The sequence below is a fragment of the Pyxicephalus adspersus genome, chromosome 1 (genome assembly GCF_032062135.1).
Source record: "Pyxicephalus adspersus chromosome 1, UCB_Pads_2.0, whole genome shotgun sequence".
Taxonomy (NCBI): Eukaryota; Metazoa; Chordata; class Amphibia; order Anura; family Pyxicephalidae; genus Pyxicephalus; species Pyxicephalus adspersus.
The window spans coordinates 149,922,671-150,066,849 of record NC_092858.1 but is presented as its reverse complement, the minus strand read 5'-3'; the positions used below and the strand labels follow the sequence as shown (position 1 = coordinate 150,066,849).

Sequence of the window (144,179 nt, the reverse complement as noted above, 5' to 3'; positions counted from 1 at the left end):
AATCATTGCCACCAGCTGTGAAATCTGCAGATGGTTCTTTAAGAAGCTGCCCTTATTGTATCTGAACCAGTAATTTTTATCTGCCTAGACTGGTGTTGGCCTGTGACCCCACTTCTGCTACAAACCCCATTGATACTTCATTTGACTGCCTGACTTCCCATGTATGACTGCTTGCTCCATTTGTGTCCTTTGTGGGTCATCAGTCTCCTTGGTCTTATACCTTAGGAACCCAAATATGGGGTGTAACTATTTGTTGGGAGTATACATAGCACCTTGGGATTTCTCCTTTAGAGCTCTAATCATGAACTGATGTACTCTAATTAAACATAAAAGCTGTATAAAGTATAATACCATAACATTTATTACTATGAATATTATTATTAATTATTATTATTAACCAGGCTTGTTATGAGGTTATGAGTTGGGAAGTCATTCGTAGGTCATTGGAGGATCGAAGAGAGAGACTAGGGGGGTATTTCTTTACCAGGTAAAAAGGTAAGTGGGACAAGAACTGTGGGGGATTTGAAGGCAAAGCACAGGGGCTTGAATTTAAATTCTAAGGTGAAATTGAAACCAATGAAGAGAACTACAAAGAGAGGCAGTGGAAGAGGAGCGGTGGGAAGGATGACCAGAGAGGAGGAGGTTACAGGAGTCCAGACGAGAGATGATAAGAGCATGTACAAGGAGTTTGGTGGTCTCTGGGGACAGGTAGGGGGGGATTTTGGAGATGTTGCGCAGGTGAAAGTGACAGGACCTGGAAATGTTCTGAATATGGGGGGTAAATGAGAGGGCGGCCTCAAAGGTGACGCCAAGACAACACACTTCTTTATTACAACACACTTAATAATTTACACAGCCTGTGCAACATTTGTGCACATTTCACAACCAAAATACAAGCATTTTATGTACAGCATTAAAACTCCTGCAAACTGTTCATTCGTCAAACAAATTTCAGCGGTAAAATAAAGCAATGGCAAAAAAAATGAGCTTCTATGCGGTGGTAAGTAAAACATTATGTTAAAGTGCCATCTAGTGACAGCACATACTCACTAAAAATACAAATACTAATATTTCTAATACCTACTTGTAAATGTTCTAATTAGAATACAGGTGGCAATACTACCAATTATTACTTTTACTATTGTTACTACTACTCTTTACTATTATCATGAACATCATTCAGCATCAACTCCATATAACATTATCTGTAAATTGGTTGACACATACTACATTTTATGTGTATGTTAGTTTACTAATATTTGGCTTGAACTGAGTTTCTTTCACCTAATATTTTTTTGGCATGATATTGGTTGTTACTAATTAATGCCCTTACCTACTATCATCACCACTTACAGTTGATGTTGTTGTTGTGAGATCTTCTACTGCTTTCTCTAGGACACAACTGGAAAAAAAGAGATTGTGCTCATTGCTTTCGTCCACGAAGGTTGTCTGAAATAAGTGACAATTTCTAACTAATGGAACTGCCCTAAATATTAAAAGTTCAGGTTGCAATTCTATGAACCAATGCCCTGGATGACTGTGGTGCCCCTGTTTGTTCTCTATCATATGTAAAGCCTGGTGATCTATTTAATGTGTTCTGGTGCTTGTAACAAAACTGAAAAGAACAGAGATGATCTCTTCAGTTTTTTTTCCTTTCATAATTGTCAAATCACAGGCAGTGGCTTAGTTTGGTAATCAAGCTGGTATTCCTAATTGCAGTAAAGAAAACTGAGGCTTAACTATCCTGACTTGCACTGATTTTTAGCAATCCAATGGTTTAACCTCTTTACTAAAATAGATTCCCACAGAGATTGGAACTTGAGTCGTGTGACTTGGACTTGAGTCTGACTTAAGTCACCTAATAAACGACTTGCGGCTCTTCTGTGAGCTCTGAAGTCACTGAACAAAACCACTGTCCCCCCTCGCCTTCCTGGCATTCTAAGTCCATGGCTTTCTCTTCTGACAACTGAAGGGGGTGGGGAGGAAAGCAGCATTACAGAAGCCTCACTGCCTTCCTCCCTGTCCCCTTCAGCTGTTAGCAGAGAAAGCCGAACTTTATTTTATAGCAGACTAAGTACGACTTGCAAACAACTTAATAAATAAAGTGACTTACTTCGGACTGGACTTGGAAGAATTCTAGGTGACTTGAGACTTGATGTCAATGACTTGAAGGGTGACGTCTTAGTACAACCTCTGGATTCAGGTGTCAGTTTGGCAGCTTTTATAAAGCTAAGAATCTTAGATCTGAAGTTTATTGAGAGAAGTAAAATGGCCATAAACTCCAAAAAATGTCTTCTTAAATGCTCAAAAAACACCCATAAACGCCCCAAAACGTTAAAAAAAACATTACTCCTGAAAGCTCAAAAGCTACAAAAGCTATATGTGCATTTTTAAGTGTTTAAATGAGAGTCAGTATCGACTTAGCTTAAGACAATAAATAAAATAAACTGCAAGCTGAAAGGATCTTACACTGACATTCAGTAGCACAGCCCAGCTATACACATTGACAGGGACAATGGAGGCAGCGGTGTCTGTGCCATGTTCATGTGCCACTCACCATGTAGTCATTGACTACTATCTAAAAATGTTATAAGTTTGTCTTCCAGGCTCAGCATGATATATATTCTGAGATTGTCCTCCAATCAAAATGAGTTCCATCATGTCAAAGGGCTGCTGTATGCCAGTGTTACTACTTCTACGAATGTGGGTTGGTTAACCACCTGATATCTGTTATGAAACTGTTCCAACATACTAAATGGTACTTTATAGAAAAAATAAAGGGCTTGCCAGGAGAATTAGATGTGCTTTCACTATCCCCATGCTGTTAGGCCCCCTTGTTTGCTTTTCATAGGCACAAAGATATGGACTATGTTATGGCTTAGTAAGCTACTGCAGGTCCTCAGAACAGAAATGCCATACAATTCACAAACAATCTTTAGTGTATAGGATATTGACCACTTTTGTTATAGAGGACACCATTATACTGTACATGTGGGCTAGCGATGGGATACCTTGTTTATCACTTTCTTGGTGAAGCATGTAGTTATGTGTGACTTTTTTTTTTACCATTCTTTGCCATGTTTTTTATATGGATTTCTTTGAAATTTTCTGTTTTTCAGTTTTAGGTTCTGCATGTATGTTATTCTTTATGTTTTTGAAAAAAAAAAACTCCTTCCGTTCTACATATTTCTAAATTATATTTTATAATGTAAGGAAATGTTTAACTAATCAGTTTCACTGTTGTGTAATTAGTCTTCAGCAAACTACTAAAAAACATTCTAAAATGTTAAAATGCTATTGAAACCTGACAACTTACAACAACCAAAAATAAACGCTATTGGCTTTAAAGGATAGGAACTTACAATTTCAAGAGACTTTATAAAACATGAAATGTCTTGGTGAATTCACATATCCTTTATACTAAACCAGGGTTAGGCAAACTCCGGCCTTTAGGCCAGATACAGCCTAGCCAGTAAGCCGTTCCGGCCTAACGCCCCCCTGGTCGATCCGGCCTAATCCCGGCTGGCAGGGGTCGGCAACCGGCGGCTCCGGAGCCACATGCGGCTCTTGAGCCTCCTTGTTATGCCTCCCTTCCCTATTTACTGCAGCCGACGTTAACACTTCTGCCGCCGTGATAAGGGGACATTCCCTCTCCTCTGTATGCATCGCAGAGGAGAGGGATTTCCTTTCAGGGGTGTCCTGGTAGGGGGGGAGCCATCAGCGCGGGACTCGAGAGAGAGTCTGGCTTAGTGTGCCTTCTTGACCTCCTAAAATGGCCTAGTAGCCAAAAAAGTTTGCTGACCCCTGTACTAAACGAAGGATGTAATTATGCATGTACCCAACCTGCGCCTGCACACCACAACCACCAGAGGGATACACAGAGTATTTCAGTACAAGGTAGCATCATTGCCAGAACTCACCACCAGATGTCCTCAGAGTACAGTGCTGTAATAATTTACACAATTTGCCAGTTGTGATATAGAAATAATCCAGTAAACCCCCGATTCTCAAAAGAAAATTTTCATTTAATTGAATTAATATATTTGTACTAAAATAACCAATTTATTAAAAATAAAATTAAAGTTTAATTGTTATAATATCTAAATCCAATTTTATGAATTTGTTGTTTCCAATTTACTTCATTTACCTGTTTGCACTCTGATAATTTTTTTAGTTATGAGTGCAGCAACTTCAAGGCATTTTAGACCTAAATGATATAACAAATTATCTTCAATTTTTTTTTTTAATATCAGTAATCCGAGCTGGCAGGGGTCAGCAACCTGCGGCTTCGGGTTGTCCCTATATTTGACCCGAAAATGGCGGTTCGAATTCGGGCAGACCCAACCCGAAAAACACGGAATTCGACTTTGCGAATTCGTGTTTAAAAAAAAAAGGCGAACTCTAGATGAACTTTCCGAGTGTGCACCGGTTTTGCTTTCCTTCTCAAACTTTCAGCAACATGGTTTGTTCTAAGGCCACCCTTTATTATATATATCTTTCTGAACTCCAGGCAACCACCTAGGATTTTTGAGATTTATACTTAACTTGTTGACTAACCTGTATTTCTGCGCCCAAGTTTCTGCCTGCGGCACACATCACTGCAATTTTTTCAAGCAAGACCAACCAAACTGATTAGCATTACCATTTAGATTGCTCCTTACATCTAATTTCTATGCCATGGAATAAGGACAGATAGATGGAAAGATAGATAAATAGATAGATAGATAGATAGATAGATAGATAGATAGATAGATAGATAGATAGATAGATTCATGCTAAATCTTCATCTGGGTCATCTTGTAACATTGTGGCAGTGAGATTAGTTTGCTGCATTAGGCATGGTAATGTGAATGTTCATATGTCTCAATGTCATCTGCAATGTGATTTGATATTGATTTTATTCTTTGATCTTTATTAATATTACACATTTTCAGTTAAGGATGTTATATTTATATTTTGTTCGAATAATTACTCCAATGGTGCTTCTTTGTGTAGATACTATACTGGGGTTCCATCACCATCTCTCCTTGAGCTGTAGCATTTTAAGTATTTACCATTGAAAAAAGCTTAGTTAATATGGTTAATATGGAACCATGATAATCACATAACATAGCTCAAGTTGTAACATAGTGTTGTACTGCAGCAGCTTGGGGTACAACCAGCAATGTACAAACTGAAATAACTCAGTAATAACATTTTAGCACTTGCACTGTCAACACAGCACCTTGCTATCAAGCTTAAAGCACAATAGTTTAACTCCAGGAGCTTGAGGCAAGACCAACACATCAACTGTAAAGAATGACAAATTTTACACTGTCTTAGCCCTCCCTAGTTCAATATAGATTGTATGTTTATATCAACTGCACTACAGTAATTGTAAATATTAATAGATTTGACAGTTCCCAAGGAAGGAAAAGAAAGGAAAAACAAAAGAGGGAGAAGAGAGAGAGATCTCATCAATCAACACATTTAGAAATCCCTCCCAATTGTTCATACCAGAAAGGTATTTAGAACATTTAGACATTAGGAACAACAAAAACATTTAAATTCATTAACTGTCATTGTTGTAGTAGAAGAGGGTGCGTCTATCATCCAGCTCTTTACCATCAAATTTTAATAAGCTGGTTTGATAGGATTTATGTGTTGGATCATATCTTTCATGCCCTTAGTTGTGTTAAATGTGTTCACTTTAAAGCAGACCTAAACTCAGAATTTTTACTTTTCCTAAAAGGGTGGAAAACATTTTATTTAAAGTAAAAATTTTGTTTTGTTTAAAAAAAAAAAAAGGTGCAGCACTGCCTGCAGCAAGTCTTGAGCAAGTGAGAATGGGAGTACAAAGAGCCTCCCAGGATGCGTGATGACGGTATCTCAGGATACCTGATCTCACTCATACGCAGTGAGATTGGCAATCTTTTTTCCCAATCTACGTCACCTGATCTTGCGCCTGCTCAGTGCGAGATCAGATGATGCAGCCAGAAGAACCAGGAATAAGAGAGAACAAGGTATCGGCACCCAGCGCTGGGGCAAAGACGGATAGTGGGATGACGCGGGACCCGACGGAAGACACCTCCCAATGAATAGACTGATCTGCGGGATTAAAAGTAAGTGTTTTTATTTTGGGTTTAGTTCTGGGTTTAGTGCTTTACAGGGGATTCACTTTATTAGAGTCCTCCAACCAGCTGAACTTCTTTAAAAATGGCCATGACTAGATAAAATTATAAATGTGTATTTACTTAATGCTATGCTTTGAAAATATTTTTATTCCCAGTTCCTTATGTCCATTTCGGCAAACACCTAACCAATGACTAGAACTGGTCCTTCAAAAGTCCCATCAAAAATCTGCTGGGCATCCAATTGTCATGTCAGTGTCACTGTCAAGTGAGTCTTCCAGTGTCTAAAAGTATTTTTTTCATTTTTATAGGGCAATCCTCAGCAAACTACTAGAAAACATTTTATCTAATTATTATTTTAATTAATGTTGGAAAAAAACCTAATGAAACAAGAGTCAACAATACAATAGATGAATCAATAAATTCAAAAAGATATTACTTATATTTAAAAAGTAAGGCATAAAAAATGTGAGTATACTTCAAATGGAGTTTTCCCTGTATTTCCCCTGGTACTACGGTTTCCACACACATTCGAAACACCAGCTCCATAGTACACAACATAATGAATATACATTTCATTGCAATTAATTCACAATTACACCTTAAAAATGTTCTCCAATTGTTTTTTATTTGTAAGGACAAACATTCTCATGTTATACCCCTGTAAGGTCTGAAGTGATTGATTTGCTTTAATTCCAGTGTACTCCTGTTTTCCATTTGAGCTGCCCCTGCAAAACTCTCCCCATGTTCAGTGATGCAGAGAAAAGGTAGTGGGGTGTTCTCCAGCAGGATTTCAGCAAGGTTTACAGCACTGCTTAAAATGTTGGGTCAGAAAAAGGAAATTGAAGCATGGTGGCTTAGCGATAAGCACTCTGGCCTTTGCAGGGCTAGGTCCCAGGTTTGAATCTCGGCTAGGAGACTATCACTGTACTATACAATTATAAAACATGCAGAATAATTCTTTTAGTTAGTAAAGAGAGGGTGAGAAGAAAAATGGCTCTTTAAGGCAGTGTTTTTATAATAATAATTAAAATCTTTTATTTATATTCAATAAAAAAAATATATTAACATACACACATTAATGGTTTTAGTACTCTGACATTATGAATCTAGATACATTACATTGGGTTGGTTATAATGTACACCAACCCCATCTCGTTGGACAGCTGCCACCAGATCCCTTTGTCTGACTTCTTTTTGTTAACAACCTAAACACGGATCAATCACAGATCAGACAAATTTTTTTGATTATATTGTTGGAAGGGAATGCTTTAATTATCACCACGGAATATCCCTATTGAACGTCACTATTTGGGTTCTATATTGGAACCTCCTTGACAGTGTATGGTACATCACCAACGACTTAAACAATTAATCCACAATATCCAGTTAGGATACAGTCCAAAGTGCATTCAGATTACTATCTCCCTTTTTGTACTATTCTGGCATGTGGGTACAAGTTCAATTTCTGGTCTTCTATACTATTAGCTTATATCGTTACCTGGTCAATTTACCAAGGTCCCAATTCCCCTGAGGAAACCCAAAAGGGTGAAAGGCGTTGGGAGAGACCGTTAGTAGGAAAATAACAATAATATGTTGTCCCCCACTTTCATGGGGTTGGTATACAATTATAACCAACCCAATGTAATGTATCTAGATTCATAATGTCAGAGTACCAAAACCATATATGTGTGTATGTTAATATATTTATTTTTATTAAATATAAATAAAAGATTTTAATTAATATTATAAAAACACTTTTTTATGGATTTTATGGATTCTTAGGAAATTGTAGAATATCAGTAGGCCTCATTCAGTAATAATTTCAGGCCATTGCCAGACAGAAAGAAAGCTTCTAAATATGACTAAATATGAATTGATTAGTAGTCAGTCTCCATCAATACTGAACACAGTCCAGAAAGAAAGCATATTAATAATTTAAATAAGGCATAAACTATATTTACCCATTGATCTTGGTCCAGTCATACCTGTAAAGGGAACTCTAGACTTTTTATTACTACAAATCTAAATATTTATTATTTTTTGAAGAGCCCCCAGGCAGGTGATTGATATCTGGACAGGTATTATATTAAATAAACATAGTAATTTAGGCAGTACAAGCATATTAAAAGCTGCAATTTCAAATAGACAGGTGTGGACAAGTCTATGAGTCTAACCTTCAGAGCTCTCAATGGAGAATATACAGGAACACTTTAACTTTTTATAATATGCCAATTTAATACCTAAATACAAAATCTCTTTAGCCCAGTCATTATTATTATTATTATTCTTATTAAACATGATTTATATAGCGCCAACATATTACGCAGCGCTGTACAATCATAAGGAGAGATGTTAGAGTTGCAGAAACAGAGAGCAGTAGGATTTGCTATTTGTGTACATTTTTATAGTAGGACACAAGAGTGAAGTCTTGCAGAGATATTTGAACTTATTTAAAGCATTACCTTCGTAAGTATCGGGATAACATTATCTGCAAACCAATTTTTTTTTGTGTTGATGTCTCTATACCTGCACTCCCTTAATATTTATTAATTAATATATGTCATTAGAGGCTGCTACTGATGGGATCTTAGCCAACAACTTTTCATTGAAATGGCAAGCGGGCTCTGTAGGTTACCTTGGAATAACGCTAAGTTTGGATCTCCAAAATAAATATTGTATAACTGTACTGAGTTGTCACTGCTAGGCAGGGGTGGTGGACTGCTTTTGCACTAAAAAAGAAACAAAAGACTGGGTGTTGATGGAACATTCCGACTGGTTTGAATCAATCAAGCTGATAAGATGCCCCCTGATACGTAATACTCTTAAGGTATTGGAAAAAAGGTAGAAAAGTTCTAAAATGACTAAAACATAGGTTGCAGTGTAATTAATGAGAGCCTTAAATTTCATCCAGCAACTTTCCCTAACCTCCCTAGTGGTCTAATACCGACCAAATTTCCATGCAAAAAGCAGTACAATTTTTTGCATGGAAATTTATTTTTTATTGTAGGCTATATTTCTTAGACATAACTCACCAATATTTAATACATTTAATCCAAAACTTTAAATAACAAAACACAAAAATCTTTTTAAAAAAAATATAAAAAATATTTAAACATGTAATGTAAGTGTACAGTACCGTATAAAATACATATATAATATAATTATATATATATTATATGAATTTTTTTTTTATATGAATCCAATACAAAATGATTTTAATTTCTTGCCGATCCTTCTGTCCGCACCGACGCATGCACCGGCGTCACCCGGAAACCCCGGAGATCATCTCTGCACTTCATGGCTGGAGATCAAGGAGGAAGGACGTGTCCCCAGGACCTGCGGGGACCAGTAGGATGACAGGGGATGACAACAGAGCAAGGTAAGTGGGTGTTTTTAGTTAAAAGTGACCCCTACTGTGACTTGGGATTACCGCTATTTGCAGGTAAAATCCACCCCAAGTTACACTCGGGATTACCTCTAGGGGGGTTTATTCCGAAAATTAAATTTATTAGATTTTTAATATAAAAGTGTCTAAGCTAAACTATCTGTTAGACTGCTGACAAATGCATACGTACATAAGTGTTACCCTTGACAACATCAGTAATGATTCTGCTTTGTTTAGTACTGTCTGTCTCACCTGCTGCCGCACCCGACAGGGATGTCTTAGAAAGAAAAATAGTTTTTATAGTAGAATTTCAGGAGACCAGGTTACACGATTTCTATTTAGAGCATTCAGACATTCAGCTTACACTTTTTATAGTGTTCAATAAATAAAAACATAACAAAACACAGCGCATAAACAGGACAGAAAAATAAAGACTTAAACAATAGCTGATCGATAGCAACAATGTAAAATAAAAGGGAATATTGATGAAAAATACATAAGTAAAAATTGGTTTGCCTTAGCCTAGGTTGTTGGTGCAAAGTTCAGTTGTTTTTCACTGTGCTCTCTGCAGCGCCCAGTCTGTCAATGTCGTTGTCCTTGGACAAGATGATATAGGTGAGAGCACTCTCTGGTAGGCTTACACAACTTTTTCTATGCTAATACCCAGAGGAGTAACTTATAGGACCATCCAATGACGGAAAAAATTGTAGGAGGTCTGAGAGGATGTGTTCCCACGGATGATGTTGCTCTGTGGACTCACCTAGGATGCTCCTATTTTAGCTAGATTCATAATCCCACGCATACAAGTTTGAACTGCTAACCTCCCATTGTTTATAAGGACAGAATATGAAGTTTGCCATGACCAAACTAGGCATGTCAGGGACTTATGGTTCACCGGAACATGCTAAAGAGGTCTAGGAAACTAAAAATTGATCTCAAAATGCTCACAATAATGATCTGGCTATGAATCAGCAACCTACTACTTTGTATGGAATTGTGTTCCTAAATACACAGTTCACTACCCTTATCTGCCAGATCCTGAGTTTTACGACACCTGGTGACACAAAATTCCAACTTTTACAACTGTGTGCTGTAAAATTGTTGATCTGTAAGGATGTGCTGGTGGATCTGATGACAGAGAGAAAAACCTGATAAGGGAATTTATGTTCCTTTTCCCATACTATCAGACACAGGCCCTAAATAGGGACTCTACCGTCTACTGCTGTACTTGTTAGGGGAATCTAACATTAGTGCTCTCCCCAATATCACAATTAGTACTGAGCTTATGGTGCTTGGTCCTCCTAGTTTTCAGTGCAGCATCCCTAGTGTTGAGATTGATGCATTACATAGCCCTTCCCACTATTGCTTTTGAAGTCATTACCCTTGTAACTCCAAACTTTATGTTAGCCCTTTTTGTAATCATAACTATTCCTTGTAATCTCAATCCCCAAACTAACGTATTTTGAAACTCAAATCTTTACTTTGATCCTAACTCCCCCAAAACCCCAACATTTACCTTTACCTTTCATGTAGCCCAAACACTAACCCTTGTGTATCCTTTACTCTCATTATTATCCTAACCCTTCCTGTACCCCTACACATTGCACTAACCCTTATTCTAACTCTTACACTATACCTCCTTTAACACTACACCTTACACTAAACTTTTCCTAATGACCCACATTAACCCCACCAAAGACCATAACCCTCACACTAACCCTTCCTGTAACCTGATTCGATAACGTAAGACAATCTTACAAAATTGCTGGAAATCACTCTCATGTGATTAGTTTTCTGATTGGATTTCTAAGTACAAGGCTTTCATTATTCATAAATTCATTAATACATTTCATAAGACTATTTTTAACAAACTAGTGGAAAACATTTAAATAAATATAAAACTATGAGTCACTGGGTGCCCCTTGTATTTTTAAAAAACCTGTGAAAAAAGTGGTAACAAATAAAAGCCATCATTTTCTTGATAAAGTAAGGTATATTAAATTTATGGAGACTTTAAAAAACATTGTAAGTGATACTGTAGTTTTGGCAAATTATGGAAAATAAAATAAAACACACAGGTTACATTGAAAGGCTTCTTATATTTTAGGCACTGCCTCCCCAAAATATTAAAAAAAAACAAACATCAAAAGCCATAAAGTTAATGCACACCATACATACAACTGATGCTGACCATACACTTACTGGACTGTTTTGTTAGCTGATTGTTCAAATATATGATTACAGACTTTTATTAGTACCTTGTCCTGTTGAAATGAAAATATGTTGTACCATACTTTTACCCCTCACTCTTTTTTTTCTCAATTACTCTTTGTTACTCACATGATACTAATTTGTTATGTTGCTTTTTTAAAAACTTTTTTTATAAAGAATATTACACAAAAAAGCAATAAAGTGAATGATAAAAAGCAAATAAATAACAATAAAATAAACTCTCAAATAATGATCCCACCTTTTTAGTTAATATAATATGTAATTAGTTTGTTGATTGTTTTGATAACTTTCAATCAACTAATTAACTTATTTTCTGCATGGGTAATGTTTTGCTATTTTTAATTTTTTAATTACTTTGCTTTTAAGTCTACAAAAATATGACAGAATATTCATTTAACATATATTTTATTGAAATTATGTTCTCATTCATTACTTATTCAGAAATCCCAACCAATTATTCATGCCAGAAAAAGGTGTTTGGAACATTTAGACAGAACAAAAACAACTAACTTCATACGTTCTGAGTGCCACCTCTCAAACGAAGCACAAGGTGAAGGGTGGATTCTTTTTGGATGTTGTAGTCAGAGAGAGTGCGACCATCTTCCAGCTGCTTGCCTGCGAAGATCAATCTCTGCTGGTCTGGGGGAATGCCCTCCTTGTCCTGGATCTTACATTTTACATTGTCAATGGTATCACTGGGCTCAACCTCAAGGGTGATGGTCTTGCCTGTGAGGGTTTTAACAAAAATCTGCATACCACCTCTCAGACGGAGCACGAGGTGAAGGGTGGATTCTTTCTGGATATTGTAGTCACCTAGGGTACGGCCATCTTCCAGCTGCTTGCCAGCGAAGATCAATCTCTGCTGGTCTGGGGGAATGCCCTCCTTGTCCTGGATCTTGCATTTTACATTTTCAATGGTGTCACTGCACTCAACCTCAAGGGTGATGGTCTTGCCTGTGAGGGTTTTCACAAAGATCTGCATACCACCTCTCAGACGTAGTACAAGATGAAGGGTGGATTCTTTCTGGATATTGTAGTCAGCTAGAGTGCGGCCATCTTCCAGCTGCTTGCCGGCGAATATCAATCTCTGCTGGTCTGGGGGAATGCCCTCCTTGTCCTGGATCTTACATTTTACATTTTCAATGGTGTCACTACACTCAACCTCAAGGGTTATGGTCTTGCCTGTGAGGGTTTTCACAAAGATCTGCATACCACCTCTGAGACGTAGCACAAGGTGAAGGGTGGATTCTTTTTGGATGTTGTAGTCAGCTAGCGTGCGGCCATCTTCCAGCTGCTTGCCTGCGAAGATCAATCTCTGCTGGTCTGGGGGAATGCCCTCTTTGTCCTGGATCTTACATTTTACATTGTCAATGGTATCACTGGGCTCAACCTCAAGGGTGATGGTCTTGCCTGTGAGGGTTTTCACAAAGATCTGCATACCACCTCTCAGACGGAGCACAAGATGGAGGGTGGATTCTTTCTGAATATTGTAGTCAGCTAGTGTGCGGCCATCTTCCAGCTGCTTGCCGGCGAATATCAATCTCTGCTGGTCTGGGGGAATGCCCTCCTTGTCCTGGATCTTACATTTTACATTTTCAATGGTGTCACTGCACTCAACCTCAAGGGTGATGGTCTTTCCAGTTAAAGTTTTTACAAAGATGTGCATGGCTGGCTGGAAAGTAAATTATAAACATATAGTTACTTAAATGGTAGACCCTAAAGAATAATTTCAACAACTTTTGTTTTACAATCAGTAAGATATTTTGAAAACATTTTTAATTCCGTGCAAATACACGCCCAAACCCACATAAAAGCAACACCTATAATGCACAAAGGTAACAAATATGGAGGTGCAAAGTAATACATTTATTTTGTATTTTAAAAGTTTGAACATTATCATTTTTGTAATGTTCAGTAAGTAAAATAATTTAAATTAGAATTGTATTACATCAGTGTGATATATTCTTTAGTACGTTTCTTTAAGCAGAGAAAAAGTGTAATAGTGACCTATATTCTAAGCACAGTTCAAGCTTTTAACCCACACACTGTATGAAAATAAAAGCAAGAAAAATAGTCATGCTCTCATTCAATGAAAGGAAAAAGATGAAAAGTGTTGAAGTGCTTACCTTACTGTATATCGCTTTGTCACTTCAGGAACCTCGCTCTTCTGATCAAGCAGATGACTGCTACAGCTTGCAATGAGCATTTATATATATATGTATATATATGTAAACTCCCAAATGACATCAGCAAGTAATTAGTCCAATTATTCTGCACATTCCTCCTCTGTACACAAATTCTAATACCGGTATCACAGTTGCCTAGTCCAGGATTCTATAATAAGAATAATTGTCCTAATTACAGCTTAGTGTGCTGGGCAGCTTCTTGTTAAACTTCCTTGTGATGTGTCACTGTAAAGGATTGCATAAATGAAACGAGAATCTCTATATCACCAGAAAGTTCTGGAGGTTAAAATAAATGAGGTTTGGTAGTTACCTGATGTATGTGTGTATGTTTGTATGTATATGTGTGTTTGAGGTGTTATTTATAGAAGCTCTAAATTGAAAATTCAGTTATAACAGGCATTATAGGTAATGTATTGTGTGTAACAACTGCTTAATTAAGTTTTAAAGCGGCTTCTATTGTAGTTGTAATATTTTAAAACATGTGACACCAGGAATACAAGTTTTGCTTTAGTTTTCCGAGTGATAGTAATATTACTATTTAGGCCCAAATTTAAATTTACCAATGTGCCATATAGGCAGTGACATTAGTTCTCCAGTTACACTATATACATGAAAACTATGAATGTTAGTTTTGTTTTAAAAGTACACTGATATGAAAAAAAGCTTGGCTTGATCTAGTCTATAGTGGATGCTTTAAATGGCGGAATTATGTTAACTTAAACATATAAGAATAATATTCTACAAGAAAAAGAGGAAATGCACAACTAATAAATTAGTTTGGATTGGATTTTAATGATTTGCTAGATTTTTTAGGTACTTCAGAACAAATGTGGATTGATGTCTTTTCAATCACTTGTGATTTTTTTTGTCAATTTAGATTAGAAAAAAAGGAACTAACTTTACCCTTACTTAACCTTTTTAAATCACAGTCCAGTTTTTACCAGTATATTGTGCCGTAAACAAAAAGGTGCCCTAACCTTCGAAATACATTGCTTTATTTCCTTTTGATATACAATGATTATATAACAATATTCATGTTTTCAATATTTGCAGCTATTCCTTTTCTAAATCTGTTAAAAATGTGACCAATGTTCTAATCTTGCTCTTACAAAATTCATATAAACATATTTTGTTAGGTGCTAAAGGGGATCAGCTTTAAACTGTTGAGTGGATATACTTGCAAGCTGCTAATGTAGATTAAAATGTTAATTATTGCAGAATATTTAGCTATGATTTTAGGTGTGGTGCAGATTGTGTGCTCACTGCATACATTTATATAAATACATGGTTAACCTGTTCTGCAGGCTCTGAAAGGTATAATTAAAGAGTCACTAAATCTAACATCTAAGCTTGTCTTTTTTTTTTTTTTTAATATTCTTCATTTGTTACATTGTTTTGCACAGAACTACTGCCTTAAATATGAAAGGGGAAAGTTCTGGAATTTCCTGGAAACTTGAAGGGTGTAGAACAGTGAACAGTGAAAATAATATTACTATAAACAATAAATACTGGGTGGAACAAAAAAATGTATTTACAGAAGCCAGCCTGCCTATATATCATTTGATAACAGCTTTGGCATTATATAATTTTTTTATAAGTACTGGACATGATTCATGAAAACTGTCCAAACTGTTTGGACAGAAAAAGGGTCCCTAAATGATTAAAACTGGCATCTCATCTCAGTAGAGTGAACTGATTGGAGAGATGTGTGTTTAGCCCACAGCGGTGAAGAGTTACCAATCAGTCAGGGCTCCTATGTTCAATTAGTGCTACCAGGGCAGTCCATGGGGTCAGGCACATTAACCACACTAAAGTCTGAGAAGAGTAATATTTGGAGACTGATGAGAAAGAACCATGTGTGAACAGACCTGCAAGTCTGAGCTGAGCAAATATTAGAGAGGTCCAGCAGAGAGGCTTGGACTGAAAAACCTCTCTGTTACGGACAAAATGAACAATGTTGTGCAACAAATAGCCTGAAGACTAGACAATAGTTATTGTTGTATAGGAATATCCTCTTTATTCTCCAATATTTCTCTAAACTACTTGGACACCTTGATCATAAAGGATTCACAGAATATTTGGACTCCAACTCTTTACTTGACTTGCTTCAGTCTGGCTGAAATTCTCTCTTTCATCCTATTAGGCTTGCTTTTATTTTCTCCATATTTAAAAAGGCCCTCAAAACCCATCTTTTCAAGCTTGCCTACCCATCTTCTTCTGTCTTTTAAACGTTCACTACTCACCTACCATTCCATATCCCCTTCCTATCATATGATACTTCCCCCTCTAAGATTGTAAGCTCTTCTAGTCAGGGTCCTCTCCTCCTGTGTCATTGTCTGTATTTCTCTGACATTTGCAACCCCTATTTATTACAGAGCACTACATAATATAATTGGGTACTTAAAATTATTAATAATAATAATAGGTAGATCTGCATTAAAGTTAGATTGTTGATAAAATAAAACTGGATTCAGATTACAAATCATCATTGAGCTGATCCTTATTTAAACTCCATGCAAAAAATAGACAAAAAATATGGTAATTTTTATTACTGTTGTATCATCTAAGAATTTGGTAACACGCAGTAGAGAAGAAGACCAACTACAAGGGTACAATTTTTTTACCTATAGTTCCGCTTTAAAATAAACTAACAAATTGTTTTGGTGGTCATAAGTCACAAAGACATGACCGTTGACTAGTTATGTGACTTTTTTACTTGTGTATAAAAGTACTTAAGTATTGTATACTGAAATGTACTACCCCCAATTTAGTCTACAGCAGTCCTAGAAAGCAACAGTGCCCTTTCCATAGATTCCAATATAATACAAAAATGCATTATAACCTTCAAACTAACCTTCCCTGTAACCCTAAACTAACCTTTCACTATCACACTAAGGCTATGTACGCACATGCAATAAAAGATCCTTTTCAACGACTAACCACTGCACGATGCATGATTGATTGCTGTACATACAGCACCGTTTTGCTCTATGGAGGGGGAGGGGAGAAACGATAGTTCGTCGTCCGTGGATCCGCCAAGACGGTCATTTGGACAATGGACGACGAGTGCTGTACACACGCCAGATTCTCGTTCGATATTGACCCTGAGCTGAATATCGGACAAGAACCATTGCCCGTGTGTACGTAGCCTAACACTTACCTTAAACCCTAACAATAACACTCACACTTACCCGTCCCTATAATCCTAAATCCAGCCTCCACATTAATTGTTCCCCATGTAAACCTAATATCTTACATGCATTATCACCTCTCCTGCTCCAGGATCCTCCACACTAAATCCTAATTATCCCTGTGATGAAAGATATCAGAGTACCTGGCTTCAAAATCTGATTCCTTTTTTTTATGTTTGCTCAATAAACATTTCACTTAAACTTAGTGTTAACACAGAAAACAGCAATATTTTAACACTTATAAAATCTTTGATAATGTTTGTGAATTGATCTTTACCTTCTAAACTTTACAAATAAATTATTGTAAATAGTGAAAATAATTTGATACTTTACACATATACACACACCAATATTTTCAGGTATATAAAATCATAAATTAATACAATCATATGTTCTTTTAAGTTTTTCTATTCCTGGAAACACTGGTACACCGATATGATAATGATTGCAGAAGTGAACTTTCACCAAGAGTGTGGTCAGTCCAAGCTATGATACATTTTTAGGTAGAACACATAGGAGTATGAATAAGGTGTTGCTTGTTGGACTATCTCACATTACTAGAAATATGTTTGTTGCCATTTTGTACAATGGCTTTGGTGTTTCTCCAGAATGTTTGTGCATCTAGGTGACTCATTAACTAGCATTCTGGATGTATAGCACTAAGGTTCCAAGTTCAAAACTTAACCAGGAAACTTGCATTGAGTTTCCTCTGTGTACTCTGGTTTCTATCACATTTCTAAAAAAAGTTGATAGGTTAATTGGCTCCCCCCAGAAATGGCCTTTTTGAGCTGACTTTTATATATTTGTGTTATATGATAACTTTTTTGTATACATGCCTTTTTGAGTTTCTAAACTTAGAGATTGCACATATTTTCACCTTTATTATTTAAAACCATTATTGATCATACAACATAATTCATGGTAACTAGAAAACAGCATGATTTAGGTTTTTGTGAGTAGATCCCTCTGTCTTTTTTATTGTTGTCTTTATTTTCTAGGGTGTACAGACAGAGGTGTTCTCTATACAGACACCACAATGAGTTGTGCACCCTGAATAGAAAGAACAGCACGGAAGTGACATGCCTTGACTCATGCCCGAATCCTGTCAGTCTCTTTTTAAACAGATCATGATCTGAACTTCCCTTCCTATATGGATTTTATTATACCCAGTCACGTAAATGCAGCTTGATGTTGGGTTTGGCAATGATTCTTGGGTGTATCAAACTAAACACAGTTCTTCCAGTATGATTACAATTATTTATGCATGGCAACCTGTTCTACAACTTCAGCAAGCCAGCAGAATTTATCTTGTCAGCGGATAAGGAGAACATTTTGAACAATAACACAGAACATGCAGTAAAATGGCCAGAATTGGGTGGTGAATGTTAGTTTCTTTTCTTAGCATTGGGTGTACTGATACGGAACAGTCTGAATGTTTATGTACTTTATATTTCATTAGAATTCAAAATTAAACTGTTAAGTAATTTTCCTACAATGGGATGTGTGAGGTTAGGAAGGTCAATTACAAAATAAAATGTTTCACCAAACCTGTACAAAAACACGTGGCCTTTCTGGGACATATTGTAAATTGATCCAGTCATTCAATAGACGGTTACATATTCTGCACCACTTTTTTTACAATTTATGTTTAGCAGTCACATCAGCTCCTGACAAAGTGTATCTTAACAGTATATTAACATCCCTATATTAGACTAAATATACATTGAAAGGTAATTTTTACATGAATGGAAAATACACTAATAATGCGCAGTATGTGGGAGAAACTCATTTAAACACACTGGGCCATGAGGGAATCTTCTATCTTCTCCAGTCTTGGAGGGCTTTAGTAAATAAGGCCCAGGGCTTTCCCTTACCTTTGTTGTTGTTCGAAGCAGGCCCTTATCAGGTGACCTGTATTACTTAGTTTGACCATGTAACTCATGGAGCAGTCACATGGTCTTGTGTAATTTTGGTTATATCTAGCATTTTAGCTTGGTATTTTTTATATTATAGGAAACCCGTACTGAGATAAATATGTGAGCTGATGATGCTTACCTCCTTTGAGAATGCTAGTTGCTTAGCTGTCTCTTTCTTTTGAACTCTGAATCACTGATCTGGAACAAGCATGCAGACATAAAAGTCAGAACATTCATTCTACATTCATGTTTCAGATTAGGAATTCATAAAGTATCAAAGAGGGATAGATAGAAATACAACTAACCAAGAAAAATTTTCAAAAGTCAGTAATAGCAACCTTCATATTTTCTCCAGGATAATATTCCAAAAGGTTTCTTCACCAACACAGGGTCAGTTACAAAAAAATACCAGCCTTGTGAAAAATGAGGAAGTATATTTCTTTTGGCCCGTATTGTTTTCTGAGTGCTTTGGGGTTATGTACATACCTACTCCCCCAACGCATACAGTAGTTTCTCCTAATAGTTCATAGACCACTACAGGACTTTGAGCTGGTGGGAGGAACCATTATGTGCGGTGGGGTACCAGATATTTGACCCATCTGACTGTTGGAATAAAACTAGATAAAATTTGAGCTGTTTGACAGGCCACCAATTAAAAATACCAGTAATTCTTTCGAGAATTAACATTGAATTTTGATTTGGGAGTTATATTGGTTGTGGAAAAGCAATCCTTCTTCCTGTCAGAGAGAAATGGCCAGTCATTTATAAGGATTCTATCTTTGTGGGTCAACTGCAGGTTTGGGGTTTTCAAAGTGTATTCAAAGTGTTGTACATGTGTCCTTCTTTTAAATTATACTAGTATAGACAATAATTCCATGCAGAATTCAATAATTCTCATATGTTTGCAGTAATAAGAAAAGGTTTATATAAAACCATATGATTTCAAACAAAAACCCAATTAATAGTCCAGGCAAAAGTAATTTATATTATAATCATAGTGCTGCACCTATATTGCATGAAGTTCATATAGCAAATTATTTTAAAACCTTGTACTGTTCATAATCTCACCAGATAACATGTGCCAAACATTTTAACTCAAGTTAATACAAGCACAAGGGTTTTACATACTAAGCACATAACAGCTGCTCAATGCATGATATTGTGAACATGTTGAACTATGATTTTATGTGAAGATCAATCCATTTTTCACCATGGATTTTAACTTGAATTATTTACACTCTGCAGAGGAAGCATGGATGTTACTTGGCTATTGAAATGACTGGATGGCAGTAAAATGATGGGCTGTGTCTGTTTAGCATATTACTAATGGCACCCTGGAATGAAAATGATCATTTTAATGATGCATTAAAGTGATGTTGGGTATGAGGAATTTGTATATGTTGTTATTTTATGTATTGTAAATGGGTCATGCTTAACTAGTATTGACATTAATATACCATGTATCATACAGAGGCACTCAGGAACAGTCCAGGCAGGTTTGTCCTGCACTTCCATCCAGCAAGCAAACAGTTTCAATGGACCTGGACTTTGTATAGCACGCATTAACCACCTATCCCTAACCGGGGTTGCTTCAGAAATTGCCAGGGGTTCCGTGAATTGAGGCTGAATATTCTCCGATAAGATGGTGCCTTTATAGATTCAGGGACAACACCACTTAGCAGAGTCAGCTGCATGAAACCAAGGACCTTTTTATCTGTCTGTAAACATAGCATTCTGATCACTAATGAAGCATTCTTCCAACCTCATAACCAATGCAACTTACTTTTTCCCATTGATTGATATCAAGGGTTTCGCAAAATATACCATTATTTAGTAGGGGCCCTTCGGGGCTAAAAAGATAGAGAAGACCTGAAGCCTGTGAGATGGGATCTAGGCGTGGGCCAACATGACTGTAGGGGGAAGGCAAAAAGGTCAGTGAAAGTAGAATTAGGATAGGTAGTTAAGGAAAACAATGGGGCCTGGGAGCTGTATGTACATATATCAATTAGAAATGCAGATCCTGGGTTATTGGTGTGGAAGTGGGACTGTTGAGTACCTGCCACCTGGGTTTAGGGATTTCATGTTTCAGTTAATGTTGATGTGTTTGTAACAAAATGTTGTAAGTTTAAACAACATTTAAACAAGTTGCAATTTATTAAACGTCCAGAAGGCCATTTTTCACCATACCCGCACGTGTTGTTATTTAGGAGAAAAGGTGGGAAGGGGAGGGTGTGTCTATGTATGTATGTTGGTAAATATAAAAGGCTATTGCCTGCCACAATCATGGGAAAGGCTGGCATAAACCAATAAAACATCTGCTTTCCTGACTGAGATATGCCACTAACTAATAGAATGTTTCATAACAGATTTCTTAAAATAATACAGAGAAGAAGGGAGGAAAGGAGACAGAGCAGACCTTAATAAAATCTGAGAAAGCAAAAAGTTTATTTTCCCTACATTGTCTGGAAACTATACTCACCGTTCACATTCCTACCAGCAAGCATACCACTACTCAAACTTTCTGCAGCAGGAATACTGACTGTCTGGAAAATTCTCTATTTTATGGGCAACAATAACCTGTCCTTCGCCAGTCTCACACTTGTTTACGGAACTATTTCACACTGAAACTATTAGTCAAGATACAATATATACACAAATTGCATAAAAATGGCATTGGTATACTGTATATTTGGTTTAGTAAAAAGGGCCTAGGTGAAACTTGCAGGTAACAATGGAAAGTTTGGGGTGTTGCAAACAGGACTTTGCAAAATAAATTAGGCACAGATAATTGTTCATTGCAACCAATGTCTTGTTGGTGAATGGAAGCCAACCTTTATATTTAGAGTTTGTATATATATATATTGTAGTAGACGAAAACATGTGATGCTATAATCAGAGGCATTTGGCATCATGTTCCCCAGCTTAACCTAGAATGGGCCTGGATAGAACCATGAGTAATTATGTGACTGAAGATTTATGGCTCTTTATTTGGCATCCAAGCTCGGAGTGTCCTGGATCCGTTTTCCAGGCCAGAAATTGAGGATGATTCTGGAGCGCTCAGGCATTGATAATAAAAAAGGCTTCAGATTTTGAGACTGGGGGGAGTTGCAGCCTGGGGCTAGGTGGCTCAGGTGGACAGGCTGGGTGGCCCCTAAATTTAGGTCTGTTGGACCAATAAAGAGAAAGCCAGGAAACTTTTTTCCTGTCTTGATGTACTGACTGATCCCCTCTGATCTAGGACAGCAGAGTTTCTTCATTTAGATTTCTAAGTGAACAGTCTAAACACATTTGGCAAATAAACCCCACTCTTTAAAATTCATTGCCAAAAACTCTCTGTTGAACTGCTATTAAAGCTTTGTATTGCTCAGGAAAATTTATTTTTCACTTACAGTATGCTTTTCTGGCTTAGTTCATATCAGGTACTGAATTTGCTGCAATACATTTTTATCACAAAGAAAACTTTTTTGGCAGTTTATTGTTCTAATCGAATTGTCTTGAGATAACACCAAGGACATGGGATTGGAGAAGATAAATGGATTTATTATGAAATAAATTGATACACTGCAACAGCAATGGAATTGAAACATGTGACAATGATACAGCAAACAAGCCAATGTTAAATAAATACAAATATATACAACAGGCAGAGCAAACTTTTTCTTTTTATTCTCCAACCCTCACTCCCCCTAACATCCATCTTTGAAATTGTCCCCTCTATCATGATACACATGATCGGTACTATGAAGACACAAAAATATACTGATGTGTTTACAGTCAGTACAGTGCCAGGAACATGTCTGCAAATGGAAGACTTACATTACTGTTGTTTGAAGATACAATCCCCACAACACTGACACAGCCCTAAACAGGACCACAGACATGATCCTCATATAATATAATAAAATAAGCTAAATCATTCTAAAAAGTAAAAAAAATAAATATAATTTATTTGAATAAAATCAAAGTGTTCGTTTTATGTTGTTCCTCTTCCATAATGCATTATACATTACAAGGCCCACTGCTAAGTAAACATTCACTTGGTAAAAACATTGAATCCCATGTAAGTGGATTTTTACTTGCAATGATTCAATACATAAAGGCAGCACAGTTTCCATTCATCCCCTGAGCTAAACTCAGTGATTTTTTTCAGCTATCTGTAAGAGTGACATTCTTCGTACTGGCCAACAATGTAAGAAGTATTCTTTATACTGACTAATATACTGTGAGCAGTGAATTAAGTGGTTTCGTATGCATACATTCATGTATATTTTTAAAGTTATTTGAATAAATATGATTAATTGTATTTTTTGCATGTAAAAAAATCCTGAGTTTTTTGTAATTTATTAAAATATGTGTATAGTGGTACATTAGTATGAACAATGAAACACATACATAGTAACGTATATTGCTTCATGCAGTGATAACTTCTGTGTTTACTTCGGTCAAACCTTTTTATTTTAAAAGATAATACATGTTTATAATTTTACAATGTTTTAAACTTTCTTTTGTGTGTAATGTATCTTAACGTCGGGATTTGTGCTTTCAAATTTATTGTCAGTCCTTTTCCTAGGCATAAGGGTTAGGGGCCCCGAATTCAGTGGCTACATAGTTCTTATTCTTGCTCTATCGCTTTTCTGTGAGCTGAGATGGGCCAACGTACCTAAATAGAGTTAAAAATGGGCAAATCTATTTTAATGCAAAGGCCCTCCACTACCGGGCCATGTTTTTTTGTTCAGCCACTCAGAAAAGCTGGCCATCATGATTGGCTGAATTAAATGACAATAAAGACGACACAGATCCCTCCTGGCACAGCAAAGGCTGAAGATGACAAGAATGGATGCTCATCCTACACCAGGGATGTCATAAAGGGGATGAGATGTAAATCTGTACCAGACCCCAATCAAAAGAGCTTGACTTTGCAATGTTTGAACTTTTAGACATGGGGGAGGAAGGCCCAGGAAGTTTACCTGGTATGGGGCCCAGATTTTTTTTGGCAGTCCTGCCCCTACACCAGTCCTAGTCCCTGTTCCAGTTTCATGCAAGAAAAATTTTCCACAGCCAGTTTTTCCTCCTCGCACAAACCTTACATAGTACCAGTCCATGGTTGGGAACCGTTACTTAAATGTACTTAAATTATTTTTAAGCAGACATGGCTGCATACATACATTTGGAATTTTGGACATAGGGAAAAGCGACATATATTCCAATAATATTATTATATTAGCTCAAGTATGTAGGAAAGAAGCCTGTCACCCCGTCATTTTTATGCATACCATAAAAATTACTATGCAAAAAAAGGCAATTGGTGAAACCAGCAAATTCCTTTCCATCACAATAAATTTTTATTTATATTAGCTTTATATATAAATAATTGAAACCCTGGATTAAAAGGGTAATATCAATTAATAATTGATTGGCTGGATGAAAGGTTTTAGTGCAAAATATTTTTTTTTATAGTAAATATTACTTATTTTTTAAAGGGGTATATATCCAACATAAAATAGGAACAGCTGAGCAGGAAAGAGAGGCTTGGTTCTAAAAGAGGGCTAATCCCTGTAAATCAGGGACACTTGGGGAGTTGGTGAGGGTTCAGATAACAGTAGTTTAATACCAGGTGTAATTTTCAATAAATCCACTAAGTGGTGCACAATTATACATATGACTAAAACGAACACAGCACCATCTAGTGCACAGATTGCATATTGCGTGCACAATTAAACTAATGTATTTGTACATTCATCCAGGTCAATCTAATACCATTGAAGAACATGCACCCATCTTCAGTTAGCTTTTAACCTCATTCAGCCATCCTAGTTATAAAACAAGTTCAACAAACTGTTTATGAATATATTTTTAAATGTCAGTCTACACAAAACTATTTTTTAGCAATAGATAGATCCTGAGTTCGCTAATGAATTTTTAAAACTCTGGGACATTCTGTGAGATTTTTCTATAATATTATACTGACTCCTGTTTTTGGCTGCCTTTGCATGATGCAGCATCTTCTCTGCAATATCCATATTATAATGTAATAAATATAAAAAAAGTGGAATGGTCATGGCAATTGTGCAAAAGCAGGAACTCCCGGCAGTTCAATTCCCAAGTGATATCAGGCAGGGTAAGGAAGATAGGAATATGTTGTGGCATGTCTTTTATGTATATTGACTAGACTAATAAAAGTTTACAAATTTCTTTACACATTGAGCATTTCACGTGGAGAAAAGTCTCAGTGCTGATTTTGGTTCATATCTCTGTATTTTCTCTTAAAGAAGCCACACTGTAAAAAGAAAGAATATATAATTATATATCACAGATACATTTTCATTATATATATGTTTATTGTATTATTACCATACAACGATTAAAAAAAGTAAAATGTGTATATTGCTGGGCATACAGTATGTTCTACTGTATGCATCCTGTAGCTGCATTATCCTATAATAATAAAAAATTGTAAAATCATAATAATAAGTAATTATAAATTATATAATAATAATACCAATATAATCCTGATATTATTAAAAATTTATAATTTCTAATACCTGTGCATGAAGCCAATTTTATTGTGCAAATCCGGGGATTAAGAAAAAATAAGATGTTAAATGCAGTGAAAACTAGTCACTGTTGTTGCAAAAGAGGAACTTAATTATTTAGATGTATCACCAATCTCGCCAAAAAATATAATTTTGGCTTACTGGACGACAATATAAACAACTGAACCGAATTTTGGTTCAATATTCAGTTTAAATCCATGTATTCCATGCAGTATTTTTTCTTATGCTAGATGTATTTCTAATGCTAAAGATGGAAAATCACTACAAGGCCCTCTAAAACAATGCGCCTAATTTATTAAAATTCTCCAAGGCTGGAGAGGATACACATCAAAGAAACTGGGCGATCCAGCAAACCAGAAAAGGATTTCTTAATAGTCATTAGATATTTGTTAGCAAATGTTTTCAAGCCTGGACCAGATCCAATCCAGGTTTGCTGGATCGCCTAGCTTCACTGATGCAAGTGTAGCCTCTCTAGTCTTGAAGAGCTTTCATAAATCAGGCCCATTGGCTCAGGCATGGAAGTCATTCATACTAATAATAATACACTTGGGGAAAAAAACATCATAAAGATTCCCTCTAAATTGTCCATTATCTGTCTACTAGCATTGATCATAAACTGCTATCTATTGAGTTTAACATGAAGTTACCAATGTCTTGTTCATGGTTGGATGCTGATTCATTGTAACCATAGCCTTCTAAAGATAAAAACTTGCATTATTTGCTATTTGTTTAAATTAACACTCAATTAATTTGCATTCAACTCTACTTGAAAGTACTATATGTGCAGTCCTATACTATACCTATTAGATTCAATACAAAATGTTAAGAAAGCAAGTATGCTCAGACACTAAGGTCATTCTTATCAGTTTGGTACCAAAAACATACCTTGACAAGGATCACAACAATGATCAGTAAGAGGAGAATACCCCCAATGGAACTTCCAATGACTACTGGCAAAATATTCATCACTTTTTCTTTATGAACAAAAATAGTCAACTAGAAAATACAGAAAAAGAAAACACTGATGATTATAACAAAGAATCTAATAGTTTGTCCTCCTTCAATATAAAACATGTATTTCCAAATCACATTTGAGGGAAATCAATGTATTCCTGAAAAAAGAATAATATTTTAGTAATACATACAGATCAGTGATGTTTAGTAAAATTCTGTTGGCTCAATTAACAAAGCTTTAGACCAAGACTATATGAACTGCTTCTCCAGTGTTTAAATGCCCACCATGAAATTCCTAATCATTCCAATGGGCCAGTTCATATCAGATCATTTTGGGTTCTTACTTTTTAAACATTAAAGAAAGTGCACTTTGCGGGGTTTTAAATGTTGTAAACACCCATACATGCCTATAGACATAAATAGAAATAAATAGAATAGTTTATAGGCATTTATAGTGTTCAAGTGTTTTGAAATGCTTATAAAATTCTTCCAATTAAACCAAGGAGGTATTTATAAGCATTTTAAAAAATGTGGTTTTAGCTTTACAAACAATGTTTATTGTCAGCCATGTAATTGTCATTTTAAAACGTCATTGGGTTGAAAATGGCTATCACTAAAAGAAGGATTCTTATCCTGGTATTTAGGATTTATTTGTTGAAAATGAACTCTGAAAAAAGCTAATATTTAAGTGCTCATTTTGTTGTACTTTGTAGGGATACACATAACCTGTCTTTCACTCTCGTAGCAAGGAGATGTGTCTGCTCCTTCTCAGCAGTTGGCACTTTAACCCTCTATATTGGACCAGTCCAGTGCAGCCTCTTCATAGGCCATGCTGTGCTGCCAGTCTGATCTCCAACGTCCTTCACTACAGGTCCATTGGCAATGCCAGTCCGAAGCCATGTCTACATTCTGGAGTGTAGGGCAGAACAGGACAAGTGCCGCTTGCTACTAGAGCAAGGCACAGGTTATGCGTTTTATGTTAGCAGCATCAGGTTACCCGCACACTGTACTGCACATTAACTGATATGTACAGTAATTACGTTTTTTAGGTAGGAAGGAAGGAATCTCACCTGTGTTTTGAGTTCTGGGTCCTTTATATTCACAAATACATCTTTGTCATAATGAAGTTCAGCAGTAATGTTTAATTCTTGTGTGTCCTCTACTAACTAAAAATAAACAATATACAATATATGTAACAGTAACATAGCTTTATAAGTGTTTATAGAGATAGAGAGTGACATTGCAATTAATGTTAATTCAGATGACAATTAACCTGCAGGAAATGCAGAATATGTGTTTTTGTTGAAGGGGATCTTGCAAGAGAAATAATAACCAATAGTGTGCAATCTCAACTAACAAAATGATTTTAAAAGACTGTAAACCATAAAAAGGAAATTAGTAAAGTGAAAAATGACCATAGTATGGTGCTACATCAGAAATGTATTAATTGAATGCCAAAGTGTTATAGCATAACAATACACAAATCTTAAAGTTAATGTAAACTCAAGCTGGTCTGCTGCACGTAACTGCTGTCCAGTCAAGTTGTTACATATAGCATTGATGAGAGAAAGCAGTAACCACATTGTATCCTTGCTGCCAATCTAACCATAGACTACATACATATTTATCAGGATATTCCTATATGGATGCCACTTTGCCCCCCAAGACAGCCTGTGATCAGAAAGAAATCTCCATAATAAACAATACCGATGTAGATGTGATTTAGTTTGCTGGGTATATGTTTATGCTCCCTTTGTTCTTGGTAGATTATACTAGACAATATTTCCCAACATGCCGGACAAATACAAAATTCTGTCCATATCACGGACCACCTACAGTGAGGGGAGCATCAGCAGTAGCACACTTATGATGAATGATTTGACTGCCTGAATATTTGATGAATGCTGTTCCAAGAAACAAAGGCTGGTTACATCCTTACCGATTGCAGAGTATGCAAGAATAGTTGAGCTGTCACAGTGATCTCCTCCTGCACTGAATAGATGTTGCATTGCATAGCCAGGCAGGTTAGCACTTCATCTTTCTTCATCCCAGAAAAAAAGACGTACAATAAAAATATGTTTTACATAATACTGACCTTGGACACTTCACAATTTATATTGTCACAAAGCCAGTGCATTGTCTTCACTTAAGTAGGACACAGCATAGGTTGCTGCTACTGAGACCCTCCTTTTGAAAATGCAACTTTTCTAAATGTCATGATGATCCAGTGACTTTCTAAGCCGGCAAACTTTTATGGCCACTGGGCCATTTCAGGGGTGGGCGGGAGCACACTAGGCCGGACTCTGAGTCCCGCCCTAATGGCTCTGCCTCTGGCCTCCCTGAAGTGAAATCCGTCTCCTCCATATGCATTGCGGCAGAAGTAAACAGGAGAGCCACAGCAAGAAGGCGGCACCGGAGCTCTGGCAGCTCCGACTCCGGTAGTTCCTAATGCCCCCTGGCAGATGCGGCCAGCAACCCAAGGCTCCGAAGAGGTGGATTACCGGCCGGCATTAGGCCAGATCGGCCTGGGGTGTTAGGCCGGAACAAACTACTGGGTAAGCTGTATCTGGCCTAAAGGCAGGAGTTTGCCACCCCCTGTTCTAAGCACTGACCTTAAATACCTGAATTGCTCTTTTTTTAATCTGTGTGCTTGTTTCTGGTCATTTATTCAGAATGTTCTGAAGCCAGAAAAACCAAGTAACAGGAATATTCTTTTTAGTAGCCCCTGTTTGCCTTCACTACAAGTTTGTAATTTCTTTTTTCCTGGTATATAGTAATGCAGATTAAGGTTAATATCACATTAAAAAAGACTTACGTGTTTTCTGGACGTGTTTCCATATTTACATTCCCGTTTTTCCCGCTTACATTGAGTTGAGTTCTATAGAGATAAAACGTATTTAATAAAAAAAGAGACTGTGGAAGTATTTGGTCAATCCTATTACTTTAAAATCTTATTATCAACATTATTTTTGACATGTCTTTGTATTGTTTATTAAACTTTTAAAATGTTGATATACTGGTCCTGATTTATTAAAGCTTATCAAAATACTGGAGAAGATAAACCATCATAAGTAAACCTGGGTGATCCAGCAAATCAGGATTGAAAATATTTGCCAAATTATAGCAAATGATTTAAAATATCTAGTTTAGGATTTTTGATTTTACACTGCATTGTGTGTTACACATTTTACATGAGGACACAGCACCATCTACTGGAATGACCCAAGTATAAACCAAGAATATGTTTTTTTTAATGTAATTTTCAGGTCAACAAATCTTGTTTTTTACTAGAGTACTTACAGTTTTTTCTATGTACCATTGAAGTAAATTGAGTTAAAATGCTTGCACTCACCTGAGCTTTTTCAATTGGATTTATTACAGCAATAGTTACACTTTTCATGTAAATGGGAATCTGCAGCTCTAAGCTCAGTTCAGCATCATACTGATTCTCTCCATTGATCTGTGGAATATTATATGTTACATGTAGACAGAGCATGCTGCAGTAAATGCTAACAAACACATTTAGCCTTTCTAACACCTAGCAGATCTGCAGATACTCACGCTAAATATGTACCCAATCTCTTGAAGTGATGGTGACTTTGGAGGGATCTTTACATACAATTCATTGGGTTGCCTAGATGAGAAGTACATAGTAGTTATTTTAGGCTTTTAATCTATTACCTGTAGAGCTTCCTTAAATACGCCTAGCTCCAGTCAAAACTTTTTCATTTTGGATTAATTGGAGCAGGAAAGGATTAAAGGGTTTCTCAGGGTTTTTTCTGTTTTTGTTACTATTGACTATTATTATTATTTGTTACTGCTGACTATAGACAAAAACAAACATACAGTTTTGGTACAGTAGGGAATAATTACAGCTTTTGGAAATGAGGCTGATTTACTAAAGGAGTTAGGAATCTTTACTCAAAAAGGAAATATTCACTACAATTATCCAGCTGTAAAAAGAAAATTCCTTTTAAATTATTTTATGTGTGAATAATTGGAAAAGTGAGGTGAATCTAAATTTTGAAATAAAGTTGATCCTAAATTTGTTAGTAAATATGCCACAGTGCATTGAATGATCTTTGGTCCTTTTTGTTTTATAGATGCCTGTATTGCCTGATATATAAATAGGTGTATATAGGTGATATATAAATATGTGTATAGGTGTTGCAGGAACGGGAAGTGGGATCTGCCAACGTGAACCTCATTTCTAGTTGATTACTTTATGTCCTGTACATCCTTTGCTTGTCTTTCATTTATTTTGTTTAGATTGACTCATTTACAAAGAGAAACACATGGACTGCTGATGTTTAGTGCATCTTTGAACATTTCATTTACAATGGCACCCCTATGCAGGCAGACTCTAAAACTGAATCCTAAAGTAGAACTGAATCATTGAAATTAAAAAAATGCACCCAGGCAGGTTCTTTATTGCAAAAGATACAGGCACACATTTCACATTAGGACACAGTGCCATCTACCGGTGTGTCCCAGGTATAAACAGTTGTTGACAGTTGTTTTACTGTCTTTTGTAAGATAAAAAATCTTGTTTTACTCAAATACCTACAATATACCTTTTTTGTCTGTGTACCATTGACGTGAATTGAGTTGTTTACTAACACTGAACTTTAAACTTAAACTTAAAAAATGCAACAAGACAAGTCATTTATTGTCAGACAATGGCCTATCTGCAATGAAATAACCTTATCTACCTGGTCCCATGATTTTTTGGTACTCACCTGCCTTTGCCTTGCCATGGGTGCCTCCATCTTCAACCCATCTTCTTCAGGGAGTCAAGATTTTGGTCATCCTGATTGCTCAAACCAGCAAGATGAAACTCACATGCATATCCTTGGGCTGCGAACAGGCAGGTAAGTATGTTTTTTGCAGAAAGGACATTACGTGTCCCTAATGCAATAATAATCCTGCCTTTTTGTAATTTCTAACAGTGGAACTATAAATTGGCTTTATTGCTGGACAGTGTCTGTGAAGTTCAGTGTAACAGCTTTTATTATTTTCATCTTGCATTTCTACTGGGGGTAAATATTTTGCATTGCTGTAGAGATCCATAGCCATGTTAATAACTCTCCCTCAGTGAGGCTCATTATCTAATATCCCTCACAAAGTCTATTGCCAATGTAGCAAAACACCAATTAATCCTCAAGAATGTTTTTTGGGATGTGGGAGGAAACCAATGCAAACACAAGGACAACATAGAAGTAAATGCAAGCATTGTCTTGGCTGAGATTCCAGCATAGGACCTTAGTGCTGCAAGGCCAGATTGCTAGCAATAGAACCACTGTGCCACCCATCTTGCTTTGTTTTTAATCTAAGCTTGCCAGCTATTATAAAAGAAAGCCATAAAAAGAGAAAAAAAAAGTAACTTACACAGCTAGAACCATGTTTAAAGAGTGTTTCACTGGGAGAACCGTCTTCTGAATTAGTGGAGCAGAGACACCGTTCATGCTAAAATGTAATAAATCACAATACATTAGGAGAGCATTCTAAATGTAAATTATTGTGGTAATTTCTTCTCAGCAAACACATGAGCCAACAAGTCCTGCTCTGAAAAAAATGGTAGTTAAAAACTGCACATTTGACCTGCTTGAAACCTGAAAAATTACATTTCTAGAGCAAATATGTCGATGCTCATGCCTAAATCTGGCCACTTTCCCCTGATTTTCAAACGTTTGCTTTTACCAAAGTAGCAATGGCAAGAATACCTTTGTTCGTGTAGACATGGGGAGCCTTAGTCCCCATGAGGTAAAGGATGAATTCTTACAGATTTCTTTCCACAGAAGATTTAAACCCCATTTTACTATGAACACAGATATCACATAGTCTATGACCATGGTCTTTGCATTACCAACAGAATAATAAATAGTTTAGGTCTTCTTACTTGCTGAGTATAGAATAAATGATTGCTTCATCGTCTGGGAACTTTTCTTCACTCAGTTGCCAGATAATGTCAAATGTCTCCTATAAAATATGTAAAAAATGGATTGTAAACAGATTTATGTAACCTTTAAAAGGTTAAAACGGCCAGAAAAATACATAGCAATAAGGGGTCTGTTCTTACCTTACCAGTGTTACCCAGACCTGACATGTCCCAGTCTAGAATAAGGACAAGCAGTCTTCATCCCAATCGCCCACCCTATGATAGTTCTCGAGCCTGGCATCAGGCATCAGGCACTGGTTTTTGCACTGTAGTTTTTTAACCCTATACCTAGAAGAAAATTTTTTGTGGGCCCTAAAGTGTAACACATCACTCCTGGTATATTCATTGTCAGTATTAGCTTGATTTCATTACCTGGTATAGGTTTCCTAAAAAGTAAACCTGTCAGGTAAGATGGGATAAAACATTTATTTCAGTTGCTGATATTGTAGCGGTTCACATTTTCATATCTCTCTATATATAAATGCCCTACAGTTGGCTGACAGTTTGCCTTTGACCAAATATGTTTATTTTGGGGCGGCGATTTGGTAGAATGTGGCTGGGAATTAAAGGGCTTTTTTTTTTTCTATGGCTGAGAGTTGGAGGTTTTTTTGGAAACTTTCATTTAGTTTATACATTTTCTACTACAACACACAAAGGTGGAAATAGAAAAAAGATGTACTAAAACAAACAGACAATATACACAGCTTTGTTAAATGAACTACTAAACTTACATTGGCAGATTTAAACACAGGATGCCGAATTTTGCAGGTCAGTGTAGAGGTATAGGAACTAGGATTTTTCTGTTCATAACATTTAATATTGGGATAATTAGCCTGGAAAAGAAAAAAGAATACATTTACAATTTTTAAGGTATATTTTTTGCCAAGCATGCCCCAGTGGACTCAGCATCTATCAGTACTTAAAATATCCACTGTCTTACAACGGAAAAAGGTGGCATTTTAACCAATCAAGAATTTAAGGGCACAAAGTACCAGTTGTTTTAATAAACTTATAGTTTATTCTTTCTTCGCTCCCAGCACATTTAAGTGTAGCCTTAAAAATGTAAAATCATCTATAGGTCATCTGTCCTTTCCCCACCATGTCCCACAATACACACATGATGTCACCACATTTTACTATGCCCCATCCATACCCCCACCTTCTTCTCCCACAAACCAGGCTGGGGCAAGTTCTCATTCTGCCTTACTATGAAGGTTTGGGCAGAACACTGGTTGGCACCCCTGTGACACCCTACTGTTCTGTGTTATGTGTTTTTGTGTGATGTGCTGCATTAAAACTTAGAATAATGCATGTGCTTTGTGGGTTTTGCATATAATAGGCTGGCCATGCAGTATGTGTGCACCAAAACCAGTGTTTCCCAACCAGGGTTCCTCCAGTCGTTGCTAGGGGTTCCATGAGCAATAGGCAATCTGCACCTATCAGGTCAGTTTTAATGACACCAATGCTCTTTTTGGTTGTAAGGGTGACATTCTCCCCACTGGCCAACAATGTAAAAGGCATTCTTCGCACTGATAACCACTCTAATGTATTGTGAGTTAAGGATATGGTAATTATACCAGGGGCCCCTGCCCTTAAAACCTGAAAATATTATTAAAGGTTCCCCCATGTTCGAAGTCGAGAATTTAAGCAGTGGAACAGGGTCTAAATGGAAACCACATTAGTCTTTGCCCTGTACTTACACATACATACCCTTAATACACACACATACTTTTATACGGACTCTCAAATTCATACACACACACTAACATGTTCCACAACTCAATGGAAAATTCCTATATGTATATGTGTATATTGGACACTGAAATACACACACAGAGAACTCCACATAAAGAATAAATAAGAAAAAGTAGCGTGTTTTCATTGTATTTACCGGTTTCATTGTATTCAATTGCAGGTTCTTGGGATAATTTAATGTTAAATTTGTCATGAATGAACTATCCCCTGTATTAATCAGTGAAATTGTCATAGTTAGGTCTTTGGTGTATCCAACGATGAGTTCCTGCCTGAATTAAAAAAAAAAAGACAAAAAACACATATGAAATGTGATAAAACATTTTATAAAAATAAAGGAAGAAAAGATTGTGTTTTTTTTTTTTGGCAAACAAAATTGTATTAAAGTAAGTTGTATTCAACATCATATAAAGCACATTAGTTTGCTCATAATTTAAGTGAACAACTTAAGTAGGTTGATCCCGAGTTAATGTCACTGGGATGAAAAAACCTGTTTACTAGGCACAGTTATCCCTGATTACAAGAGTATTGTTGTCATTATTAATGTATCATAAACTGACGCATTTCGCTATCGGCTTCTTCAAGGGATCTTGCAATGAACGTTATGCGTTTTAGATGATAGTAATAACATATTTCTTTAATAAAGGAAATAAGATTCTCTGAGTAAGGGCAATAGGCGAAGCGCGTTGGGTTTCTTGTAGTCATAAAGGGAGTCATAGGAATGCAAAGAATAGGGGTCTATCTATTCATTAAAGAAAAGATTTGAGTTGACCTGCCCTTTAATTTGAGAAAATGTCTTATCTTACCGGGACATTGTTGAGGACAGATGTAATTCTGGAATGCACACAGTCTTGTTTTTGCAGTCCTTTTCATATATCAGCTATAAGAGGAAAACAGTTTGTTAAAATAACAGAAGACGTAGAAGCACACTAACGGAATAAAGGAAACATTACAATGGTAACAAGCAGTGTTTCTCAACCAGGGTTCCAAAAATTCATCCAGAGGTTGAAAGGGTTTCCTTCAGTAACAGGAAGGTGCCCCAAGACTTTTTCAAGAGTTTCCCTATGTTAAAAATGTTGATAAAGCCTAGTGTAGAGAGTAATTTTTACTAAGGGTTATCTCATATTTGAAGCACTGGGAAGGGTAAAAAAGGTTAAAGTCTTTGTTACACACTATTTCAGTTAGTTATAATTCATTTTTTCTGTTTTTTATTTTGTCTAAAGACTTAAAAAAGAACACCACAAAAAGGGAAAGAAAAAAATTCTAATTAAGTGCCAATGAAACAAGTCATGACAATAGGTGTGATATTTAAAGCCTCCCAGTGTGCACCACGCTTCTTTCTGTATGTTCAATACATTGAGCAGCAAGACTTTCAGAGAAATAAGTTACACATGTTAAAGAGAATAGAAGTATACCTCAATGTAACTGTAATTTTTGTCAAAGAAATCCAGTATAGGTGATGGGAGATCCCGGTTTTGTTCAGTGGCTCTCAGGGTATAGGAAACTTGGACTTTAATATTGCTGAAACAATCATAACTACATGGCTGTAAAAGAAAGCAAACAGAATGATATACAATTACTATTAAAGGGTATTACAATAAAAAATATTGCTTAAGAAAACTATTATAAGGCTCAAGATTAGTGTTGATATCCCACCAAACAGTTGATATCCCACCAAATATAATTTCTTATTTCCACAAAAGAACCTAAATAAATAGGAAATGTGTTGTGTAGGGACGTGGCACTGTTTACAATGTGCCTCCACCATGAATTTATGGTCCTATCGGATGTGCTAACACTCTTTTTGTCTTGCTTTAATAGGTTTGGGTCACATGCCTGCAATGCAGCAAATGAAATTGAGAATATTTTATATCTCTGGGCTGAATTTTCCAATTTATTAAACTTTAATTAAATAAAACTTTTTATTAAGTCTTTGATCCTCCAATACATGAAATTAGCTTTTTTTAAACTACAGCAGTCAGGCCTGGCTGCAGGCAGAACTTCCTAAACCATTTTATTTCTGACTACTACTGTGTCTCTGAAGACTACTGTCTCTGAAGCTTGTGCGGTATTGAAAAGAGAGGAAGATAGTAAAAATAATATTTTAGTAGCCTTGTCCTAGGGTAACAATACTGCTCCCTTGTATATACAGTACAGTGAATAGACGTGACTTTAAAGCAGACCTATCACCAAAATGTTTACTTCATATAAAACGGTAGATACAGTTTTTAAACCCCCATTTTTTGTTTTTGTTTTTTGAAAAGGGGAAGCCCCTCCCTCTTTATCTTTAATGCTGTGGCAGTAAAGACTGAATGGGAGCACATTCAGGAAGAGGGTTCCAGGACAGAAAACTAATGTAACCTACACATCTAGGGACCAGTAAACTGCAACACTGCAACAAACTATTTAGGATTCCTTTGCGGGCCAAAAATAAAAAAAATCTTTTCATGCATTCAGGAAGACACTGGCATACACTGATAAATTCAGTTATATTAATGGCTTTTACTGAAGTTAGCTAGACAAGTGGATAGAAAAAAAGAAAATTGAAGCAAGAATTTACCAGCACAGTCAAGGTAAAGTTCTTTGTACATCTGCTACTTAGAAGGTAGAGTTTTCCCTTGCTAGAAGATGTATCGTTGAAAGAAATTCTTTTCTCCTCCATGGTGACATCAAGGTTCAGTTCATAATAGAGGTGGGTTTTTCTGAATTCTATAAATTAATAGAAGGTAGCATACATTAATTATATAGTATTGTAAACGCAAAGTAAAGTAAGCCAAACAAACAGACAGAAGAAATATAAAATGCACTTTACTGAATATTTTGCAATATAAACAAACTTATGGTTACAGGTTCTGAGGTACTGGATGTTACAAACAAGGTGAATGCAAAAGGGAAATGTAAAATACAAAGGGGATAACAGTTTCCAACAATGGACACTAGGTGGTGTCTAAGGTTTGCCTGAAACACTTGGCAAACTGAACTCAGTTTAATTAGCAAATGTCACTTAGCTGTATATAGTTTTAGAAGTCTGCAAGCTCCTCATGATGTGTCTCCCATGATTGGATGCACATGGTGGATTGCACAAACACTCACACATTAGGTAATCGGCCACCCCACTGGAACTCTAGGACAGTGACAGCCGACAGAATACACCTGATCACAGTAGCAGAGTCTTTCAGGAAGCACTCGTGCTATTCTGGCCCATGGCTGCCCTAACGCCGCATCAACTGGAGGGGACCACACAATCTTGCTGCAGCTCGCATGCTCATCTACTGCTGCCTCATGAGATCGGGTCCCACTGGCCTCCTCCCCCCTGTACTCCTCAGCATTAATCACTTTTGGGGTTGTCCAACATCCCTGGAAATTCTGGGTAAAGCAAATAAAGTGGCCAGCACCAATACCACATTTAAAAGGGCCACTCATGTCAGTGGTGTCCGCACCTCTACCTCTGACACTGCTGCATCCTGGGGTGCTGGCCACCCAACTACAGTATCTGTACATAAAATTCTCCCAGTATTATTCTCTAGGGTTGGTATTCCGTTTTAGATTTTTTTTCAAACTGTTTGGAAATGCTGGCAAAATCTCACACAATTGTGCAAGCAAGATGTGGCTTGTTTCTATTTCAGTTCTAAACACCTTACCAGACCTATATTTATATTGGTCTGGTAGGAGTAAACCTAGAGATATTTTTATTAGATGTTAAATTTGTGCTGCAAAGAACCCCCTGTTCTTCCTTCAGATGTCAAGCAAAGAAACTATTACAACAGAATGCTTGCACTACAATACAAAAGCATGTGCAAACATTGAACAAGTGAAGTCAGACACACAAAGGCATTGGTAACTAAAGAAACAAAATCCAGAAACTCAAGACATGGAAAAGCAGAATTCAGGAACTTTTTGCACATTGGAATATAGCAACTCCCAAGGACTGATGCACAGTGAATCATTTGCTTGAGCATCACAAGACCTGTATCAAAGGATCCCACAATAGGTAAGTAAAACAGGTAAGCTATAGTAAAATTATGTTTGCTAGTAGAAGGAGAGCAACCTTCGGACACAGATCTTTAAAAAAAAAAACAATAACTTGTATGTTAAAAAATTCAAACACAGCATTACCTTGTTGTTTGAAAGGCGTAATGTTAAAGCACAGAGAGGCAGTTACAGTTTTATCTGTATAGACACGAATCTTTTCTGGATGTAACTGCACAGAAACATTTACTTTTACTACCGGTCGAGATCTGTATCAGAAATAAAAAAAAATACTTTTCTAAATTGAAAATTACCATTTCTCAGATCATATATCTTGACATTTTACTAGGCACAAATTATGTAACATGCCAACCTGGAAATTCATTAAAGAGAAGAAGCAGATTTGAAGTTCCACTAATCATTACTCAAAATCAATAGGTTGAATGTCATCTTTCAAAAAAGAAGTAGTAGAATAAAATGTTAGCTTTTAGTACTACAAAGCTATAAGGGTATTCAATAGTTGTACAGGCTTTTTATCATCCGGGATCAACTATATACTACATACTATAGTATATTTTCTTTTCAAATATTTGACTTACCGAAGTACCATAACATTTCCCAAGGATCCTATTGCCAAGTCTGTATATCCATCGTCTGTAAGATCAAGTCCGCCATCAACTGAATGGCCAAAGAATTGTAGCTTTCGCTTACAGTCATTAGCTCTTATTCTCTATAAAGGAGCAGAAAATGTGTAAGTCATTATGTAGAGCTTCTGCAACCTCACAGGTATAGTAAATAGCACTTTATACTATGGTGGCTGAGTACTGCCAAGCAAATCAACTCTGATCACTTTGGCAGCAGTCTTGATATATTCTTGAAGGTTCCCCTTTGACCTGTGCCATAGATAAACACCAGGTCCCCAGCCTGTCCTTTCCAATTGGGGGCCAAGTATGCAAATAGATAACCTTAATTGGGTGCGGTACTTCCTTTTGACAATCTAGAAAGATCTAGTAGGAAGATGTTTAAAGTGTAGTAAACTGAATTAACCAATTAATGAGAAAGTCACATTAATAAGACAATAAATTAGAACGCTGTTTTGTAGGGCACATCGTTTTATTTTTTAAGCCTAATTGAGGTATATATTATGACTGCACGGACCTGGGAAGGAGTAGTGTGGAAACTATCAGCATTGCCGTTCTAAATATAAACACTTCCAAATGATCCTGGGTCTTCAAAATGGCCTTCTAGAGGTGCTCCTATGGCAATGTCCTGGTATCCATCTTGGTTGATATCGCCAATCTTAGCTATAGAGTAGCCAAACCTTGCATAAGAATAGTAATGTTGATCTAGTTTTATTTTCAAAGTAAATTTTCCCTGTTGAAAGATAAAGTGCTTATTGTGCAAAGATGTAATAAATCGAGGTGCTTATAATAACAAATGGACAATTCTAGCCAAACAGTAAAAACAAAGGTAAATATATACAGTAACTATTTTAACAGTCAAAAGTGATACACATATGCATGGAATTAACCAGTGTGGACCTCCTCTACTTTTCTCCATTCTACCTCCCAACTATAAAGTTACTAGAGTACTCCTACCACCTGCCTTATTAAACATTTACTTAATGATAACATAAGTTATACATGATCATTGATTGTCTTTTATATCTAAGAGGGTTTCTTTTACATAAACAGAATGCATTTTGCTATTAAAAATTAAGTCATGTATGCTTGTACCTCGTCGTTGAGCTTAAAGATGTAGACTCTCCCTTCTTCTGCTTTCATATGGTAGAATGGTGCCCCCACCAGTAGAAAATCTACAATGCCATCTGACTTCACGTCCAGTGCACACAGCTGATGACCGAAGTATGATCCAACCTTTTAAGATGATAAATCACAAGTAAAACACCTTGGCCATACTCATTTGTGTATGCGTCCTTCATACCATATGGGTTCTCAATACAGCTTTCATTAATTGTGCGAAAGGTAAAAGATTACATATACCACTTCTATAGGAAAGGCTTACGTCTATAGCTATTAGTATTAGTAGCAATTCAAAGCATTATTGTATTGTATAAGCTCTTTGCTAGATTTTTACAGCGCAAAAAATTATCTGTTAACCCTGACAAATATCAAATGAGCTTCTAACTTCTTATGGTTAGCTAAAGAAGGTTCATTGAAATTTTAAACAATGTCACACAAGACCTTTTATGGACCCGACTCCATTATGCACAACTAAAACATTACAAGCATATTTATAGACAAACACACACATTCTTGGATGGAGGTATTTAGACTCTTTAAGTTATAGGGCCAGTTCTGTAAAAGGCTCTGTAGCGGTACAATACAATGCTATTGTATGCTATACAATACAATATACTTCTACACAACAAAAATCTGCTATTTTCAGCTTCTCTATGTATCTAGGTTGCAGCTGGACCACTTCCTTGCAGATTGTCTTTCATTTGCACATTCATATTCAAGTGCATGCAGGTGCTATCCATTCCCACACTAGCTCAGTCCCTGTCAGTCACAGACTTCTTATTGTATTTTAAACCTTTCATTACAATTGTTGATGTAATGTTTTGAATTTTAGCAGTTCAGTTTATCAGTTTTAGCCACAGAGATTTAAAAATAATATGAAGAAATCCCCTTTTGCTTACTAACCCCTGCTGCTTCATACAACTGCATTTAGATATTCTTGTGCTAGGCTTTCTAGTTAGATTAAATTAATTGTCCAAAAGCCATTATAGTTCTACTTTTAAAGTAATTAAAATCTACCTGTTCTCCTTCCAGAGTCTGAGATAGGTGATAGGTGGTAATATCCTCCTCAAAGACAAGCACCTTTCCCATATTGGAGTGCCGTGGTGCGCCTGCTATGTAAAGGAATGTGTGCTTTCCTTTTGCTGTGGCCACGCTGTATCCTGTCCCCAGAAACATGGAATGACAATTGTATTTTTTGAATTTAAAGGTTATAATATTTTAAATTAAGAAAAGATTGAAGCAGAAAATAATTAAGTTTAGAACAAGGCCTGGTAGATGTATCTAATAAAGTCCAGACAGACCATAGCAACAGAACCTGGGATCAGCTGAAGAAAGTTTATTCTGCAAAGTGTATATCCAAGGCTATGTGCATGAGTAAAAAAATAACCATACACATTATATATATATATATACAACTAAAGTAATCCATCATTGTTTATATACACCATAATAGCACAATAACACGATTGCAAAATACTGTATATTTAAATGGGTATTTAATGGCTTTTTCTTATTTTTACCAAACCTGTGGACAAACTCTATCACTGCTTTATTGTTTCCAATACCAGCATTGATTGGCAGCAAAGCTAAGCAATAAAGAACACTGCTTAACACTGGAGAACACTTGACTTGTTATATATTGAAGCTTACCAGTCCTTTTTGTGTTGGCTGTACTTACTTACAATTTTCAGGAAGTACTGAAAGCATCTGTTGATGCAGTGACAATGTCACATTCTATGGCCCTGATTTATGAATGCTCTCCAAGGCTGGAGAGAATACACTTTCAGAAGTGAAGCTGGGTGATCCAGCAAACCTGGAATGGATCTGGTCCAGGATAAAAAACATTTGCTAACAAATAGCAAATGATTTTAAGAAATCCATTCAGTGTTTTCTGGATCACCCAGCTTCACTTCTGAAAGTGTATTTTCTCCAGCCTTGGTGAGTCTTAATAAATAAGGCCCTATGAGTTTAAACTCAGAATAAATTACATTGTTTTCTAAAAAATGTTAACAAGTAGTTTTTTATTAAAACAGGAGAGACCATGAAGTCTCTTTTGTTATTACCACTTCTGCCTGCCTGTTGAAAAATTTTGTACCCTGATCATATTGTATCATATTGTACCCATATGCAGTTTAGTGTATAGTCTAGGTGTTATTCTGTGCTGTGACAAAAGAATTTCATTGCACGACAACATTAAAATTGATATACACGTGTATGTATTTATCCCCCATAATCTCTACTGACAGAGAAATCTCTGCTATTTTGTCCACTTTACCTAAATATCCATAGGCTGCTTTCTTTGCATTTTCGGAGGAATCATTGAGAAATTTCACTTTTTGTGTCTCTGTGCTTGTAAGCAACAAACCACCGGACCAATCAAAGGCACCAACTGCTCCAAGCACCAGGGTATCCTGTACAAAAAACATCAGTCAATAATTCTGCTCAGTTTACAAAGGTAGATACTTTTTTGGCTTTATATAGCTTAAAAGAACACATACTTATGCAAAGTACAATGAAACCAACCCATTTTAATATTCACTGGATTTTTTTACTAAATGTTCCCAAAATTATGCAAACATCCTCCTACATACATAGGTCATTATATAGGACACTCATCCATAGGGAAGGACAATTTCTGTACCAGTTATTGACTGCCATGCACAGGAAGCTGCTGACTTTTAATGACATCAGTTAACAATGAGATCATCAGTTGGAAAAAAAGATGGTACCACTCTAGCACATTCATGATGTTCTTGAAGAACTTTTAATGACCTATATACAATATCATGAATGACAAAGTCTCAGATTTGGCATCCATAGCCCATAACAAGAGGTGTCAGGTTGTCCGATCAGCTAATATGTAAGTAATTATTCAGAACAATGTCCATTAATGTATACTTGGAATAGAAAGGTTATTTGTCTTCAATCCTACAAATTAAAAAGTATTTAGGGGTAACTCCATACAAAAATGTTTTTTTTTCTAAATAGAAGGGAAGAATTAGAATCCATATCTATATTACACTAAAAACACCAAACACAATGCATTGTAAAAATATGTAACACAGTTTAAATATCAGTAAACTTTTAACTTCAGTGATCTATTTATTTTTGCTTTCCTTATTTGAAACATAGATCTCATTGTAGGCATACAGATAATGTCTTACCTTGTCTTTAATATGAGTTGCAAATCCAATTTGTGCCAAATCAAATTCCAGCGAATCACCTTTAGTACCTACAGGACAACACCAGGTTATGGTAAGGTGAATTTACAATATTAATCTATATTACAGCAATCTGGGAACATATCAGTAATTATAGTATGTTAAAAGAATATTTGCAAATATTAGCAAAGACATATTTTATATTTCCTTCTATCAGACAAATGTTTATGTCACTTGCACCTGTTTGCATTCACCCATGTCAGCTTAGTGTTATCAAGAATCATTAGCAAATATGGCTGTATACATTGACCTAGAATGGCACTGGTGACCTGATATATTCCTGACTTAGTAGAGCATGCATTGTGATTGCAAGTCACACAGCCTGGTAATGTAACTGTCTTTGTGTGTTGCTGGTGTCTGCTTTTTGTTCTCCAGGTTGCATCCATATTCTGACTTACCAAGATACCTATTACCTACAGATTTTTTTTTTACCTAAAACATAAATGTTCTTGATGAATATGGATGATTTTTAACCAAAAGAGGGCCAAACTCGGTTTATGTGTGAGTGAGTGTTTGTGTTATACTTTATTATATCAACTGGTGGAACCTGTGTATAGATTTTTCTAATGGCATTCTGGGGGGGGTCTTGGTTTATTCTCAAGTATATATGGCAAATATAATATTGTTGGTCCCACAATGATGCATATGGGATATGGTTGCTAGAGCAAATGTGCAGACTGTTATATGTCATCTTCTTACTTTATTACACTTTCCCACTGAGCATGTGTAAGTCTGAAATCTTGAAATTTCTTGTATATGTAACATTCCACAATTTTTCCAATTATTACACCCAAAATTGAGGTACTATAAAGTTATTACAGATAACAAGATTTTACAAGCAATGAGTGAAGGTCACTTACCTTCAATTCCAATCATTTTTTGCTGTAGGGCAGACAGGAGTCCATCCAGTTTTGAATAGTCATCCACTCTGATGACATGGTCTTTTTCATCGCTGGCAATCATCTTAAGCTCACTATAGGCTTGAGTCTTATTAAATACCTCTCCAACCTGTAAACAGTTTACATAACAGTAAAGTACACTACAGGTAACTAAGTATACCAAGGGCAGAGCAAAAGAAGATAGGTATTACTAGTTAAAAATATCCAATATGCATAAATTATATCTAAAGCCAAACCTGTTTTAGTTGGGGGATGGGAATAGGGTAGGGAACCGTATCAGTTTTTTAAGTAAATAATGCTGCTAACACTCTGCCTCCCTAAACAAATATTATACTGACAATTGCTTAAAGCTGCAGTTTAATTTGATTTTTAGACCCAGTGATATCATTAAGTTTCTGCTTCTCTGTGCAATGCAGACAGATCAGGGTTTGGTAGGGACCAGCAGGGTGCTGTACATTGTATCCACACAGCACTTGTTTGTATGGAGATATTCCTAGCCAATGCCTGTATTTTTTGGTGAGCATTCAACATTGAAACAACTGAAATCCAATAAATGAAAGGGGCAGCCAGGGACAAGTAGGCTGGGAGGGGAGTCTTATATGACATTGGAATGGAATGGAGGCCTCTATCAAACTTGCTTCAGCTTCTAATTCGCAATGGGTCTGATTTATTAAAGCTCCTCAAAAATGAAGAAGATAGACTATCACAGGAGAACATGAATTATCCAGCAAACCTAGAATGGATTTCCTAAAAATCATTTCCTATTAGTTTATTATTATTTCATATATTATTGCTGGATCACCCAAGTTCTTCCGTGATAGATCTTCTCCAGTCTTGGAAAGCTTGGAATGTGCAGTGAAGTTGGAGTAAGCAATTTCTGTTCTGTAAAAGAGCTTGTACAACTGTAAAACACTGAATGGATGGTTGGAGTTCAGCTTTAAGTAACACTTTAATGAAATCCTACATCAAACATCCTTACTCACCCCAATTATAAATCGTTCAATGCTTTTCATCCTCTCATCATTAATGACGGTTGGTAAATCCACAGGATCCATAAATATATCTCCGTCTGTCAGCACTAAGATTACCTTTGTGGCACTTTTTTTAGACCCATGAGCTTCATTGAAAATGTTGTCCCTGCATAATTAATAGCATTTCATTAACTGGTTCAGTATAATTTGATTGTTTTGACAAAACAAAGTGCATTAAAATGCTACCTTGTGAACAAGAAAGCTGATGGCCTAGCCTTTTTATGTATCTAAGGCCCATATACATTTTATTCTGCATAGAATGTAGAAAGGTTGGAACCCTTGTCGAAATTTATTTGCAGTCTGTGACCAAAATGGATAGATTGATTTGTCTTGGTAACCATTATCACTGAGACTGAAAGTGAAAGACAATCCAAAATGTTACAAATTATAACTGCAAACGTATAAAGAGAGATTCTCCTAATGAGGACCTTTGTTCTAGTGACCATGGTAAAGTTCAGAATAATATCCCTCTCTTAAAAAACCTTTCTTATTTTACTTTTATTATTTTACTTTCAAATAACTTTCATTCAGCTAGTTAAAAAAGACTATTGATTATTTCTTTCTGATACAACAGATTTTTTTTTAGTAGAAAGCAGGAGTTTCCTGGAGTTTTTTTTTTCTTTAACATTGTAAACTTGTTTTAATTGTCAGTAACCATAATCTGTTTATTCATTATTCTAGAGATGAGAAAATAGGCATGAAATTGAGGTTTTTACACATAGTATTTAAAGCACACACCCCTGCAGGTGCACCTACTCGTTGGGGTTCTCTCTCTTCAGTGGGAAGGGGTTCAGGATGTCTTACAAGTGGTGTTGAGGGAAAAAAATCCTCTGGACAAGTTTTATATCAGGAGACACCACTGAGCTCTAAATCACTTTGCAGGAATTTTTCTCGACTGGTCATGGCTAACTATTAATCTCCTCACTTCACTCATTATAGTCCCAGTTTCTGAACACCACTATTGGATCCTGTCCTGTAGCAAACTTGGATAGGCTTCTTCCCCTCAGGCCCAATGGGCTGCACATGTTTGATTACTCATTGACTCATGGCTAGATCCTTCTAAACTGGAGATTTCCTAATATTTATCCTTCAGAGACAACTCGCCTCCCTAGGCACCAATGTTCCTAGCTACAGGGATAAGTATTGATCACTGCAATAGTGATTTGTTACCATAGTCAGAGTACTGTTTGGCAAAATCTAGAATGATTAATTAATTAATTAATTAATTAATTAATGTTACCACAGCAATTGTGTTGGTATGTTACCAGAGCTGATGTAACCAGAATTATTACTATGCTCTCACCACCTCCCACACATCCCCTTTCCCCCACATCATGGAGCTGTTGGGGGCAGACCTTGAGTCCTAGGTTTGATCCTTGATCAGAACACAATTTGCATGTTTTCTCTATATTTAAGTTGGTTTCCTCTGAGCACCCTGTTTTCGTTCCAACAAAATACTAGTAGGTTAATTGTCTTCCTCCCTATGGTCCATTTACTGGGGGAGGGACATTGGGCTCTGACTATGTTGGGAACATTAGATTGTGTACTTTGACAGCTAGCTAAATGAATGTACTGTATCAGTGTACTCTTAGAAATTCTAGTACCATACAGTACAAACAAAAAAAAAAAAAAAACTTAAAAGAGCTGTATTACACTGGGCACCTGCTCAACTTGCTCTCCTCTTTCCCCTAAGTATTGCAGATCTACACATTTTATACATTTTCTCACAAGCCAGCTTACTCACAGGACATGGAGGAGGGCAGATGCTGTTTTTGTCACATTTCCTACTTGCTCTATAGCTTTAGCTTTATTTTGGATGAAGCTGCTGTCTCTGCGACTGTCCTGAATGTCAAATTCTGTTTGGATCTTGTCCCCATACTGGACAACAGCAAACTCACACTGAAATAAGAACACATAAAACAGTAGAAAATGTGTAATAAAAACATCCTGTGACTACATACTAGTTTATACATTTTCAGTAAATATTTTCCAACTGATAAAAAAAGGAACATCCTATTTCAAGATCCACCAACAGTCCCAATCACCACTGACCTCCTTCTATTTTAGGTATAGACAGGCATTTGATGAAACAATAAAACAAATTATTTGTCATTGCCAACCTTTTTTCAACCACTTAGAAATACCACAAATCATTACATAAATTTTATCACTCAAATCAGTTATAGATACAAGACCATAAAGAATTTGAATAAGAGAAATAGGCCACAAGCTGGTATAATTCTAAGTTAAAAATGTATGTAGGTATATTTATAGTGTTTTATTTGTTCTAATAATATGTGGCATAAATGAAGCTGATTGGTAGCTGATGATCATTCAGGTAACATCCTGAAAGCAAATATTTTCTCCATACTCAAAGTGCCCTGAAAGGGGAATGTGGCATTCTATTTACCTGTAAAAAGGTGGAGCACATGTTTATGAATTTATGAAATTTATAAAATGAAGACTGGCTGAAGGAAGATCCTTCATTAGGTAAATCAGATCACATACGATATACTGTTTGCATTTAATTACTGTACTCTGCTTGCATTTAAAAGAAATTTGCCATCACAGGGTAATGCATATATGTTCTTTTTTCATTTGCATTTACAAGTAAATTTACAATAAAACTCAGTTAATTTGTAATATGTATTTCTCAAATGGCATGCTATAGACTAGGACTAAGACTATTTTATATAATGACTCTTAATAATGTTCTAGCTTATTTACGGAAAATAACTCTGTTCTCTTCATTAAAATAAAAAATAAAACAAACCTCAGAACATTTTTCCCATATTTTTGTCATCAGGTTTGATATAAAATCCTTTGCCTTTTGGAAGTCAGATTTTGATATGCTCCCTGAGCCATCAAGAACTATCGCAATCTCTGTTCCTGCCAAAATGAACAGAATATGATAGGTTGAGCCAGTATGAAAATTCATTCACATTCATGAAATTGTATAGACAAAGATTGAGTGCCTCTCTATAAGGCTGCCTTGCCATGGTCTGGACCACTATATATTTCCTAATATTCATTTATTGGGCTTCTACAGGGAAAAACACACTAGGCTTTTATGTTCCCGTTTTCTTCAGAATTTATGCAGCCATGCCAAACATAGTTATATAGGGTTACCGATTGTGTCATAGGTGACCAATTTTTGGGAGGCAAAATTTAGGTCAGTGAGCGACAGTTTAAGGCAGCCCAGTAGAGTTATAAGAGAGTGACTGTCCAGAAGGTAACTAATTAGTTCCACAGAGCAAAAACTTTTGTATGCTCTTGCACAAGAACTATCTGAGTAAGAAATTAGCTTTAATCTGTTTTGCTATTTCTGGCCTTTGTTATCATGTAACCCCTAAATGAGAAGATCCTCTATCAGCATACAGAGCACAAATCTATAAATTGCACTATATGAGGTCCCTGTATAATACATGCAACCTTACAAGACAAGCTGTTGTTTTGCTGTTTAGCTTGGTTGGTCTCATAATCCTCAACTGAGAAGATAAAGGCCACATTTAGCAGAATTGGCTCTTTCTGGTTACTTCCAGATCACCAGCCCTTTAGGAGGCTGGTCTTGTAAGGTTGCATGTATTATACATGGGACCTTATATATTAACATATATTATTTCAATGTAATGTATACTGATAGACCTATATTACCATTATTTTAATTGAAAATGATTGGATGGTTGAAGCCAGCATAGCTTCATCTCATTTCTAAAAGAAGTGACGTATTCCTTAAAAGGGGATAATTCACTGAAGTATAAACAGCTGTATTTCTTTAGCAAATCAAACCAAAAATCAAAATTTGTTTCTTTATATATATATATATATATATATCCTACAAGCATACATAGAATAGAAAACATTTTTTAAAAGACATCTGACAAATTGTTTTCTCTTACCACCTTCCTCTTCTTCATCGTCATTGTTATTATTGTTGTTATTATTGTCATTCATAATGCTTTTCTGTTTCTTGTAATCAGTCTTTATTTCCATTGTGTTACCATTGAACCCTGGTTAAAAATTAAGACAATTAAACACAAAAATGGCATAAGTGATGGTTCTTATGGCTCTGTTACTGAAGGAGATCTTCGGGAAAATATCAAACACACTCCATTTATGTGGTCATTTAAAAGCTGTACATAGATTCCTAAAAACATAATGTCACCCAGTCCCAGAACTACTGTAAAATGCCCAGGCCTGATAGCAGGAGTGTTCTGGTTATTGTGAATACAGTAGTTTTAAAAACTGCATTGATGGGTCTTTTAGTTTGGAGAAGTGGGCATTTCTAGGAAGGCTACTTTTACATGCAGACCACTCAAAGAAACATGGACATGTACATGATGCTACGCCTGTATGATTGAAATAACTGAAATCCGGAAAATAATTGGCTGGGAAGGAAAGGGCTAGATGATGCTGGATGTTTATTAGCCAGGATTAATTCTTTATGACTTTCTGCAGCATCTAACACACATGACTGTGCAATGAAATCAGAGTAAGCAATTCTATACAGATGCTAGCACAACATTGCAAGAATATTAGTAAGGCTAAAGTTGGGTGGTGACAGTCAGCATAAAGTAGGTTCTAAATAGGTCTGTCAACCTTTGTCCTTTATCAAAAAGATCTAACTTTATGAATAGTTTCCACCATTGCAATCACCACCAATGACTCAACAATGAAGATCGCTTCTTGCAGTTTTTTATGCATGTTCCTCTGGAAATGCTAGTATATGAATTTGCTATTACAGGTAGTCCCCAGGTTAAGGACATTTGACATACAGACGCCTCCTAAATACTAATGGGTGTCCCTGCTCGTTCTGAAGTTGTGGGTGATCTTAGGGGGGTGAACTCTTTCTGCATCCTCTTGTAACTCTTTAATGACCAAGACAAGCTCTGCCGTTGTTTCTTTTTGCATATCAAAGCACAGCTTGTTCCAGAAGTTGTTGAATGTCTAGGCTCCATAAAGATTTTTTTTTGCTTTGTTTGTGATTAACTCACAGTGAGGATTTTATACAGTACTGACACCATGCTGCCTAATAATATGTTGAGACAAACATCTGTCCTAATTGAATTTATTAAAATAATGTACCTGTTTCGACTTACATACAAATTCATCTTAAGAACAAGTCTACAGTCTCTATCTCGTATGTAACCCGGGGACTACCTGTATACACAGATTTTCCTAATAGTTTAACATAACAGGGGGGATATTGCCTATGCTGACCCCCCTGTGTGTTGATAGGGATATAGGGCAGGGGTTTATGCACTAGTATATCCTAATTAGTCATGTATGCAGCAGTATTTTGTACAACAGAACTAAGCACTGCATCGAAAAGATATATCAATGTATTTTCTGGGAGAAATGTGTTGTTCAGTAAATAGTGTACAGTATGTGAAGCTATCTACATACAGCTATCTTATTTGTAAAATGACTGTAGATTAAGACCTTTTTCTGACTTTTGGTTTGCCACTTCTTGTAGTTAAAAAGCAAAACTACTTACAGGCTATAAGGAACCCTTCCAATTTGCAGCCAACAGTTGACGTGTATAACTAGCAGGCTGGATCTTAAAGGGAACTTGAAGAATGTAAATGTATTTTATTTTTATTTTTTTGCAGTAGGTAATAGTTAGACTATGTTTACACTTTTAAAACTTTTTTTGCTATTGATGTTACCCAATTTATTTGTCCCACTCACCATAGTCTCTGAGGCGGAATGGAAAGGAAAATGTAAACATTTTGAGATGTCCCCAGAACAAAAGGTTAGGGAAATTCTCCAATAGAGACACATGTTCCACTTACCTCAATTTGGAAAGTTTTCCACTTGATTTTTTTTTACATAATGTAAAAAGAAATATTCCCAGCAGAACAGAGGCAGAAAAAAATAACTTGATAGGATTTTAACTCTTCCCTATTTAATCTAAAACAATAATAACAAGTCAGACTTTATATACACTTTAAAACAGCGGTCAGCAACCAGAGAAAATTTTGATGGTCCGTGGCTGTGGCAGGTGCGCGCCCTATCGGGGTCAGGTAAAGGACCCCGCTGGGGGGGGGACACCGGCCAGAGCCGCGGACTATGTCACCTGTACGGATCACAGATGGGAAAATGGGTGGGTTCTGGCAGCATGACATCACTCTGGGGGAAGTTTCTTCTTCCCCGCACATGCGTTGTCTGGAGTCAGTGAAATTAGTTGTCTGTGACGTTGGTGACCACTGCTTTAAAATGTAGGAAGCTTTTTTATAAAAACACAGAGAATTTTTTGTGTTTTGGTCTCCATATATTCACGCTTTTAAAAAAGGTGTCTAAAAGTGGTGATCAGAAACTCCTTTTAATTCAATAAGGTACAAATCTCCTATTTTACCAGCCGCCTATTGCCCTTTTTAAAAGTGCTGATTAGTGGCCATAGACTTAGATTGAGATGGTTTATCACTAATAAATAAAATAATAATAAAGTGGCAATCAGTCAGAATATCCCTATAAAAATTTGGCTAAAACTCAATAAATGTAAAAGGTGGTGATCTTTTCAGCTACTCACCAATAATATAAATTGGACAAACAGAAACATGTATAAACAGAGGCATCTTTTTAATGAACAGCTTATTTGCATGCTTTATAAATAAGTCCCACACTTTACAATCAGCTGACTTTCATTATCTAAAAGTCAACCACCATATATAAATGACATGTTGACAGATTCATGCAATTAAATACTGTTAATCATCTATATATTTACCAGTTTTTAAGAGATCAGAGAAAGAAAAATTCCTAACATCCCCATTTTCATAAGCACGAAGTATGCAAACTCCATTTTGTTCTCCCGTAGTGCTTTTGAACTTGCGAGTTCTGATCTGCTGGCAGGTCTGTAAAAGATGTAAAGCTTTATTGAAGAAGGAAATATTACAATGTATGAGTGTGTCTGGTACACCTGTATTCCTTTCTAAATGCTAGCTTTTCTTAATAATTAACAGGAAGGTTTATTCTGACCATTATATTGATGGCCTCTTTAAGAGGAAAACTGTTGCAAAGCTCTCCAAGAATATATGGATGAGATCCAATGGAGGCAGCTTTCATTTGGAGCCAGGAATACCATTAGTATATATTTTGCTTGCACAATTTGCTAGTGCATTTATAGTGGTAACGTTTCTGTCTTGGGCTCAGTTAGAGAGATTTCCCATTTATTGGCTCAGTGCGGTATTACATATTATAAACTTATTTTACTCCACATAATTATATGCTGTGTGTAATTGAACAAGTATTGTAAGGCTCCGCTATATCTGCATGATGTGATCACAAGTTTATACATCATAAGTTGCATATCTTTATGATGCTCCACATGATGGTGAACACTTTATTCAATAAGAAAAAACAGAAACCATATTAAAAGCACAAGTCATATTAGATGGGTTAGCTGAGATTTGCAGCATACACTAGTCACACCTCTACAGTTCCGCATTTTTGTTTGCTTTATTAATAAACCTGTTACAATGTGGTTGATGTGAGAATTGTTAAAACATTTACCATAAAATATTTTGTTTTTAGTTAAATTGTTACAGAAGTTAGCACTTCTGTTTTTTAGTCAAATCTGGAAGTATTATTGAGAAATATTGAGTATGAGATTTTCAAACCTGATTTTTCTTCCCTCTTTACTGCAATGCTGAATGTGGATTGTTTTATGAAGGTTCGTGCAAAGTGGAGTGAACACTATGTGTGTGTATCTGTTTTAATTTTGTAATAACACTGATACTTGGAAAAGAAGCAAGACATTTGGTCCCATTTCATGGCGGCCCACAATTACTCAGCAACACCCCATTCCCCATTCATCATAATATAGTATAATATGTTGAGCTGGGCAGCAAGTGTGACAGCCATGTTCTTCCTCCAATATACAGGAGGGACATATTTACCACCAGCTTGCTGCTTCAGACCAAAAAGTAGAAAAAACATTCTCAATCCAATTAGAGTCACTACAAATATTTAAATCAATATGCAATAATAAAAGATACATTATTAGGGCACTGACTGCTATTTACTATATTTAGGAATAAAAAGGCTTGGAGTCTCATCACCGGATGAAGGCTAAAGTAAAGGCTTTGGGGACAGAGCAAAGGTTGGTGTTGATATGTTGGACAGCAGAATGATCTGGCCATAAATAAAAACACAACTAATGATGATTAGTTAAAAATGTAGAAGACCTTAAAAGCCTCATAAAGGAAGCTGAAAAAAGAGCAAAGACATTAGTAAATTGTAAGACAACAATAGTAACTTAAGAGATGAGTAACATTAGATTAACATACAAATGCAACATGTTTGCTTTACCAACCTACCAGAGTACTTTCTGAACTTCTGGATTGGGACACAATTGGATATGGAACACCAGGGATCACTTGATCTTGCCCTAGAATTTAGCAAACTATTCATTTCTCAAAATACAAAGGTTATTGTAAAAATAATTTATTATCTTCCCCAATCTTTTCTATGTAATGCAATGTAATGCAAGAGTAATATATATATATATATATATATATATATACTAGTAATAATAATTATTTTATAATTTATTTTATATTATTATTATTATTTTGCCCAAAACCAACGAAAAAAAAACTTGACAGCATTACTAAATAGGATATTTGTATCAAAAGTATCCCTTTAATTCTGTCGTCTCAATTACAACCTAGGCAAAAATGGTCTATGCTATGAGATGAATTTTGGAATTATTGACAATATTAAAGTCTGCAGAGAGTCTATTGCCCATAGCAGCGTTTATCCCAGAGGACCCCTTGAAGATGATGTTGAATCTCAGGGGACCCCTGATAAAATAATTTTTGTTGGTAAGTTGTTGCGAAGAATGTCCCCATAACAGTGGTAATCAGGGACGAATGCACTTTATGGTATTAAAATATCCTTTACCATGTTAATCAAAATCTAGACATCTAAATGATCACTGGGGTCATTCTACTGGCTTTGCCAAATGGTGATAAACACAGAACATTGCAAAACTCAAATGGGAGGTCAGTGAAGCAAAGGAACCCCCAACAACTACTGGAGGCATTTTACTATTCCATGGAATCCTGTTCAGGAACAACTGGCCTATAGTCATACAAATTTCTGCTTAGTGTCATCTTTAGTTTTTAGTTTAAATGTACTTTGTTGACATGGCTCTGTCTGTGGACTGGCACCAGACCCAGTGACATCAACTAAGCAGTTGCCTAGGACTTAGCTACTAGTCTTATACTTCTAAAAACAGAAATTTACAATAGTGATGTGGTTGCATTACTTCTTGTTGGGTACGAGAATAGCAGAAGCAGTTTTGCATTACCAATCTCACTTCTCTTGCCAGTCATTGAAATTATGGAAGCTTTATATTATCAAAGTTCCGGAGAAAATCGCAGACAGAATACTCAACCTAATTTGCTGAAGCTCCAGGATATAGCTCAGTAATATTACTAGATACCTGACTTTCAGCAGACATTGATCATTTCTATTCTTATCACAGCAGCCTGTCAAGATGAGCTAGGATGAGACATTTATTCATGGATCACAATGATTCTGCTATGTTCTTGCTTCCAGCTGAGTGCTACTCTATAGGTCTAACTCAGGAGAATGTGTTTGGATTGCTGTAGAGAGATTGTTGCTGCTGCATTCAAGACTAGTAAGTTTACAGGTACACTTAATATTGATCATAACTCTTAAAATGAAATCTTGGCCACTGCTATCTATGCAGAAATCTGGAAGCAACAGTCTCTGTGCAATGGTCAGCTCCCTGTTTAGCTACAGCTACTACTACAGTGAGGGATTTTTTTAATTAAAATTGTAATAAAAACGTATCTTCTAAATAAACTTTTTTTTTTAACTAGCACCACACTAATACTTTACCAAAGATATACTATACCTGTTGCTGATAGAATGTTGTACAATGTGCAGTCTAGGTTAGAATCATCATTATTAAGTGCACATTTAAATGTTCCATCAAATGTCCTTTTTCCAAATTCCTTTAAAGGTGAAACAACATAAACTCTGTAAAAATAGGATAAGAAAACATAACATGAACATATAGGAATGTCATGAATCTTACAAAATACAATACAAGTTCTTCTATGTTTTTCTGATTGTCAGCTGGACTTTCCTTCAGTTTCCTAAGGACCTTAAAATCCTGGGTGCTCTTGCAGGTAATAGAAACCTATCTGAGCAGCTATACTATTATATTTTTACTACAAAGACAAAATAATACAGCCTTTCTTACTGATACTATAACAGTGTTCTGCTAAGGGTCTTTTTACGCTTTTACACTTCAGCATTTGAAATTAGAAGCCTAGAGGGTAGCCTCTATGCATTATGCACATTATACATTCCTATATATCAATAAAAGATATTTGGTTTCCCCTGGCAGCTACCGGACACCAGTTTGCAAATTGTATGCTTATGGAATGTATTATGCACCCATGATTCAAGGTTGTGTTCAAATAGGTAAAACACATTTTTAGTTACTTTTCTTGCTCACGGCACCCTGTTGGCAAGATTTGCCTTCACTTTTTATCTCAAAGACAAAATAACAAAGGAAAAGTGAAGAAATTTATATCCTTCACCCCCCTGTTGAAAAAATTTGATGACATTTCAGATTGTTAAAATTTTCACCACTTTCTGTCTTAGTGACAATGGTCACAGGACAATTTTTGTAACTTTTTTTTGTCTCATCTCTTTGTTTCTAGTAACAGTGACATATTCGATATAACCACAGAACAAAGCATCGTGCTTTGAATTTTTTATTGTTCAGATAAAGGACGGAAAGAGGTTAAACAATCCCACAAGATTATAGTAGGACACACTACTATTTTTGACTTTTTCCTTTCTTGCAACATCTCTATTCAAATTTTATCTGTATCGAGGAGCACCCAGAAACTTTATGCAAAACTTTTTTAATGGCATTATTGAACATGGGAAGTGTCGCTAGTATACCTATACTAGGTATGGAGCATAGGTGGGTCTAGGTTATCTCAACTTGCTAGCCTGGAGGAGAGATTATGTCAAGGGCACGTGTCAGTATTAGTCACCCACCTGAAGGTAGGAACCCCATGAATGCTACAGGACAGGATTCCACAGGGATGCTCAGTAATCAGGACTGAAGGGAGAGAACTTCCTTTAGAGAAGTGAGTGGTATCAGTAGTCGGTCAAAGGTGCTAAAGAGGGCTACCTATTGGGCAGATCACTGGAGATTATGGTAGATGACTAATCTTGATGAAGTTTACTGTAGACTGTAAATAATGCTACTAATGTGAGACGTCTAGCACTGCTTTCTCTCACTCCTGCTGCATGAGTTGTTCAAAAAACCCCTGGATTTTATGTCTGGACTGAGCCAGTGTTTTTTGCCTCAACTGAAGGAAGAACCTGAAGACTCACCCACTCTGTGACAAACTTCATGTGACAAAGCATATACTTGTCAACATTTGCTTTGTGAGGTTAGGGATTTGTTCAAACTAGCAGCAGGAACTGAAGTTCCTATATGGCTCCTGGTGGGTGGAATCTTGCCAGTCACTCAGCAGCCTACACCACAAATATTTTATGGTGGGCAGCAGCCAGAGGTACTGAACAGTTTACTGTTGCCCTACTCTCTATTTCTTTATGGGAAGCTGTGGGTAAAACAAAGTAGTGCCTCACATGAGAAAGTGGTGATCACCAACCTGATCACCATTCTGACTATAGCCTAATTATAAAGCGAATATAGTCTAATTATAAAGCAGAGAATCTGACATTCCCTGAATATTCTATAATCAAGAATCAGTCACTGGCATTGAAAGAAAGGGATCTGAAATATTCTCCACTAGACAATATTGATGAATGTGAGTTTCTTTTATTAATACACCCCTAAGTTACCAATGGCCATAATAAATTTGTTTTGTAATATACATTTTTTTTTAGTAAAATAGAGCTAGGGAAAAAAATCAAACACATATAGGTGAGGTAATATATTTAAGTAAACTTTATGTACTAATTTCATGTCATCTGCTAGAAAAGCATAAATAGTTCCAAAGACTACAAAAAGTTACATAGACATAGTGTGAGTCAATCTCCTAATTATGAGTCATAAGGGACCCGACAGACACAAAACCACAGAGATATGTGTCCTATTGCGGAAAGCACTCTGTTACCCATATTCTGAGTCTGCATTTGAGATCATGGTTGTCTTTCTTGTGGTGACATATAGTTTCTATCTAAGCTCAGAGATGAAAATAAAATAGCATGCATAGTTTAGACCAAAGGCAAAAGCAATTCAAGCAGATGAGCCTCCAAACACTAAAGAATGATTTACTTAAAACAAAGTAACTTATTAAAAAAAAAACCTTTAAAACGTTGTATATTTTTCTAACAGCAGTGGAAAATAATAAAAAAAAGTTTTATTTTATCTATATTAATAATTTTCTTTTTAAAGCCAATTGAACTCATGGCTTAAATCAGATCAGGTCTTGCAGTTCATTTTCTATAAAAAGCAGCCACAGTCTGTGTAAAAATTCCTGCCTTCTGCCAGCAGAGAAGGGCCCTTGCTCTCAGTGTACAAGCAATGTCCCCTCTTCAGAGGGGTGATATACCACCTGCTAAGTCATACATATGCAATCATTAAGTCCAATGCCTTTTGTTGATGGAGATCTCCCATGATTTATTTACTGAGAGCCCTGATATGTGGCATATTGAATCTCGACAAAGATCCCACTTGCTATCTACCAAAAAAGCCAGAAAAATTTCTGTATTTTTAACCAAAAAATACAGATATATAATATTGATTCCACTTGCTATTTACAAAAGAAACTGTTTGGTGCAGGTGCATTTTTTCCTGAATAAGTAAAAGATGAGCCGTAGAGGCAGGGGAAGGCATGGCGTTGGGCAGTTGGGGAGTCAGCCACTGTAGGACAGCAGCAGCAGCAAACCATTGGAGGCAGCAGCACAAGTTGTCAAACAGGTCTGAGATGTGTGCGGAGCACCAGTACGCTGGTAGATTTATTGAGAGGGCGGACTACAATCATACAGCTACGTCATGTGGAGAGTATTGTGGACTGGGTCTAAGGGGCCGCAAGTGCAGCAAGCTCTTCTTCTGCAGCAGGCTCCGCTTCTGCAGCAACCAGCACAGCCATGACAGGAGCAAAGACAGGAATTAGCCTGGCTAATGTGCCTGTACCTCCCAATGATTCTCCCTTGTTGTTGACGAACAGCCTGAGGATCTGTCATTGCGAATTTCAAAGCAGGAGACAGACTTTGAGACCCTTGGCGATGGTGGTCAGGACTAGCTGGGCGAGGGTTCTGCATCAGTGGCTGCATTTGCAGAGGTTGGCTTAGATGAAAATGAGGATGATGATGACCATGATGTCACCTGGAAACCACCGATGCATGTAAGGGCTAGCAGCAGTTCCGAAACAGACGTAGGGGAAAGGCAGCAGCAACAGACTGGGGATGGAAGGGGCCGCAAATCTGCCTCATGTGAGTCCCAAAGAACACACAGACGAGTGGGCACAAGCAGGGGTACAGTCAGAGAAAATGTGACCGTGGGGGAGATGGAGCTGGAGCAGACGCAGGGCACCCAGCAGACGCAGAGGCAGGCAAAGAAAAGGAGCAGCAGAGTGGTTCCACACACCTCTCCAGTGTGGTCCTTTTTCATGCTGAAAGACGATGACGGGTGCGTAGCAATCTGCATCCTGTGCCAAAGGCAGATTCACAGAGGACAGGCTGGGTACTTGGGTACAACATCCCTGCTTTCCCACGTGCACAAGATCCACAAACTGAAAGTGGGAGCAGTACTTGCGTTCTCTTGAAAGAGGTGTAACCACGTCATCGTCTCTTCTTCCACCTCCATTGACTCCTTCTACACCTCCAACTGTCATTGCTACTACGTCTCAGGAGGTTGGTGACAGCCAGACTTCAAGCTACGAGGAAGTATCAGCTTCTGGCCATAGGTTTTGTGGCGTCAGATGACGTTTGTCGCCAAAAGATGGGTACTCCAGTGACCCCTTCAAATCCCCTAGCTCCCAGTCCCTTCAGCCCACTCTACTGGAGTTCTGCACAAGGCATCAGGCTTTGGGCCCTACCAACCAAAGAGTCATCGAACTCAATTCACGCCTAGCCAAACTATTGGCCTTGCAGCTTCTGTGGTAGAGCATTGCGGACTCTGCTCCCTTCCGTGACCTGATGGCCTGTGCCGAGCGTTGGTGGAATATACCAAGCAGGCATTAATTCACCCGCACAGCTGTTCCCAATTTACAAGCACATGTAATTGGTAACCTCTCCCAGGCATTGGCATTCTCGGTGTCTAGTCAAATCAACGTCACCATGTACAGCTGGACTTGGTACCCCCGTCGAGGGCACGCAGGCACGCCACTACGGCTTCCTTCAAGCACACGCGTTGCCAGGCATTGCTGAAACTGGTGTCCTTGGGGGAGAAAAGTCACATTGGCAGAGATCTCTTGTCTGCTTTGCACAGAGAGGTTGAGGCTTGGCTGACGCCCTCCCGGCTCACAACAGGCAACGTAGTGTGCGACAACGGGGCCTGCTTTGCACACGTACTGAACCTGGTGGTACTCCGCACGTACCCAGGACTGCAAGACTTACTGAGACAGGCTCGCTCCATCTGCAGTCATGTACGCCGATCCCCTACCGCCACTGTAGCGCTTAGCAAGATCCAGCACCAACAGAGGCTTCCACCGCAAAGACTGATTTATGACACTTTGACTAGATGAAACTCTACCCTACACATGCTGCAGTGTCTTTGTGAGCAAAAGCTAGCCATTCGTCATTACTTGGTCAGCGTGGTGCATGGAGGCAGCGGGGCCCTTGGTTCAGCCACACAACTGAGCTATTTTTCCAGTGACCAGTGGCTGCAGATGGAGACGCTGTGCAAGGTACTGGCCCCCTTTGAGCAGGCCACAAACGTTGTTAGTCGGGAGCGGTCAGACTGGAACAATGTCATTCCCATCATCTTTCTGCTTGATAATACCCTATGTGACCTGATGGAAAGTGGTGATGGGAAAGGAGGGGAAGAAATGGAGGAGAGGAGGATGAGGGTGACATTACACTCCATAACGCACAGCCAGTATCAGGAGGAGCAAGAAGGGACACTGGCTGGCATCAGGAGGTTAAAGAGGAGGAGGAAGATGATTATGGTAATGATGATGAGGGAGACCATGTTGGGGCTGCTGAACTGGGCCGGTCCAACCAGCATTTGTGCTGTCACGCCTCAGGCATTGTGCGGGCGATGGAACAACAGGAACTGCTTCAGCTTGAAGAGGAGGAGGTGGGTGATGAGGAAGAAGATGTTTTGGCGCCTACTGAGGGAGAGGAGGAGGATGAGCCCAGGGAACCCCTCTTTCATATGTGTGTCCACATGTTGCGATGCCTACAGAGGGACCCCCGCATTTGCAGCATCAAAAACCGGGATGATTACAGGCTGGCCACCCTTCTGGATCACCGCTACAAAGACAAAATGTCACAGTTTCTACCCAACCCGGCGCAAGAGAAAGAAAAAGCAGAATATTATGTGATCGGCTGTGTGAGGAGTTCCGTGCACCACATTCCACACAGGGAGCTAAAGCGGACACTGCCTACACCGTATTCTCCAGTAGCGGCGGCGGCAGCAACATCAGCAGTAGTGGCAGCAGGCCACACACATCCAAAAGTGCAGGCCAAGGCAGGGGTGATTTTCTGGATGCCTGGTGAAACCTGATGCAGCCACCTGAACAAGTGAAGTGCAAGGGCATAACCATCGAGAAGGGATGAAGCGCATGGTGCACGAATATGTTGGCTCTTTTTTGGTTGTTGGTGTTGACGACAGCAGTTATAAGGAGGATGCCTGTCCTGACAGTAGTGATGCCATTAATTTTTGGGTCAACAGGCTTGAAATCTTCCCGCAGTTGGCAGAGTATGCCATCAAGCTTCTTTTGTGCCCGGCATCCAGTGTTCTGTCCGAAAGACCCTTCAGTGCCGCTGGCGGAGTGGTAACAGACAACAGATCAGGACTGTCGCTGGAAAAAGTAAATCGCCTCACCCTTTTGAAAATGAACGAAAGGTGGGTTACAACAACTATCATATTCCCACTGCAAATGTCACTGATTGACTGACCCAAGGACTCACTAGGCCAACCAAGATGCCTCTGTGAACCCACACTACTCCTGTGCTGAGGCTGTGGCTGCCTATCACCAAAAACTCTGTCAGCTGGGCTTGCCTCAGTTGAATTTTTCCGCTAGTTATCGCAACGTCCAGGGGTGGCATTCTTCGCCAGTGTCATGCCTGCCATTGTGCCAGCTAGCAATTTACTTTACATTTCTGCTGCTTCCTGGAGGCCAACAAACTGCAGATGAAAACCCCCAGTACTGCCACACTGATGGGTACCATTGCCTTTGCCTAATTTTTCAGCTAAGTATTGTAAGATTGAAGGTTGGCATTCATGTCATCCACTTCATGATGCAAACTTGCACAAAACATCTTGGTCTGGCCCTTCTACGTTTAATCACAAATTTCCAATATTTGCATTACACACTTTGGGTTGGCATTGACGATGCAATACACCCAGCTCTAGATGCCAGTTACCAATGCGGTCCACACTCCATCTCATCCACCGCCTCCTCCTCCTGCTGTTGCTGCTGCCTCCTGCCCAGTACTCCATTCACTCAAATTGTATTAAACACTTCTGGGTGTCATTGACAATGCACTACACCCAGCTCTAGATGTCAGTTACCAATGCCCTCCACGCTCTGTCTCAGGGCCCACCCCCTCCTCCTCCTGCTGTTGCTGCGGCCACACACTGCTACTGCTTCTGACCCACGCTCCCTCTCTGGTCCCCCATTCTTTTGCCTAATGTCACCGCGCTACTTGTCCAGAACTTTATGGGTGGCATTCCTAATACATGTCATCCAGGTCATGATGCCAGCTAGCAATTACTATTAATAATATTAAACAGGATTTATAAAGCGTAAACAAATTATGCAGCTATGTAAATTCAATAGGGGTGCGTACATTAAATAGCAACGCGTTTTCCTGCTGTTTTGATGGCAGAGACCCTTTCTCAATGTCCTAACGTTTGTGCTGCATTCTGGGCGCTGTGTAATATGTTGGCGCTATATAAATCCTGTTTATTATTAATAATAATAATAATAATAATATTATTATTAATATGAGGGTGACAACATTGTGACTGCAGGGAGGCCATGCATGTTATGGTTGTCACTTCATAATTGTAAGTGACTTAAAAGAAACTAAACTGCAAATTTTGGCTGGAAATGCAGGCTGTAGATTGACATTAAACAGGACTCCAAGTATATTTCAAGACATGCTACATAATTATGTTTTAATATTAATTTGATTGGGGTATACTAGAAAAAATAGAGACTTGGCATGATTGGATGAATAAAGTGAAAACAACTTCTAATTATCCAAGCAAACTTCCTCCACCCAACTGGTAAATTAACCTCAGCCAATGTATGGTTAAGGATTAATAATGGACAGAACTAAATGTATATGAGTAAAAGTGTAAACTTAAACAGAAACAGTAACAACAATAGTATAATATATCATTTTACAATAGGCATGCAATTCAGTACAACATATACAAAGCATGCCCTATATGCTTGTATCATTCAGATTATCCTAGAATTTTGAACAGATGGGAAATTATTCTGATATAAAATCCAATGATGTATTTTATTTTGTTTGAACAACAGTATTTTAAGGGCTTGTGGCAAAGAGCCCTGGACATGAGTCCACACCGTCACTATTAGTTGCTTTCAAGTTTAATTCAAATTCATTGACCAAATGCATTTAACCTTTAGTTGATTTCCTTCTGACCTGTTTCAATCATTATTTTGCATTTCCATAAACACCCGTCATCATGGGCTTTAAGTAAACGTTTACTTTTACTGGTGTTGTCAATTATTTCTATTCTATTGCTGCTGTTTTAGTTTGTATATAGTGTGTTATTGTAATGTTATCCTCACTATATGTGGTAGGTTGTGTAAAGTTCTGCAATGCATTTTTCTGCAGAAGAGAAAAAAAAATTGTTGCTTTGCACTGTGGGATCATGTGCCAGATCAATAATAGTTAATATTGTCCTCCACCACCAAAGCAGTAATAATTCAATAGGACATAATTTGCCAAATTTGACTTTAGCCCTGCTGCTCCAAAGGGGACCCTAGATCCCTTTCCCAACATTCAAAATAGGGTAGGGGGTTAAGTGCCTGATCTTACAAAAGTAAATTATTAATTGTAGATATCATTCCCTTTGGCAGGGAGTAATATAGGCATATTTCTTTATTAGGCTTAATCATTTGCAATAAAACGTCTGATGGAGGAGCTTTGTTGGAGCTGCTAAATGAAGCAAAATAAATAACTCCCAAAATGTTCACCTAAATACCGCTTTAATTTTTTTAAATGTTTGCAATGTTTTATAGTAACCTATATTTAATTACATGTAGTATTTCACCTTTCTCACATAATAAAATATTTAATGAATCCTTTAGATATGGAATAGTACCTTTTGCTTAAACAGTAAAGCTACAGATACAGATACCATTTCTATACAATGTACTTTAGAACAGCCATATATTTTCCAAACCTAGGATACACCAAAAGCCCCACTTTATGCCAGGGAATTATTTTTCTAATTACTTTGTTTTTAATTCAAAGTTCTCTGTAAATACATTTGAAATCTAATTTGTAATTTTAAGTTTAATTTTTGCCACTAACATGGATGGCAACATTATGTATGATTATAGGACTACGTAAAAGATTATTTGTATCAAAAGCACCTACCCTTTCTCTGATTTCTCCTTGTACTGCATCACGCTTTGTCCAAAAAGAGATTTTTTTCCCGCAGAATAACTCCAAATCTTTCCTGTATCAATATTGAAACACCCAGAAGGGACCAGAACTGCAAAACAAATAAAAAAAGATAATTTAATAGCATCCTTATTTGTATGGATTTCTACGTCTTGTTGCCAGGTTGAAAAAAGACAATCAAGTTCAACCCTTAAGGAAATAAACATATCCCAAATATAAAAACCCTATATACATAGTTGATCCAGAGGAAGGAAAAAATATCCTGGTACATTTTTCTCCAACAGGTGGTAAAAAAATTATTTCCTGATTCCATGAGGCAATTGGATGTTCCCTGGATCAACAGTCTTACTTTAAATCTTTATTACCCAGTTATATTCTGTGCTTCTAGAAAAGCATCCAGCTTTTTCTTAAAGCAATCTCTAGAACTTACTGAAACTACTTTCTGGGGAGCTGATTTCACATTTTCACAAACCTTACAGTGAAGAATCCCTTCCTTTTCCAGAACTTAAACTTCTTTTCCTCCAGATGCAAAGACTGCCCTCTTGTCCTTTGTAACGATACCCTGAATAGTCGGGAAGAGAGTTTTCTACAGGATGATCATACCCACCCAATAATGTCTCTGGCTTGAGCAAAGGGGGTTTGCTGATGATGCTTGAGCCATCATCAGGTTTTCCCTCTGCTCAGCCAATCACAGAGCACTAGAGGTGAATTGGGAGACTTGTCCTCATTTAACCCATAGTGCCTGGGGATCCCACACTGTCAGGAGTCCCACAGCTGTGCTCATAACATGAATGCAGGCGTGGTAATGATCCTTTCATTTGTAAAAAAGTTTAAGTTACACTAAGCACACACATTTAATAACTTTAACATTAAAGCCTCCGCTTATTTTGTACACCTATGTATACATATAAGGAGTTTTATGTACCCCTGTACTCATTCCCCCAGGGTGGGTGTTATGTCACGGATATAATTTGTGACAGTTTAAGCAAATATTGATGGGTTCAATTTGAAGTGTACAAAGAGAAATAACACACAGACTTGAAAGATTATACTATTTAATAATAAAGACAGATAGATAAAACAATGCAGTTACAAAGACTTAGATATAACAAAAATACTTAGCTGCAAAAGTGAGTTGCATTCATCATCCAAGGAGTCTTCCAAATTAATGGCTTGGCAGATGATCAAAAAACATGTTGCATACAGTTACTTCTGGTCAAGGCTAGTTCATTTGGTATGGCACTGTGTTTTAATTACTCAGGAAGGAACTAAGACAATGGCTGGTGTTTGACCAGTACTGACCCATAATCATCCTTAAACCTTACAGGATATGCTGCATTCCTTTAGGATGACCTCATATATGGTATACATATACCAGTATATACTGGTAAAGCATTATTGTTGGTGAGACATAACTGATATCAAATAAATTGTGCTAAACCAACTGTGGGGTGGCAGAGATCCGGGAATCTCCTTATTAAACGGGGCTTCCAGATTCCAAAGTCCTGTTAAAACACCTCAATGGAAGTTTTCATAAAAAGCTTACAATCGCTTGTAAAAGGGCAAAATAAAGGAAAATAAACGTGGCAGAAACGTTCCCATGCATTTTTAACAGTAACAGTCTGTGTGGACCAGGCCTAAATATAAAGACATATATTTAAAAAGCTATATATCTTTTCATATTTTTATACTATATTTATATGTTTACATATATTTATCATAAATATACATATTTATAGATAGATAGACAGAAAAGCGAGGTCTCGCCTGCCTGAGTTCTCAGGGATTTATCACCAGGCGAATCCTCGGGCCTGTAAACAGCTGAAATCAGTTAACTCTTGCCGTTTCTGAAAATATTAGGTCATTTAAAAATATGCTTATTTCTAAGCTATTATATATGTTTGAAAAATTTAAACATATCATACATTTTTATTTAGGGCTAACTGGAAGATGTGTGTTATTTGAAAGAATGATTTTTTAGGGAAATATTGACTTTTAATGGAAGCTCGCTAGCTCCAGCGTATTCTCGACGGCTGAAAATCTGTTAATAAATAGGTTTGAGAGGTCCGGTGCCAAATGGCAAATCTGGCCCACTGAAGCAAAGCAAATACGCATTAATTGAAGTTAAAGGAGAGTCTGAACTTCTCGGTGAGTGGGTGGGTCTGCATAGGTAATTTGAATTTTTAACTTAAAAAACAATTCACTGTTGAGTGATTTTTATCTGTCCGTCCATTCCGTGGTGTGCACTATTGCAGTACAAAAAATGATTTATTCCGCCCAGCAATGTAATTTGCAGCAGCCCCAGCTTCCCTTTAGCGGTGCAGCCTGTGTGTATTTTATCGGCATCCCCAGCACCTTTCTGTGAGGCTGTGCACAGCTGAAGGGGCATTTAGCTCCTGAATCAGTCCTGCACTGCCATTGGCTGCTCAGACTTTATAGCCTCTCTGCTCCCAGTCATCAGTGCCTGTTATAGCGTTGAGCTGGGCTAATCTCTGTAAAGTTTCTAAATTGATTTACTGTTGATAACTTTGCCTCTCCCTGAGCCTGCGAGTTTATGCTGATTGGACCAACCTATTGCCCATGACCCTAACTCTGATTGTGTTTATCCCCAGTGTACTTCCTCTGGTGGTCCTGGGGACACCCGTATGCTGGGGAATGCAACCAGTCTCCCGAGGCTGAGTGGGGGCTTACTAAAGGTAAAGACTGTGGTGTAGATTAGGGGACTGGTCTCTGGGGAGTACTGGTGCTGGACGGGGCCTTACACTTACATTCACAATAAATCTAAAAAAAAATAGGATTCCTTCAGATACCAGGTTTAGTATCAAGAAGCTTGTTTGTTTGATTGAAGGACTTGTTAATGTTGCTTTTTTGCACAGTTTAGGGAAAATGTTTTGTTTTCTTTTGTTTAATTTTTGTGTATGATTTTTCTTTTTGTGTTTTATGAAAAACATTGTTAACATTTTTGAATAAAACAAGATTAATTGCAAAAATCACAACAATAAACAGAAAAAAGTCCTGATTTGTATATAAATCTCATGTATGAGTCTCAGATTTTAGAAGGAGAGTTTAACAATGGGAGTTTTTATATCACCTAGTACAAGTTACCTAATTGACAGAATACTCCAAATGAAATAAAAACACGATAATGATAATATTTTTAAGTAGATGTAAACCCTAATTTAATTAGATGAAGTTTGTGTTCCATTTTTCTTTTCAATAAAATAATTGTTTAACCTTAATCATTGTTTGTTTATTCTCAGTGATACTGATTTCCTGCAGCTTCTTTACTTCCATTTATTTTCTACCTGCATGCACTGCCAGTGCCAGGTGACATTTCTTAGAGTGAGTTTCTTGAAGGGGGGGTGACAACAGTGGGCAATGCCTACATTGTATAATTGCCCCAGCAACTTGTGGTCTCAAATTGGAAGAGTATGTGGGCACATGAAAACACAAGAGTACAACTGGGAGACAGAACTGAGCGTTGATACTCTATAACAGGGGTTCGCAAACTTTTTGGACTACTAGGCAATTTCAGGAGGTCAAGAAGGGACACTAGGCCAGAAGAAACAAGGTTTCTAAGGAAAGGATTTTTCCAACCGTGACTGCAAGCAAGCAGCCTCAGTCTTCCGCTAATCCGTGGTGTAGTCTTTTGTGCGCGTGCTTGGCATCGAAATTCCCCTTGAGATTCGACTGCTTGAAAGTGCTTTTGGTGTCAGTGCACACTAAACACAGGGCTATGTTGCCGCGTTGGACAAAGAAAAATTCAACAGGCCATTCAGGGTTGAAGACATGACGTTCAAGGTCAACCTTCCAGACACTGGTAGCTGCGCATTGCTTCTGCTCTTAAGACATAGTAATTGGGGTTATCGATGATATTGATGATATTGATGATATATACAATAAATAACTAGGGGGGCGGTTAGGTCGGACTGGAACACTGGCTAGGCTGTATCCGGCCTAAAGGCCAGATTTTGCCTATTTCTGCTCTATATCAAGCAGGGCTTGAACAAGAACCGTAAAGTGAAACTCCAAGTAGAGTGAAGCTGTAAAATTATGAAACAAATGGGGTATAACTTCCTTTTTACTTTGATTCTTACAGTTTTTCAATCTAGTACCATTTGATGTTTCATTGTACGCATATGTAAAGCTAACATAGCCATTGTATGTTTAAAAGCTATATGGATATTATCTTTCAACCCTTCTGTCTTCCCTTTCCTCACTCCATGCCTCTGCCCTATTCTTCTAATCCTTACTCATTCAAGTTCTCACTCCCTCCACTACTCAAGCAAACCCATGAAACTCTCATTGACATTGTGGTCTCCAAGGGGCACTGTCAATATGTCATCACCTCAGCTGCATATATTATCGTATTTTACTGATAAACATACAAAGCAACATGAGTATAACTTATACACATTAGCAACACATAAGCAAAAGGTACTTTTGTTGGTTTAGGTCTACATTAATAGTAGGGCCTCTAGGTATTATTTTAAAAATCTCTGCAGATTTTATAAACTGAAATACTGCTTGTGATTTTAATGATTGTGTTCACATCCACTTTAAACATTTTATAAATTAAGAAAAAGTTGCAGAATGACAGCAACCTATAGAGAGACTGCAGCAAAAACCATCAGGAAACTGAAAGCCGAATGTGGTTCCTGAGCAACTAGTTGGGGGAGCACTGCACTTGCTGTGTAATTTGCTTGCTGCCTCTTCTAACTTTGAAGTATATCAATAGTATAACCAAAAGGTATAAAAGCAGTCAACCACATTTCTGCTTACCTAACAACCCAGGTTCAACATATTTACTAAACTAATTACCTTTGTGAATGCCTCTCAATTGAACTGAGTCCCTATGCCTGGGGTATTTGAGATAACAGAATGCTTGTTCACATCTCATACAAAATGATAGTGGTAATGTGGCCTACTATTTAGATACAGGATATGCAATCAATCATATCATTGTAGGTGGTGTAGGTGGTAGATAGACAACTTTGTTTTTCCAGAATGGCATGCCTTTTCATGACATTTTAATAATTTTGGTTACATAGCATAAAAAATAAGTCATAGCATTTTTCACAGTAACTTTTACTATTTTCTGTTCTTCAACTTTGCTGTTAATATTATTATTTAGTATTATTATATAGCACCAACATATTACTTAGCACTTTACAAAGTACAAAGTTATGTCACTAGCTCCAAGGAGCTCGCAATCTAATGTCCCTACCATTGTCATATGTTTTTAATACAGTCTATGGGCAATTTTGGGGGGAAGCCAGTTAACCTAACTGCATGTTTTTGGAATGTAGGAGGAAACCCATGCAAACATGGGGAGAACCTCCCAATTTCATGCAGATAGTGTCCTGGCTGAGAGTTATTCCTTTGTGTTTCATGATAGATGTCATGATTTTACTTAGGCAAACCCATAAGAGAAAGAACTCACACAATGAAGTTTGCAACCAGGCTTTCAAATTATATCCAGCTTTGTGTTATTCACCTTATTATTTAAATAATTATTATTATTTAAAATATTTTTTAATATAAAAATACATCTAGAATTCAGATACACAAATTAGTCTTTGCAGTTTTGTTTAGTTGTGTGTTTTAAAATAGTTTGCAATATCAGTACAATTTTTAAAAATTGACATTTTTTGTGCTATACTTTATAGCTCATTTGAAACAATGTTACTTGCTTTAGAAAATCCAGCTGCTGTTTTTACTGACATTATGCACTCTCTTTCTAAAAATGACAATGCAAACCAGGACCGTAAAATTAGATATGTTGCAAATCAGTATTTGTAACTTGATTTATTCTCTTTTGCATGTGTATCATATTGTATATATGGAATCCCCATATTCAAATTTTGTTGTCATTAGAATCTTCGATTACATATCTATCCTGTGCTACATCTGATTATAAAATTAATTCAGTACAACAAACTAAACATAGGTTAGGCTGCACGAAGTATGAACAGAAAGAGATAAAGAATATTTTACAAGTGTCATTATTTTAATGACCCGACCGCAAAACAAATTACATTTAAAGTTCTGCACAAATTTACTATATTTGTAAAAAGAAAACTTACATAGTATAAGAATGAAGCATCCAGTTTTTGTTCCAGTCCTGATTATTCCAATAGGCCCAGTCCGATAGTTCCATTTCATATACATCGTTGTACTGTGTGCAGCATTCAGAGACGGGAGTGGAGGTATTGTCAGAAGTGGGGAACTGCTTCGCAATACATCATTGTGTGACTTGTGGCGTGTCTTGTGTCTGCTCTACATCTACTGTGTTTGCCTCAGTAACCACTCTTTCACTACTTGTTTACTGGAACTGGCCTTTCTTATGGGGGAAAAGACTTATTTATGAATACACATTTTGATGTTCCTTGAAAAGATACAAGATACAGTAACATCATCTAATCTTATGATACTTATGATACTCCAGTATTCAAAATCAGATATTTTTTCACAGAATTCTTATCGCAAGTTATTAAGCCACAGGGACCTTTGCTTTACTAAAGTTTTGGAACTGATAATAAATCAAATACTTATAATACTATTAAAGTAAATAAAATTAATAAATACATTTTATGTATAGTATTTATTATTTTCATTCAACTGTGCTGTTTGCTTTGTAGGTTATTTTATTGGTAAATTATGTAAAGTTATATAAAGTTCTATAATTACCTTTGAAACTGGTTAAACACAAACCATCATCTTGTTTTGCATTGTGTTTTTACTGCGTTTTATGCCTTGTTTCACAATTTTGTATAAATCTTTACTTTACAAAAAATTATTTAGCACATTTGTGTTGGTCACTTTCTGTCACTGCCACTGTTTACAAAAAGCTCATGTTTTTCATAGTAGCACCAGGCCAATATACAAAATCATACTGTAATCTACATATAGGTTCTTTAAAATCAAGTTGCAATTAATATAAATATACATCATAAGGCCTGATTTATTAAAGCTCTCCAAGGCTGGAGAAGATACGCTTTTATAAGTGAACCTGGGTGATCCAGCAAACCTGGAATGAATTTGTTAGCAAGGGGTTTCATTCCTGGACCTGATCCATTCCAGGTTTGCTGGATCACTCAGGTTCACAGATGCAGGTTGTGTAATCATGAGAGTCTAGAAAATGCACAGCACATTTTTTTCTAAAAATTAGGCCTTGATTAATATCAGTGTTCCCCAACCGAAGAGGGTTCTTCTAGACCAGAGGTCAGCAAACTCCAGCCCTTAAGCCAGATGTGGCCTAGCCAGTAGTCCGTTCCGGCCTAACGTCCCCTAGTTTTTTAATGGTCGATCTGGCCTAATCCCGGCCAGCAGGGGCGGCAATCCACGTAAGTTTAAAAGTAAGTTAAATCAACTAATGATTATTTTTTTTATTTAATTTTTTTTTTTTTTTATTATTTGAAATTCTCAACATTAGAACCTGATATTGTATCTGTCTTTAAGAACATGCAACATTATGTTTCCCATTGATCGTACTGTATTTTTAAATAAAAAACCTTTTCTTTGGACACCTTGTTTCTTCTGGCCTAGTATACCTTCTTGACCTCCTGAAATGGCCTAGTAGTCCAAAAAGTTTACTGATCCCTGCTCTAGTGGTTGGACTTGTTTTTGAGCAATAAGTAATTTGTGCCTCTCAGGTCAGTTTTAGTGACACCAGTGATCTTTTTGTCTATCCGTAAGGTTGACATTCTTCCCACTGTCTAGAGCCATTCTTCTCAATGTCCATACTAGGATACTGTGAGCTGTGAATAAGTAATTATAGTCGGGATTCCATGAAGACCTGAAAGTTATTTAACGGGTTCACCTGTTTTTAAAAGGTAGAGCAAGGCTGATCTATATGTTGTGCCCCCCTTATTATCCAATGTCTACGGCTTGGGCCACTCCTAGACCAGACTGTATTGCTCATCTGTAGTGTAGTCTATTGAGAGGTCTAACAACGGTCAAGGCTGTGGTTTCTAGCATGAGCAACTGTATCACGAATTTGACTGAACTAAATTGCAAATCCTTTAGCAGATAAGACAGTAGGTGTTTGCAATTTTTTGGGTTCAGCTGTTTCGCCAGGGTTTGTGTTCTTGATCACGTATCTTGGACCAGTATTTATTGGCCAGATTTATTTATTGGCCAGATAAAAGTATTATACCTGCCTTTGCTTTCCTATTTTGATGCTGCAAGCATTTGAGCTGTCAGCCTTTTTTAATTAAACATATTTATTTATTTAAACATTTTTATTTATTTATTTACAAAACCAGTGTAAAATATACAAAATAAAATGGTACAGGGGCATACCAGTGGTCTGCAGCTCTGGCCAGTGTACTGCGGACCATAACCCCTTTATGGATCGCAGGCTGAGGGCCGTGGGTGGGTTGTGTCTCTAGACCCGAGATGGGAGAGTGGGTGGGATCTGGCATCATGACGTCACCTGAGTGACGTCATGTGTGGTCTGGAGAGGGTAAATTTATTTATCGGTGGGTCAGAAAAGGTTGGGGACCACTGCTAAAAGGGATTGCAAAACTTCAGAAAAATGTTCAAATCTAGATACCTTGTCAGCCTTTTTATTCTTAGCCAGAAGCAAACCTATAGAAAGCACTTAGGAAACCTGATACATACATGTTTGTTCCAGGTAAGTGACAGCACTTACCTGGGTTGAGCATCTTTATATGCGCAAATAAGGTTTACTGACACCCAATATTGGACATATTGGTAATAATCTACCTTTAAAAGTCAGCAGCAATGATACCTTACATATGGAAATAGAAAGACTTACATTTGCTTTATTTAATACACAATTACTGCAAACAAAAATCAAAACCCTGACCTCTTTAGATAATTTCTCAACTTTTTCTCATCATTGGTCTTCCCTTGTCACGCAAACATGCAGCAGACAAAGACAGAATCCTTCATAATTGTGCTTGTGATTTAGGGGGTGAGGACTTTGCAGTACTGAGATAAAGCTACTGTTCTGTAAATGCCTGTCTATGTTGGCTTGTACTCTGCGGCTTTTCTCTTAAGCTTGTCAGATGTGCTCTATTTCCTTCCTCTATATGTGGCAGACTGCTCTGGGGCCCTGAGGTTTCCAATAACTGCAACATAACTGTCTCTATAAGCATTACACACCTGCGACATCCTTTTTAATTTTAGTAGTAATGGAAAGGTTGAATAAGATGAACACTGGGGTTTTAATGGGGGGAGCATGAGCAATTTTTGGTTTGGGATACATGCCATATTATATTTCAAGTTGAATATATATTAATACACTAAAAATGCCTGTTTTAGGGTCCATGTACACTTCTTCAATGTACACTTCTTCAAAGTGTATTTTTAGATGCAAAGCTTCTTTGGAGTATTGAATAAAGCAGGGAATAGTTAAACCCACTGTTAAGTTTTCTATTGTCTCTCTGCTATAAAAAAGTAGATTTAAAATGTGCAAAATAGTAAGAAATGAAGGTAATCTATGTTTATCCTATGTAGAATTGCCCTGTTGTTTCCTCTTGCAGCATCTACATTACTACAGGATGTAGGGAATGCCGGTAGCACAGGAACACAGACACTATCAACGCAAAGATCTGCAACACAGCAGAATTTTAAGACAGACCACATAAAAAAGTAAGTATACTCTCATCCTTTTTTTGCATGCTGGCTTTCTTGCATTTGCTGCACATAATTAACATTTAGGATCTCTTTGATTTACACTTTACAAACCAATATACAAGTCATTTATACCAGTCTGAAATGCATAAACTTACTATCAATGGGATAAATAAAAACAAGTTCAGTGTCAGTTGCTATTTCTTTGCATCATAGAGGCCTGATTTATCAAAGTTCTGGTCAAGGATAAAATTGCAAATCACAGGACCCTGACTCATTATACATTGTTAGTCAGTAGACTGTGCTGCACCACCAAAAACAGTCATTATTAACATGGTGGTAGTGGCCTATGTTGAATCCCTATTATAGTCTCCATAAAGACTGGTGATTATTAGCCATGATGGCACCCATAATTATAGTCTCCATTATTACTGATGACCAGTGGACTATACTACAACCCTAATTATGGTAACCGTTAAGAATAGTGACCATTGACCTATATTGCAACTCTAATATCCAAGTCCATAAACACTAGTGATGAGTGGTCTATACTGCATAAACAATAATGGTATCTACAAAGACTGGTCAGGTGATATATACTGTAGTTCTAGATTCCTAAACATTGGTTACCAGTGGCTTATATTGCACCTCCAGAGATAAACAGTCTTGGACAGTGGTACACCTAATTACAGTTCTCATAAAAATGGTGGTCAGTATTATGCCCTAATTTAAGTCCACATTTAGAATTTTTTTTACAAAGTGTTTTTTATTCAACCATAAAACAACAGCTAGGTTATCCAACATGATCAATGTTTTACCTTCTCCTACATGATTACACTTTAAATTAATTGACAGAATTTGGATAAAGCCGATGTGTTTTTTTTGGCTACCCAGCATTGGCTGTTTCTTTTTTGCTTGGTCTGGTCCTGCAGCTTGTATTTTAACCTTTTTGAGCTGGGAGCTAGGCCAGGTAGCTGACGTCTCTTTAGAGCTTTTTTTGGCTTTAGGTTCAAGTTATTAATTATAATGTTGTCACTGACATACTCTAAACTCTTCAATTACCCACAAGAGCACATTGATACTACTTGGATTACAGTTTTAAACCCCCCAAAGACAGTTTACTGATCCCCTCGTAATGTTACCTAACCCAGAAGAGACATCACTGTATTACTTAAGTCTTAGACATTTATTTTCAATACTGTTGGGAGACACTCCATAAAAATGAAAAATCACTAATCAAAAATCTTTATATGAATTTTAAATGATTTTTTAAATGATAAATATTTGATTAAAATATCCTAAGCAGACATTAAATTGAATGAAAGAATACGGTACTACATGTGCCCAAAATTGTATGCAAGAGGAAAGATGATGAAAAGGAGCTTTTGGAGTGACATTCTGCTTCTACTACTAAAATAAATAAATACCACAAATAAATAAATCCCTCCACAATCTGATTCCAGTAGGTCTCAGATTCTTTCTTCTATCGGGCAGGGACTGGACACTGGGTGCCACCATATTGTTTTGTCTTCTTATTTCACCTGATCTCGCACCTGTGACTTTTCCTCCTGAAAATGAATAAGTGCCGATCTCACTGCCCATGTGTGAGATTGGCACTTTTTTTTACATTCCAGGAAAAATCGTTATGCGCATGCCTGAGATTAGCATGCTCAGAAGGAACAGCTTGAGGCCTCCTGAGATACGTATGTATGTGAGGAGGATCTGTCTTTCCATGGTGGTAAAAACAGAAAGTGAGGGGTCTCCCCAAAGAAATTTAGGTAACACACACACCCTTAGCCCCCCTTGTATATATTGTTTAAAATGTCACTTGTTTCAATCTTAACACATTTTTTTTTTCAAATAGCCCAATTTAAATTTAAGATAATGAAGTCTAATCTTTAAGCACAGGACAAAAAAATAAATATATTAAATATATTAAATCACAGAACAAAAACTCTTCGGTATTAAAGGTGAGAGAATTTTTAAGCACTTGCAGGCTCCTGTCCTTTGCAGCATCCTCTTTGGCTGTCTCTGGCTTCACTACCCTTTAAACCATTGATATGTAATATGCAGTGAGTAAAGAAAAATCTATATACACTTATCCGGGGTCAGCCAATCCATTGGCATGATCATTAGAAAATCAGAAAAGACTGCCCTATATTTCACTCCTGACACAGGTATTTTTATATAATTATTGGTCTTTTTTAAATGGAAATGGCCATTCTTTAACAGGTAATTGTTACCCCAAATAAACAACTCATTGCTTTGCCAACAATGTTTATTATGAATATATAATGTAGAATACAGACTGACAGAAATGGATGATTTCATACAAAAATAATATATAAACAGAACAGTTAAGGCAGACTTTTTTTATCCAGTACAGCAGTGCAGATAAAGAGATATATATAATAACCACCAACAACACATAAACCACAGATTACAAATAACACTCACATAGATATAAAAAAAAAACAACAAAAAAACATGCCTATTTGGGGATCAAATGTAGCATTGTTACGGCAAAGCAGCATTTATAGACCAGCAGAAACCATTAAAAAAAACCCAGATAATAACCTGGACAGTATGAGGTTAATGATATAGAGAGATATGTCGTTTTTATACCTTCAAAACAGTTTTTATCAGCCAAATGACCATAAATCTTGCTAAATATTTGTTAAGCTGAAAAATCCCAACAGAAGTTTATCAAGGTTGAGTCAACCATGCAATCAGGTCAATTTACGAAGCTGCAATGCAAGTGTCATTTTCTGAAATGATCAGTCTTTTCAGGCATGCAAAGGGATCAGATCTTTTTTGGCCATTTCAGGGGTAGGCAGGAGCACACTAGGCCGGACTCCCTCTTGAGTCCCGCCCTAATGGCTCCCCCCCACCTGTAACACTCCCTGAAGGGAAATCCCTCTCCTCTACCTATGTAAATAGGGAACATTCCCTCTCCTCCGTATGCATTGCGGAGGAGAGGGAATTCCCTTCAGGGAGCCACAGCAAGAGGAGGCTCAAGAGCGGCTCCTGTAGTTTGTTCCAGCCTAATCCCCGCCAGAGTCGCGGGTTGCCGGCCGGCATTAGGCCGGATCAGCCAGGGGGTGTTAGGCCGGAACAAACCACGAGCTAGGCCGCAACTGGCCTAAAGGCCGGAGTTTGCTGACCTCTGTTATAGGCTCTTAGGGTATGCTCAGACTGGCAGTCTTTTACTACAGCATTTACTGTCCTTTACAGGCTGATATTTGGAGGCTGCAAAAATCTAGTTCAGGGTTGAACTAAAAAATGTGCTTGCAAAACATTTGCATGAGTGGTCAGAAGTGTTTTAAATTCAAGTCTATGGAGGCGGAAGATGCTAAATTTAGCATCTGAGAATATGTGTGGCAATAATTTCACATCCTATTACCTGTCAGAGGAAGGATAAGAGATGGATGCATTCAGTTCAAATTTTAACTAAAGAAAATATCACTTTTTAATGCAAATAACAGCTATTACACTTTAGTAAATGGAAGCTAAAGTAAATAAACCTGATAATAGAGACAAATGGAGGTAAATATTTTAAAGGTAAGTATGAAGAGATATATTCATTTAAAGGAAGGCTGTCTTAAAATACATCCAGGGCCTGCTTCTGGTCAACTCTATTAAAAAAAATATTAGTTTATGGTCCGTCTTTGGCTTAAAAGCAGAGCTCAAGCCATTACAAAAAACAATAGTCCTGTATTAATGATATTGCAGTCATGTTAAAGTAAAGGAGGAAACAACTGGCAAGAGTGGCTTTGGCAAAGTGAGAGGAAGATGACGGCAAAATGGATTAGGTTATTACTGTGTGCGATCCCACCCCCTTGTAACAATACGCAATAGATTTTTCATACATGGTGGTGTTGTGTGCATGTGTGGGGACCAAATACAGCCATCAGATGAGTATTGTCATAAGCAGCAAGCTTCCAGAACGTGAGGTCCACAATGATGTTCTTTATATTCTCTCACTATGGATTTCTTTGAACATTGAATATTCTTTTGCATACACTGAGTCCCAACTCATTATTTTTACATTCCTATAGGAATCTCTTGCATACTTTTTAGTGCTGACTTAAAGTGGTCAGTTATTCTCTGTGGGATTTATTGAATAGCACATGTTGAATTGTGATCATCTTACACAACCTTGTTTTATCTAAAATCTTTGAGACTACTGTAGTGTTAAAGAAGTTCTGTTTAATATCTGGTATTTTTGTAAATTGCAGTACAGGATGTCAATACCTTTACCAGTATATCAATTAGACTTCAAATATAAAAGAGGCTGAAAAAAATGTTCCAGACAGTGTTGATCACAGCAACCAGATTACCCAGGAACCCCTGCAACATCCAAAAAAATTGCAGATGGTGCGGATTGCTATGCAATTGCTATGAACATCTAAACACAGAACCTGACATTTTAATCAAACTATAGCTACACCTTTGTAGCCTTGTTATTTATCAGCATTATTTTAAAGTCCACTTTTTATTTGAATGAAGACATTTTTTGACAATATTCCAGAATCGGTGAAATGTCTATTTAGTAAACAGTATATCTGGAGTGAGGAGTCTTGGCTATCCTTGGAACTCAGACATTTTCATCATTTGATGGGCTTGTTGACACAGACTTTAGAGGCTCCAGTTCCTCTTCTTTTCCTTTTTCTTGAGCTCTGGAAATCAACAGACTCCACCCTAAAAACAGTTAAAAAAATAAGTGTCACAATTTTAAATATATTGATGAGCCATGCAATTATAATTAAAAAAGGTTTCATAATGATATGAGCATTTATATCCACTAGTCACATGCTAACATTATGCAGTGTAAAGTCGGAAATTTCACTTGATTTACCATACTCCGAGGACCACCTTATAGATCCAGTACAGATCCAGTATGAAATGACTCTGAACTGACTCAGAATTCATTGTTGGGTATATTTAACCTGTAAATGAACTTTCTTAAAAATGCTTTTGACTTGTATGAGGAGAGTAGTAGGTAAGTAGTTATGATGCAAACAAAGGCCTATAGACACTGGCCCTTAGGCTATAAAAAATGCCAAAACAAATTGGTCAAGCAAGTTTTTAACTGAATAATGCAGAGTTTCTCAATAAAGGTTTTCTAGGGGTTCCTTGAGGAAAGAGCCATGTAAATGGCCATTCATCCCACTGACCACCACACTAATGTACTGTGAGTTGTTTAAATAGTAACTATAGAAGGGGTTCCCTGCAGACCTGAAAGTTATTTCAAGGGTTTTCCCCCCGTGTTAAAAAGCTCAAAAAAACTCTGGAATAATCAGTAAATAACAACCACATTTTCTAGGATTTTTTTTGTTTATTAAACCCAATTTATTAAATACCTGTATAAATACCTGTCTAAATGTGTTACCCAATAAGGAAACTTTACACAAGGATAAGCCATCTTAGCCATGAAACTTTAGAGTCAGGCAAATATCATCCCAGCTCCTACTACATGTATATCTGACTTGAGGCTAGCATAAAAAATACAGCAAGCAGTAATAGCTCCACCTCCTCATTACCAAGCACAATTTGGCACATACAAGGGTACTCTACAAAAAGTAGAACAGCTCCATGATTTGGACAGATTCAAACTTAAGAAAAGACAATAGGCCTAATTTTCAAAGTTCCTATTAAAGCTCTCCAAGAATGGAGTAGATAGAATATCATATAAAAAAAGAAGCAAGATGATATCATCCTTGAAGACAAGACAGGATGAGCCTGATTTATTAAAGATCTCCAAGACTGGGCAAGATACACTTGACGTTGTGATATACAGTGACGTTGGGTGATCCAGCAAACCTGGAGTGGATTTTTAAAAAATCATTTGCTATTAATTGGTGTATGGCCCTGGTCCAGCAAAAGTACTCACCAGACACCAGTCCCCCAATCTAACATCTGTCTGGGGAAGGGCTGGCAAAGGACCAGGAGCCCACAGATAATGCAGTACCAAGATTCCGAACCCAGAATACAGAGCAAGAGGTCATACACAGGTAATCTGTCCACCAGACGAGGTACACAAAAGCAACACACAAGCAGAGTTGGGGGTCACAGGCGAAAAGTCAGTCCAGGCAGCAAAAACTCAATGGGTCAGGAACAGGCAAGGTCAGCAATAGTAAATCACACAAATACACACACTAGCAGTAAGTTAGCCTAGCTTAACGCTACAACAGGCACTGGTGACTGGGAACAGAGACGCTATAAAGTCCCAGCAGCCAATGGCAGTGCAGGATAGGATCAGCCTCTAAAATCTCCTTCAGCTGTGCACAGTCTTAGATTATGTGCTGGGGATGCCGATAAAATACATCAGGCTGCACAGCTAAAGGGAAGCAGGGGCTGCAGCCAGTTCTTTATTCTGCTGCTGCAAGTGACATTGCTGGACAAAATAAACTGTGTGAATACATCAGTGTCGCACAGCACAAAATCGCAGTTAAGAAAAGCGTTATCTAACAGTTGGCAAATGTTTTCAATCCTGGGCCATATCCAGATTTGCTGTATCACCCAGGTTCTCCTATGATAGTCTGTCTTCTCCAGTCTTTAATAAATCAGGCTCAATATCTATCTAAAACATGCTGCCGTTTGCTTTTATCAGGAACCTAATAATGTACCCTTTTCTGTTGTGGGAATAGCAAAAATGTTACTGAATTTAACATAAAAAAAAAAGAAATGTCTTTTTTTTTAATGATCTAGTTATGTTAAGTTAAGGTTAGGTAACACCAAATCTTTTCTCCTCTTTTGTTGATAGGCAGAGGAGTCCACCTTTCAGCATCCTTGTCACTGTCTGCATGACATGAAGACTTTTTTTAAGAGGTTCTTTTATGATCCAAAGAGGATCTTAAAATATATCCAGTGTCAACTTTTGCTCCACTCTATTAAAAAAATATTAGTTTCTGGTCTGTCTTTGGCTTCAAGTTCTGATATCTGTATGATATCAGTACAAGGGGACAGTAGGGGGCTGGATGGTCCAGGTATATCTGTACTGCTGGATTAGTGGACCCCTGCTACTGGAAACAGTGCTGGATTGTCTATTTTCAGTACATTTTGCTCCACAAGGTAGGGTGAAAACATCTGCAGAATTGGTTGGGGGGAGGTGGTCAATATTTGTTGGATTTTATTTGTCAGATACAAAGTCTTCAAATTTTTTTATCAATTTCACTAGGCAATGAATGCCACCTTGCAGATACACACTCGAATAGTACCTTGCAAAGGAGTTTTCACTGAGCTAAAACATTAATTTTAAAAGTAAAAATTCACATTGCTAAGTGAACTGCCTAAACTCATTTACTGATAAAGCCTATTTAAAGCAAAGTCTCTTCTGATTTAGTTAACAAATTACCGGTATTCCACTTCTCTTTCCATTGATGTCAGCACTAAAATCCCCAGTGTGAGAGGGTAGTCGCATCACTCCACCTGTCATGTGACGGTGTTCAGGAGTAGCAATTGGTTGCCTGACCTAAGCACTGTCACATACCGTAGAAGTAGGTCACATGCCCTTCATACCCTTCAATCACAAAATGATTGCACTCTGTTAACCACTATAGTACATTTTGAATATATATGTCAATTTAACTGGTAAAACATGCAACATACTCAGTATGACCAAGGTCTTTTGCATATTTAGAGTGCAGGCTTATATATATATATTGAACCATATACCACAATAACATAACAATGCAAATTTGAAAATCTGATATCATTTCTCATTTTCCTTACCTTTGGGTGGTTTACAATAATTCTTTGCTTCTTCTTTGTCGCCAGGCTCCTCCTCATTAATGCAAGACAAATTCTCTCCAAATGATTCCCACTGTATTTCCTCCACCCTGTAGTGTAACAATAGAAAATTGACTTATCTGATATTTCAGAGATTATTCCCAGACAAAACAAATTATAGTTATGTATTGTATGTTTAAAATAAGATAAAAAAGACCTGTTTGCTGGATGAATGAAAGAGTTGTTATAAAGTAAAATTGTTAAGGGTGTTAAAACATATTGGACAGGTGCAGACATACCAATTGTACATACAGGGTGCACAGTCCTCCACACCGCTTTATTAGATGTGGGTCAGATAGGAGCTGGGATCCCCTTCCACCGTCATGTCGGCTGCTAAATTTTACTTTTACAACAGTTGACTAGGGGACCCTAAAATTGGTCCTAAATGAGGGTCCTTGCCATCACTCTACCACTGGGTAATGAAAATTACAGATGACTGAGCTTACTCTGGAGCAATAATGATGTGTAAAAGCTTAAAATGAGTTGAAATTCAAGCAACCAACAGTCTTGTCTGGTTTTGTTTGTAAAAGCATTTAAAGTAGAATTGCTGGTAGGTTGCAGATAGAATATATATTATTCTTAAAGTAAACTATTTAGGATCAGGACTCAAAGCTGTTCTTATGGAAAAGCTTCAAGCATGGTAACCATCTAGAAACATATTTTCCTGCAATACTTAAAATATGCAGATGTAGCCCAGACTGAGAATGGACATATTGCATTATATTATTATTATTATTATTATGATATATCATCTGCTTCATTGGGTTCATTACATGAAACTTGAGATAAATAGTTTTTGGAAATGTTTAATTTTTCAATGGAGATCTAATCATTCAAATTCGAGTGCCATAGTAGGGATTTCTTGGAGCATCAACAAAGGTAGGGCAGCACAGGGTTGTATATCACATCAACATTTACTAGTCTATCCAACATCCTTCATAAGCAGTACTGATCATCATTGTCATTGCCTCCCATACCCATAACAATGTCTTACCCATTGTTTAGTTCAGCACAGGTGGCAATGCCCTAGTGTAATGCTTACTTTCATTATTTTTGTTCTTACCTAAAGCACCATCTTTTATCCGGCTTTCCATCAGGTTTTAACCCCACTTCAATCAAGCGGCCAGACCTGAACTTTTCCCTAAGGCGCCTAGGTAGGAATCTTTCAATATCCAGGATTGTAGCTGCTCTCTGTGAAAAAAACATACAAACATTCTATTGTATGTATGAACATGTGCTTAAATAAATATTTGAAAAATACAATTTAAATAATAGTGGTAAAAGCAATAGTAATTTTTTACAGATCTGAAACTTTAAAAACATGAATACTTGTACTTGTCACAACACCACTTTTTCCTATTCCCAGTTTATATGTAAATTATTTATGTTTATTTGTCTCATGTTCTGCTTAATAAATGTCCAGGGGGATTTTTACTCAAGAGTATAAAAATGCCAGAGTGCCTGAGATTAAAATAAATATGCAACTTTTAGGGACAAATGATAAGAGCACCTTGCTTTGAAAGTACTGTAGGGCTGGCTTTAATCATACATGAACAGCTGTGATTTTACGGCATCATAATTGAAGACCACAGCAAAGACTGCAAAGAAAAAAGTTGTATAAGCACATTAATTAATTTTAATTCTATATTAGACTCATCTCCTGAATATGAAAAAAAAACCCATAAACATTGTAGTGAAATTGGAAAGTTTTTTTTTGGTATAGCAGTCATGGTAACTAAAAGCAGTCTACACTGATCATATATTAGTCTACTAAATTACTAGTGGACATTGACTATTTCTAGTGCCAGCCTGTTATTGCCTCCTTTTATACCTTGATCTTAGGATTTAGTTTACTGGTTGACGCTCAGGAATGCACTTTGGCTTTGTGTCTTCTGCCCTAACATTTTGTAGTCATCTTGTGGTAGACTTGTGCATTAGGCAGGTTCTCCAGTCTATGCTAAGTGGTTGTCTATACAATGAAACCACAAGTCTTACAAGAGGGTGAAAGGAAAGCTCCTAACATCCCCTTTTCTCGTGTAGGTTGTACTCAGAGCCCATTACTAATACCAATATCACTATTAACATATCAGAAGTCGTCGATTAGTATCATATTATGTAGGTATAAGTAATTATCAATATTTTATGCCTGTGTCTTACGTAAAGAAATCAACCCACCTGTAACTTCCATATACTCTTGCTTTCATTAGAAACTTTATTTACTGTTTCACTCATCAAGGCAATGAGCATGTTAAGGAGAAGAACGTAGGTGAGTACCACATACAAGATCAGCAAAAACATAAAAAAGTGCTTGAACTTCAGGTTTTCATTGAACTCCAGGTCTCCCATGCCAATAGTAAACTTGAAGAGCTCCAAGGTAGCAATGTAAAGACCTGAATATGAGGCTCCAGCTTCATTTTGTCCAGCATCAGTGCCATTCTCAGATTTCTGAGGAGCTTCGCCAATGAGTGTTACCAAAGCTGTGAAGGTTAAAAATATACATCTATTTTATTTATATTTATAATGATACAAACATGATACAATATTCAATGGTAAAAGCATGCACCAGGAGGCTCATGACAAACTATTTCTGTAGAGGCTCCCTTCTCCCTGGGATACAATTATATGGTAGAATATAGAATTGATATACCAAAAGTGTAATTCTACTCAAAGCAAGCTTTTATTATGCCTAGTATGTGCTTTTATTTTGCAAACATATTTACAGAATGCTGAGATGCTGAGAATGACAAAAACAGACACAGGTTTTGTTTCAAGGTTTGGTTTGAGTTCCACTATTAAAGCCAACATAAAATATACACACACCACACATATATATATATATATATATATTATATATATATGCAAATACAAACAGTGACATCTACTGGTTACTGCAGTAAGCACTGTATGACATTTCTCCCAAAGAACATTATAACAATGAAGTGACATCCACCAATAATCACTTCCTTGCATAAATGTTGTGACTATATTTACAAATAAAACTTCCCAGTATATGGTTGTTACCTGCTGCAAAGCCGAAGAGGAAGACTAGATAGACAAAGAGGAAGCGAAGCATGTCACGGAGGATCGTCTGTAACACAACAAAAATGTTTTTGGATTATAAGTAATAACCCTTTATGCAAGTATTCTTTGATATTTAAGCACACACATTTATAAAAAAAAATGAAAAAACTGCCCTTACCCCACTCACTTAGAGGCAACAGGCATACAAGCTTGTATTCCCATAATGAAAATGAATCAAGTAAGCAGCCCCCTCCCATACTGATCACCAGCTTACATGACATTCAGCGCTAGATAGTGGTTTAAATCCTCCTGAAGTACCATGCCTGATTCTAATGGTCCTGAGCTGTTTGGCAGCACGCATATGGATATAAAAAGTTTGTCCAAGAAAAATGTGTACTTTATTCCTCTCGCCTCCCTCATTCTCTCTCTGCCTCTCAATTCTCTCTACCTTTCTCTCTGTCTCTCCCCTTTCCCTCCTTATGAGCATGATTTTGTAAAGCTTTACAAGGTTAGAGAAGATACACTTTCATTAGTGAAGCTGGGTGATCCAGCAAACCTGAAATGGATACGGTCCAGGATTGGAGACTTTTGCTAACAAATAGCAAATGAGTTTGAAGAAATCCATTCCACGTTTGCTTGATCACCCAGGTTCGCTGATGAAAATGTATCCTCTCCAGCCTTGGAGAGCTTTAATAAATCAGGCCCTAATCTCTCCCCTGACCCTCTCCATCCCTCACTCTACCCTCCCCCTCTTTCTCCCCTTTTATGTTTCGCTCCTCTCTCTTTCTTACCTGTCACTCCCTTTCTACCCCTTCTCTCTTCCATCCTCTCCTTCTTCTCCCAGCCTGTTCATGGAACAGCTTTCATGATGTAAGGCAGGGGTGCCCAACAGGTAGATCACATAGGCAATGTAAATAGATTGCGGAGCCCGGCCTTTCAAAATAAACTCTACTGCGCACAGGAGGTATTAGGTCCAAGTTTTTAATGTTGGTAGATCATTTTGACTTTTAAAAGTAGCTCACAAGCCAAAAAAGTGTGGGCACCCCTGATTTAGGGAGACATCTACTTATATTCTGCAGACAGCTGTCTCAGAGGGAATTATCATTTCTTCTGCTAGATCTTCACTAATTTTCTGTTCTATTTCTGGAACAAGAATTATCAGGAAATTTCTAAAATTTTACACAGACAGCAAAAAATAAATAAAATAGCCTGGTAAAGGTTTTATCTCTTCCATACTCTATACAAAATTAAAAAATTGCTTTACACACACACACACTTAACACATACGTGAAAAAGCAATATAAATTAATCCTCTAAATACAAATCAGTATAAAGAGATTTCAAATCTGTAACTTGGTTCCCTTGCTGTCTCCATCCCAAAAAGATAGGAAAAGTTTTCCCATTCACCTTTACAAGGTTTTTGGAATTCCAGGCAGCACAAGAAATAAAGAGTGGCAGGGACTCCAGACTTTCTTGTGACAACAAGGACTGTCCATGGCATTCCTAATGTATCTGTAGCATCATTGCCTAAATTTATGCTATAATATCATTGATGTCACACTTCAGTCAGGTTGAGAAAAGGAAGGGGGTGCTTTTGCTCCCTCTTTTGTAATTCAGACAGCAGAGGGAACCCTTTGAAGGACAAATTAACACATTATGTCTGGTGTTCAAGTTTATTATCATCTTGTTTCTTTTTTATAACATAATTAGTATGTGTTTATTCAAACTGATGCTAAAGTTTGTAAAAAAAAAGTACCGTTAGCTCTTCTGCAAAAAGAATGATACTGCAACAATGCATTTAAAGTTGTTTGCATTCAAATTACAGCCAAATAGCAGTAGAACGGAGGAAAAGTTCTCTTTTTTATCCTTTTGTTTCCAATTAATATTTTTTTCAGGTACTGGTAGTCCCAAAGTTAAGGACATCCAACATACGGTGACTGCTAGATACGAACAAGGTTTCTCTGCTCATTGGACGGTTTGCATGACTTGCAAAAGAAATCTTTTGCTAAAAACAGCGGTTGTGGGTGATCGAAAAAGCTAAGCTGATCTGTAACATCTTGTAACTCTTTAACCCCCCTAGCATTCTAATTTATTTCTGTCTTTTTTGATACAAAAAGTGATCCTAATTTTTTTGCATGGAAATTTTTGTTTGTATTGTGGGCCTGTAATTTCTAGGATTAACTCCTGGGTATGATAAATATATTAATTTATTATATTATAATCATAACTTATAATATATTAAATAATTATAAAAAATAATGAAATAATAGACCACAACAATGTATATTATCAAAAAAAAACTAATTTATTAAAAAATGTCAAAAAGTCAGGGAAAATAGTAGGCAAAATGTAAATCAGGGCACTGGGCAATGATGTTTGGTGCACTAAAATATGTACTTTTATTTTTATTATATGTTGTGTGGTGTTTTTTTACTGTAATAACCATTTAAAAGCAGATTACATTGTAATCTGCTTTTAAATTTCCCGCCTGGCCACACCCTCTGAATACATCACCACTCATATCACCCGGAAGATGTCACATCCTCATGGGTGATGCAAGTGGGGATGTCCCGCCTGCCTCACCCCCGGCATCCACCAACACTGCTGCCGCTGCTGCTACTGCTCGCATCGGCAGGGAGATGCAAAGCACAATGCAGACCTTCTGGGTCATGCGAGCAGCAATAGTAAATTCCGGTGGTGGTGCCAGCTGGCACCATCCCCAGAATTTACTATTGCTGCTCGCATCAGCAGATAGATGTGATGCACAATGAAGAAGTCCTGCATTGTGCTTCCCATCTCACTGCTGATGGGAGCAGCGCCGTGGCTGGGACCCCGGGTGGTATTTAAAAGCAGATTACTCGGTAATCTGCTTTTAAATTTCCCTGCCGGCCAGGCCCCCTAATTCAGAAACGTCCCCGCATCACAGCGGGACCATTAGATAGCCGCTGGATCGCAGGGCAAAGGTAAGGGGGGCTTCTAAAGTTACCCCGAATGTGACTAGGGATTACCGCTTTTTGCGGTAATAACCAAGACAAACTCTGCAGTTGTTTCTTTTTTAATGTAAAAGCACAGCTTGCTCCAAAAGTTAATCAATGTCTAGGCTCCATAAAGATTTTTTTTTTTTTTCTTTGTTTGTGATTAATTTACAGATTTTACACAATAACTGACACCACACTGTCTAATATTATGTTGAGACATCTGTCCTAATTGCATTTAAGAAAATAATGTACATGTTCCGAATTACATACAAATTCAACTTTATAACAAACCTACATTCCCTATCTCGTATGTAACCCGGGGACTACCTGTACTATATTATAGATTAGCTGATTACCCAGCTTTGCTAGGGTATTTATTTATTGCAATCTTATATTACACAGGTAAAGGAATCAAATAAAGCTATAGTGATTTTCTTGTCTATGATGTTGTTTCATTTTTTTGCCTTTGATTGTTACCGGCCAATTGCCTTACGTATTCTCGAAGGCATTATTACAGGCCAGAAATTTGTAAGAGTCCAAAACAAAGTATGTAAGCAAAAAACACACTGTCACTGAGCAATACATACATGCATACATACATACATGCAAATATACAATAGTCATAGTCTAGTCATATATCTAGCAATTTTGGTTTAAATGTCTCGAGGCGTTTCCTGAGTGATGGTGGAACATAGCAAGTTTGGTTGTAATGTCTCCATACGTTTCCTAGTGATGACATACACACATACATACAAATATAGCTCTGACATATAGCACAGCGCTGTACAAAGATGACTGGTGCACTCACATGAGTCTGAGTCATATCTGAAATGTCTCCATGCGATTCCTAGTGATCACACATGGGGATGAGCAAGAATGCCTCTGGCATTCTCACGAAAATTTCCTTGAACTTCCAATAGTTCAGCGAAATTTCGGCGAACCGTTTTTGCAAAACCTTCGGAACAGGAAATTAAAACAAGAGGATTCCCAGGGCTGCGTTCAGCCCTGGAAATCCTCCTGTTTGCGATTCCCGGGGCACTAAAGGTTAATTACCCTTTAGTACCCATGGATCGCAGAGGATTTCCAGGGCTTCCAGGGCATGATGCAGCCCTGGAAATCCTCCTTTTCGCACAATCCCCAGGCACTAGAGGTTAATTAACCTCTAGTGCCCCGGGGATCCCACACTCTTCTCGATGAATGCAGCCACAGCTGTAATTATTGAGAAGATGCCAGGCAAAGGAGAACTTCCTGAAGTTGTAATATAAGTTTCTCTTACAAATAATACATTTGTTACAGATTGCAGAGGATTTCATGATGCAGCCCTGGAAATCCTGTTCGGTGAGAGCGCCACCTCTCGATGAATCGAAAGGCCGTTTTCGCGCTATTATTCCAGCTTGCTCATCCCTAATCACATAAACACATCTATATATATAACACATACATACATCCAAATATAGCTCTGACATATAGCACAACGCTGCACAAAGATCAGCGGTGCACTCACATGAATCAACATGATGCGTTTCTGAGTGATGGTGGAACATAGCAAGTTTGGGTGAAATTTCTCCATGCGTTTCCTAGTGATGACATACACACATACATTCAAATATAGCTCTGACATATAGCACAGCACTGTACAAAGATGTATAGCAAATGTGGTTGAAATGTCTCCATGCATTTTCGAGTAATGGTGGAACATACACACCTACATACATACATCTAATTTATATATATATAGATAGTTTAATCAAGATGTTTTTGCCACCAGAGGGCAGACAGACCTTGAAAACAGAAATAATTATGTTTTTCATTCTTTAAGCTGCTATAAATATATCAAATAACCTGCTTTGTTAAAGGTTATAGGTAAGCTATTACACTGCTAAATGAAAGTGAATTTTATTTTCCACTTAACATTTCTGGTGAACTGTTACTTAAAAGCATTTAACAACAAAGTTTTCCAGAAGGACATGTAACTGTTTACTGGGTTTGTTTGGCCAAATCTGAAGTAGTTCCTTTATTTTGGAATCTTTTGTATAGTGAGATTTACAGTATATAGCATATAGGTATATGACCGATACTGACCTTTTGGATCATGACACTGTAAATTCCTGTCTGCTGGAATCCGCGGGTGTAATACAACATATTCACCCAACCAATAACCAGTGCAAACACCATTAGAGCAACATAGACTTCACTTCCTGCCAGGTAGGCAATGCCACTGCTTAGAAGAATGGTGGCCTGCAGAAAGCTGTAAAAATAAACAGATCTTCCAAGTTACAAGGAGGTACATCATAGGCATATTTATTAAGTATGTTGGTAGTGTTGTTAAGTCATGCTGCTTTGAGCATACAAATTACTTAAAAAACTTATTATCCCATCTGCAGACTATGGATAGCTAGTAGTGGTAAGGCACATTCAACTGGAATACCTACTAATTACAAAGGCCGAGGAACTGTTGTACTCATGTAAGATTTTTAGCTGAAACAGGTACACAGCCTTTTATATGTAGACTCTTAACTTGTGGTTCTATATAACAGTGCTTTTATTGCCTCTGCTTCTCACAATGTAGGGTTGGGCAAAAAAATAAAAACAATATTCTCCCTGTTTCTGATATAACTGTAATAGATATCACATCTTACTTTTTGAACATATACAGACTGTAAGTTTATTGTTTTTGAATTTTTTGTGAAATTATTTATTTTAGAAACGTTGGGTATGAAAAGTTTTTATAAAGCAATAATTATGATAATAAACACATTCAATGCAAGTGAACCTTCCAGTTGCATGTTTTGAATGACAATGATTTTTTTACCATCACTGTATGTTTAGTGAAACATTTACAGCTTTTATAATATGACCTTTATTGTTGCAGGTATTTGTTTCTTATTGCACTTGTAATATTTCAAACTAACACATAATAATCATGCAAATAATGATAACACCAAATAAATGTTTACAACTTACAAAAGAATTTCAAAATAGCCATCCATTATTAAATTTTGTAAGGAAGGACGTCTCTTCCAAAAATAAATTATCTGCAAATGATAGAACAGAAGAAGATTGTAATACACTGAATAACATTGAAGAAATACGACAAATGATCAGAATTGCATTGCTTGTGTTTGTTAACATTTTGTCTTTAATCAGCACATTATTTCCCTATGTTATATAAGCTCTTATTACCAGCCCAGGCTTTGTTTATGTTTGCTCTGCCTGCACTACACTGAAAGTAAACAAAGCAAAGCTTATCCTGACATAGATCTGCCATAAGTTTTCAAATCACAAGGAAAAAGGGAGAGTTAATGGCTATATATGCCAAGTTGCTTGGTATCCTTGGATATGTTGAAATGACTAATAATTCAAAAGAAAAGTTATGTTTCAAGATGCATAAACTTCAATAAGAACTTAACAATTCTTTATAAAGTCTCTGGTGTCACAGGAATAAGGTAAAGTTCTAAATCCAAAGTAATTTTATTGTCACATTCAACCTCCTGTGCTTTGCTTCAAATCCCTCCACAGTTCTTGTCCCATTTACATTTTTTACCTGATAAGCAAATACTCCCCTAGACGCTCTCTTTGCTCCACCAATGACCTAAAAAGGACTTCCTCACTTATAACCTCATCACACGCACGGTTCCGAAACCTCTCTAGAGCTGCCCCGACTCTCTGGAATGGTCTTCCCCGTCCTATTCAGCTTACTCCTACTTTTTGCACATTTAAAAAACACTCAAACTTGCCTACCCGTCTTCTTCTGTTGCTTAAAACCTCACTGCTCACTCACCATTCTATATCCCCTCCTATTATGTGCTACTTCTCCCACCTCTTAGATTGTAAGCTCTTCTGGGCAGGGTCCTTTCCTCCCCCAGTGTCACTGTCTGTATCTGTCTGTCATTTGCAACCCCTATTTAATGTTCAGCACTGAGTAATATGTTGGTGCTATATAAATACTGTTTAATAATTGTACATACCTGACATATTAGTATATATATTCCACCAAACATGATGATGACTTCTCCAAATACACGTAAGTTGTCTTTGTGTGTCCCTTCCAGTGGGAATGGGGGCTTTAAAAAATTAAATGCGATAGCAATAACTATTTTAATAAAATATTCCAACATATTTGCATTTTCCCATAGTTATACATAAACACAAACTTTGCTCACATTTATCACACTTCCAGTACATCTGCACCGTGGAAAACTTCTGTTGAAATATCTTTCTGTCTCACTTTGTGATAGCCAATTGTAAGTAAGGTAAAAACAAACATTTTTTTTTGCATATGATTGGATAGCTGAAGAAAACAGCTTAGCATCATTTGCTTAGTTAAGTGATATGTCCTTTGCAAGGTGATTTTTCACTTTGCTATATGAACAGCTTATTAGGTGAGGGTTACTGCACTACAATAGCTTAAACAAGCTCTGAACAGAACTCTTATTGATATGTATTATTATGTTTGTGTGAATTTTTATCTTTGCTAGTGTAACTTTGTTGGGTTCTGTTACTGAGCCTAGCATAACATGCTATGTATTCCTCCACAGCAGGGGCACAGCTGCTTTGTATGTCTTCCAATATTATCCACAAACATCTAAAGGGTTATTATCTAAATGCAGCGGATTCATTACTGTGCATATATCACTAGTGAACAACAGGTGGCAAACCTGAATGCCTGAGCTCCTGTCTGGTTGATGATGACACCAACTGTGATTATGAGTTAATTGCCCTTATAATTTCTTCAACTGAAAATGTAATTACATTGGGCCAATTAGCTGCAGCAAGATTCTAGCTAACAACAGGATTGTACTCTATGAAGCACAGGTAAAAGTAAGAAAAAAGAAACAAACATGCAAATCCTGCGCGCAGTCAAGTGTGCACTGTCAATGTTCATACACTAGCCCTAAAACAGTAATCAGACAATATGCTGTATTACTATTATATAAATAAATATATATATATAGAAAAATAGTGCAATATAATGTAAATATTTAAAAAAAAATAAAAAATGATCTCAATCAATATAAATTGTCGATAGAATAAAATAACACGTTGGGTCTGATTTACTAAAGGAGTGGGGAATGTATACTTTGCAAAGAGAGTGTTAGAAAAAGTGAAGCTCTGTTTAGTTTGAATAGCCAAGTTATGTGCTAGCAAAACATTCACTGAAAGTTAGACCCAATGCTTTGTAGGAAAGTCATTATTGACAAAGAGTATGTATATTAGTATATATATATATATATATATATATATATGTATATTATGTTAGATCTGTGTTGCTAAAAATGATTTTTTCAGTGACAGGAGAAAGAATGTGCAGTATACACAAAGCTCTTTTATGTTCTATAAAAACAAGTCAATAGAACCCTGGATTATCCTTCCTCATAGGAACATACAGCGATCCTCCCCACTCAGTCATTTATCAATCCACTAAGACATATCAGTGAATATTGCCCGGGTAGAGCTATACATAAGCTAGATGATTAGAATTGTTTGTCTGGGGCAATACCGTATCTAGCGTGTACATAGCCTTAAATGTTTCCCTTCCATTTGTAAATAAAAAGGTTTGAATTCCTCACCTGTCCTTCTAGTGGCCTGTGATATGCTGTCACTGTGAAGATAATCATGTATAAAACATAAATAAAAAACTTCAGATAGAAAATCTTGCTTGCAAAAGAATCCCATTTCTCCTGCAGCAAATGGTTGATGGGCTCCAATACTATCATTTTATGTCGATTCTGCAGAGAAAGTACAAGAATAATATTATGTTTTAATGTCTGGCAATTCTGGAGAGCATGCATTAGGTGATAGTAAAATCATATGTTGAGTTATAATTACCAAGAACAAACATTTTAATATATTACATCTTATCTGTTCTTAGATGTGTGTGGCTGCATTAGTTTGTTTTTTTTGGGCTTTTTCTCTTTTATTTTAACATAGTGTTCTTCCCCATAATTTAAACCCTTTTCTAGGGCTCTCTCACTGTACTGTATCTATGAAGGAGCAGTGTGCCACTATGGGACAAAATATACAGTATGTTAGGATGACATATGTCCTTTCCTTCCCATACTCTCTATAAGATGTATTTGAGTTGGCCATATTTTTGGACATTAATAGAGAATTCCCAATCATTTATTGAGCCATGGGCAGTCAACAAAAGAATGGACAGAGGATAGGTTCTGCTTCACTGATACCCAGCGGGGTACTCATTCATTGGCTGGTGATTGTGAGGAGCAGAAGCATGGGTTGTGTGCAGCCTTTCTATATATCTTATATTTATTTAAAACCCCAATAAAAAGTTGCAGGTGGACTGTAATGGTTTAGGTTGCTTACTATTTTTTTTTAACATTGGACACTGAAATTGTTTTTTCATAGTATTTCCACATAGGAAAACGCAATAGTTCCATTTAAACAGTGTTACAATAATCTGAGTTCTGTTGAAATTGTTCCCAAGGGTTTGAATCTATTCTCAAGAGGTAGACTTAAACAGTTATAGCCTCCCCACTATATAAAAAAAACTTTAGGAAAAAAACAACAACATTATAATTGTATCAAATAAAAAAATATAACAAACTGCAGTTTTGAGTAAAATGGCCCTTTAACATAAATAGCTAGTACAAAGCTGGGTAATATGTTCCTTTATAATTAAAATATAAATAATAATAGGACAGGAGGAAGAGGGCCGACAATGGATTACTACCTTATATCAGGTAACCCAATAGATGGATGAAAACACCCAACACGATGGATTATTGTTCCTGCCATTTAAATTTTCCATGTCCCATCCAAAGCTTTACTGACAACAATGAACCACAGCATTTACAACCCCTGCTAAATTCCAGATATCCTCTTTGTAGGCAAGGTAGTGGTGGATATTTTAGGATAGCGGTTCTATACAACAGCTCAGTTGGGCTGATTGGAGGATATGGAAAAATCCAACATTACAACGTTATTTTTTGACCAGTTGCATAACCCTAAAGATACTTGTAGTTGTCGATAAAGGTGGTATTCTAGCCACCACTGTAAGGGTCTCTTCTTTCCACTGGCCACCAATATAAATGGTCCCCAATAAGATTTCCTGGTTCCTCATGGGTTTAAAGGTTTACAAAAGCTGCCCTAGATGGTCAACCTGTCAAATCAGTATACTGCCACATATATAGAGAATAATTTGACACACAGATTATTCACTCACATTGGCATCACTGTTAAATACAATAGTTTCCAGTACAGAGTCATTTTCATATGAGTCCACTGATGACATGTCATACAGAGAAGTGTGCACTGGGCCATACGTCCATTCTGTGAATTTCCGAGACAGATTTTTATATTCTGGTTCTGTAATCTCCCTTCGCAATATGTGTTTGAACAACTGAAAGACAGACACAAAGCAACAACACACATTTACAACTATGAGACTTTGACTAAACATTGTTTGTCAGAGAATGACATGCTTAGCAAATGTAAACAACTGTTTATACCTTTGTTACCTAGTTAACATGAATCACAACCAAATATTAGTTTTAGTTTTGTGTGCAATGAAGAAGGATTAGAACATAGACCAGGATTTTATTATTACAACAAATGAAAAGACCTATCTGAGGTACCACATCCCATGCTGGCCCTTATACTAAATCCAGGAAAACCTCAGTTATCCTGCACCCATGGGGAATGGCCTATTCCAAATACATGTAGTTTCCAGAGAACTGAGGTTTCCTTTTCTCAGCCGTTCAGCACTAGACTTGAATGGCTGAGAAAAGGGAAACCCTGATGACACTTGAGCCATCAACAGGGTTTCCCTTTCCTCAGCCAATCACAGAGGGGAGCAATCAGTGGAGCTCTGCTGATTGCTCTGGTTTGTTGATTGTCATAAAATCGCGGTTATCCAGTACTCAGATCTCAGATAACCAGCACCTGACAGCAGAGCCGGTTATCTGAGTTCCAGATAACCGGGGTTCTACTGTAAATTTATCTTCTGCATACTCATTCCATCTTGTGCTCAGTTTAAACAGATCCCATGTGCCAGAGTTAGCTGATCCATACTAAAAAGCGTGATAGTTTAAAGGTAAAAAAATAAAGTTTAAAAGTTAAAAAGTTTAAAAAATAAAGGTAATGGGTGAATAAATTGTATATTTATTATTTATTCTTAACTAATGAATGTTGTTTACAATTTAAATTGAAACATTCATTACATTTTTAATGTCAGAACTAACAGAAACTTAGTTCTTTCTTTAGTTTTTTCTTGCACACAGTAGTCTTTAACACTCATAAATAACATGCTCCTATTGTCCTTCACTGTAACATTTGTTACACTGAGATATTTAGATTAGCTAGACATTACCTAAATGTCCTTCATGCTATTCTCAGACGTCTGATGTGTTTTGGGAATTAATTTCATTAAATTACCCTCCAAAACATCCCTTTAATGTCAACTGGCCATGGTTTCTCTAGTACCATTGAACACAGAAAATTCACAAATGTGAGACAATTAACAACAGCAACGGCATAGTCTAAAAAGAGACATGAGCTAAATACACAGTTGCAATACATTGCAATAAAAAGTACACAGCCCTGCAAGACAGCACAGCCATGTTCGTGAACTGACCTACCTCTACTGCAACTGAGCAATACAGATTGGTCACGTCCTTGCCCCATAGACAATAAATAGGAAAATCAACATTTACAGAGAAATGGTAAGTTATGGTAAGATATGTAGAGGACAAACCACATCAAATCAGAAGTATAAAGACTTACGTACATAGGCATTTTGGACATGTGTTTTAAAACTTTAGCAAAAGGGTCTCGTAGCATTTCATTAAGATTTATTTTCATCGTTTTTTTCAGATGCTTATATGCCTTGACTCTAACGTTCTGATAATATTCATGGCCCTAATATAATAATAATATAAAAATTAATCATGATAATTTTTAGGTCTCCTAATCCCCTGAGGAAGCCCACTAGGGTGAAACGCATCGGGAATGAGACTGTAGCTGTACTTTGAATATTTGACTAAGATTGCAAAGTCTGTTTTTTATTGGTATCCAATGATATGTAAGGTGCCCAATTTCCACAATTTGTGTACAATTTTGACAACTCCTTGAAGAGAGATAAGCATCATTTTGTATCAAATGTATATTTTGTGAATTTTTTCTTCTCCTATATTGTTCAAAATAAAGGATTTTAAAGGTTTTAAACAATACAAGTCTGCCAAAAAATCCACTTTTCTTTTCTCTTCATTTAATGACCTCAATGAACCTTGAAAACATTACCCAGTTACACACCATGCAGAATTTGAACCATGTAGCAATGTAGGCAATGGGGGACCTTTGTCTCTTCCTCACTAGAAAGTAAAAGGAATGCTCTTCAAACAAGACAAAAACATTGCAATGAGTAAGTTTACAGCTTACATCAAGTTCTTTTCCCAGTTTCTGAAAAATCCTCCCATTTCCTGTCTGGGTGACAAATATTTTTTGAATGGAACAGGTAGTAAAGAGAAAGGCCACCAAATAGAACAATACCATCAATAAAACCTAACAGAGGTTGTTATCCTTCATCACCACATACAAAAGAAAGTAGTTTACCATGTGTTTGGCTTAAAGATGTACGGTAGTTATATTTCTGTTAAACATTATTTCAGATAGTATAATAGGTTTTCAAAAAGTGTTGATGTATGAAAGCTAACCTAGTTGTTAGTGGGGAAAATAACTAATCAACAAAGCATTCTACTTTTTCTTTTTAACAAAATGTGCCACTAATGAATGAAGTTTACAAAGGTTTCTTTTATACTTACTTCAATTTTACCCATTTTGGCTGCTAGCTTTAGTGGTGTTAGACCGTGCCAATTGCGAATTTCCTCCAGGTCCATCTCTGGATCGATTGCTATGGACTTTTTCAGAATGGCATCATACATTTTAGTGATCATTTCAGTGTTTTTCTCTGTGTTATCAGCCACTAAAACCAGAGCATGCAGGACTGTGTTCCCATGACTATCTCTGGCTTTTAAGTCAGCCTTTCGGTAAGGATTGTTTAGAAGATATTCAACAATATTGAGCTGGTTAGTGCAGGCAGCAAGAGAAAGAGGGAGTTCACCTGCAAATAGAAATATTTCACAGATTTTATTCAAAGAATATTGCGATCTATCAGCATCTATCAAGATGTGCAAGTTTTTCTTTAAGCTCAGTTTTTGAAAAGTTGTAAATTACACTTTAGGGGTAAGAGAATTCATGCTAATCCTGTAAGTGCATGATATATACTGACTATATGTCAGAAAATATATGCTTTAGCTTGTATTTCAAAAATATGAATCATGCTAATACAAGGCACAGTGGTGAATTAGCATACATGTTCATGGATAGTACGTTGCCATACTGGGTGCGATTGAAAATGAATGCTAACACAACACGACAATTCATGTATGGAGGATTGTCAGTGACCTGCAACTGATAAATTATGCAAATATGTTCAAAATCTCTATCCAAGAATAATAGGCATTTGAGAAACCTGGCCATCCCTCTTTACAGTCAGCATGTACTGCAATCTGAAGATCTGGCAAAAGTTTTCATGTATTTCAGCCACCAGCTAACCAATCAAACCAAAATGTAAAATTAAAACGGAACTTACACCGGGCAATAGAATAATAAGCAAATTATAGAGTATGCAATACAGTTTCAGCCAAGCTAACAACCCTAAATGGTAATCGTATTTTTGAAAGTAAAGTCATTTCATCATTCCTCATTCCCTGATTGTCTGGAGCCAATTTTTAATATCTGTAATATCTGTAAACTAGTAAAAATGTATACCAGCCAATGTGGGAAGAAGGGATAAAAAAGTCAATTAAAATTTTTTTTACACAGTTTACAGCTGCTATCTAGGAATTACTAAAGAGCTGTGCCAGAAGAGTTTACAACAGTCAACCCATTTTTTAATATTTTTAATATAACAACTATTTATTCATCACAAATAAAGAAGAGTGTGTAAGGGCCATATATATTATTAGAAATGCTTTATTTAGTATTCAGTTACTTAAGTGATCTAGAACATAATTGTGACATCTTACCAAAGTAAAAACTGACTCCTTTCGTCTTTCTTTGAAAAAATGTTCCCTCTGCTTTGGCATGAACATCAGCTTTGTGTTTCATCAGCAGTTGAACTAGTTGCATACTTCTCTTCTCTATTGCTATGTGAAGTGCTGTCTCTCCTAGGTAACAGAGAAAAACTAATGTTTATTAAGTAATGTCTAATGTTTAACTATGTATTAGTAGTATATCAAGGAAAGCAAGATCATAATTTAAAACCCCAATCATATGAAAAAAAAAAAGAAAGACAGCATTTTGCACATTCATTGCACATAAATTAATTGAATGACATTTAAATTCAACACGGTTTATTCTCTATTGTAAATAAACATTCTCTTTAGTGTGAATTGGACTGCCCATATATTCTTTTTCACATATCAGTTTTCACTAAAAATCTATGGCTTTAATTCAGACTAGAGGAGCAGGACAAGGCTACCTGTGCTAATGAATGCAATTACAATATTAACTAAAACAAAGTTGTTTTCATATTCACTAGCACATTAAATTATAACCTTAGATCATTTACATCAAATAGCATTCTGAAAAATTGTTTTCCAATATCCAGAGATTCCTAAATCCCAAGCCGCTCTTGTAAGAAAGTTTTGACACTAATAGCTAGCCCTCCCCCATACTAACATTGACAGGTGACACTCCATCTCTCTATGTTTTGATCATTTGTTTTGCCATATATTGTAATGAGAACCGTGACATTATATGACAGAGTTTAGGGTATATCCAGATAACTTTCCTTACTAAAGCCATTTTAGAACACTTTGAACAATGAAATAAGAAAAAAAAATACACTTTAAGAATGGAGTTTTCTTTAAAGCATTTATCGTATTTCCTTCTCTCTCTCTTCTCATTAATAATAAATATCTCAGCCTTTTCTCTTCAAACTACTCCCAAGGCACAATTTAAGCATATGTACAGAGACAGAAATCTAATAGGCATTAGGTTGAATACTTTTATTTCATTGGCGGGAAGAGCATTGAAATCAACAATATCATTCCTTTGGCCTGGGACCCGTTGATGTCCCAGCAGTCTTGTCTAATGTTGCTCCTAATTACCTTTAGAAAGTGACATATGAATTCTTAGAATATTCAGGGATGTTCAATAACATAACACTTAAAATTCTTCGAACAAACCAAGCACTGAATTGCACTGGAATACAAATAAGTCTACTTATACATGTAGGTATAGGTATCTGTAGTGCACCATTTCCTTACACTACTTGAATCTGCCTTGCTGCCAGTGATCTGATGTTATGTGACATTGGTTATACATGACTAAGACTTCTCAGTATATACTGACATATGAATATATATATATACATTTAAATTCATAGTCCTTTCAGTCTGCGATTGTAGATGGTTGCTAGTATGCTACTATTTTCAAAAATATTTTCTGAATTAATATAAGAAAAAATTAAAACAATAAAAATTGGTTTGGATGGAGGAAATACAAAGCATTTCATTCTATCTTATTTTAGGTTCAAGTTAAGAACATAGACTGTTAGAAAGTATTTCAGCAGCAGAGTTTTATCATGTCACAATGTGAATGAGACCTATACAAAATTGGATGGAAATGTTGAATTATTCAAAAAAAGCAAATCTCCATAAATTCGAAAAGTGAGAGTATTAAAGCTAATCCGGAAGACCTGCTAATGTAAAACATTGTATTTAAAAAGAAGCTTTCATAAGTAGAGTTATCCAAGAGTTGAACTAGCTAGTTTAAAATATTATAATTCTGCAGGTTTAACAATGAAAAGTGTATATTTAACATGTGTTTCTGACATGAGGTGTAGCAAATGTCAGACCTTAGGTAATGTCTAATATGAAAACCACAGTAACGAGAATCATCAGTGTAATTTGAGATAAATAAGGACGTAAATGAAAATCTTTCATTGGTACGTCCAGTAGGTATTGGTTCTCCTTGAACCAAATTCATCAGGAATGAAGCAAGAAATATCATACATTTCAAAGATCAAATGTCAGTAGGATTAGATAAAATATTGTAGAAAATGTAGTTTTACAAAATGGACCACAACAATCATATTGCTTGATAGAATTGAAGATACCTAACACTGGTTACATAGATATTTACAGAAATTTACAGGAAGGTGGTGGCCATCATAACATCATTTCCTTGTCTGGGTATAGTGTGTCATTACGTTTAAAAGTTATTGATTGCATAATGGGTAAAATAACAAATAATTGGAATATCTGCCATTTTCTTCCATCTCACATGAAATTATTGTTAGTTTCGGACGTATCCGCTGCACCTAAACTACGTTTTAAGCAGCCTTCCGATTCCCAAATGATTATCCACAATTAAATCCATTAAAATGTAAGACAGTCATTTACAGATTAGAAGGGTAATGTGTTGTTCTCTCCAAAGTATAGCAGTTAAAGGAAATTGTCATAAATGTGTTGTAATTGTAATCCATTATCTCTCAAGCCATTGCAAGTTTCAAGTGAATTCATTTGAATACATTGTTTCCTCTATCCATTAGCCCTTATTTTTAAGTGATGTGTTTTTATATTGTATGTTGATTACATAAAAAGCATACAGTATATATGAAATATATAAAATATAAAATCCTCACTGTGAGTTAATCACAAACAAAGCAAAAAAAACAAAAAAACTTAATGGAGCCTAGAGATTCATTACCTTCTGGAGCAAGCTGTGCTTTGTATGCAAAAACAAAACAACTGCAGTTTGTCTTGGTCATTAAAGAGTTACAAGAGCTTGCAGAACAGCAAAGGACTTCTTCTGCAAGTCATTCAAACTGCCCCCTCACCCCTATCAATCCTCCAGGGAGCAGGGAAGTCCAGTTCGTATCTAGGAGATGTCTGTAAGTCGAATGTCCTTAACTCAGGGACTACCTGTATGTATGTGTGTGATAGTCATTAAATAGAAATATAACACAACTACAACGATAATTGTTGTTGCCCAGCAGTTGGGATTGGGAGATAGCAAAGGACAGAAAACTTGGGGTGGTCTTCATTGTAAAGAATTAGGATAAATGGGGGGGGGGGAGTTGTGTATGGTGGTATTGTTGATGGAGACCAATATGCCTAAATATTTGGAGGGTGTCACAGGCCACTGGATAGTTTGAATTCTCAGGGAGGATTATGAGTGCTAATTATTTCCAAGGAATTCAAGCGGCAAGTCATTCCAAGGAGTTCAAGCGGCAAGTCATCAGTCCAGGGCATGAGGGTTGGAAGGGGTATTAGTGAGTCTTGGCTGCATATTATTTCAAAGCATTTATTGATGGTCATCACTAGTAGGCATATACTTTCATTGTAGGCTGGTTTATTGGTGCAAATCAGTTGGCTAATTTGCTAATTGACAGTTCAATATTCAAATACTGAATACAAAATATTAACATATTATTTTAAATGGAGTGTGGATATTGTTATCACCTCCCTTTTATATACCACTGGGTTATACAAACGGTGGTCTGCGCAATCAAAAGATCTTGACTTTTTCAATTTTGGAAATTTTAGACATTGGTAGGGGGGTCCAGGAAGTTTACTTAGTATGGGGCCCTTAATGGGGCACTAATTGCATCAGAGAGAGCTCTGGGGGGAAACCTGTTCATGTGAATCAGAGTTTGTATGGACAACTTTATTCTTCCTCTCCTAAGTAAATTGTCAGTCAATTATTTTGAGTCCTGCAATCTTCAGATATCTTAGGAACATTGCTGTAGAACAGTGGTCTCTAACCTTTTGGAGCTCACGGACCACTAAATGCATGCACTCCGGACCACGTATGCGCGGATTGGGGGTTGGGAACACCTGCTGTAGAACATGCTGGTGCTATGTGAATGAAAAAATAAATAAAGACCAAGAGTGAGAGAGCAAGCATAACTCCAAACTGCTGTTGAGCTTTAGAGTTTCATGATAAGGATTTTAAGATATTCAGGGAAAACAGAAGAAATTAAAACATTTTTATTGTCTGCATTTTACCTTTGTAATATTCATTAGTATATGCTGCATTAACCAATTTTTCCATTTTACCAGCCGTCTCATCAGCTTCCAGCAATATAGGAATTGTATCATTCATTCCATTCCTAAGATTCCACATGGCCTTTATTAAACATGTTTTCCCCATTTCAGGATCTGGACAATAAAAAAGAAATATACAGCCAAAAGTGAATTATTTGTAGGATTTACTGGGCATTTAAACTCCAACACATTTTTATCTTCTACAGCAAACAAAATAATTGAGACAGAGCACATGACAGATGTACAGTCTTGCAGAGGTTAGTGGGTCAGGTAAAGAACATGGGATACAAACTGTCCCATGACCTAAAGTAGCTGCTTGTTTTGTTGCCCAAAGGATCTTTTTACTATCCATTTCTCTAGTACAGGGGTCGGCAAAGTTTTATGGCCACTAGGCCATATTTGGGGTGGGAGTACACTAGGCCGGACCTGCCCTAATGGCTCCGCCCCCACCCGGGAACGCCCCCTGAAGTGAAATCCCTCTCCTTCGTATGCATTGCGGAGGAGAGGGATTTACCTTCGGGGAGCTTTCCCTATTTACGGCAGCTCCAGAACCAAGGGGTGCCAGCGGGCATTAGGCCAGATTGGCCAAGGAGCCTTAGGCCGGAACGGACTACTGGCTAGGCCCTATCTGGCCTAAAGGCCGGAGTTTGCCGACCCCTGCTCTAGTACAATGAAGGAGCATGAATCGAAGAGTCTAACTTGTTGCTATGGATAAAACAAACAGTTCTTTTGATCTGTGTGATAAATAACAATATAAGCAGAAGTAGTCATTGCTACATTACAACAACACTATAATGAATAGTAGCCTATACCGTAATTCAGATCTGTAAGTGCATCTATATTATTAATACACAATATTTATATAGTGCCAACATATTACGCAGCACTTTACAAAGTCCATAGTCATGTCACTAGCTGCCCCTCAAAGGGGCTCACAATCTAATGTCCCTATCATAGTTATATGTCTTTAATACCGTCTAGGGTCAATTTTTGGGGGGAAGCCAATTAACCTACATATTTTCAGAATGTAGGACATCAAAGTAACCAGAGCAAACTTATGCAAACATGGGGAGAACATGCAAACTCAGAGATTCGAACCTGGGACCCAGCGCTGCAAAGGCCAGAGTGCTAATTTCTGTCATTTTTTTCATTTAGGGTTTTAATTATTAGTTTATTTAATTCGCCTGGCCAAAAAACAATCATTTGCAATCAGTGTACAATCAATACAAGGATCAAACATTGACAGGTAATGTAATTGATCCCAATAGATTTTTGACAGGTTCAATGTTTTTATTGACCTTAATGTCTAATCCATTAAAAACATTACATAACGTATGGGCTTCCTATGTGATTGCCCTTAAGTCCCTGTTGAATGCAGCAGGAAATCCCCTCTTAGAAAGTTTTCATCAGTATAATTGTTACCTTGTTTACATTTAAATTCACTTCCTGTTGAGGTAACAACTGGGATTTTATATTTACATGTACATGGCTTTCTGTACTGGTGACAAGGAATAGATTACAGTTTACACATGACTAGCGAAGGGCTGCATTTGTAAAGCTTTTAATAACATGCAAAATCAAAGGCACAAAAAGTCATATATATATTTTTTTTTTACGGACCATTACATCAAAATAAAGAACTATCATTTAGCAAAAAGCCCTCAATTATGATGCGAAATAATAAAAGCAGGCTGGAATAAAGAGACTAAGGTTTTACAAAACTGCTGATTATAGTATGTTACTGTAGAATTTAGGTGGGAATAAAGGCATATTTAAGATTCATGGAAATATACCATCTGTTATCTCTGAAAGTTAGTTCACTTTCAATGAGCATTATGGTTAAGATTTTGAGTCATTTTATATGACTTTCACCATTTTACACGCCTACTTCCATATTATTGTTATTTGATTTGTAGAATGTCCACCAGAGTAAATGTTTACAGGCAATTCCACAAAGAGAAAATTAATTCTAGAAGTTGTACTCAAAAAAAGACAGAGGGCAAAGAACTAGTCACCAAAATTGCTTGTGGTCTCTCTACCGCTAATTCTGCAGCTTTTCCCAATTTCTGATATGCCAAGCCTTTCAAATATCGAATTCTTCTAAGCTACTGTATAGAAACATTAAATATTATTTCAGGTTTGTTTACCTGCTACATATAATGATGTGTCTAATCTTTACCTGATTGCATTATTAATAATAGAAAAGGCGAGGGCAAAAGACTAGTCACCAAAATTGCTTGCTGTCTCCCTGGAGCTAATTCTTCCATGTATCCAATCCAAATGTAATTTTTCTATGCTACTGTATAGAAACAATAAATAATATTTTGGTTTTGTTTACCTTCTACATTTAATGAGGTGTCTAATCTTTAACTGATTTGAATTATGAATAATGGAAAAGGAAGTGGGCAAACAGTGGAGATTAGGAAAGCTCACAACTGTAGTGTTTTAACAATTCTACATAACCTGGACCCCTATTGATTATACAAAATTCTTACTTATTGTATCTCATGAAAAAGAAAAGTTTGTAATCAAAATTACCATTACTTTGAAATTTAATGTTTTCTTACTGAATTTTCACTTAAACCGAATACAACTATATACGTGTAAATACATTTAGATTGTATATATGATATTGTATCATTTTATATAATTGTTTTAATGATATATAGTAATATAATTAATACAATGGTATAATTTTTGGTTGCATGTATTTTATATTTAGTACTGTTGCCCTCATGGTAATGATTTTGGACTTTAAGAATTCTGAGTAAGATTAGCCCAAAACTCAGTTTCAATGATTCTGTATGGCCTGGTACAGGAAGAGATCCATGAAAGAAGGAGGGGGCACCATAAGTTACCGCACTGGGTGACACAAACCATAGTGGTGCCACTATTAAACAACAGTCATCTTAACACACTGATGAAACTAGTTTTGTATAGCATGTGATAGTAAGCTCTTTACAGGTTTTTATTGTTAAGTGTGATCATGGAGCTTTGTCATTGCTGGTCATGGTGACCACTATTTTGGTACAAAAAGTAATGTGAATTCCAGCATTTTTGTGTTGGCACAGGAACAAGAACAGGAGGGAAATCTTCCAGTGATTAAACCTGTTCTAACAGGGAGATAGCCCTTGGAGAGATCTCTTTTTTCCAGTTGTGTCTCCAGGGCAGGAAGTAACAAAACTCATCTGAATGATGGACAGACAACAAAATAAAACATGGCAGGGGTCCCAACTATTCCTTTGTCTATTAAAACGTAAAAAAAACATTTGAGCTTTATCTTTAAGATGTAAAAACATAACTAATATAACAACAGCCTGCTCCACAGTCCCCTGTATAACGTGAGTTTCAGATCATGAGGTAATGGTCTACCATGTGACTTGTGTCTATGGCCATGAAACTGCTCAGACAAAGCATCTTTTCATGAAGCATAGCACACAACAGATAAAAGCCTGAAATAATCTGTTAAGTGTTAAAAATCAATCAAAGAAGAAAAGTGAATTACCCAATAATGTAGGAAATTAAATAACTGCACTAGTTTAAACTCCATAAGTCTACATCTGTCTCTGTTATATAAACTTGTATATTCACTTAGCAAAATTAAATTGTGAAGGAATTATTTAGGAAAAGAAAATACTTTAGGAAAATATTATAATTTGCAGCTCATTTCTGTTTTCTGGTAATAAACTTCTCATTCTATTGCTTACTTGTTATTAAAACTGAGGTATTACTATCATAATATGCTTTTTCAACCAGGTTTTTGTGGAATCCTAAAGTTTATCTAAAGCAGTTTTTATCAATCTTTTTAACATGCAAAACCCCTTGAAAGAAGTTTTAATGTTTCTAGGAAACCCGTTGTATAACTGCTATATCCATAACTCACAGCAAAGTGTGGTGATCATTGGGAAGAATGCTTCCTACATTGCTGGCCATTGGGAATAATGTCACCCTTATAGATAGCAAAATTACTACCAATTCCACCTCTCATGGACTAACAATGTAGGGGAGCCTGTCTCAGCTAATTTTCTTTGATATGAGAGGATTCCCTGACTACCAATGTAAGAAGTCATGACTAACTGTACATGCTAAGGTGTAGATACAGTGATACATAGCATGGGTTCCTTGAGAGCTGAAAGCTATTTAAAGGTTATCTCCATGATAAAGGCTGTTTTGAGGATTGTATAATTAGGGAGCTAGAAAGGCTAGGGCTTTCATTCTTTTTGAAACTTTATTTTTTATTGGCGCTTGGACCTTTTGTTTTTAAACTGTCTGCTGGCTTGTGAAATGTCTTTATTTTTGATCATTTTACTAAATTCACCTAGTATACACCATCATTCTTGTATGTGTAATGTGTTGTTTTTGTATTGTACAAAGAAGCAAGCTTGGGCATGTTTGGTCAGTTGATTTTACAGGAAGCGCATGTTTACTTATAAAACTGATGTTATCATATAAAGTCAAGTAAAGTATGCAAAACATTTATTTTTTGCTGTTTCTTTCAATGTGCTTCTCATGCTGATCCAAACACTTGTACATAAATGAGCCTTTGGGTAACTTGTCTTCAGCCTTTTTGCCTCTTGGTATACACTTGTTGGTACTAACTTCTCTTTCTGTACTCAGACTTTCTGCTGGTATTTGGTGTACATTCTATAGCACTGTTTTTGTTTCTATCTCTCCACTTCTCGACTGTTGCAATTCATGACAAGCCTTTTTGTGATGCCAGCTCCTTTGCCGGAATCTCCTGTTTCCTTGTAACCTTGGCTGTGTTTTGACTTTGGTTACCTCTGCTGTAGTGCTGGCTTCCAGTCTTCAGAGTAGCAGAGTTTGTTTCTGTTTATACTCTTATATCTGGTACTTTCTTGTGTGCTGTATTAGAGCCCTTTCTGACAACAGCTGGCACTGACATTCCAAGGGCTGCATCTTGTCTGAAAACATACACATACATACACATTCACATTTTAGGGGTCCTTGGTGCATATCTGATACATGCACTTTCCATCTTTTAGGATGCAGTGTCCTTGGCTGAAAATTTACAGTGGCCCTTGATACTCTGGATTGATTCCTGAATTATTTGTTTTAGCTCATTAAAAGGACTTGATGGCTAAACATTATAGTCTGTAACAGGTTAGTTTCCCTATGCATACCATGGAACAAAGTTAGAACTCCTACACATCATGTCTTTTTCATGTACTTCCATGCTTTCCTTTGAACCTGTTGTTTGCAGAGGTCAATAACCCATGATCAAATTTACATTCAAAACTAGTTAAACCAAAAAGGGTATTCTTTCCTCTTTCTAGTAACATAAAAGATTACAAATTTAAAAAATGTGTAAACCAAGAAAAATATAACAATATTAGCTAGGAAACCTAGCAGTTATATGTAAACGTTGGTCTTAGCGTGCCTTCAGGCTACTGGCCTTTTGTTGGCATTCCAATCTATGTGTGAATAGTCATGGCTTGTATAGAAAACCATTGAGAACTCTTACCTTTAAATTCTGTATTAGTAAGATGTTTTGTGGATCTGTGCAAATAACTTTTTAGTCCTGCAAGGTCCTCGATGTCATGATTAACAACAGCTTTAAAGATTCTTTCTCTGGTGTAAACATCTTTGGGGTCAATGACAGGGGCCCTTTGAAAAAAGATAATACAGTTAAAATGTACACCCTTTACAAGAACAAAGTGTTATTAATTTGCAGCTTATCAGGACTTAGATTGGTGGTTAAATTTGTTGTAATATTAGTATTATTATGTTTTATTATACAGTGTTGTCGCTACAGGTTGCTCCCTCCTAAACTGGAGTAAAGTATATCTCCCCCTCCCATTTCCATAACATAAAGGGGGTATTCTGTAGTCCAAAGAAACACAGGCAGAGTTCATAAGATAAACACTTTAAAGCACTGGAGGCCCCATTCATGTATTCTATGTTATATTTTTATTTATACTTCTTTTTGTCCTCGGCCACATGACATGCACCGCTATTTTGGTACCCCAAGCATGACACCACTGGTGTCCCCCCTTCCCTTTTGTCACTGTAAGAAAAAATGCTATGGGTTATTCAGGTGGTGGGAACCTACTTCCACCGTCAAAATCAGGATGTGGGCCTTCACCAGCAAAACACTTACACTTACATTGGTTATAGGGAGAATCGACCCTGCATATAGAGAACCAATGTGATGTGAGTGGAGTGATGATGCCCTATCATTGGGTTGAGTTTTTGACGTCCTACACTTATAAGGTGTCTGTAGTCTTCCAGGTAAAGAATTTTGGGGGGAAAGTATTGCTGTAGTAGAGCTTTTTTATTTTTAAATCAGCTGGGAGACCATTCTTTCCAAATTTTTCAAATAGGAAAAAAAGAAACAAAGAAAGAGCAAAGTCAAAGGACACACACATCTGGAAAGAAAAACAATAATATTTGGACCCAAAAGAGAGATAGTCCCTCTAAAAGATGGACAGTTCAGAGTTATAGGGGAACATCAAAAAAATAAGCCTACAGTTGAGATATATTTTTAATAACAAGAAAAAAAAACCAATAGTTTTTTTTTATCAATCTAATACACATTACACATGTTATTTGGATTATTCCAACACTACAATATTAAATTCTGAAAGCTAATTGCAGCCTTATCTCCATAGAATGAATTATTTATACCTTGTGTTTTCAAGTTAGAGAGTAGATGTGAGGTTACGTGTAGGTTACCCTATTATCTACAATATAATCTCATAAAATAAATCTAAAGCATGTAACAATATTTACAGGAAACAGAGTACAAGAACAAAGTCTAAGCTATAATCATCCAAGCAAAATAAATGCAAGAAATAATAAAAATTTTTGTAGGGGTAAATGTTGTCAGATATTGTCTGTAAATGCCCCTTTGATGCATCACAAAACACCTATCAAGTAGTGTACTGTTGAAGCCTACATAACCCTTATTAACATGAAACTAGTGATTCAGACCAGTATTTGACAAGGGGTGACAAGTGACTTCACTAGAATACAAAACATAAAACTAAGGAGACATCAGACTTTCCTTCATGCAAATACTTGATATCTATGTAAATATCCTTCTCCAGAAGAACAAATGTAGAAGAAGAACAAATGTGGTTAAATAAAGCAGCTAACTGCGATATAACTAAGTAAACAGTGAGAATGCATTTGTTTAGGAACTAAAAATGTTAAAAATTTGGCAGCATGATCAGAAACATAGGAAATAAAGAGAATAACTGACAGATACAGAATAATTATTCTTCAGTGGTCTCATAAAGGCTGGGAACATTGTTCTCAGGCCTTTGCTGCTACCCTGGATTCAGCTTGTAGGGGAGTAGAAAAAAATCCAGTGTTAAGACAGGCCACAGAGAAGTAAAGTGGAAAATATGTGCGTCAGTAGGAAAAAAAAACACAGAACAAGTCCTTTATCCTTCTTTAGTTTGGATTTCAAATAAAAAAAAAACTTTATTTACCAATGCTCACAGGAGGAGGGGCAATTGCAAATGTTCTTTATTTTACAAAGAGAAATAAATAACAAACCATGTTATGATAAAGTTATAATATATATATTATATATATATATACATATATTTATATTCATACATATGAAGTAGCATCCAGGAATCTAAGGTATCATCATCTACCATATCTGGGGTGCCAGGGTGGATATGAGATGCACCAATGGCATGTAAAATACATTAACCCCCAGTACATGTGTAAAGATCACTGCAGTGGGTACATCATTGCTTATAGTACATCCAAACTAATAGACTGAAGGGAGTTGACTGTATGTCTCCATATATGTCTGATTGGCACAAATGTGAGTAATTGTGCTTATTTTAATAACAATTTTCCTGAATGTACACGTATAACATACTGAAAAGTTCATACACACATACTACAGTGTGTTAGATGATAATGTATGCTCTGTACTGAGCTATTTGGATTCTGGGTTATGTTCCTGGCAAGTATATTCCTGACACTCATTAGAACTAAAGAAGCAACTTGAACATTCTGTAACACATCTTTAATGTTATAAACCAGCTGAATTTAACTATTTAATACCATAACATAGATAAATAAGAACACAGACATATCCTGTGCATTAGCTTACAAATACAGTAGAAGTTCACATTGTGTCAAATTAGCATTGAGAAGCAAAGTGCAATATAAATATATAAATGATAATAAATGACTTTCCATATGATTTAAAAGATGATAGAAGATTGAATTCTCTGTACTTTGTACTCTTTCACCGTTTAATACACGCTTACCTAGTGTGTTTATAAAAAAAAGTCATTATCTGACATAGAAACATCAATTTATAATATTATTACAATGTTTTTGCACCTACAATGTACCTGTAAAAGTGGAGCTTAGGAAATACAATCAGGCCCTAAAAAAAACCTTTCTTTTAAAAATACGACCTTGCCACCAGCATTCTATTCACAGATGATCAGCATGGGCTGATATATTGACAAAACTAGTTTACTGCGATTGGAACATTAGATTGGATTTGGACCTAGTTTGAAATGTAATAGAAATGTCTAGAACTTAGACTGAAATGTACAAAAGGAGAGAAGAAAAAGAAGACTTACTTCACTTTGGAGCCTGGTAGTGTAATAGCAAAATCTGCATTGAAACCAATTTCAGGTGAGAAATTTTTACTTTCCTTCTGCATGCCCGATTCCATGGGTGGCTTCTTATCTCTTTTTGCATCCTTGTCTCCTTCACTAAAGGCTGCTTTTGTGTCATTGTCATGGGTCTGTAGCTCAAACCTCTGCAATGGAGTATCTGAGTTTTCAGCATCTGATTGAGACATTGTTGGTTTCTTCTATAGTGATCTGTCTGCAAAGATCCAGGTAGAGAAGCAATCCACATCAGCCAATACCTGTAGGACAGAGACAGTATTTGTATTTCAAGTCTTTGTTTGCTTACACTACCTATGAGCCAGCTGCACAAGGAACAGCAGATGACAGGTGTATAATAAAGGAAAATATTTGCATCAAATTTAATATTTATCAGACCAGTAGTACAGAAAGCTTTTATATGTTTTATAAATTATCAGTTTGTGTTTTTAGAGAAAAAAAAGAATAACTAGGTGGAATGAAATCACAAAAAGGTACCAATGATCTGAATCCAATGCCAACCAATCAGGTGTGAACGTTCCAAAAGATAAATATTAATTGCTATACAGTTACACTTATACTAAGTTAAAGTTACACTTAGTACTAAGTTAAAGTTTATACTAAACTTTACACATTACAGTAAACATCAAGACATACCCTTTTTCTTAGTACCTTCATTGGCATATTACTGCTGTGTGGGTGACTATGCATATACTGTATGGTGTACAATGCACTGCACAATAACTGTGAGACTATAATTTATGCTAAATGTGAATACCAGCCAACAGTGTAGATAGTAGTGGAACATCAGACAGTTTTTTTTTTCTTTCCTGTTTTTTCCTAACAAACCTAAACTTTGTGAGAGGATACTAAAGAAGTGGTGCTAAGCACAGTGCCTCCCTTAAAATTGAGTGAGTAAAGGAGACTTTCAGCAGACATAAATCGATCTTAGAAAGGAATGCAGGCATAAAATGAACCTTTCTTACAACTTCAAATAACTTCTAACAAACCCTATGTAACAGCCTGGTGTAAAAGTGGTCTGCACTGCAGAGTTTTACAAACATATCTGTGAAGCTAAACCAATCACAGAGTTGACCTGCCTAAGGCCTGTGCACAGGTCATATTAGAGAGGGGAGAAAAAACGGGTGGCTACCCACTGTCCATTTTCCTCTGTAGAAAATGATAGAGATCCCTAGTCAGTTATTTGGTAAATGGCCATGACAAAATGTTAACTACGTCAGGGGAATACTGTACACACAATCTTCCTTAAAGGCAATTATCTATGAAACCTAATTTCAATTATTTTCCATAACTTCCACTGCAATAAAGGTACATTCCTAAAAAGTAGCTATTTGGAAGCAGATAGAAAATATGACTTTATCACATATGTAAAAATGTAAGCCCTCCTAAAAGAACGATACATTATAGGACCACCAAATTTGATGTCTGTTTTATTCACAATATCATACTAAAAAATGATGTGATTTTTCCAAGGATAAATTATACTTATATAAAAGTACATGGTCCACCACAGTGGCAGGTGTACAGAGGAACTCCTTGTAACAGAAGTCTTTATACTTTTATACAATATTTACTAGTAGCCTGTTTATTTACTTAAAGTGGCATGTTTTTCCTTATTTAAAGTGGCTCCTAGATTCCTTAATAGGCGCTGCAAGTATTTTTGGGTCAGGTTCCTGTCTGATAATTCAGCTTTCTACTTCTCCATTGCTCAATGTGTGCAAAAGAGAGACACAGTAAGTGGTTATAGCAGTATTCCTCAACCATTTTAACATGTGGAAACTATAAAAATAACTTTCTGAGTTTAGGGAAGCCCTGCTATAATTAGTGATTTTACAGCTCACAGCATATTAGTGTGGTGATCAATGGGACAAATGCCTCCTACACTGATGGGCAGTGAGAGGAAGGCGGCCATGATAGCCGAAAATATCAATGATGTCAGCTAATCTGACCTGAAAGGCACAAGTTATAAGGTACCCCTGGTAACTGCTGGGAGAATCCTAGGGTTCCATTGAACCCTGGTTGAGAAACACTGGACTAAACCATCAGTTCCTACTCACCCTTCTGATTGCCTAGTTCTGAATAATACTATATGTTCTATCTAAGTAAGATTTGTTTTAAAATTATGCAAAGGCTAAAGGTTTGTGGTGTCACTTAAAGGAAACCTATAAAAAGAGAAATAGCTCACATCCCTACCCTAGTACCCTTGTTTCAATTCTTATGCCGCTTTCCCAGAACAAATAAATATGATGAGATCCAAACTTCTTACTGGCAGAGTTGGTTTGGGAGATGGATTAAAATTGTGTACCTAGAAGATCAGCATGGCAGCCAGGCAGCAATTACTTTAAGATGTTCAGCAATAGCAGCCTATATCCCTCATGACTTTAGGTTCAACAGCTGAATGCATACTATAAAGAAGTTTGAGTAAAGCTGTCCAAATGATGTATTTCAATTGTGTATTTACCTGTCTGGGTGAAACTAAGATAGCCGAGAATAATAATTATAATGCATCAGTCACCAAGCATACTATTTTGGCAACTGTAACTTTCTATGTCCCAACTTCCTATTATTTCATAAAATAATTACATTTAATTAAAAAAATTTTTTTTTTAATAATTTTATTTACACCTACAATACTCTGATCACCAATCCCGGCTGATGTTTGCCAAGTGAGGGTAATACAATGACATAGTTTCCTATGTTTCATGTAATAAAAAGGGGATAAACATCATGTTCTGTTGCCTTGTGACCTCTCCAGGCGGACAGGAAGTTAAAAGAAAGCTTGTCGGTTGTAATGACACATACGGTCACGGTTTTAGACACACAGCTATCTGTTCACCAGAATGGAAAAATACATTTCATCTAAAAAAATTAGTATACAGCAGCAAGACTTACAGGAAAGGGACTCTGATCCTGTGAAATCACACCACCACATCATTCAATCAGATCTTATGTGTCATTCACATTAATTTAGCAGGACTTTGCTGGCAAATGTTTCTAACTTTATCTATTTTAACATAATACACTTCTATACTTACATCTACAAAACACCAAATTGAAAGAAAAACTTTTTGGCAGATGTGAAAGTTTTCTTTCAGCAATATGCTATACAGTATCTTCATTCCAGGTTGATTAAGAGTAGCTGTCCTGCCATTAACTCCCAGGCTTACCAAATCTAATATGCAGTAATATATTTAGCTATCTTGTTGGCAGTTATATTCATATGGAGTTATATTAATTAATAAGGACAGAATGGTATATTGAAAGAAACCTGTTATCTAATACTTTCATTGTACTAAACAGCAGCAACATAGGGCCTGATTTATTAATGCTCTCCAAGACTACAGAAGATAGACTATCATGGGAGAACCAGGATGAACCCTGAAATAGTTCTGGACCAGGATTGAAAACATTTGCAAACTAATAGCAAATGGTTTTTGGGAAATCAGTTACAGTTTTGCTATATCACAGAGGTTCTCCCGTGATAATCAGTGCTCATGCTGATTGTAGTTTAGGGCAGTGGTCGCCAACCTTTTTGGACCCACGGACCACTAACTGCACTCACTCCAGACCGCACGTTTGCAGGGAGCCGTGTGTCTCTCAAAGGGGAAGAGACTTCCCCCAAAGTGACCTTATGAGACACAACCTGCTCACCGTCCTGAGCCTGCAATCCAGGGACATGGTCTTCAGCTCTGGCCGGTGGACCACCAAAATTTTTTTGCAGACCACCAGTTGGCGACTGCTGGTCTAGGGGAGACCAGAAAAGGAAAACATATAATATAGTAAAGTTGAGGAATGGCATTCTTCTTACCCTTATGCCATTGACACCAGCCCAAAGATGTTATTTAGTAAGTACAGTTCTGATATATATATATATATATATATATATATATATATATATATATATATTTTGTGCTATGCCTAGAATGTGGCCAGTAAGAATAAATGTTTTAGACAGATTTTGAACGGCTTTGTTCTAAATTGCCAGTTTTGAGAAAGTGTAAATTCTCGGTGCTGCTTGGCCTAATTTATTAAAGTTGCACAATAAAAGCAATAAATAATAATATAACACTAATTTCTAAAAGTGAAATGACCTTTCATACTACAGGTCATAATATAACAGTTTTTGTAAAAAAAAAATGGAAACTATCCAATGCAATAGGAATGTGGAAGAGTTCAAAATTTCAAAATTTTGTTTACGTAGAAATTTATTTTCATGGAGGTGTGCATATCACACCCTGGCTGAACGGTATTTCCATTATTCTATGCTTTCATCTTACATCCATATTTCCTGAAAGGTCTGTAACCTGAGCCTTCCTGTGTGATAACAGCTTGTCATTCACATAATGTGCAAAGCCTAAGATATGTACATCAAAGCTCTATATCTGATTTTTAGTTTACCTTCAGTATAAGCCATTATGTGACAAATGTTTACCATGTCCAGATATTTCAAATAGGTAAAAGAACTGCTGGTAAGCATAACAAATAATCTTTAATTTGTAATAAATACGCAAAAAATGCAATACTAATATAAATTTAACATCTTTACATTGATAAGTGGTTGGTTACTACTGAGTTGTTTTTGTTGCATTTTTATTGTTTATTTTTATATAACACTCTCTACACTGAAGGGAGGGTGGTAGTACAGGCAGAAGTAGGGCAGCAGTGATAAATGGGGCATTTAAATCAAGGGGATTTCTGTTTTATTTCTATATGTAGAATAACAACACAGATACAGTTTTTATTACTAGACAGTGATGGAACAGATGTTACAGATATTATTTACTTCTAGGGAGGCAACTGTATACACTGCTAAATCCAGTGTACACTTCCTGGAGAATACCTAGTGCTCAGGAGCATAAGTTTAAACAAATGTAATTCTCTATAAATTAGCATTATCCTGTTTCAGCCTAGCTAGCAATAAGTATCAGTATAATGCCAGGAGTGAGTAGTGATTGCAGTGTTCCAGCAACTGGAACAAGATCCATTAGCCATACGGCAGGTAGAGACATTGGGCTTTTTTTTATCATAGGAATGTATGCTGTTCACTTACCAAGGTGAATCATCACTATCTTGCAAGGGATAGCTCACTTACCTTAGTGACGGTAATGATAAAGATACAGGATTGTTCCTTGTACAGGACCTGATGACTATAGCTGTGTGTTGAGCTTAGTATCAATAAGGAGTCTGCTGCCCAGGAGCTCTTATCTACTGGCACTCTACTAATTTACATTTGGGGGCTCTAAGTCAGGGATCATTACAGAGTAGAGAGTATTACAGAGTATGTGTTTAGTACATTTGGGGTACTGGATGAGATGTGTTTTTTATGGAGTACATGCTGCACAGTGTAATGTATTGTATGTTGTAGTGTGGAAGGTTTATTTGGAGTGTAAGAAGCAATGTGAATATATACAATGCATTTTGTCAAGTGCTATGGTATTTATGATGGAGATTGCTAAGTGTATGTGGGTGGCGAGTGTTCTGTGTGTAACAGGGTGCTTAGGGGTCCTAAGTACATAAGGGAACATGGTTCAGTGTATTAGTGTTTTTCCCATTACTGACTTACCATACCTTGTTCTTCACCATGTCTCTGCATGGATGCAGGCTACAACCATCTTGGTATACCGTAGTAGCAGGGCTTTGCATATTCAAATCAATACTGCTGTCCTGGTGACATGTGATTGTACGTAAATATTCAAAAAGCAAAAAGGAAAGATGCTGGATCCACAGAACAAAGCTAAATGATGTCTGTTCTACAGGTCTTCAGGTACAGCATCCTCACCAGCAAAGAGAACAAGTATCACTAAATATCACATCACCTGGGACTAGTAGTGAGTAGTGCCTTGGATCTCATGTTGCAGGTTTACAACTATAAGGATCTAGGCACAGGAAGTACACTACAATTTTTTTCCAAAATTCATGTGTACTTATTAAGTAGTTTAAAATAATATATAGATTGTTTTAGGCACTGCTTAGCTACAGTTTGTATTTCTAGATGTTCACTATGGCAAAAATATCTTCAGTTACTGAATTCAAGTCCTTTTTAAGACCATTTTTTATTTGATATACTCCCCTCATCCTGTTGAAATACCCACTTCATTTGTAGTCCAGGGGCCTATTTTGTCTAAAACTATTCTTGGTACTTGGAAGAAACAAACATCCTTTCTATTACTTTTTGTCTGCCCAGACATTGTAGAAATACTTGAGTAGACGTATTCAAACAGAATGAACAGGTTGCATGTATTCTTACTTCAAAGCAGCACAACCCCTCCCTTTTCTATGCCAATATTAATATATTTTATGATTACTTGTGAAGTTGTGACAAGGTAACAGGATGTGAGCTGCCTAGTAACTCTCATCCTGTATCACTGTCTGTACTCATCTGACATTTGCAAACCCTATTTAATGTACAGTGCTGCGTAATATGTTGGCGCTATAGAAATCCTGTTTATTATTAATAATAATAATAATAATAATAATAACTGATAGGTGTTGGTAAATGAGTCATATTTCATGTCACATTGTTTTTCCTGAAATCTCCTGAAACAGTTTATAGGTCTTGCCTAACCCTTTAAATTTTTTTAATGCAGACAGTGAAAAATGGATTCTGCAGAGCCACAAACTACAGAAAATTTAACCAGGGTTGAGCTTGGCTGGAGAAGATAAGCGAATGACTAAGATACTGAGTCATACACATCGCTAAGCATGTGGTCAGTAACAATGCATCAGGGTAAAGCACCTGAACTCTAACAATTATTTCAACAGCTGCTTTCATTTGATCTTTATTGTTATTTTATTTGTATTGTATAATACATAAACTGTTTATATGGTACAAAGGCAAGAGTTAAAGGTTAAAAACAAAACATGTTTGAAATTATCCGCATTAACTATACATTTGAAAAACATATCATCAGTATAACCAATGGCATCTTCAAAATATTGTTGTATAGATTGTTATTGCCTATGAAATGAAAGGAGAGAGTGAAGAGAGAAGAGAAGTGAGAGAGAGAGAGAGAAAACTAAAGATGACTGCAAAGACAGGAAAAACATGGAGGAAGGAAAAAGGAGTATGATATGGACATAGGATAGTATAGGGATATAAGTGGGTTTAAAATAATAGCATACATTTGAAGAATTTAGAAATGTTAAAAGAAAGATGAAGAGAGAAGAGGGGTGAAGAAAGACAGAAAAAAGAGATAGTTAATGAATGTAATAGAGAGAAAGAATGTCAAAAAGAGAATAAGAAGGAAATTCACATATAAAATAAATATTTGTTCTAGAGAATGGGATTCAAGGAAAGAGACTAAAGAGGGAGAATAAGAAAAGGGATGAGAGGGAAAATGTAGAGAATAAGAAAAAGGAATATAATAAAGGATATAAGAAAAGAAAAAGGGAGCAGTGTATGAAAGATAAATGAGAGAATGTTACACAATATAAAATGAAGAAAAATCTAGAAAGGAGAGGGGGAGAACGAGGAAGAGAAATGGGTGGAGGAGGGAATGAAGGAATTAGGGAAGGTGAGGACACACCACCATGATTTTCCTACTGCTCTATGCTAAAAACAAACCCTGACATAGTTGGAGAAATATGAAGATTTATATGAAATCCTGTAGGGGGAAAAATGCCAAAATGGAGTCTTGGAGAAGTCACTGCATGCAGGAGAAAAATCAGACTGGTACCTTTCAAACAAATAAATAAAAGGAACTACTACTATGGAATACATGGGAATAAAGGGTTAAGGTAGTGAGCTTTGCTCTGACTCCAGTAACAAGAACTAAATGGCCATCTTTAAATGACCAGATATGGAAGTGTGCTGGAACAAACATCAGATGTTTGGCAAGTCCTCACAAGCCCTCAAAGCAACAATTTCATTTATCTTCTAGCAGTAAAGCCAGCCTATACCCTATATATATGCTTCAGTGCTAGTCAATGGGCTTCTGGTAAGATATTTGCAGACTGTCATCAGGTCTGATAGAATTTTAACATATGCATTAGGCACTAAATTCTGTTTAAAAAATGGAGCAAAGTCACATCCACCCTATGAGGCAGCCTTTACAAACAGTGGAGCCTTTTCTGCTTTCTCCCACAGATCAACCAGTGTTATTTTCCCAGCACAGTTGAGTTCCTGTGTTATCTAACTTGTTCCCAGGCACAATGTCCCTCAGTCCCCAGTGACTCCCTCTCTTTTCTCTGCTGAATTGCGCACTAAATAATGTGGATTCACAGCATAACTTGTAGCAAGTAAAGACTGAAGGACACACCCAGCTACATTCTAGACTGGTGCTGGTTCCTACATATGGAATCACTTAAAATCTATACTATCTAAAAGTACCTCTCTATAGATACTTAGTATCTGAAAATTAAACTGTATCATCAAGACAAGACAAGTTCATAGACATGTTTTCTCCTTGGATGTAGATGTTGGATACTTAATGTATCTTCTAAATACTGAGTTGATATTAAAATGGCTTTGCTTTTATTGCTTTATTCTCTGCCATTCTGTACTAGTATGGCTTTATAACACTCAAATTCAACATATCTAGGCAGTGATCCACCATGATCAAAATCAAACACACAAAGGTAAGCAATAGATAAAAATGTAGCCTAGAATTCAGCCTGGTATAAGAAAAAGTAGTATTATAAGTATTTGACTGTATCTGTTGTACCTTATTATCATCACTTACTGTACATTCTTTCTAAAACAATTGTCAGTAAAACTAATTGCAACTCGAAAAGGTTCTGTCTACCCCATCTAATGCCTGTCTGCTAAGCTACATTAGCTTACAACATTAGGAATACATTCCAAGCTCTAAATGATCAAAAAAGCCTAACAGGTAGAACAATAAAAGATACAAAAGGAAGAGAATTAAACTCCACTTACTGAAGCAGCCACAGTGTCTCACTCCTGGCAGACTGAACACCACCAAACAGGCACAAAGTGACAAAACACTGATCAAACCCCTTCTTTGCACTGTTGAGTCACAGATGAGGATCCAATGCAGAGCAATAGCAACCCAGCAAATTCCAGTGCCTAAAATCCCATCTACAAGCCCTTACATGCCATTGGATGGACTGTCTGTCTTTATAAGTCACGTTGCAAGACTTTAACCCTGTGTGCTGAGGACAGAAGTATTGAAATGATGGACGGTTGTTCACATATTCTTATTTTATAAGACTTTTAAGGCACTTTTTTACCCTTGGTATAGTCTTCAAAGCTACATTGCTTCCTGTGGTATCAGCTCACTGGCACCTAACTCTAGAGTGAGTCCATTCTGCAAAGTCCCTCTTACCCCTCCTCTGCTTATACCTCCCATTTTCTAGCACAGTGCCCCCTTTTCTTCCAGTACACAATCCCTCCCTTTCTTTTCTGTCTTCCTCCATTGCAAACTCTATACAGTTTTTAGCCAAGCACCCTCCTCTGTGCTGAGACTTGTACAATCTTATCTGTTACTGTGCACAGTAGTTTCTGATGCTATTACAAGTAGTTTGCAATGACAGTATATGAGGGAAACATCTGTCACCAGAAAGACACATATCTGCCTGCAAGAACTGCTGGGTGTCTGAACCACCCATTGCTGTACTGGAGGCACAGATAAGAGCACACCCTATCTGACCACATAGCAAAAAAAGAGGAAATATACAGCAGAAGTACATTTCAACTGTAATTTACAAAATGCAGAAGACTCAATTACTAATGGCAACCTGTTAGAATCTAGTTGTCATTTTTGAAATGCAATGGAAAATATAAAACACACTTTCTGATTGGCTGTGAAAGTGGTTTCAATATTGAAGGTCCTAGGTCCTGGTAGAGCAGCTTGCTGAATAGTAGGTGCCATTGCATGACCAGTGATGCCTCCATGTATCCTCCAGGTAATACTTTTAGTTTCTTTTAAAAAAAATAGGGAAATATCAAGAACAAGGCAGCTTTGAGCAGTAAACCAATATGGACACTGAACAATCATTTATGGTCAGTTATAGTGGATCATTGGATTATATGCAGATCATTGTTGTTTGCAGTCTTGAAGATACCCATCTGTACCTGAAACATTTTTAAATAACTTTGAGCTGGTTCTTCAGGTTGTCCCTTGTCTGCTGGGATTTGTAGTTCCATTATAGAAATGTGTCCAACAGGTGAAGAGGCTTCCCTGCTGCAAAAGAACCATTTAGCGCAGCAGATGGCAATGTAAAAGCCCAGTATTCCAGAGCCCAGCAGTAAATGGCAATCCAGCTACACGATGTTTTTTTATTGATATACAATCAATAAGGTGGTAAAGACTCTCAGATATCATCATCATATCTTCCACTTCTCACCAGCCCAGTCCTGTGCAGACTTCAGTCCATTGTGCTGGTTGGGTTTGTCATTATCCATGGACACCACTGTTCACTCTCCAGTGCTGAAACTGATTCTGCAGCTCAATACTGCACACAGCAAACCCTTCTACATGCAGAATAGTGCTTCTCTGTAAAATATAAACTGCCTTCTATTCAGCTATTTCCTTCCTGTTTTCTTCTGCTACATGTTGACTAAACAAGGCTAGTGTCATTTCTTTACTACCCCCCATCAGTGTGATGCTGAGCTCTGTCCAAGGGAAGCCCCTGTGTCCCCTCTGACTCCTCTGTTCCCATCTACATTGCTGAACCGCACAGAGAGGAAGCTCAGTATTAAAGTCATGCAAATCAGCACACTGCAAATAGAAGAACATTACAAAAGTATCACTAATAACTGTTGCTCCAACACTTCCCCTGTAGGTGCTAAGTGATTCAAGTGTCTAGTTATATCAGGTAAATGTATCCAGACTACTGTTAAAAGGAGTTATTGCCACAATAACCTCATACATGAAATGGAATCTGTCACTTGTAAGGTTTTATCTCAGTGTTGCAGAAAAGATGTAACAATGTATCTTTTAGTTTTTAAACTTAATTTGTTATAATACAAGAGTACAAGAGTCGTCACTGCTGAAATAAAGGTCTAGAAAGGAGCAGTTTTCAAATTGATTTTATTTTCTGGTGGATTTATAATTAATATAGGTGCAAATGTACCACATACTCAATTTACACTGGGCGATATAGATGAACCTTTTGTTGTTTATCTAATTTGGATAAAGATCTGTTTGCACACTTTTTAACATAAAACATGCACCGTGCAATAATCCAGATTCTCAAATGTTTGCAGGGCACATTCAAGGTAAAGCGAATCTGTCATAAAATTTAATATATGTTGCCATTACTGACATCCTTTGAGAATGCCAGTTCGCTGGCTTTCATGACTGTGTTTTTCATTATTGGTCCAGAAGTCGAAATAAAACTTTCTGGCTAGACAAGGCTGAATTAACACTACAAAATGTGTTTGTGCATTTTGTACTTTTTTTCAATGCACTTTAATGCTTCTTTCCCTTCTTTTCTCAGGTGTATTGTAATGGTTGTGCATTTGCTCTTTACAGTGCATTTTCTGAAATATAATGCACCATATAGGTACCAAAAATATATATAGTTTTGGCTTCTTTAAAGAGCTAACAGCTTTTGGCATCACACAGAAATAGCTGCAGTGGTGCAATTAGAAACTGCAAATCATTGCGACACAACAAATATTTATATAATTTTTTTCATTGTATTGCCTGCTTGTAGTCCAGTAGAACCAAACTCACCTCCCTCTGCTTCCTCACTGGCATGGATATATTCACTGGGTTTGGTCATCATCATTGATCAGCCTGGAATGTAACTCCAACTATGGGATCTATTTATAAAACAGTTAATTGGACATTTCCTAAAACAAAAAAAAAAGTCAGATGAAAATCCTTATACTTGTTCAGGGTCACTGACTCAATGATTACAATGAAAAAGTCAGCATGACAGCCAGGCAACTAGCAATATTATTTGGACAGGTCAGAAATGGAAACACACAAATTTCTTATGCAAGCTTTTTACTTTCCTCCAATATAAAAGCTATATAGTTAAAAAAAATGTTACTTTTACCTACTTATAAAACCCACATGCAGTTGGAACAATTTTCACAGTCCTTGGGCCTTGCAGACAATTATTCAACACAGTATGCCCAGAGTGAATGTATTATAGCTTAGTAATATTAATCCAGCTACTGACACCCTCATCAAAGACATATCACATTTAATTTGTGAATATTAATCCAACTACTACATAATCTTTGCTGCATGTCCAAGCACACCTTTCCTTTTGCAAATCCCATTTCACACTGACACCATAACAACAGTCATAATGGTTTACTAATAACTTGCAAAGATGTCATGTACCATTAGTGGAAGCAATTTACTTACAGGAACTAGAAACCACCCTGACTTCACATCACCAGTTTTAACCGCACAGGAAACTGTGTGATCAGTCCAACAAAATGTGTGATTTTCTTTCTGATAAATATTTCATTTGTATGTGAATAAGAAGCACTCTATTAAGTTATGTCTGTCATTTTGCTGCCTTGTACACTAAAGTATTATGCTATTGGCTTTTCTATTTAAGCTAAGCATTGCAGTGATGGAGTTAATGAGTTGTCCTCATTCTGTGTTTTGTGAACAACAAGGAGGATTTGTGTGTTTCAATAACATTCATTTAATTACTGTTATGATAAGGAAAGACACAACAAGCTTTCCTTTATTCTTCAACACCTGACATGTGCTAGGTAATATTAACACATTAAAACAGTGACCTAACCACTTCTTTTCAGGCATGCAATGTTAAGACACATTTTAAGCATAGATAAACTATGCTGTTGCATATATAAAGCAGAACTTTACTAAAAATAAAAAAAGGAACTGGCCTGGCCAATTAAGATGGCTCCTCACAATGAAGCAAGAAAAGACTGTGTACTTGGAAAATTTGCAAACAGGCAGGCAAGTTTGTATAAGGGACATTGCCTGTTCCTTATGCAATAAAGAACCTGCCTGCTCACAATTATGTTTGAAGTTTAGTTTCGCTTTAAGGAGCAGCATGAGAAGTTCAGAGAACACACAACCCAAGAATTGATAAACCAAAAATAGGGAGATGTTTGCACTGTAACTTTTTCTCCAGTAGTAGTATTATATTTGAATATTTTTATCTATATCTGTATCTTTGTTATGATAAAATTACAGCAAAGGTCTCTAAGTAAGAATGGAAGACAGCAAGATGTCAAGTAAGAAGAACATCAGGACATTTAAACTGTTTCATGTTTTTGGTACTAAATAAACAAATATTAAAGACTTAGGTATATATAAAATATTGATAAAAAATGTGAAGACAAAAATAAATCAGCTTTATTTTATACAGAATGGTAAATAAGAACTGGTTATTACAATTGGGATCCATTACTTGCTGGGCCCTGGTATAGTAACACAATATGCACAAAGAGGTTTTACATATACCTAAGTCCTGGTGATAGATGTACACATGAAAAGGGTTACTTGAGTCTAGTTTACTAGCTTTGTTAATGAGATAATTACTTTAGAAACACATTTAAAATGAAACATTTTTACATTTGCCTAAATAAAATAAATTTGTGAGATCACTTTAGAGATGACCCTCCTGATATATAACGCTGACAAGTCTCAAACAACTAAATTTTGACTAAGGTTGTCTTTACTATACCTATTGATTCTCGGAATCCCAGCACTCTTATAGAAACTTTTCAACCACACTCTGTCCTTGTGCTACACGTGTTTCTATTCTTGCAACCTTAAAAACGTTTATGACTTGACACCTGGCAATATCAGCATATGCCATGAAATGTTATAAACAAAGTAAATTTCCTGCACAGTTATTTGTTTCTTACAGATTTATTTAAATACAGTAGTGTTCAGTAAAGTCCACAGTCTAGATTTATAAAGGACACTCCAGCAATATGGTATTACTCAAGTAACTACAGCATACTGCAAATCCCTCCTTAGACAGAAACATTGACAACAATACATGTGGATGATAAATGTATGAAAACCTGGGATACTGGGGACCTAAAAAAAACGAAATCTTTTACAGCTTAGCTTAGCTTTTTCTTCAGGTTACTGATGGGTCCATATAAAGCAGGCAGCATGCTGTTTGTAATAGGGAAATCTAGTGTAGATACTCAGGATACTATTCACGTAGCATGGTTGTGACTTGACTGTTATAAGGTCTGTGGTGACAGGCTCATGATCATACAAGTTTTGGGGAATCCAAAACCTGCTTTTAAATGAAGGTCAGAAGGAAGTCAGCTGCAAGTCAGATGCACCTGTTAATTATTTCTAAATGATCTCAAAAGTATCTCAAAGTAATGTACAACTGATACAATAAACACAACCCTAAAGCCTGTTCATACATACGAGGGGGTGCTGAGAAGTTCCTGGCTTTGCCCCCTTCCAGATGAAATAGAAAAATGAGTGTGGGGGCATATGACAGCCTAATATCTTAATATGTATCTGTACAAATATCAGGTCTTTGCGATTAATAAAACTGTTTTTTCTTCTAGTGAGAAGCTGTGATGGCAGAGGCACAAGCAAGTTTCACGTCATTGGAGTTACGGACCGTCATGAAGATTTTGTTTCGCCAGGGAAAGTTAGAAAAGTACATTCACACTGAGATGTCACAAACACTGGGGGAGAAGTGTCCTTCCTACAGAACTGTCAAAACCTGGATAGGTTGGAAAGCCGTGGAAAGTTGACCAAAGGGATCCTTTTTTTGCAGGACAATGCACCTGTGCACACATCCAACGTTGTGGCTGGCAAATTGAACACCCTGGGTTTCCAATTGGTCCACCATACCCCCTACTCAACTGACCTGGCCCCTTTGGACTTTTATCTGTTCCCAAATTTGAAGAAACACCTGAAGGGGCAATGTTTTAAGGACATTTCTGACGTCAAAGATGCTGCTGAGAGCTGGTTTGCAGCCCAACCAAAGAACTTTTATTTGAACGGTCTAGAAAAGCTGCAACTACGCTGTACCAAGTGCATCAGTCTCAGGGGGGAATATGTTGAATAAATGTGTTATTTCATAACTCTGGCCCTCTTCTTTCTGGGCAAGCCAGGAACTTCTCAGCACCTCAAAGTTCTATACACTTTCATAGCTGGCGTGGTCCTCTCCAATGAACAACAATCTCTGCTTTAAAACATAACTGAATGTAACAGAAAATTAAAATTGCAACCAGACAGGCCCTTTATTGCAAAAGGGGCATTTGATCTCCGTTCTGCAAATAAACAAAAATATTTGCTTGATTGCAATTTTCTATTTACATTTACCTGTTCTTACTTAGGAGCCACTATCTTCATCCACTCCTCATCCCATTGCCACCCCTTCTAGACTAAAAATTATGTCTGCTTACAGTTTTGGAATGCAGAACTATAGTTCAATAGTAGTTTAATGCCTTTTGCATTTTTCATTTTCAAGTTACCATATACCCTAGAAATGTATTTGCTTTGTAGAAAATCACATCAGGTGCAGTAAGTGTAATTTTTATAAGCTACACTAACAGATAGTGCGAGTGATTCTTTAATATTGGTCTTTTAACATGCTGGAATTCGAAAAATGTTTAGAATACAGATTTACAATTGCTTACATTAAACTAGAGAGAGAATAGATGTAAACACAGCTTTTCTTTATACTGGTATTGCATACAGGTATGCCCAAAGTTGATAGTGTCTTCATTATAAAACAAGGTCATCAGATATATTCTATGCACACACAAGCTGCATGAGGAACAGTAAGTGCGGTTAGGGCTACCCAAGACAGGGTGTTCACTTCCTTTGTAGTACTATGGGACTGTATCCCTTATCTAGAATAATCTCATCTCAGTCCCATCTGCTTGACAGTTGAACATCCATGATCTGCTTCAGGCAGCTCTGTATAATTGGGAGCTTGAGGAAGTACACAGAAATTGAAGATCTTGCACAGATTAAAGCCTTCATATCAACAGCTTGTAAATATATATATAAAAGGAATTCAGTTTTAATCAGAATAGAAGAGATTATAATTTCCGTCAGGTCTCAGAAAAAGATTTCCCTTGGCTTCTTAGGTGGTCACTACTAGGAGGAGAGAACTTGATCTATCCTCAAATAGCAATAAACAGTAACACTAACACTAGACAACAAAGACTAACAACAATAAAGGTAGAAGGAGAAGTAATTAAAATCCTAATAGGGTTTAAACTGATGTTTATTCCCCTGTTTGGGGACTGTTCTCACTTTTGGTGTGTGGACTGTAAAACTTGCATTTCTAGCTCGCTTACCACGTATTAGCTATGCATAGTAAATATTACTTTGGTCAAATTTTCACATTAAGAAAAACCTACAGTCTGGATATGCACATAATATCCAAGCCCTCCACTACAAATAAGCAGTGCCCTTCTGTAAACTCAATGGTTACTGTTAAAAATACACACATCCTCCACCCTAATAAGGTAGGTTGGAGGATGTCCATGTATTTGGGAAGTTTACATACACATTTCACCTTATATCTTGTGAGGAAGGGATTAGTTTACCTAGTGCCTAAAAAATGTATTATTTGGCAGTGCCATGTGGGGAAGGAGAGACATACCTTAACCTATGCACATGGTAGCTTTGGAAAATTGTTTTTTTAAATCAAGGGTCAAGCCACTGTATGGAAATGAAAAAACATTTACATAAAGGCATTTCCAGGAGTTAAGTTAAGTTCAATGTAGGCATCTAGTTCAATCTCATGTGTTTAATTCCTGTTTATATGTATATACTTTATGCTTTTGTGTATATCAATTTGCAGGAAACATAGTCATATATAAATTTAGGAAAATGAAGGCACTCTCCAACATAATTCTTCTTCTGTGTGTTTTGAACAAATTATTGGACAGCAAGTTAATGAAATGAAAAATTTTGAGATGACACAAAACTCCTTCAGACTTCAGGAATGGATTCGATATTTTAACAAGAACATTTTCATAAAAATAGGCAAATTTTAGTTATTACATTGCCAACATAAAAGAAGCACAAAGTCCACCACGTCTACAAATTTAGAAAACAGAAAGCCACTTGTATTGGCCACATTCCTTAGATCAGGCAAAATAACTTCAAAAAGAGTTCACTTCATAACTATGTCATATCCATAAATATAGAAGAGTAACCAACAGTAACACAGTAAATGCATTCATTAAGCAGACAATGGGTAACTCATTACATTAACTTTGGTATAAATGAAATGTTTACTCATTGAGCAGAACATTAAAGGCACAACTTTGTTTTCCCAGCACTGTGGCTGCTCCAAAATTAGGTTAGTCTGCAGTAGAAATTGTGTAATGACTTCTCCTTTGTCAATGTCACAAATAGATTTAGGGTATAGATAAAAGAGGAAATGTTTTGACAGAAAAGAGGAAATAAAGTTTTAAAGCTTGCAGATATGTCTTCAGTTGACCATTTTTGCAATATTCACTTGAAGTTCAAATAACATTTCTAATAATTCTTCGTATTCAGTGGCTAAACATTTCCGTGATAATGCTTCTATTTCTTTGCCTCTTAGTTTCTATTAAATAGGTATCTTTAGTCCAATTATTATCACAAATTCTACCACTATTCCAAAGTGTCTATTTTCATGAAAAGAGAGCTTAAAGGCTTACTCATTTAAAAAATCACATATTTTAGAGCTCAGGTGCACAAAATATTGAGTTTGGCATGTTACTGATTCATTACATTAAAAATTGATGATTTGATTGGACTATCCAATCAAATATGACAAAATCATTCTTTCATGTTCGCATCAAACAATATTTTTTAGGCAAACAATTCTGTATAATGGCCAAGTCTAGCAAAAATCATTAATCAATTTCTGTTGACTTGTGTGAAGAACTGTGTCCTAAAAGAGTTTGTAATCCTTATTAGGAAGATCTACAGAAACAATATTAGAACTGATATCTGCAAGTTCTAGCCAAATCATCAACAATCACCTTGTTCTTAGAATGATGAGATCAAGATTCAGTTTGTGAAGTTTTGTTAATTCTTTCCAAGTGGAAGAATTTCCCCTAACCTTACAGTAAGTCTGAAAGATGGAATTTATTATGTATTCTTATGACCTTATAACGCTTATGTTGAATATAAAGTATTCAGAAATAACAAAGAAGCACAACTAGATTAGTTTTCAATACATTTTTACATAAAACAAAAAGGTAATGACAAAAAACAAGTACAATTACATTGAGGGCAATACCAAAAGATATGACAACAGACAGAGTTGGTTATAGAAATCAACCAGGCTGCACATACATAAACTATCCAAGATAGATAGGAGACAAAGGTGATAATTAGATCCATACACAGTATTTCAAGTATAAGCACAGTATTGTAGAGCAGCTTACCTCAGCAGCTTATGTCAAACTCTGCACCCTTGAGGAACCCTTGAAATAATTTTCAGGGCTCTACCCCTACTAACCAATTCTTTCTTTTTTTGGGTGGTGGTGGGGGGGGAGGTCAATGGGAACAAGCCTCTTGAAACTGGAACTAAAAATAAAAAAGCAAACTTATCTTTAATCCATCGATCCATTAGGAGGTTTCTTCAATTGGGTCCCACGTATCCTTCTTCGGACCATGTGCCGCCATCTTTTTCAGTCTTCTTCCAGGTTCCTATTCGTATATGTCACTGATCTCGCACTGCGCATGTGTGAGTTATGTATTGTTTTTTCTTTTATTAAAGAAAAGGAGCAGCCAGAGCCTCCCAGGATGCATCATGTATGTATCCCGGAAGGCTCTGAGCTCCCATTCAGTCTTGATCATCACAGCAATCAAGACAGAAAGGGGGGATGATACACCCTTTTTTAGAAAAAAAAATGATTTTTACTTTACATAAAAGGGTTGTCTACCATTTTATGTAAAGTACAAACTTCGAGTTTAGGTGTGCCCCTACAGAGATGGCCAGAATAACACCTAAAATCATTATTAGAGTCATGCATCTGGCTCCACCAAGTGATGTTAGACCATCATCAAATGGGAGGTCAATAGGCCACATTTGGAGGAACCCTTAGCAATCTCTGGGGAACCCTGGTGGATAATCAGTGCTGTAGAGCCTTGGGTAGGGGGATGACCAAGATCCCCTCAGGAAAAGTTTTATCTCAGGTACTTGCCAATTGGAACACAATTAGATTTATTTCCTTTACATTACTTTCAGCTAATGCCACGGCTCATACAAACTTTTCTGTCTGCTATTTATCTCTGCATGTAGACAGCAATTTGTGCTTACTAAACATCAAGATCTATCACTGGAAGACAAATGACTTGGTAGAAGACAGCCTAATTTATGTCATCTGGCATTACAACATCAAGATATAAAATACCATTTAAATTCAGTGTAACATCAGCAGAAACACTATCAGTAATCACAGTACTTAGATTCCTATCTCCTGCCATCAAGGAATTTCATACAATATAATCAATGAAAGGAGTGAGGAGGGGTCAATAACTGCTATTTTGTTACACTAGTTGTATATCTTGTAAATACATTATAATTAAATCAGGAGGAGTGATAGTTGTGAAAGGTGATGGTAAAACTAAAAGTTTCTGATTTAGCACATGAATATAAAAAAAAATAGATCTTCTGTAGATGGCCATTTAGGAGGTTGCCTGAGCTCAGCCTGCTTAATGTGAACCTGTGTCCAGAATATGTACACATATTATTTTTTTAGCATTTTTATATTCTGAACAAACAATAAAATCACTTTAAAACGAGCCCTTGTTTACCTCTCTACATTTAGGAATTGGAGAATAATTGAATTTTTACAGTTAATGAAATCTCACATAATTATTACACTATGCAAAATTTTGATTAACTAAAAACAAAAAAAAACATTGATTTTGGATAAGACATTAATCTAAAATCAGGCAAGGAGTTGGTGTTTTGAAGCAGGTTAACTATTGTAATCAAATTTTTGTTTTGTGATTAATATTTTGATTAGATGGGCAAAACAGATAGATACTGTTGTATAGATTTTTTTTTTACTTAAAGTTTCAAAAATTTGCTTGATCAATGCCCCATGCAGGTATGCTTAACTTGTTTTGTTTGTACTGTGCTATCTAACTCAGTGCTTTGCCTCTGCACCAAATTACTGGGAGTGCCTAAAGCCTGCTAAGGACTTCCTTACACTTGTGTGAACAATATAGTCTTGACCCTGATTTGCATCAGCTGTAATAATAGACAATAGGTCTTTGCTTTGTGCAAAGAAGTGCTTTGGTAACGTTGACCTATCAAAAATATATTTTGTCATGCTAAGTGTTGGCATCCCACACATCCAATCATCTTGCAATGTTCTGGGATAAATGTTTAACACTTGCAAGTATTTTTTACCTCTACTGGGTATCATAGTACTCCTCCTGACACTGCTTTTTATGGTTTCCTTTACATTACAATGTACAATGTAATTTATTTAGGAATCACTAATCACTTCCTAGACATTGGAGCTGCTGTCTCTAACATGGCATACTGTTGCAGTCTGATCCCTGCAAGGGAGGAAACTGAGAAAATGTCTCTTCTTGCCTGCCGTGCTCCAATAAAATTGTCTCATAATAGGTAAACCATTATTTATGGAAGAACACTTACGCTAAATTCAAACAGGCGATGAGGTTGCAGTGCCATTACCTTATCCCCATGCACCTGAACCATGCCCGCAGTGGATTACCATCTCTATCAAATGTTCAAACACTGGTTCATTAAGAAGCAGAATAGCAAATGGGTGCTGCTGAATGGCTGGTACTTTGCCCAGGAACTGCTGCTCTGACCACCCACCTGAAATTAGCCTTAAATCTAAAATAATACCAGCAATAACAGCATACTAATCAAGTTTAAGTTTTGTTTCATAGATTTTGGCTTTCTTGTAGTCACTTCCTTCAGACAAGAAAAATGTGCTGTTTACAGGAAAAAGCTATACTGGCAATAATTTATAGATTACTCTAATGAGGGTGCTGTCCGATTATTGCATTGATAGACAAGTGAATCTTACGATGCACAAATTGCAGCACTTTGCTTAATCAGAGTGAGTGCACAGTCCTCATTTGTGCAGGGTTGCATTACTGGCAAGATTAAGAGCCTTACTCTCTGAATTACTCTCTGTTAAATGACTGGCACACTGAACCATCAGTGCTTAGTTCAGCACCTTAAACTACTTCATTATCAGTTGTGACATAAGTGATCATCAATATAAAAAGATTTCCATTCATCATAGATATTCCTATTTAATTCCGAAATTCCAAGAATGTCTTACTTCATAATTATTGATTATTAGATTAATAAAACTCTAAAAGCTTGGTGCATTATAATTCAATTTAATAACCAGCATACCATTAGAATAAATTAATAAACAAATAGTGAAGTAACTGTATGGAACAGATCTAGAACTGAAGCTAAGCATCTACTAAATAGAGAGATATATTTGTGCATGCCTAGATGGGACTGATGGCACACTCCCAGGGAGTGAAACTTTAATGTCAAAGTAAAGTGAAAAAGGACTGAAACTGGAAGACTTTTTGTGTAAGTATAGGATTCTTATTCTTTTTTACGTGCTGGACCACTATTTGTTTGGTGTCAAAGCAGATTTTAATTCCCACTTCCTTTTCTAGGAAAATTAAGGTTTACTTATTTCCAATATATAGGCTTTCATTTTATGGCTGGGTACACACCTGCAATGGTTCTCATCTGATAAAAGGCTTAGGGCTGATATCAGACGAGAATCTGGCATGTGTACAGCGCTCATCGTCCATCCTCCAAATGATTGTCCTGGCGGATCCACTAATGATGGACGATGAGAAATTGTAATGGAAGTGAAGGGAGAAAGAGCACAGCGGGGTGCCGCTCAGTCGTTCTCCTCTCTCTATAGAGCAGAACGGTGCTGTATGAACAACACTCGGTCATGCATCATGCAGTCGGTAGTCGTTGGAAAGGATCATGAAAGATTGCACGTGTGTACATAGCCTAAGCCTGTTCAGATGAGCTCTAATGTTAAATTCACTTTATTGCGAGTGTGTGTGTAACGCATGAAGTTTAACACATGATTCTACATGCAAGCACATGTTCTATTATGGCAGTTTAATAATTGAATGGGCTGCCTAATGCACCAAAGAAGATGAATGTACTATTTTTGGTAATGCAACAGACACTGTGTACTGCATTTCTGTGCATTGTAGTGCACCTAGCCACAGTGCAGCAGTGTGAACCAAACATGAATCATAGCCCTACATTTTCCCACTAATGTGGACATCCTGAAACCACGACTTGTATATACGTAGTGCCGACACCCATCATCTACAACAAATATTTGACAGCATAAGAGTATGGGAAAGCCTTTGGGATACAATATGATGTCACAAGATAAACAAAGCTTATGTTTACAATGTGTTTGAAGTTCATTCTGAAATGTATCTTAAAATTTTATAGTTTGTGTTACTTTCTATATCTTCCTGAAGAGCTGCATGTGTTGAGCTTGACCTGGGAGACATTCCTCATCTGGATTTAATTATTTGTATATAAAGATTCTAGAAGCCAGAGAATACAGGAAACCCCATACTTTTTTCCCATGCGTGTAGTATTTGAGAATCATCACAAGCGTTCTGGCAGCTGCGGGTAGGCCAGCAAGAATGGAACATGTTGGATGACAGAACTGAAACTCTCCAGGGCTGCTAGAAATGAATTGCCGTAATCCTATTTCCTGGTTATTGTGTCTGTTAAAATATTCAGGTGACGTACAGTATACACAGATGCAAAGTATTGCACTGTGCAGCATAGTAAAGTATGCAATCTGTGGTATATCACCCCAAGTTTTACAACTCTCATACATCCATGGCTGGTAGATTTCATATCATATAGTCGTGCTATACAGATAAATTCATAATCATAAGGATGTAGTGCTAGTACTATATACATATTAGAACAATAAAGTCTCAGTGCACAAATATTCTGACCTTTGATGCAATTGTTTGTATGAACTGCAGTCTACTATTAGCAGGGTGATTCAGTGAAATAATTCAAATGAACAACATTTTAAAAGTGATTGGACGTTTGGATGTTAAAAATGACTGCAACTATAGGAAAATAAGTTGCTGATCTGTCAGAAATTCTGTGAACTCCTAATTTCCTGTGCAGTACTTCCTCTTCTTCACTAAACCCTCAGATGTTGTCAGCTGTACATGGTTTACGGTCTGCAAACTGAGGGGTGGAGGGGGATATGAGCAGAGGAGATGGTGTTTTGTAGTCCAAATCAAGAGCAAGTAACATAGTGTGACAATGCTGATTCTGCATTGATAGATACATTACAGTGAGTGAGTGTTGCCACCATAGGACTAGAAGTGTGTTACTGACAGGTAAAAAAAGGTAAAATAGCAAAAAAAAGTAAACAAATACAACCACCGCATGTAAGGACTTCAATACATATTATTTTATTTATTTTCTGATTATTGACTTTTGACAAACTTTAAAGAAAACCTTTCTTGAACTCATAAAGCACTAAACCCAGAGTAGCAACATATAGCAAATAACTAACATGTTGCTTGAAATTTCGGTTAGGGTAAGTAAAGATATATTATTATGTATAAAAGACAAAGTATGGAAGAGACGGGTCTGCCAAAGTGCGTAATTTATTGTTAAAAAACAAGCCATAGCATCTCATCTTGATTTGATGGGATTTGAGTTCCTTTTTCAGTGCTAATAACAGATATATCTCATTAAATATTTAAAAATTAGTGAGTATTTATATAGCGTCCTAGAACCTAGCACTGCAAATGTGCTAATTTCTGAACCACTGTGCTGCCTAAATCGCAATATTGTAAAAAAACAAATTACCTAGAATTCCTAGGGCTCTATTTATCAAACAGGGAATCTGACATTCTCTTAAACATTCCCTGGTGGGAATCAATTACTGCCACATGGACCAGATTTTTAATATATATCAAATTAACAAAATTAATTTAGAATTTACTTTCAATTGCTTGACCCTGACCATATTGGGGAGGATGCAGTAGAGTGCCTCAGGCTCATCCTCCCCCTTTATCCATTCCATAGAACAGAAGAGCAATGTCTATACAGCATTCACTTATTCTACTATTGCTGTAAATTATCATTATTGGTTGTTACAAGCAACAATTATCGCTCATCTGTACATAGCTTAACTGTATAATGAAAAGTTCAAAACATAAACTTTCAAGGATATGGGCTTTCATTCTTCTAGACATCTTCGTTTCTTCTCATTTTCTACAGATGTTGTTCCACCACTAATATCCAGACATTTTACAATTATATCATCACCAGATGTGAAACTGAACCAAAGCCATCCAAATATCTGTTTGACCAAGAGTGTGTCCAATAATATGTTATGCGTGTTGAAGGTCTTCTGAAACGTGAATTTAAGAAATATACATATAATCCAAAATGAATCAATTCATATCATGTATGGTTCACTACAAATGTATTTTAGTTTTAGATAAAGTGGTAAAGACTTAAAACACCTGTCAAGTTTTTTAGATTGACCCTTTGTATTTTTGCTGGTGACAGCTGTCACTTGGATAGCAAGTGACTGTAACACTGGAAAAAGAAACCGTTGTCACATTTATTTTAGTGATTTTGTCAGAGGCTCATACACTTGAAAGAAGTAACAAATTCTCAATTTGCATCTTTGTAAGTCAGCAAAGAGCCAATGGAAGAAGAGCTGAATCTTAATTTAGGCAAATGGACAAGGCCCAAGGCCCCATCCTGGTAGCACTTTCCCCCATGCTGGTAGCACTTTCCCGTAATGTTATGTTATATTTTTTTTTAGGCTTGGGTTTTTGTCTGTGGTTATTTTTGCTATTGTTCATTTTCATGATTTTTGTTTTATGTGAATAAAGAGCTTCTGTGGCCAATTTAAATGTCTTGCAGGCTAAATCATTACAATGGGTGGGGAAAAAACTGCCAATCCATCAGTTAGGGAATAATTACTACTAATAGCAAGTTGCAGTAGGTCATTGTACTTATTTTTCCTTTTTCAAATCTGACTAATGGAAGCTGAAATTTGGTTGTTCCTTTTTATCTATTTATTTCTTCAGGTACTGTATCTTTACAGTATATGAAAATGACACATCATTATAAAATATTATCTGCCAATATTGTGTGCTGAACATTCATTCTTGCAAGGAAGTTCTAATTGCTTTGCTATGTTTTCCAGACTGTAGAAGTATTTCTGTATTTAGCATGCTATGTCTTAGACACATGTGGAATCTGGGTGGTGGTGGTGAATAGTCAATGCAGCAATAATATAGCCAATTTCAACTGAATGTGAGTAGATATTAGTTATTCAGAAATAATACAAAGCTTTCACTTCCAGATAAATAAAGATGCATAGACTATGACACAGTGCTAATCAAACAAGCACAGCACTTACTTATTCGAGCTTAACACTAATGTAGCTGATATAACATTGTAGTAAATCAGATTACAGCATCATTTGTAATCATTTTTCATATTTTAGTAGCACAAAGGGTGAAGCTGGGAATAAAAAGGTGAAATAGAAAGTTATGGAGCAGAATTGGTTGCCTAAGAAACCCATACCAATAAAAAGAATACTTATATTTCAGAGAGTCAAAGAGTCAAAGAAGAAGCAGTATGATTACCATACATAGCACTGCAGTGTTACACGTGCCCATAGACATGATCACAGCCTGTTATCACACTGGGAATCCATTGGTTGTGTATGGGAGTTCTGTTACCTCTAAAGCCCCACTCTGGCTAGGTAATCTCATTTGAAAAAATCTTTTAAATAATGAAGATAATCAAAACGATACTTGTACAAATATAAGAAAGCTTTCAACTTGACCAATGAAGTTACTATCAATCATACACTAGATATCAATCACTTTTAGTAGCACTCATTTAAGAAAAAAATCGAAGAATCGATTTGTGTTTGCTTCTTTGAAACAATAGAATAGACAGGACAATCAAGTATGAATTTCAACCTGTGTATTGCCAGTCATAGTTATCTGGCATTTCCCTAACCAGTAGAGTCTACTCAGTCATATAAACTAGCCATTACAAGTATGCTTGCACATTTTGAAGTGGTTGTTTAATATTATTATTATTGTTAATAATAATAATAATAATAATATTATTGTTATTATTATTATTATTATTATTATTAATAATATTAAATTGGATTTAAATAGTGCCAACATATTATGCAGCGCTGTACATTAAATAGGGGATGCAAATGACAGACAGATACAGACAGTGACACAGGAGGAGAACACCCTGCCCTGAAGAGCTTACGATCTAGGAGTTGGGGGAAGTAACACATAATAGGAGGGGAGGTACTGTATGTAGTGGTGGGAAGTAGTGAGGGTTTTAAAAGACAGAAGAAGATGAGTAGGCAAGTTTAAAAAAAAATTTTGGTTAAAAATTAAATTAAATGGACAGATTGACAGAAGTGCATAGGGTGGGTCCTTCACTATTATTTACATTTATAGCAGCTGCATTGCTGGTGCTCTGCCATAGAGTAGTTTTCCTCTAACCTGGATAACCCTGAAATTTACCCCTAATCTACCTGAACATCTAACACTTAACCCTTACAGCATGCCCTAACATTTAACACCCTCTAATACTAAAATATTACTCAATATTGCTTGAACAGCTAATCCCAACACTTATCTAACCGCTAAACAATGAACTAACATATTAATCCCTACTCTGCTGAATACTACCTCACTCTGTACCAATGCAGGATCCCAGCTATAACATATTTGAATACAAGTTCCAGAATTTTGAACACCTGTGCAAAACAAAGAAAAGATGAGAAAACTAGTTAGGCTTTCCCCTCTGCAACCTGGTGCACAAACAATACCCTGACTTTATTATAAGAAAATTCTTAATTTTATGCAGTATATAATGTGTTGTGTGCACAAATGAAAACTGTATGAATACCTTAGTTACTTCTCATATGCAGACATAACATATATTTAAATTCTTGTTTTCTGAAGAGGTGGATAAATAATGATACATATTGGTAAAATTATTAAAATTAGGATTAGCATCTCTATTTTTAAAAGAGAAGACCTGACATTCCATAAAACATTCCCTGGAAGGAATCAGTTATTGCCATTGAAACACATGGACCTGGAAGATTCCCACTAGATAATGTATGATTCCCTGTTTTATAAATTAAGCCCTAGGAGATGAGTTTCATATAGTTTGTATTGACACCCCGGTAGCAAACAAGTGCTGGGAGGTTTCCATGAAGCAGAGATATAGGCCACATTGGAAACAATGGTCCAAGTCACAATGTTCCTTTCATTATTTTACTGCAGCCTAACAACATGTCTCTGTGCACAGAGTAGCTGTATAGGTATAAATAAATATAAATGACTATGTTTTGTTTCATTGCTGATGCAGTACACAGAAACAACATGAGCAAATCTGCTTTATCTGAAACAGATCTGAACCAGTCCATAACTTGCAGTCACTGTCAGACGTTTCTCTGGTGCCGACCCATATGTGATGATAACTTGTGATTCTGGTTACACCCATTCAGTGTTCTGCAACACTGATTGCCAGTCATCTGGCTGCAGACCAGAGATTACTTCACGTAACCCAAATAGCAGATATGTGTGTGAGAGAGGATGGGTGTGCTGTACTCCTCCACTCTCGTTTCACATTGCTGGAATAATTTTGTGAAATATATCATGTGATGACCTTTAGGAAATTCTACAGATTCTTAAAGTGTAAGGCCTGGTCAATCCAAAACACCTTCCATGGAAGTTGCTGAAGTAACAAAAGGTCATCTCACCCCCTCTACCTCTGGGCCTATATCTAATACAAAGCACATTTGGGACATTATGTGGGGCAGCACCAAACTTTAATGTTTGCAGACTGTGGTAATCCTTTCCTTATTTTGTTTCCTTCTTCTTTCTACTTCTAGACACCTGTGGCTAAATTAGGAGAACTATGGGGTGGTTTAAGGTGCTGAGTCAAAAAAGCTATTTATGTTTCAGGAAACATAAAACTCTCTCTCATTTCTCCTATGATGGTGTGTAAACTTTACACATGTATAACAAGCAGAAGTATGAGACCTCTATTAGTGCATTCTAGCAGTAGATGTTATTAAAATATTTCAACATGAGGTGCACAACTGTTTCCACAAGGTACATAACCGTCTTGTCATATTGTGCTTCTAAAAGGAACCGCTGGAGATAGAAATCTTATCCAGCACTGACTCTGTTTTGAGAAAATAATGGAGGCTGCCAATGTTTACACTGAAAAAAATGAAGCTGCTAAATTGGCTTCAGGTAAGACATTAGGAAAGATTTCTGCTGCTCATTTTACAACATGCTTGTTCTGGGTCTGTGACTGTGGTATTAAATGCCGTAACAGCACAGTAATTATAACTTTCAAATGAGGTACAGAACTGTCAGCCCCATACATTTATCATAAGAAGGTGTTTTAAAATGACTTCAAGGTAATATTCTAACTTCTAACTGCAACCTGAAAAAAGCTTTGAGATGCATGTACATTTTCAAGGCAAAGTGTTCATACTGCTGCAGTGCAGAACAAATATTTAGCATGCATTTTAATGCAGTGGGATGGGGCTATGTCTACCTATTCTTGGAGTGCAGTGGGTTACTAAAGAGTTACAGAATAGTGAAATTACTTAATTGCTGTACAGATATAAAAATATATCAGCCAAGACTGACCTGGAACTATAAAAAGCTTGTTTTTTAAATGTATTCTGAATGGGCAGGGTGACATAATCAGCAGGGGAGTGTGGAGAGCATGGCAAAAACAGCACCATTTTTATGCTGGTGCACTCATACGTTTCTCTCTCAACGCTGGTATCCCTGTACCTCCCTCTCCAGCTGCAGCACCCTGCACATTCATTGCCACATTTCTCAATACCCATGAATGTGATGCTCTCCTCTGCGTGCCATAGCAAAGGGCTCTTGTAGATATGTGAATACTGCTATTTCCTTCTACCTGGAATTTCTCTTGAAATTAAATGTATTAACTTAATTAACTACATTACTTAACTACATTAATTAACTTCAATTCCTTAATTGGCTCATACCTTCCCTAAAACTACAGGCTCCTCAGTTTAAAAACAAACTATACAAGAAACATAGGGTTCTTTAAAAAGTTGTCCTAATTATATAAATATTCTATAACAATGGTTACTGGCATAAATGTTTTTATCTCTATACCTGAACCACTAACCTTTAAAGCATGTCCTAAACATTTACCTCCCCTAACACTAAACAGCCATGACCCACCTAACCTCCAAGAATTTAAACAAATGAATCCCTATTCTGCTAAAGGGCCTCCATGCAGGACCAGGATTACAACTCCAAATTCCTGTAATATGAGTTCTGAATTATGAAAAAAGTGTGGTGACCAGTGAGTGAATGAAATAAAACAAAACGTGAATCTTTAGTTACTTTATGCATCATCATATACACTTGAGCTAAAATTATTTATGGATTTAGTGTAGTGTATGCATGTTATTTACCTGCAAAAGCATTCTTTGTGTGGACATCAACAACCCTAGGACTCAGCACTGCTATTCCAGTGACACAGTATAATATTATCCCTTTCTCGTCCCTAGATTAAAAGGGTATGGACTATGTAGGTTAACACTGGGCACTCTATTTTCCCCCACATCTTATGCAGTAATTTGCTCCCAAAAACTGAATGATAATAAAGAATAAAATTAATTGAAAAAAATAAAAATGTTATGGCTAAGCTTGCACCAGCTAAAAATGTGTTTAACATTACAGGAACAAATATAGGTAAATGTGACTACCTACTACTTGATGTGTTATGTAGGGTGGTAAAGGGAGGGATGAAAGGACTAGGCCAGCATAGACATTATATAGGAACTCCCAACAAAGGAAAGGGCTATATGATGTGTGAGAAGGGAGGGAAAGGCCTAGGCATTTGCTTCTCCTGGAATAGTAAATTTTTCTAGCATGCTTAACATTGCAAGTCAATAAAAAACAATTATGTAAAGGAAAACCTATGCATGTAAGAATTCATTAGATCAAAATACTGATTTTTTTGGTATTTTTACCTTCAGTTTTTAGGTTGATGACAGGCTCCTCAATGGAGCAATGAGCATTTTAGCTGGGGGAAGAACATGCTTGTAACTTGCACCCTGCTCATTTCAGATAGTCCGAAAGTATTCACCTTTCTTATATGAAATAATGTCCAGGCTTTACTTTCTGTCTTCTGACTCCAGGGCAAATACATTGTAAATATTCTGTGCAAAAAAATACAAGACAACCCTTATATTGGCATTAACAAGCAAGCATGTATACTCAGCAATTAAATAATACACTCCCAGATGTATACTGTGATGTGTAGATTTCATACAACAATAATGATCATTCTCATCTTCTAAGAAAACAGGGAGGAAATGTCTTGTCCTATCTTATAAACATCCTACCTGTTCTCCACCCTGCTTTTTGTGAGTAAGTTTGTTGCTCAGTCATCTCTCTTTTCCCAGGCTGACAGTAAAATCAATAGTAATTCCCCTAAGGGTAATAAGGAAAATAATCGCACATTTAGTTACACTGGAAACTTGATGCCATTTTACGGGTTCAACCCATTCACAGTTTTGTTCTTCATTTAGCTAAGCACACAGCTTAAAAAGTACATCAGGACCAACCAAAAAAAAGTAAATTATATCTCTCCCCAGCAATGGGATACATTGTTGTTTGCATTTACTGAGGAATGCAGCCAGAAAGAAGAATCATTTTACTATTGCTAATCTTTTCCTCCACAACATATCTCTTGTTTTTCCATTTTTTACAAGGTCATTTGACAGGCTTATAATATCTTTCAGCCCAGAAATTACAGTTGTATGTTGACAGCAATCGTTTTTTATACAGCCCTGGGGGCCAACTCATGGAACCTATTGTGTGGCCTCTGAGGGCCCCTGTAGAATGAAGGCTGTGTTTTGTGAAATGAACAATATTTAAGTAAAGTAAAAGTATTCTTTTGAATAGCTTCTACCTATATGGTGTTTAGCCCTTTTTTGTTTTAAGTTTTTCCTCTCTTTTATAATAAATCTCGCTGTGAGAATTATATAAAAAAAGTAATTATTGAGGACTGACAAAGGGGTACAGATGTTCACAGATCTGACCATCACCAATACAATGCTGGCAATCTCTGACCGTTCCCTGTACAATGTCTACAGTCTCTGGCTTGCTCCCGTAGAATGGCTTTAGTCTCTGAACATCTCCCGTGGATTATCTGCATATCTGCCCATCTCTCAAACAAAGTCTGCAGTCTCTGAACATCACATGTATAATGTATGCAGTCTTTAACAGTCACCTGTTGCAATCTCTTGCACAAAGCCTGCAGTCTTTATCTCCCTGTGGTATGTTTGCAGAACTCTAATGGTCTCTGACAGTATCCTGCTGTATGTCTGTGGTCTCTGATCATCTCCTCTACATTGTTTACAGTCTCTGATCATCTCCTGTAGTATGTCTGCAGTTTCTGCCCCTCTCCTGCAGTCTCTAACAGTCTCCTGTACACTGTCTAGTATAACTACAAGGTTGACTATCACTGATATATGATCATCATACCATTCTTTAAAGAAAACCTGTCATGAGTGCCCCAAAAACATGAAAGTCAGTGGATTAACTAAACAGCCAGACAACTATAATTTTCAGGAGGAGGTGAACAATCGATGTCCCTTTCATTTCATTTAATAAATTTGATTAAATGTTTGACTAACTATTAGTTAAATAGTTAAATTTGAAGACAGAAAATGAAAAGCAATGCACTAGTCTTCAGTTGTCACTAGAACCAAGGAGCAGGGAAAATCTTCTGGTAACAAATGTTAAGCTGCATACACACGTGCAATTATTGTCGTTGGAAAGGATCTTTCACAATCCTTTTCAAGGACTAAGGTCTGCACGATGCATGAACCAGTGCTATACATACAGCACTGTTCTGCTCTATGGAGAGGGGAGGGGTAGAACGACGCTCTCCCCCTTCCCTTGCATTAAGATCATTTATCGTCCATCGTCTGTGGATCCGTCAAGACAGTCGTTCAGATGATGGGTGCTGTAAACACCCCAGATTCTTGTCCAATATCGCCCCTAAACCGATTATCGGGCGAAAACCATTGGACGTGTGTACGTAGCTCTACACTTTGCAGAGATTTGTATGGATTATCTCTTCCGGGACAGAAAGCCTAGGAAAATCTCCCTAATAGGACATAGACAGTTAAAAATTAAATGTCACTAATTTTAACCCTTCTGTGCCCCACAATTAAAAAAAAACAAAGCTTTGACCTCAGATTTAAGTGCAACCCGAACTTATAGGGGCAGATCTGTAAAGAAATATCTAATTTCTGGGCTGACTTGGCACACAATAGCTCAGGTCAATGAAGAATCTTTTCAGGTTTAGTGTAAAATACATATTAGCCACTAACCTAGCATGCTTTCCAATGGTAAGGAAGTGTTGATAAAACCAGAGGCTTCGTGGCCAGGTCAGAATGCCAGTTTTGGCAGCAGAGGCTTAACAACAAATCAATAATTCCCTAAGTGAACCACACATTACTGAATAGAGAATTTCTAATTTCCTCTGCTGTAGCCATCAGGAATATAATGTACTATATGAGAGCAAAATATTTCCATCAGAGGTTGTTAAGAATCTGAAAAAAATGTAGATGATATTGTTTAGTTGTTTGCTTTTTCATACACAGAAAAACATCATTTAAATGCTGAAATGCTGAGTTCTGTGCAGATTAATTACTTACAGTAACTGCAGAGGGTGGGAGAGAAAATAAATGAGAACTCAAACAATAGCCGATCTGCAACAAAGGTGCAGTGTTTGTTCCCCATCACTAAATCTGGCTTCACATCAACAGAGAGGCGCTTTCTATGCTGAGAAAACCTGCTGCTTCTACCAGGCTATGCTGTCACTGGAGCCATACAAACACTGCGAGGATTCATCTACTGTGGGAAAATAGGAACAAGCTATCAGAAATAAACATTGACACCTAGCAATAGAGTTATTAAGAACAAATACTGCTTTGCAAAATTCTAAATAAAGAAGTACACTGTAGCAGAACATTGCCAAGCCCTACATGCACCAACACTAAACTGTCATGACTTTTGGGTGCACACTCATTCTGGGCCATCTTGATTATATATAAATAGTTAAAACAGTTCCAAGGTAAAGATATTGTTTTCAACAAGCGTTTTCCTTCATAGTGGATAAATGTAGGGCAAAGTA

The 144,179-nt window shown here is 36.7% G+C and overlaps 3 protein-coding genes across 4 annotated transcripts; all 3 read right to left on the bottom strand.

Moving 5' to 3' along the window:
• Positions 1–12,109: 12,109 nt before the first annotated feature.
• UBB (ubiquitin B) lies at positions 12,110–13,982 on the bottom strand. The gene is made up of 2 exons (XM_072431078.1): positions 13,857–13,982; positions 12,110–13,402 (listed from the first exon to the last, which is right to left on the bottom strand). The coding sequence occupies exon 2, from the start codon at positions 13,394–13,396 to the stop codon at positions 12,242–12,244; it is 1,155 nt and encodes a 384-aa protein (XP_072287179.1). The 5' UTR covers positions 13,397–13,402; positions 13,857–13,982; the 3' UTR covers positions 12,110–12,241.
• Positions 13,983–22,564: 8,582 nt separating this feature from the next.
• ITGAE (integrin subunit alpha E) lies at positions 22,565–70,180 on the bottom strand. Its single transcript, XM_072431067.1, is given in 31 exon segments — positions 22,565–25,300; positions 26,463–26,573; positions 27,602–27,697; positions 28,471–28,572; positions 29,347–29,409; positions 29,884–29,991; positions 30,093–30,165; positions 31,920–31,997; positions 32,431–32,510; positions 33,201–33,302; positions 34,361–34,493; positions 35,028–35,101; positions 35,637–35,765; positions 36,782–36,930; positions 38,338–38,459; positions 38,790–38,920; positions 39,349–39,564; positions 39,927–40,067; positions 40,971–41,113; positions 42,229–42,364; positions 43,118–43,185; positions 44,035–44,182; positions 45,057–45,210; positions 46,849–47,003; positions 47,878–47,993; positions 49,004–49,114; positions 51,835–51,961; positions 53,426–53,496; positions 54,994–55,118; positions 63,885–64,002; positions 69,998–70,180. Coding segments are annotated over 31 exon segments (3,516 nt in total). The 5' UTR covers positions 70,083–70,180; the 3' UTR covers positions 22,565–25,249.
• Positions 70,181–75,774: 5,594 nt separating this feature from the next.
• On the bottom strand, positions 75,775–121,606 carry LOC140344111 (transient receptor potential cation channel subfamily V member 1-like). 2 transcript variants are annotated; one of them, XM_072431055.1, is made up of 16 exons: positions 119,887–121,606; positions 110,958–111,250; positions 107,861–108,003; positions 102,340–102,492; positions 98,350–98,490; positions 97,084–97,382; positions 94,488–94,664; positions 92,875–93,033; positions 91,273–91,368; positions 90,269–90,339; positions 89,387–89,552; positions 84,327–84,393; positions 83,481–83,782; positions 82,369–82,496; positions 81,249–81,355; positions 75,775–78,215 (listed from the first exon to the last, which is right to left on the bottom strand). In XM_072431055.1, the coding sequence occupies exons 2-16, from the start codon at positions 111,179–111,181 to the stop codon at positions 78,112–78,114; spliced, it is 2,337 nt and encodes a 778-aa protein (XP_072287156.1). In that variant the 5' UTR covers positions 111,182–111,250; positions 119,887–121,606; the 3' UTR covers positions 75,775–78,111. The 2 variants fall into 2 exon arrangements, with proteins under 2 accessions (XP_072287156.1, XP_072287162.1); XM_072431061.1 differs by having other exon boundaries at positions 120,201–120,613.
• Between the last annotated feature and the right edge of the window lie 22,573 nt (positions 121,607–144,179).

What these genes read in the sequence shown, in the direction of transcription:
- UBB (XM_072431078.1), bottom strand. Translation starts at nt 13,396, where the DNA reads ATGCACATCTTTGTAAAAACTTTAACTGGAAAGACCATCACCCTTGAG.
- LOC140344111 (XM_072431055.1), bottom strand. Translation starts at nt 111,181, where the DNA reads ATGTCTCAATCAGATGCTGAAAACTCAGATACTCCATTGCAGAGGTTT. An exon ending in ACAGTGTCATGATCCAAAAG is followed by an intron (nt 84,394 to 89,386) that starts GTCAGTATCGGT and finishes GTTGTGTTACAG; the next exon opens with ACGATCCTCCGTGACATGCT. An exon ending in TTATTGTAAACCACCCAAAG is followed by an intron (nt 78,216 to 81,248) that starts GTAAGGAAAATG and finishes AACTGTTTTTAG; the next exon opens with GGTGGAGTCTGTTGATTTCC.